Here is a 105,713-nt window from a genome sequence, read left to right as displayed (position 1 = left end):
GTACATTGCATGTATTGGGAAAGAATTACACTCGAACATATTACATGTATTACGTGCCACCTCATGCTTGATTAGTTTCTTTTGTTTGGTGTTAGTAATAATATCCCAACGTCACGAGGAATTTATTTTTGTTGGTGAAATATTTTTTTGAAAAGATTTGTTGGTGGCATACTTGTTGATAGAATAAACCTATTTTACATAGGGTAAACGGTATCACTAATATCATTAATTTAGCTGGGTATAAGTATAATAAATGTAAATCTTAAAAAAAATTTTGTAATTTACCTCCATCAAAAGTCATAGCCTCAGGTTGCAGTTCATCGATGTTTGCCCGAGCTTTGTCTTGATCGCCGTCTACCACCGCAACAACCTAAGTACTTTCGAGAAGAAACTATTTTTAGGCCCATGTAATTGCTTAGGGATAACTACATGTGATATTATAAAATGTATAGAAGTAGTTCAACCCAGAAGAGCCATGGCACAGGATGTAGCCCTTTATAGCAATGATTGAAGAATAGGTCACAAAAAGAAGCCATCAAGCCCCACTCCTTTGCTGGAGAATGTAGCTTCCGATTGGAAGCGGAGCATAGCTAATATTGATGAGTTTGGAAGAAAAATCATTTGAGTATGTATTTCAATTTGGATTTCTAGTCTCAAATAATGAAGCCGAGTATGAAATTTTGGTGATCAGACTAAAGCTTGCTAAGGAGCTCAGAGTAGATCAACTCAAACTATACGGCGACTTTTAGCCCATAGTGAACCAAGTCCAAGGGAATTATTAAGCTTTATGAGATGATGCGAAAGAATTGATCACTCATGGCAACTGGTGGAGGTATATTACTCTAGGAGATCGTTCATGATCTCATGGCATGAGGAAATATAAATATATCATTGTTTAAAACTGTGGTAAGCTTTCAACGTCCTTTCATGAAATATTAAAAATAAAGAATAATCACTCTTTCAAGTATATATTATTGGCTTAAGGTCATATATATTACAACAGGTATTTGACAGAGTTTCACGATTTTAAATTTTAAAGAAATCGTCACCTGCTGTTTAATAATAATATCCCGAGGTATCAAATGGACAGAACAAACCTTATGTTATTCGATAATCATATCCCACGTCTCTATAATTACTCTTTAATCATAGATTGAAATTTTAAACTCTGGATTGGGACACAGAGAGATACAGCGAGAATCAAAGCCATGTATATATTGTGGTAAATTAATTTTTTTCTAAAATTAAAAAATTATTGCTGCATGCAGTCAATTACAGCCATCGATTCTTATGGTGATACATTGAGATATGCACTTGATAAATGGAACCCATAAGAATTAGCACTTGTTATTAGCTATATGTACGGCTATGTGGTGCATATAGTGTAGATAATAATTTCTCTTTTGGTGGATGCATTATGTGAGCTTCTACTATAGAAGAAATTATTAGATGGATAAGAACCATCATGAATCTAGAGTGAAATGAATCTCAAAGGCCATGATGAATATGGCCCACCCAGCAGACAGGCCTGCAACCACCAGTCCTTGCTGTGTTGCTTTCAACTTCTATCCATTGTTTTGGTACAAGACGGTTGTTTGCCAGTTCACCCCACAAGCCGGTCCCTGCGGCGCCAATCCGCATTAATTTTCCGGCCAAAGCTTCCAGAAAGATCATATGTAAGGAATCATGCAAGCCAGCATTTAGTTCCATATTGATTATTTGTTAGATACATCTTGGATAGTTCAATGGAATCCAAATAATATCTCTTAGCTAGTCATTTTGGATGAGCTTCTGCATTGTTACAAATGATACTAGAATAGATCTAGCTCATAGTCTATGTGGACAGAGAACACTGCAACATAGATTTATTGGGGTTGAACGCGAGCCAATCGTGATGTTTGTAATTATATTTGAATGGACTTGAACAAAAGAAATATATAAGAATTAGTGCAGACGTGTCTTTAGTCCCATCACCTATTTTAGATGAGGTTCTGAGCTGTTACACTACCCCCCGCTGAAAGGCAAAATGTGGCCATATTCCCCCAGTTTCGAGATTGGGCGGTCTACCTCAATTTCCTTCGGATTGTCGTAATCGAAGCTTAGTTAGTAACGCCTCGCCTCTTCTTAATGACGTACCTAAGACGGCATTGTGGGGGTGTTGTCGAAGCTGGACCTCGTCTCGCTCTACTCTTCTTTCTCCCTTCTATATAAAACAAATAGAAGTAACCACAGGGGACATGAGAGAGAGGGAGAGAAGGGCAAGAGAGGTAGAGAAAGAGAGGAAGAGGAGGCAATGGTGGAGCACTTGCTTGGGCTGCTGAGAGTACGGGTGCAGAAAGGGGTGAACCTCGCCGTCCGGGACGTCCGGAGCAGCGATCCCTATGTCGTCCTCCGGATGGGCAGACAGGTTGCTCCCTTACCCCGTTCTTTATTGTTTTTTTTTTTCCTTCCCCTCTCTTTGTTTTCTTAAGATTTCTATGTTTCTAGAAATATCTCTGTTGTATGTCTTCTGATTTGGTGATCCCTTTTCTTTTAAGAAGCGAAATAGAAATGACGGATCGAGAATTCTAACCAAACAGTTCGTCATGGTTTATAAAAAATTAGCTAAGAGACTTTGGGATCTGCTTGCTTTTCAGCTCCAGTGGTGAATCTAATGTCTTACACGTCATGATCGATACTTGATTGCTTGTTGATGCTAGAGGTGGTTGGGGATTTGCATAAGTTTCTGAAGCTATGGTATCAAAATGCAACTTATACAACTCTTACGGCCCTCTGATGGCCCACAGAAAACTAGAACAAAAGCTGTAAATGATGCGAAATTCATCACTCAAGTTAAAAGGGGAAAACAGAAGCAAAAGGAGCACTAAATACATGGTGGTTCCCACGCACATGAGGCACATGAGGATCTTGGAGAAGGAGGAAGGAAGGGGGAATCACTTGTCCATGTCAGCTTGTTCGACTCTTTAGAACCTAATCATGAAGTGATAACTAAGAACTTATGCGCATGTCGAAATTCCCCTATTAAGTCACATAATGCACAGGTTTAGGAGAGATTCTGGAGCACAAGTCCAAGATTCTGGCTATGTAGGCTCTTATACAAGATCTGCATGATCTTATGCAAAACTCTGATGTTAAAAAAAAGGAAGAAAACACGAGCCATAAAGCACTTGATCCACATGATATATGAAACCCAAGGTAAAAATGATAGAAGAATGGCAAGTAAATCACCAGCCTTATAAGATTAAGATGATCATACCTTGTCTGCAAGTCCTTTTAGATCAAAGCCTAATATAGCTGCTCCTGTAAATAAGATCTTGACACTCTGGAAGCTTGAAATTGTAATGGTTTTTCAATTGATTTGCTGAGAAGAAATTCTCTTATGATTGATTATTCTCTTTAATTGAACCATATGGACACTTTCCACTTGCAGATACTCTTTATCTACTTTAAAGTTAAAGCATAAATATTTGTTTCATACAGAAGGTAAAGATGGCTCGTCTTCAGTCTGTATACAAGAAAAAAATGTAAATCAAATTTCTCATGGTTCATGTTTCTATGGCTAACAGAACCTCTTGGCTGGCGCTCAGAATTTTTCCATGATACTGTAGGATTTTATGTCAACAACCTCCAGCTGACCAACCCCCTCCCCCCTGCAGTCCCCCTCTCAGTTTAAATGTTTTTATCTGAAATATAAAATATGTTTTCCATATTGTTTTCTTCCAATTTAAATTCAGTTGTTTGGGAATCATGTTTCCCTCAGAGTGAAATCTGCTAGGAGATTTGCTTTGTCAGGCAACCATGTTAGAAAATTCAAATATTTTTGTCTAGGGAATATTTGATTTTGATCTGTATCTATCAGCTCCTGTTGGATTTTAATGTTGCGGTTGTGAGTTGTCTGCATGAAAAATGCCTCAAGTAATCATTGCTATACATGTCATGCACGGTGATTCTTTGTTATTTTTAAGAGATCTGGGAAAGTGATATATTGGATAGAGATCAAACTTGTGCTTTCAAAAAGTGGTAGTCATTACTGTTGCATGCACGCAGATCTGTATTATCTCGTGCGTTCATTGGCAGAACTTTTATTTTAAAACTACAGGATTTCTTATAAAATGTCATGAGACAGTAGACTTCATTTAGATTTACTTCGACTTGCTTGTTTCCTTATTTTATCAAAACTATAATAATTTGTATGTTCTTGTTCACAGTTATAAAAATGTAATTGTTTATCATGTCCAATCTATTCTGACTTTTTACTGTTAGCTGTCTTTCTACTTTTAGTTTCAGCTTCCCTTTCCTTCTGAAGTCTGAACCATTGTTCCTTCTGCAGAAACTGAAGACTCGAACAATTCAAAAAAATACCAATCCAGTGTGGAATGAAGAGTTAACTCTTTCTGTCGAAGATCCTCCTCCTCCAGTCAGGCTTGTATGTTCCTACCTAGTACTGCTAGGCACCTTTTATATGATGAGGAGGATAGGTCATCTATAATGTGGCCAGAGAAGTGTTGGAGCACTTCATTGCCATGCAATTGTGATATTAGATGTTATTTTCGAGGAAAACAACCTTCATTGCTTAGATATATGGAATGAGTTATCATGTACTTTTTTTTTTTTTGAGGAAGTATGTCCTCATAACCAAGTGGATCTTGGTTGGGTAGATAGTTGTTCTCATATCTAGATTAGATGGTCAGAATGCCAATCCAGCAGTCACCATCTAGCAATATCTGATATATCTTTGGTCTGTGCAAATATGGCAATGGCATCCATTTATTGCCACCAACTTGTAAATCTGCTTATTCATATTAGTGAAGATTTGACTTCTAATTTTGTCTGTGCTAACTCAGTAGTATAGCCTTTATTAATTAGGTCATGAATAAAGACATTCTTAGCAAACATTATTTTTGAGCATTTTTGTAGGTTATAATTGCATTGAAGTTGTGATATCTTAATAGAAAACTTAAAATCAAGAGTTATATTAACATATGTAGGTTAACATGCATAAAATTCTGGAAGAAGTGAATGGATTAAAGGTTGGCATTTTGCATTGGTTTCGCATATTGCATTATTATTCAGATGATCAGAGTCTCTCTTAAAAGCTTTGATACTTCATTATAATCTAGAACTTCTTGCAAGTAATTAAATGGTTTTTTTTCCATCAAGCCCTTTTAAAATTGAAGTATTGTTATTTAAGGAGGTTTGTCCTATTTGTGATTTCATATAGTTCAGAAGTCTCAACAACCACAAAGATTGATGTAAGTCCCTACTACTTTTGCAACTTGTTTGTATCTGACATTTTATAGATGATTTCTTCCACTTACTTAGGTGCTATGCTGTTCTGACTTTGCCTTGTTTGTAAGTTTGGGGTTTCTATGACTGGCCGATATGGTAAGCAACTGCATCATGCACAGAATCAACAAAGAGTATTAAACTGTATGCTTCGGCATGGCCTGTATAACTTGGTATGGCCAATTGTGGTGTATCGTTTGATACCATTTATTTACAATGTGTGATACAGCACAATCCAATAACAGCCAGCCATAAAAACGCCAAACATTCAAAACAAGGTATAGTAGAAATAGTATAGCACTTAAGTAAATGGAAGAAATCATTTATAAAATGCCAGGGACAAACAAGTTGCAAAAGTAGCAGGAATTTATATGAATCTTTGTGGCTGTTTTTTACACTTCTTAATCTTCATATTCAATTCAAGAACTGCTAAACATCTAGGCACATATATAAAATTTAGTGAGATATCTAGTCTATGGTGATATTGATACCTACTTGTTATCAGCGATGCTTAATATTACTGGTGAAGTGCTCTCTCTCTCTCTCTCTCTCATTTCCTACTTAAAATCTACCACCAAGTCATGATCCTTGAATCATACGGATAAACCTTCACTGCTTCTTCCTCATTCTCCTGGCAGAGATCTGCCCAAATTCCTTGAGGTAGAAAACTGGTATTAGGCACCATTTTCTTGAACAAAGAATAACTAATTTAATTTCCAGGAAATAAGAACTGATTTAATTTCCGATCCTCCTTAATTCATCAAAATAAGAGAATAACTGTTTCTATCGAGTATAATTGGCAGTAGTGGTTTGGAGTTGACCCTTCAATTTGATTGTCCTCTGGTTTTGCCAGCATTAATTGATTAAGGCAGAAGATATACTATTTCTCTCAACCTCGTTACGGAGGTAAAAATTGAAATTTATTTGCTGGCTGGACTTCTTAGCTTAAAAAGGGCTGAAGTTGGGTTGCATGCCTCTTTTTTAGTTTTAATTCTGTGAAAAATAACTCAAATTAGGAGCATACATAATGCTATATGGTGATACTCCTGCGTGTTTGCCCAATATATATGTGGTTATTGTTTTGTTGTTTTTCGGTTATCACTGTTACCATGAATGTGATCACTGCATTCATGATATGAATTATTAAAGATTATCATCCCTCATCTTCTTTTAATGCGATCCAGCAAGTGTATGATAAGGACACATTCAGCTTTGATGATCCCATGGGCGATGCGGAGTTTGACATCCAACCATTTCTGGAGGCTGTGAGGATGGATCCTGAAGGTGTTCCAAATGGCACCATTATAACTAAGGTCAGACCTAACAGGCAAAATTGCTTAGCCGAGGAGAGTCTGATCTACTGGTCAGATGGAAAGGTCATTCAAGATCTCGTCCTAAGACTCAGAAATGTGGAATGTGGTGAAGTTGAGCTGCAGCTGCAATGGATCAGCATTCCAGGTGCGAGGGGCTTATAAGTTTCTATCCGATATCAGGCGTACTTGTAATGTTATGGACAGCATTTGCTCTTAGCTTGGTTAGGATATGTTAAAACAGCCTTGTAAGGGATGTGTGTGCTGTATATTTGTATATCAGGATTAGATGCATGAGAAGGTAACAGCTGACTTCAGATATATATATCTATAATGGAAGCTTGAGTCTTGTGTATGAGGTGCCGTTGTAATGCAACTCTTTGCATGTAGCCAATTTCTTTTTGCTTTTTCACTATTCTTTCTCCTTAACCTGCATTAGAATCTCTCTTAATTTGAAACAATGTGTTACTGTTGGGTGGATTGTTTTTAGTTATAGCTGGCACTGTTGCAATAATTGAGAGCAAGCTGGGAAAATAAATGTAGGGAAGGACCATGCTAAAAAATGGACATTCTTCCACAGTTTTTGATCCCCTCATCTCTGCAGCAAAAGTAGTCTTCACAAATGGTGGTGCTGCCTCTTGCTTCTGTGCGTAATAGTATTTTGTGTGAGATGAGTTGGTTGTGTTTTCTGCTTATATGCGTCTCTCTCTGTAGTTATCCCCTATGTGCCGTGTTTGTAATGCCTTCTGTCACAACATGAAATAACAACGAGTTTCCTGGAAAGCAGGCCTTGATTGCACGAGTTATGGAGTGTTGATACTCGGTACTACTGATGCACTAGCTCTCACGACACCAAGAGGAAATGCAGGTGGATTTATCTGTGCATGGTAAATTAGTAGGGGGCTTTATTATTAATATGATGACAATTGCTTAATTTTGGCAAAATAGATTTGATGTACAATTATTTTGGACCTAGGGGAGCATGCACGCAGGGCAATGTTGGCACGCCATCTTTCTCATGCACCTTCACTGCGAGGGTAGGTACGATTGATGGGTGGTCCTTTATTATTATTATTATTATTTTTGGTGCAACGGCGGCTCACATATTATGGGTATGAATGCGGCCAACAAAATTAAAAAATAAAATACTACGTAATGGTCCTAAAACAGACCTATTCTCAACGTAAACAAAACTACCGGAGTAGTGGGCTGCATAGGAGGCCACCTAGTCGGCCGTCTGTTGGTCTTTCTGAACATGTGTGAAATCTAGTAGGAGTTGTACTCCTCCATCAATCTGCGAATCTCAAGGATTAGCGACCGATCCTCAGCAGTGCGTCCCCGTCCTTTATTATTGAATAACCAATTGAATAGGGAAAGGGTCGGCAATGTTTAATAGGTGTGGCACCGTCCATCACATGCTGTTCGGATTGTGTACGTGGAAGGACAAGATCGAAACAAGTCATGACAACAGTAGGGATAACTAAATAAATAATTAATATGGAGGGGGTTTAAATTTAATCTCCAACTAATCTGAGCTCTAATACTATGTTGGGTGATCAATTGATCCTAAGAACTTAACCTAGTGGGAGAAAAGAATTAATAATAAAGTTATCCAAATCGGTACCGGAGGTCTCTCTGGTTGGTTTTACTTTAGTATGGGTACATTCCATATCAAGCCGAGGTATATCAAAACTAGGGATGGATAGAGCCTGAAGGAGCAGGAGGAGGGAGGAAGAGAAAGGGAGAAGGGGACTAAAGCCGTCGGGGTCTTCGTTTTCTTTAGGAGAGAAGCCGTCGAGGTCTATGTCTTCAAGAGAGAGAGAGAGGGAGGGGGCTGAAGTTGCTGAGGTTATTGTTAGAGAGAGAGAGAGAAGAGAGAAGCATGTACCTATGGTTATTATATAGTGATGGTGGCAGGAAAAGGCTGAGTTGAAACCTTAATTCTAGTCGAATGCAATAAGAAAAGAGAGAGTAATCGCAAAGCGGGCGGCTCAAGTCGGAGGGGGAGGGGGGTTTTAAGGGCAGCGAACCAACCTAAATTGAGTAGAAGTGGGTGTTTCTGCTTGGTTTGGATTGATGGGGCCGGATCAAACCTTGTTTTGATATCTAAAACGGATAGGAGTGTCTAACATAAGGTGGTTAGCTGTTGAGACAACCAACCTTCGTGATATGCCCCGGAGGCCGAGGAAACTATCTACCATGCCCTTATCGAGTGTCCGTGGATCAGTCAGATTTGGGAGAGTGCCTCGGTCTTCCCCAACCATTGACGGATGTGGGCGTCTATTGAGAACTTTCTAAGCTTCTTGAAGTTCTTGGTGCGGAGACTAGGGCTTGAGGAGAGGGGAACACGGGCGACCTACCTAGCTTATCATAGTTGGCTGGATAGGAATGTCTGGGTCTTCGAGGATGATGGCTCTCATCCGAGGGCAGTGGTGGATAGAGCTCTTTTGCATGCGGCGGAGGTTCTCAACAGCACTGAGGGTTCACAGGTTGAGGTGGCTAGGAAAATCTAGGGTACTCACTCTGCTATTGCAGTGACTGTGCTTGTTCTCTGGGTGCCCCTATCCCTTGGTTGCCTTAAGGTGAACTTCGATGGCAGTATAGGCGAGGGAGGGACCTGCAGAGGTGTGGGCTTCGTCATCAGAGATCACGACACCAAACTAGCAGCGACAGGGGACGACGAATTTTTGATGCGTCCGTTGTGTGTGCCGAGCTCAGAGCTGCATGGGAGGGTGTTTCTTATGCGAGACGAATGCTGGGCGCGGACAGCATCCTCCTCGAGGGGAACTCGACCACAGTTCGAGTGGGTCCAGGGTCGAGGAGGCGCTGCTGAGGAGAGGCCGCTGCTACACGATATTCGTAGCCTACTAGAAGAGTGTGACTCCTACCAGGCCATGCATATTTTCAGGAAGGCAAACGGTGCTGTTGACTGGGTTGTCGCCTTTGCTGCTCATCACTTTAAAGGGTTCATCTGGACGAACTACGTGTATATGCCGGAGCTCTTAAGTACCTACCCTTTTGTTTTCTGACTTTGTAGGCTGCATTTACACCCGTAGGAGCGTCAGCCGCCGTTGTACTGGAAAAAAAAAAAAAGAAAAAAGAAGAAGGGGGGGGGGGAGTAGAGGCCCCATACTTTCGGCTTTTTAATGTACATTGGTGGCCGTGGGCAACAAAAAAAATCTCACATTATTATCAGTTGCCGTGGCCAACCCCTCTCCCACTTTCCCCTCCATTGCTCTTTGGCGAGCGATGACGGATTGTCTCCATTCTTGCTGGGGGAACAAATGTGTTTGTAATTGATGGATGATCTTGCGTTCGCATCTTGAGGTGCGTAAGATGGTGCACTAGACGGACCAAACGCTTCTACGTTTTCTCATGTCTCACACATCTCGAGACAGAACAGGAAGCCAGTTCTGGACTGGTCAAATATTCCTCTTTTGTCTCCTTTCTCTCTTACTCTTATCTCTCTGCTCTGAATTTCAACCTCAGAAAGCACATCACTCTGGCCGTCTCTAACTCTTATCTCTCTGCATCCCGACGAGCAACAACAAAAAGATCAGCTCAGAACCTCGGGACATCTATCCAGGAAAGAAAATATCAAACAATGGGTGCATGCGTGATATAGATTTGAGCAGAGAGATTTTTTTTTGTGCGCGCGCAAAGGAGATACACACATTGTGCCAAAAAAATTAAAAAAAAGGATACGCGTATTATATATAGCCTACGTTACTGGTTGGCTCACATCCAGCGGAGAGATATCGCTGACTTCTTGGCCGAGACCTGGCTTCCACTCAATTCCCCCAAGGATAGCGAATGGCGGCCACAGCTGCTCCCTCCACTTCACTGCCAACTCCTCGATGCACCTCCTGGAGAAATATCTTTCCGTCACCGGCGAATACGCCCAGGAGTGTTAATGTATTCAAGTACCCAAGTGGACGAACTCAGAGGGCTGCAGCTGGCCGGCTGGAATCGCCGACCAGCACGGACCGGAGCATCGGAGTCGTCGGCACAGACGAAGAAGGCGATCGAATTAGAAGACTACAGAATGGATCTGATGTGCGTGGCGTTGCACTCGAAGGTGAGAAGGGACGCACGGTGGACCTCACACCGCAGGCAGTCGAGGCCATTGCAGAGAGCTTTGGAGAGTGGATATCAGAGAACTCAAGAAAGGAGCAAGGACAGGATGAAAAGATCCGGGTGTCGGTCGGCCGAGACCCTCGCATATCGGGGCCAAGGCTTGGAGCAGCAGTATTTGCCGGGCTGGCGAGAGCTGGGTGCATGGTGTTCGACATGGGCCTGGCGACGACTCCGGCATGCTTCATGAGCACTGTTTTGCCTGGCTTTGCCTACGATGCCTCCATTATGGTATTTTTCTAGTTTGGTGTGCGGTTGGACGTTGCATTTTCTTGTTGATGAGTGGTGATGGCAATGGTGGTTGATGGTGATTGCAGATGACAGCGTCGCACCTGCCGTACACTCGGAACGGGCTCAAGTTCTTCACAAGGAAAGGAGGGCTGAGCTCGAGCGACGTGGAGGAGATTTGCGAGAGAGCTGCCCGGAAGTACACGGCTAGAAAGATGGAGCTCGGAGGAGGAGGAGGCGGCGGCGGCATGACACCGGCGGCGACTCGAGTGGATTTTATGAGTGCTTACGCACAGCACCTACGCACGATCATCATGGAGCGGATTAACCATCCTTCTCATTACCACACCCCTCTCAAGGGATTCAAGGTGGGATCGATGCATTGGGGAATCTCCCTCATTTGCTCTGCTCCTCATCAACCTTCTGATCACGAAACTGCTGCAGGTGATAGTGAACGCCGGAAACGGCTCCGGCGGCTTCTTCACGTGGAACGTCCTGGACAAGCTGGGCGCGGACACCTTCGGCAGCCTCCACCTGGAGCCGGACGGCATGTTCCCCAACCACATCCCCAACCCGGAGGACCGAACCGCCATGTCCCTCACCCGCGCCGCCGTCCTCGAGCACGGCGCCGACCTCGGCATCGTCTTCGACACGGACGTCGACCGCAGCGGGGTGGTCGACTCGAGCGGCACCGCCATCAACGGCGACCGTCTGATCGCGCTGATGGCGGCGATCGTGCTGAGGGAGCACCCAGGGACGACGGTGGTGACGGACGCGAGGACCAGCGCGGCGCTCACACGATTCATCACGGCGAGAGGGGGACACCACTGCCTCTACCGGGTGGGGTACCGGAACGTCATCGACAAGGGGGTGCATCTCAACCGGGACGGCGTGGAGACGCACCTCATGATGGAGACCACCGGCCACGCCGCCCTCAAAGAGAATCACTTCCTCGACGATGGTAGGAGAGTCAACTTTGAGATTCGTACTGCCATTGCTCCAATTACTGCAGGCTTGCCGTGCACGAATATCAAGATATCATACGAATTGGCCACTGCTGGATACCTTATCATACAACGACACTTAAAGTATTTCGTGTACTGCACAAATTAAACCTTCCTCTGCCTTTGCATATCTAGATCGCCCGCAGTAATTTTTGTTTTCACCGGGAGTCTTATTATCTAATTATTACCTAACCCCGTTTTAAAAAACAGCTAAAATATTTGCAGAAAAAATGAAAAATAAAAAAATAAAAAAATAAAAAAATAATTTTATTACTCTATTCCGTCATGTGCGTGTATTTGCACACAGATCCTATACAAAAAATATAGTATAGGCTGATATAGGACCACATTAATAGTAAAAAATATTACTAATTGATATAAATTGTTATGTGATTCTTAGAATCGCTCTAACAAGATCATGCTAATAAAAAAATAATATAGCTTAATATATAATTATAATAATAAAAAAATATTATGAACGGTATAGGTTATTGTGATTTTTTGTAATTATATCGATGAGGTTTTAATCATTTGCAGGGGCATACTTGGTGGTAAAAATTATAATTGAGATGGTCCGTATGAAATTGGCCGGATTGGATGAAGGAATCGGCAGTCTCCTCAAAGAACTTGAAGAACCCGAGGAGTCGGTGGAGCTTAGGATGAACATTCTGGCCCAACCCAAGTATGCCAAGGAGAAGGGCGCCGAAGCAGTCGAGACCTTCAGGAAGTACATTGAGGTGCAACCCTACCCCTTCTCTTTGCTCCTTCCAACAGAGTACAAGTTCAAATAATCTCTCAATGCAAAATCAGTGCAATCTGCAACAGAGTACAAGTTCACCACTCTTTTTCTGAAAGAAATCTTTCTATGGGTTGTAGTGGGGCCACCTTCAAGGATGGGAGCTTGATACCTGTGGAGATTGTTGGGTGAGCGAGGGATGCCTTGCTGATTCTAATGATATACCGGCTGCCATTGATGCACATATGTACAGGTATCACTTCATCACTAGTTCTTCAACTAGTTATTACAGGAAAACTGAAAAGGTTCATAAAAAATTATAACAAACAGAGACTTTAATTACATTTTACCTGTTCTTTTTTCAATTAAGTCCTCCAATATTGTCGAACATGTCAATGGCAGGGCAAGAGTTTCAGATGAGGTGCACGGGCAGCATGGTTGGATACACCTTCGTCAGAGTGTTCATAACCCAGACATTGCGATAAATATGCAATCTTCGGTTATAGGTGGCTGTCGAGCCATGGCAAAAGTTTTTCGAGACAGGTTCGTTGCCTTTTATGATTTCAAAGTCAGAGTTTGCGTCCAAAGATCTCCTAGTTGACTGATGTTTCCTTAAACTGTCGCAGGTTTTTGCGAGCAAGCGGATTGGAAATAATTCTTGACATCACTCAAATTGACGATTATGTTGAGAAGGGGACTTAGACTGATTTGGACCTCAAAACACTTCTGGAAAGTACAAGTTTATTTGCAGCAGTTGTAAATAATACGAAGCAATAGATGATACATATTTTTGTTATTTTAAGTAATCTTATCGAGCATGTAATGAATCAACCTGTGGTGTTGTTTTGTTGAACGTAAAGAAACGATGGTCGATGAATCGCATTAATCATTTGACTCTAATTGACATTAATATGATGATTATCATAGTATTACTAAAAAATAATATTAATGTAATAATTAATATATAGACAACAGCAATTGATTGCATTGTGGGACATATTTGTGATTAGAGGAATTATGAATTCGGCAGCACAGTCCATGTGGGACCGAAACCACAATCATCATAATAGGTCAATATGGGGCTGAAATCACAATTACCATGATTGATTCATGCACCATCCTAGAAGGGTCCATATTGCAAAGTCCTCGTCATAAATGGATCATTAGTCGGGTTAATCATGACACCATTTGTAATGATTTTGTTTTCTCTAGTTATGCATGGATATAGGCCGAGTCATCTTTAATACCATTAATAACGGTTCAAAACTTCATCAAAAAAAAAATCTACTCAAAAGTTGTTAATTGAGATCATCGGACCTTATCGACGCACAACTAGTATGGAACTCAAACACACATGCACACGAATCCTAACATACTCTTCCTTGTTTAAATCAAAACATTCTGAGTAGGATAAAAATTTCAATCATAATTATAATCATAAACATTATGGATGGCTCATGGCTAAAGTCTCAAAAAGAATTATGTTGCAGAATCTTTTAGCCCGCATGAATCATAGGTTAGTCGACCGATAACACCACTCAAAGCTATCACTCGGTGCCATGCCCATGCAACTCTCACATGACAAGCAAGTCAGCCCGAACTGATTCAACTAATTAAACCTAACCCCCACCTCCTTTATGCCCTGTATCACTTAGGATTCTTGATACATATCTTATAGTACTTAGTTACCCTGGATCCACTTTTTGTTCATTCTTAAACCATTACCATGCAATGCTTCAAACCGAAATAAGTTCATTCTTTTGCTCAAAAAGAGATTTAAGTTCACTGTACTCCGTTCTTTGGAGAACACTGATACGACCTCATAAGACTATTAAGAGGACTAATGCTGCATTATGACAATGACCACCTAAAAATCACCCGCCTGTGTATCAATACAACCATCCAAACCAGCACACTCCTACACGATGCCATCAACTTCCAGCATCTCAAGCTCTGGTTCATAAAAGAAAACCAAGGAAGCTAATACAAGTACAAAAATGGTGAAAGTAATCAGTGATTTGCACGGATCAGACTTTCTTTGCACAAGAGCAATTCCCTCCTTCTGCCCATTTTTCGAAGATGAATCATCCAATTCCAAGCCTGGACATGTGAAACAGCCAAAAACAACGCCTGAAATGACAGCCCCAAGATGTGTCCTGCAGAAGGATTTATAATCACCATAGGTAATTGGTTTAACCATAACAAATGCAATCAAAAAGAAAACTGGATGCGAAGTATAATGCAAAAGGGATAGCAGCTAACCAGTCGTCAATTCTCCCAAAGCTGCTCAAGACAAAGCTCAGAGCTGTGGCAATCACTGCCTTCCAGAACATACTTTCTGAAACCTCCTTGTCAGTTGCTTCTTTATTTTGGGTTTGATAGACAAGCCAAGCTCCAATTACGGCAAATACCGGACCCTGGCATCAGCAAAATTGGTTATATGAACAACACCATAGTTTGAATTTAATAAATATTCATTTGGTGTTCTGAAAGAAATAGCAACTGCACTCCTGAGGAAAAATGCTATTGAACCTCGCCCACCACAGTATCGCACAAACAAACTTGCCTGCAGAGGAGTGATTTTTTTTTTTCCAGAGAGAGAGAGAGAGACCCGCCCGCACCATAATTGCTTTAAAACAAATAGCAACACATTACATCTAGGATACTTCATCACTACACATCTCATTTTAACAAAACCAGACAGAGTGAGTGATCACACTGCACTTCGCTCTAGCTTGACATAATTAACCTTTCCCTTCCTTTCTACTCCACTTTTCCCCGTGTTACATATCTTAATGCACCTCGCAGGACCTTGCACATTATGCCTAACTGGTTGGGCAACCGATGATGGGAAAAACATCATTCAATTAAGTCTATCAGCAAAACTTCCTTGAAATGGATACCAATTCAATAGAAATTGATAATGTAACATTTTATATCGGCATTTCCCGTACAGAATCATATGTCAGAATATGCATGGATAGAAATTCATATTACAGCTGGTCAGTTCCAGAATATAATCTCTACATATATAATGGCTTATTTGACTTGAAAAGGTGGTGCTCTGCAAGCCAATGTCAAACCCTTCATATGGTAGCAGGATTAACAAACCTTATTTTAGGTGTAGAGCTAGAATCGGACTAGAGATCTTACAGAATTAATTTTATGTTTATTCAAAATGTAGAGCCATATGATATGGTTTATATCTTCTGCTGATCATATCAATTAAAAAAAATAAAGGTATGCCTTTTGAATGTGAAGTCTGATGTGGCAAGCAAATCAGATCTTGAGTGAAAACTTCACAAGACATGTTCTAACAATAGAGTCAAATCAGTAAGTGAATATTTTAAGTGGGTGAATGACCATTTGGACCCTGCCAAAGTAACCAGTCCGCAATGCCTCTTTAATTTTTTTAGATGGGTCCAAAATTCAGTAATGAAAATCCAATTGCAATATGATTTTTCATAGAAGCTCACAAAAAGAATCATTTGTCAACAATGAACTTCAAATGCCAGTTTCCTCTCTCATGCTTGCAGATTATTATTTGTTCTTAGGATGCATGACTAATTGTTTTATGACAAGAGGATGAGGGCAATTGTCAACAGTACCTCAAAGCCCCCTTTTTTTCTCTCATGATTGCAAACTATTGTTTGTGCTTAAGATACATGACTAATGAGTAATTGTTTTATCACAAAAGGAGTAGGTGGTTTGGTAGCTAACTTTTGTGCTTAAGATACATGAGTAATTGTTTCATCACAAAGGCAGAGGAGGAGGAGGAGGAGGAGGTTTGCAAACTATTATTTGTTCTTAAGATACATAACTAATTATTTTATCACAAAAGGAAGGGGATTACTTACAGGAGTCTTTGCAATTAGAGCTTGCATATGAGATATAGACAGTAGATATTGGCAAAGAGGTGTCAAATTCACTTTAACATAATCATAGCGCAATAGTGAGGTAAGGTATTGTTGAACTTACTGTCCCACAAACAGTTAGCTCTGGAGTGTGGATAAAACTCGTAAAATTGCCACAAATTCCTCCAAGTATATATATCAGGAGAAAGGTACATGGGCCATACGCTCGACAAACTTCAGGCCCAAAAGTAAGAAGCACCCAACAACCAAGAGCAACATGAAGAAATCCTGAATGCTGCCAAAAAAAAAAAAAATGATCCATTGTGGATATTACTGTAATCCATATGATACTGGTGTTGGGTAACAGAAAAATGAAATTCAAAACTAATGAATATTAAAAATACATCAGAATGGGTAGACAAATTTTAATTAGATGGTGAGATCAAGAAATATATGATTACAGCGAATATGATAACTTGGCAAAGCTAGTCAATATCACAGCCATTGGACTCCTGGCAAGGTAAGCCATAAACATAGTGATTAGGCCCATGGTCTGCCGTACCGGTCCGTACCGGCCGGTATGGGCCGGTACGTACCGGTCCGGCCTGGGACTGGTACCGGATCAGCGTGAAATCCGGTACCGGTAATTTATTGTTGAAGAACCGGTACGGGACCGGTTCGGACCGGTACGCCGACCGGTACCGGTACGGCGGACCTTGATTAGGCCTATCCAAATATTTAGTGTGGATTATATAGATATATCTTCATCAATCATTTCTAGTGAGCTATACCCACTGAAATTGCAAGTTTTCTTTTTTAGATTCTTCCTGGCAATTCCTGTTGACATTAAGTGCATCCTTGCATCTCTTTCTTGCTTTTCCAAAAGAAATTTGAGTTCCTCTACTTGATGGGTTCTCCTCAAATGACTATTATACTAACCCTTACCATCTAAGTTAGTCCTTCACCACTATGTCCTCAATTTGAACAACTTTAATATAAAGCACAGCTAATTGACTCATACACTCCCAAAAACTATGATTAGTCCCTCTAGAGCAAGTATGGCTCATGGAAAACTCAAACTTGGATATTTTTATGGCCAATGGTGGTTATGGTAACGTTGTAAAGACTCCTGTGTCACTCACCAACTCATATTTTAAGTAGAAACCGCAGCAAACCAGAGGCTCTTTCGGAGGACCTATGTCAATCCTAGTACTGTTTATCTCTATTCTTGTGTATTTTGGATTCTAGTGGTTTCTAGAGCTATTTGAAGTATACTTGAGGCAAGTCCAGTTCCCAAAGCATGTTAAATTAACAGTCTGAGCAATCTCACTCTCTCTCTGAGTTGAAGTCTAGAACAAACCTAGAAGTGATTAGGATCTAGGAGTTACTGTGCCCAATTTCAGACAATTCCCCCTTTAACAAGATTTTTATTGATCACTAGGCCACAAAAAAATACAAGTTTATTAAAATTTAATAACAGTTGTATGTAATTCAAGACATAGATTTTTTATTAGCTAATTGTCTGTCCCACCAAACAATATTGCAGGGTACCTTGCCTACCTATCCTGCAGTGAGACAGATAGGGATGCCAAACTCACTTCCTCTTCCACATGAAAGTCAAGTTTGGTAATCCGATCTTGTGTAAGAGTTGAAGTCAAGATTAGTGCTTGAGATTCACCCTCAGAAAGAAGTGAAATGCCATCCTGCCACACTAGGATGCTGGACAGGTGTCCACTATACATACCTTTAGCAAGTAATACTGGAAATTCTAGATGGTGAACATTATATAAAACACTAGTAGATCTTATTAAGATAAGGCTACCTCTATAGGTCTCTCAGTGACTTATTAATATTTGTGAGTTCAGTCTGACCCACAAAAAAAAAAATGATGAAGGCTCTTTCTTTTTTTTTGGGTTACATAAGAGGTGCTACATTACTCTTTGAAAAATTAAACTGCCACTATTAGCTAGAACAAGGTCCAGAAGTTCGATGGGAACGAGAACATCCAATTGCATTCTTCCCCATGATCAGCTGCAGTACTTGCAGCCCAACCTGCAGTGCCATTGGACTGATGACTTGTGAGGGATACACGTTTGCCATTTGCATGGCCTGGAAAGGCTCTAATGGGCCTATAATTTATGCTGAAGCACCATGGTTTAACTTTTTTCAGGGTTGTTTTTTCAGAAGTTCTGACTAACATAGGAACACTGTAGGTATAACTTCCATAATTGCAAGAACTGAGCTGATGTCTAAACTATGAAAATGTTGACATTTCACAAGCATAATAAGCATATAACGATCTTTTCTTAAGTTGATATCATCATCTTGCTAAAAATTTTAAAATCCAACCAGCTCTCTGGCTACTTCACAAGGTTTCACAGTTCACACCATATGAAAACTCTCCTTCCTCAACAAATCTCATTACCTATATTTAGTTATTATCCCAACTCGCTGAAAGCTGCAAAAATGTTTGCATTCAATCTAAAATAAACAAGAACTGTTACTGCAGTGCGAATCTTCGTCCTTGTTTCATTGCAACCGGGCATTTTAATTCAAAAAATCATATTAGGTCAATGGAACTCCATCATATCCGTTAAAATTTGCAGGAAACCTAGCTAGATAATAAATATTACTAAGATATCCATGGGAAAATTTTGTCACGAATACAGCCTTGCAGCAATAACAAAGACACAATCAAATACATAAAACATAAAAGCAGTATGTTAAGTATAAAAGTTCATGACGCAGATTAAGGAGCATGAGCCAATTCAAAATTGTACCAGAAACATTGGTGTCAGTAGTCTCCACCACTCCCCGAGAAGGATTAATTTATTTATCTTTGCCCCATAGATCAGAGGGAGTGACAACTGCTCTACATCCGAGTTCCTAATTGGACTTGCTATCTCAAATAAGAAAACTGCAATATTTATTCCAGCCAATAAACTTCTGCATTCATCGAACAAATCTTTGTCAGCCAGTAAATTGAAAACTATCTGAATATGTTCTGCCATCATCTATATATAGAACCACAATGAAAGAAAGTTTAGGAAGAATGCTAGTGGAATGAGGTGGGGGAAAAAGAAAAACAAAATACATCAGACCAGAAACACTGCCAGTGGAAAACCTTGAACAATTCATAGGTTCCTTAACAATCTTTTACTTGAGCCTAGTTTACGAAGTTGAGATGGACCATGGATGTTACAATTGAAGTAACCCTAGAATCTATAATCTAGGACAATCTTCATGATGGAACAAGCAAAGTACACTAAGGTTTCAGATACCAGCACCGGATCCTGTACCAGTTTTTTACTAGAATGTTATGGTACCAGGTATTGACATAGTCCCATTCCGACACAGTAACACACTGTATGCCGGTGCCAGAAAGCTGCTGGAACATTACAGTACCATTCATACCGTCCCATTCTGGCAGTATTTGAAACATTGCTATCTACCATATTTATTATGTGCAAGAGCTGTGTTACCTCAGTTCGTTTATTCTATAATATACATCTCAAAGCTGAATTAAATCTTCAGAAGAAAACTAGCATCAAATATAAGCAAAAATTTGGCAAAAGGACACACATTAGATACAAGTCAGAAGCTTCGTCATTTGTCTGTAGGCCTTCGATATTCTCGTTGCCAAACATCCCTGGATCAGTTCGATTGTCCATACTCTCATAATGCTTATAAACATCTGGTTTTTCAATCATGCTTTTCTTTTCATTATATTCCCCAATACTGGAGTCTGGCGGTCTCATAGAATTTCCTGCTGATGCTTCTTCATCAGAAATAGAAGTACTTTTCCTTGTGTCAATTTCTGTTAGAAGAGAAAGTATTATGAGTCAGTTATTTTTATCAAAATAATTACTGGACGAGAAAAAAATTAAGATACATATATCAGGCAAACATCTGATTAATAACAACAAAAAGAAATTGCAGAAGCCTTGGCACGACATACACTAAGGGATAACAAAGATCTATAGATGAATCACACTGGATAGCATGAAGAACACAGTGGCATTTCTATTAGTATGAACTCACATCCTTCCGTTGTGAACACCTCGTTCCTCTTAAAACTAGGATTTGGTTTAGCATAATCGGTTCATTAAAGATTGTAAATATATTAGATCAAATTTCTTCTCTGTATCTGCAGGGTTCAAATAATTCTCAATCATGATGATTTATGAAGAGAACTGTCAGATGTTTCATGGGTTATGCAATTGAAACACCCAACACCCCGGATAAAAATAAATAAATAAACTTCTAGATTTGGCTCAGTATATACATTTCCCCTTCATGTTTATGTTCAGTGAAAATGGGGTAGGGGATTAGTAAATTCGGATAAAATTTGTCTCCCTATAATCTTGGAGTTTGTTATGATGTTTGCTATAAAGCACATAAAAATTTTCTCAGGCCCACATAATGCTGGCTTGGCATTTCATCATTCATCCACTGCAGTGTATTGAAACAAATTCTGCGAGACACAGCGGTCCCCTCGTGCAATATGGAAGGAAGAACTTTTTATGTGTGCAAAGCAGGTCCCCATAGCATTACTCTTGGTTATCTATTTCATATAAGCAAGGACAAATCTTTTTAGCAAATCATTGCCTTCCAAAACCATATGGATAGTTATGAGATATTGAACATTTTTCTAGCAGTAAATTTTAAAACAAGAACCTGTTTACTTAAGATGCCTTATGACAGATTCCACACATCCCACAAGGAATTAAAGTTCATACATACATGCAAATATGACTGCACACATAGTGCAGCCTATCTCAAGATTACCTAGTAGAAGAAGAAAAAAATTCCTACACAAACAGAATGTGGTTAAATAGGAAGCAGTAAGTTAAGAATTGAGTAAATTTGAAAAATAGAATAGCGCTAGTAGAACGTACAGTAATAAAATAATGATTAAGAACAATAGCTAAGCTTAATTAGGAGAAGAGCATGAACATGTGAGGAAGGTTCCATCTTCAGAAGAAAGAATCCTTGTGAAGTAGATGATGGTATTAAGAAAGGAAACGTGAGAACTACACCAAGGATTTATTTTTTAGTAGGAAAAGTGATAATGAAGGATTTATAAAGTCAACCATGACATGATGAATAACTAAGTCAGTTAAAAAGATGAAAGTATGCATTAGCAGCATATCATAAATATGTGCTTCAATTTCCAAGTTCTTAATAATTGCTCTATAAGATGTCCATAAGTACATGACAAATTGCACAAAAAATTACCAGTGTTTAGTTTGGAAAAGTAGTTCTTTAACAAACTCAATCCAATCCTTGTTTTGTAACCACCACTTGCTTCAATCACGTCTGTCATTTTGCCTTCACATTGAGAAGAAGACACCTTCCTATATTCCTTTTCATCAGACAGAGTGTCAGGGTTGCTTGTAGACATGCAAGAGCTAAGCTGCTCAACCATGTCATCACCGAGCTTGCTAAAATAAGAATCCAGTGCCTTCAGTTGCCTCTCAGTATTACATGCTTCTAATGCAGAAGAATCATAACAGGATTGGTCTCTCTGATATACGTGTCCTGAACTAGATTTGTTCTCATGGCTGTTTGTATTATAGACCTTGGGAAAAGGTATTTCTAGAGAATTCTGAAATGGAACAGACCAATTATGAAACAGGCAATATGCACCAACTCTTTGTTGTTTCTTTCCTTTCAAAGTTAACTCAGAAGCATGGTGTAAGACATTCCATCTTCTGCCGGTCTCATTAACTAGAGAAGGTGAAAAACATTTGCATGCCATATGAACAGAAAGATGATGGTCTGCCAATCCTCTTTCATTCTGTCCCATCACTTTCCCAGTAGGATAAACCTGGTCTTTACAGGACATTATTGAACATATGGAAAGCATAGCCATTATGTATCTGAAATAGCCAACATGATGATGATATCAGTAACCAAGATCTCCATGAATGTTTGTGGTCTATCTAAGTTTGCACTGAAGCCACAGAATCTACCCAGATCTGCATACATAATTTACAAGGAGAATGAAAGGTTTTATGTAAGCCATAACTGCTTTGCTGTGCCTTCTTAAAATCATGGTAACAAACGGATAGTTTATTCATCTTTCATTACATGCAAACATCCACATTTTCATAGTTTATAACAATATAGCATAAAGTGGAATATTACTCGCTAAAATTAATCAGTCTGAACCAATCTTGACAACTCTATACAATTGAATGACCTTCTTCTTTATAATAAAAGACAACCTTTTTCAACAAATTTATAAGTTTTGAGGATAACAGATCATTCTAAATGTCCATGTATAATATTCAACAATTTTTGACGCATACTGAAAGAAAGATTCAGCACATGCCTTTCCTTTTCAGTTTAAGCTACAGGATTTCCCCCAATCACTTACAAAAAGCTTCTTTTATTTACCCGATTCTTTTCCTTCCTTTGTATTATTATGCTTGGTGGATTATCTTAAGGAACCACACGTTCAAATCATCAATCCACTCCAGGCATGATCATACTCCAAACCACCAAGTTTCATTACAACCTGAAATAGTCGTAATAAAAGCCCTGGTCTACCTTATGTCTGTGCTTGTGTCCTTACAGCATATGTTCTGCATTCTAATGGATCATAAACTTAATTTACCGATTCATAAGTCTCTTTAGAGACTTGAATTCACGAGTAGGAGCAGTACCCCATCAAGGTTCTCCGGCAGTCCTGGCCACTCACCTAAACATACCAAATCAACCTAAACACAGAGAAGGTGCAAGGAAGAACAACTGGCTGATCATCAGAACAACAAGAGAGAGAGTCACCACTTGCAAAATATGGAGATAAACTACAAATAAATACAAAAAGCGGGGGAAAAACATGGAATACAACAAAATTAACCAGACCAGCTTGGCTCACCAATTCACTTGCTAAGAACTAATAATTAGCAGCAGAAGCTTTTAACTGGGTTTTAGCGAGAATGACCATCTCGTACTTGCTTCGACCGCTCGTTTCTTTTCTTTCTTCGGAAAGAAAGTAGTGGTTGGGCTAAAAGAGTGCCACGAGACCGCAAGAAGGAAAGGGACCGCGAATCTGGTGGCTCGCCCCTTATCCGCAGGCGATCCGCGATCCAATCCCATCGCAGAGGTAGACGCTTGTGGGTCCCACCCCCCGAAATGGTCGTGGGGCCACCGTCGGTGTCGCGAAAACCATCAGTGCTGGCTTTTGTCCGCCGGATACTTGTCTTGTACTAGAGAAACAAAGGGACCAACGAAGAAGACCGTCTAAAATCGCTATCGCGAGCTAGGCGATCTGCCTATTTCATGCATTGTCGAAGATCGACTGCAAGAAGTTTGGAATTATTTTGTGATGTGCATGGGAACGGTCACAGCTCTCAGAAGGCCGTCCAACCAAAATTCGCCGTGAAGCCGGCACACCATCAACCGGTGCAGCCATGTAGTGCGCCCAAAAGTGCAGGTTCGAATTTTGAAAACTCTTTATAGCTGCGATATCCTAGCCGAGATCCTAGACGATCTATGAAATCCCTCCGACTTAACATACAAGCGCGATCCAAATGCGAAACCTTTACGCCCCTGGAATGTGCAGAGACTAGCCCATTCCGTCCGACCCACGTGCCTGAATTCCAAAGTGATAGGTTCTCATCTTCGCCTATACAACCAACTTCTTGGGAGATCTTCCAAGTAAGCACTCGGACGCCCTGACAGACCCCAAAAAATTTTATTCTGTTCTCTAAGCATCATTCTGACTTAGGCATCAGAGGATCTCCACCGGATACCCTCCGCCAAGAGAACTTCTTCGTTTTTGCTGTTTCAAGACGGAGCACGGCTACCGGACCAAAATTCCAACAACAGTCATCTGCCTCAAGTCTCAACCGAATACAATCAAAGCAGCCAATCACTGAGTCCTCCAGCACCGTCACAACACTTGCTCGACGTCTAAGACAGACCGATTCCCAACAGCAACACTTCCATTTTTTCTATTTTTAAAATATAAAAAAATAAAATTATATTTTTTATTTAACTTTTAAATATAAATATATTTGATATAGTTAATTATTTTAAAATATAAATATATTGATGGTTGCGAAAGAGGTAGTAGCAGCTGTGACATGATGGAGGCAGCCAGGATGGCAATAATATGATAAAAGTGGCGACAATGGCTACAACAGTGCAGCGGTGATGGCGGCACCAGCAATATAGCATGGGCAATATTGAAGGCAGTGATGGTATGGGGCAGGCAGCAAGGTTTGGATGGTGTGGCGAAGGCGACGAGGTAGAGAGGTAGTGGTTGGGAGATCACACCCTAACAATGCCGATGTCTCACCCAAAGTCTTTGACCATTTCCCTACTTCTCGTTTTTAAATTGTTTGGAGCTCTTTTAAGTATGTTTTCAAATTGATTGATTGAGGGGCATGCAAGTATGTGGCATAGTTTGATTGATGTACCGATCCATAGTCATTTCCATGATGATTTGCAGGATATTAATAATGAATTCCAGGCTTTCCCTGATGATCTTTTTTAATCATAGCTTCCAAGTTTGATAATTCCATCAAGTAAGGTCCTGCACAACTTACGGTTTGGAGTTCCCAAATTTAATTCCATCAAATGTTGTAATCGTCTGTCAAGACTGATACTGCTTAAGATCTCTAGTGCAGGTGCAAACCAGCAAGATTGGGACCATTTGGCATGCAAGGGTGCAGAAGCTACAAGCGGATAACTTTGAGGTTATCAATAAATTGCAAAAAAACGCCCTTGAAAAGTGCTTTTTAGAGCATCCAGAATCATGCCAATTGGAGTTGCATAGCCAAATGCTATTATGATGATACATCAAGATTTATGTTTGAGACCTGATGCCATTTAAATCTAGAACATTAAGTTGTAGGTCTTACAATGTCCTGACTGTATTGTTATTGAAGCTCTGGTGGCTTGAAGAGAAGCAAAAAACCCAGAGTTTGTTCTTATTCCTCACGAGTAAAAAGCCAAACTTTGTGATTCTCTTCAGGAAAAATACAAGTGTTTCTCTGCCAACATTTGCTCGTGGTAGAAAGGAATGACATGTATTGGAAACTATATAGAAATGAATCCAAGTCTGCAAACAAATTTATACATTTCAAATAAGATACAGATAGAATATCTAACTTATTCGCATCAATATCTGGACAAACTTTTCCTTGTGGTATCAAACAATGTTAAAAACAAAAGCAAATTAAGACACGTTTGTCTTTCAAGAATTTCCATATGACCAGTACAATTTAAGGTTCAATGGATGTCCTGAAGTTCATTTCCCTGGTTTTAGAAGGTGAAACACAGAAATATCATACATCAGGCAAAAACGAATAGATCCGCCCTCACCGACATCTTTAACTTGCCACAGGAGCTCCATTTCAAGACAACCAGGAAAAAAAATGAAAAAGGCATCCAAAACAGAGATTAAATCAGATATCTTTCAGATAGGTTTGCAGTGAAAATATGTATCCAAGAAACGAGCACAAAGATTAAATCTCTACCAAGAAAGACCTCTACCACCAAGCTCTCAAGTAAGCCTTTAGTCCATTATGCATAAACCTCAAAATTCTTTTGATTCATGGTTGGCATGTGATGCCTCGTCCTAAAACTGTAGTTCTGCTCTACATCACCCCAAGGTTAACCCAGTCAAAAAAGACTCATCCTACAATTTCCATGAGCGCATAAAAAGAAAAGTATGGATCAAGTTGAATCAATATTTAATATTTATCACTTATTTACCATGAGCAGCACAGTAATGATTCACTTATTTACCATGAGCAGCAACCTCCAATCAATCCACCATATTGTCAGCCACAAAATTCACTGACACGGGTGCCCTATGCTGTTCAAATCTTCTATCAGCAGTCATTATTATTGAAGCAGTCTCAAAGATACCAAAACTGAGAGCAGGTCCTCCTGGATGTTACATGTAGACAACTATTAGATTAGCTTCCAAAATGAGGTGGAGTCAAATCATTACCTAGAAACATCTTAGTGGTATTCAATAATGCCTAAGAGAATATTGCTTTCTTAAGATCTTTCCAAAAACAAAGGTGTTACTAACCTAAAATTTGGGGGTCATTATCTCCAAGAAACAAATTCACCTTCAATGAAACCAGATTGTCTTCCAGCACAACCCACAAATGGTTCCCAGAACTCATGATCTCTACGGGCACTTGTATAACAAAGTTTGATATATTAGTGGAAAAACCTGTAGCTGAGACAGTCAAATACATTTACCAATCCCACAATGTCCAGACATTTCCAAATATACATAACTACCATCTCTAAAGCTTCTAATGCTAACTCCAACATCTTCAGGCTCATCTTGTATGCAACTGACATGATAGACAAATCTCTAAAATCTTCACCTTAGAAAACCTATCTCTAAATATGTTATACCGCAGGAATCTCGTCTTCATGAGAACTGGGAAGTACATAAAGGATAATCCGTTTTGGACCATTAGCACATCTGAAGACCAACCAGAGATGCTCCTACAAATACATGTATACAAAAATAGATCCTTGTCAATAGACTATGACCTTCCCCTGGCTGAATATAGAAATGCTCTTGATATCAAGATGAGCCTGAATCTTCTGCTGAATTTAATTATTCAAATGGTAATCTAGACACTAGTTATGAATATTCCACCATACTTGGACATTATCAATAAAACCAACCAGCTTCAACTGATGAAACTTACAGTCATCTACCTAATGACCACTCAACCAAATAAAGCTCTTATGGTTAGTTTACTGAATTCTCATACTCTCGAAGCTCCACATTGGGATGCAATTTGTTGAATTCCAAGTCACCTTAAAGGTGCACTAATATCGTATCTAGGTGACTTGTCCTCATAACATCAAGAATTAATCCATGTTGAATAAGACCTTCATATGTAAGATCAACTAGAAAATTCTTGTTCATTTGTTGAAGGTAGTTTAATCACTTATAGGAGTGAAAATAGGGAACATGGGGGGCAGATGTAGTTATAAGATTGAAAACAAGGTAAAGGTTCTGATGGAATAAGCGATTATGGCACAATGCTATGGAATAGATGGTATTTCAGGTTTGATAAATTAATGGCCATGAATTATGAAAACCAGGCAATTACTGATATTGCTTTTTATCCTTCTTCTTTTACGAGGCAAAAATGTAAAGTTTAATTATTATTTTATTTTAGATGTAACTGTAAGAAAGAAAAGTATATCTCCATGCATGAAATATGAAAATCAACTGAAAAGTCTTGTTTTGGTTGTCATCAAATTCAGTTGAACTTTTCCAAGTTGTGCATGAGGAACATTGACATAAGATTGAAGAGAAAGTAAAGATTCTTCTATATTTTGGATCTGATTAGATAATGTAGATTGAATCAGATTACGGCATTATGCAACATACTTTAATAGTGAAGCTCCTAAGGCTTATCATAGCTTATTTTATTTTTTTAAGGGAAAATTAAACGTCAATGGGATTCCAGTCATTCTGTTGCTCCACATTTACGTTAGCTAAGAATAAATCCACAAAACTTATGGCACGGATTTAAGATCGCCATATGCAGCCCCTTCCTTGTCCCCTCTACACCTTACTTCTTTTGTTTTTTCCTTGTTAAACTAACACTATAGATGATCTCATTTTCCTACTAAGGAGGGAAATGGAGGGACTTGAAGACATAACCTCAAACAAGTGGTCTACGAGTTGAGGGTTGGCTGCAAGAAATATTTGCAAGCCTAAATCTCTAAGTGGTTTCAGTAGGTGCACAATGTCACGAACCTGCCAAGTATGAGTCACTGCAGGCAAGAGGATTTATTCCAACATAAGCAGAAAATGCTCCCCATGTCAATACGGCTTCCTATAAACAGAAACAGAAACCATCAACCCCAGATTCAACAGTTCTCAAATTTTTACAACAACATTTTATTTCCTATCGATAGCTCTGATCGAGAAGTAACTTGAAGCACCCACCACATGTTTGTCACTAGGTCTGAAGGCCCAAAAAATCGGCTCCTACTCCACTTAATCCTCTGGGCGGCACATACAACCAAGTAAACCAAACCATGAAAACAAAACAAAAAGAAATCAAAAGCAAATACTCAAATATTTAAATTTCCTGCCCCATGCCAAATACACGGGCTTACAAGCAGAAGTTACCTTAAATCTTGATACCGCTGGATCCTGAAATCCCCCAAAACTTATGGGGGAAAATTAGGCATGCTTAAAATTGAAAGAGACATAGGAATTTGAGCGTTGGGAAAGGTTTAAGAGTCCGATAAGAGCTCTGACTGATCCTTTTGTTGTTCAAGCTGTCCCCTCTTCTTCATTTCGTTCTCGTACTTGATCAATCTCTCCTTCATCTTCTCCTGGACCAGAAGAACCCACGATATTTAAGAAGGTTAATGAAGAAGTCTATTTCTCTCTGTATAGAAATCCAAGAAAGCCATCAATTTAGGAAGGACTGAAAGGAAAGCGAGAAAGAGAAGGGCTGCCTTGTAGCTGGTCTCGACGCGGTGCATGACGTAGAAGCCGAGGATTCCACCAAGGACGGTGCCTGTCATTATTCGGAAGTAAGCCCACCGACGCGACGCCATCTCTGCTTCCCCTTTCAGCCTCTCTCACTGGCCTGGCTGCAGAACCTCCGAGGTACAAAATAGCTACTACTTTATATATATATATATATATATATATATATATATATATATATATATATATATATATAGAAGGTTGAGCTGAAAATTCATCAGATTTATTGGCTTACCTAATTTTTATTTCCTAAAAACCTATCCAGGTTTTAATTTTTGAACTTAAAAAAAAAATATTTTTTAAAAAAATCTTCCTTTGCACTTTGGATTGGATGGAATTTGCTTGGCTATACTTAAACGAATGGCCAATCTATAAATTATATAGGATTTCCAGCCTAATCCAATAAAAACAATCAAATAGGCTCTCAGTGATATAAATTATAATTAATGATTAATTTAAATTTAATAAAATTGGATTTTTTTTCTATTAAGATGGACGGCTCTTTTAAGAGAAAAAAATATCTATTCCTCTGAGCTCCGAAATTAATAACTAATCATTTAAATTAGACATCCATACTATTTATGATGATTTACATAATTAAAAATATCTATAATTAAAAAATCATGTATTGTGATGGGATTTAATCTATATATCAAGAAGACAAAAATATGACCCTCTATGTTTGTAAAGTCCTAACCAAATAATATATGAATTATAAACCTAGACACAAAGCAAATGTACTAGTAACCATGATCCAAGCATCCAATATAATTTTCTTCTCATTTTCTAACCGGAGGGTCGAGAAAATCATGAAATTCAAGTGAATCATGATTGATCCAAGTATGCCTTCATTATTTAACTACAAATCCTAGCTGGTTTAAGTAAAAATACATGGTTCACTTCAAGGACACTATTTAATCATTGATAACAAAAAAATTTCTTATTTGTCTGATCAAGCCTTAGGTTAAATTTTTTTCCTTATATAGATAATGATAGTTATGGTATATAGTAATTATAAGCCATCATATATGATGAAAATAAAGAAAAAAAAAATAGCATCAATTGATTACCATTACTCGTAACATCAATTTTTGTAAGTTGATACATATAAACGATTTATATAAATAAAGAAAAACTTCAACAAACAAAAGTTTCTAAATGAGAAGAGTATAAATACGAGGGACGTGTGAAGATAAAAAAGAAACCAGAATAGAATAGGGATTTAGCTAGCCAAAAATAATCTTAAAGTCGACAAGGAGAAGGTATGACAAGGCATACGATAGGAGGTTTGACAATGCATGGGAGAGGAGGTATGGCAGTGCATAGCAAAGGAAAGGGACTAGATGGGAGGGAGTGGTAGGTGATGAATTAATGGACTATCCACTTAACCACTACCTTTACTATGCATGTAAGATTCATGAGATTATATGGTACTTACCATGTCATTGTCCTTTTCGAAACAATAGAGAATTAGTGACAAACATTGGATTTGATAATGTCCTAGAAGTTATGTAAGCATTTTATAGATCTCACAATATGTTGTTTTGTCCCTATCTTTCATAAGTTTATTTTCCAACTTCATTTCATGACATCAGCTAGTAATTATCTTATGTAAATCTTTTTACAAGTATTTCTTTTTTGGATAATAAATATTTCTTTAGGAAACTTCTTTGGCTCTCTTAAAATCTCATTGAAATTTGTTCAATCATGTTTTTTCTAAACCATCAAAGTTGGCAAAAAGGAGGTTTGGTAAAGGCATAGAAGAGAAGGCAGTATTGTAAGATGTTTGAGAGAGGAGATATGCTCATTGCAACGAAGAGGAGAGGGACTACATGAGAGGAGCATGTGATAAATTAACCGACCATGCACTTAAGCATCATCCTTATTGTGCTATGAGATTTGTGAGATTATAGAGTACTGACATTGTTGTTGAACTTTTTAAAAATATTAGAGAAATGATGACAAAAATTAGATCGAGGATGCACCATAACTCATGTAACTATTTTGTAGATCTCGCAATTTGTTGGTTTTTCTATCTCTTCCTAAATTTATTTTCCAACTTCATTTAATACTATAACCTAGTAATTAGCTCATGTAAATCTTTTTACCAGTACTACCTTTTCCAGAAATTTAAGTATTTCTTTAGGAAAATGCTTCTTCTCCACCAAATTCTCACCGAAAATTGTTGAAATCACATTTTTCTAAAGTGTTAAATGTAAAGCCGTCATTTCAGCCTATAGTAAACTACCTATAAGCCATGCGTGATACCTATGTGGAGATTATTGAGTAAATGTAGCAACATCCATTTCTTCAAACATTTGTGCATATAAGGACTAGTGTAATTAAACTTTCGATAGGTTCGAATAGAGAAGGCTTTACGGCATCCTACATACGGACTAGATAAATTTAAAATATATAAAATCAAACATAAAGGTACCTATAATTTTCCAATCTAAACAATACCAATATTTATACAAATAAGCACCTATAATTTTCCAATCTAAACAATACCAATATTTCTCTGAAAAAGTTTTCGGATCTGAATCCCAACAGCATCATGTATCCACAAGCACCGGATCTAAAAAATATTTACAGATAATAAGTTCAGCATTTTCTCTCTAATAATAGATAACAAGTCCATTATATACCATAGCCATGCTTCATGCAACGTTTAGTCGTTCTTTGCTATACAATGTTAAACATGGAACCCATGATCGAAATGTAATCAATAAAATGCCAAATGAAAATACAGCATAGAGAAATACAGTTTAACTGACTTAAAGGATTCGAGGTTTTGCCACAAGAATCAGATTCAATTTCTTGTGTGCAGTAAGTCCAGCTGATTCAGTCATATCCAGTGACTCCTCTATCATCCCATTGGGCAACTCCCAATCAAAATGATGCAGTAAATTGGCAAGAGCAAGCTCGATGGTGGAGATCGCAAAACCAATGCCAGGGCAGCCTCTCCGGCCAGCACCAAATGGTATAAATTGGAAGTCCTGCCCTTTGAAATCCACAGAACTGTTCAAAAACCTATCAGGCCAAAATTCCTCGGCCCTCTCCCATGATCTGGGATCCCTCGCAATTGCCCAAGCATTGATCATGACTCTAGTCCCTCCTGGGATGTCATAGCCTTGCAGCTGGGTATCTTCGATGGATTCCCGGGGAACTAGTAAAGAAATTGGCGGGTGCAACCTCAGAGACTCTTTAATCACTGCCTTCAGGTAGTTCATCTCATCTAGTAATTCCTCTTCTATCTTCTCTTTTAATCCAACCACCTTTCCTACTTCCTCTTGCACTCTTTTCATGTCTTTCGGGTGTCTGACAAGCTCTGCCATCACCCATTCTATCACCGTGTATGTCGTGTCAGTACCAGCAGCAAACATATCCTGTCAAAATAAAAATGTTGGATTATGAACTCCTACTACTAATTTTTCTTCTTTTCTTGAGGAATTATGGACAAAGTAAGGCAGAGTGGGCTTACCATAATAAGAGCCTTGATGCTGTCCTTGCCGAGAGAACTGCCGATGCTGTCATCCTTGTCATTGTCGAGGGAGAGCAGAACATCGACGAAGTCGCCGCTGTCCTTATAAACATCCCTTCCATCATTCTTAACATGGAGATGGTCCTCTATTACTTTCTCGATCAAACAGTCTATCTGTTTGGAGGTGTTCCTTACCCTTGCATCCAAGCCTCTCAACCAATCAACCCAACCCAGCCATGGAATGAAGTCCCTCGTAGGGAACGTTCCCAGCAGCGCCGTGAACTCTCTAAGCATTTCCCGGACGCCGTTCTCACCACCCTCCTTCTCGGAGTACTTCCTCCCAAATGCCACTCTGCAGATTACGTCGTAGGTGAGGCTAGATATCAACTTGCTAAGATTCACAGGTTGCGTGCTAGAGGCGGCGCGACGAATGCTATCAATCATTACCGCTACCTCTTCTTCTCTAACCAACTGAAATGATTGCACCCTCCTGAGGCTGAGTAGGTGGACGACGCAGATTCGCCTCACCTGCCGCCAGTAGTCGCCGTAGGGTGAGAAGGCAACGTCATGAGAATGGTATAAAAGCCTGTCAGCCATGCTCGACTTTGGCCTACTCGCAAAGACAAGGTCTTGGGCCTTCATGACTTCCTGAGCTGCTTGAGGTGAGGAGACGATGACGGTGGGGATGCGGCCGAAGTGGAAGAGCATCAGAGGGCCATACTTCTCGGAGAGCGATTGCAAGGAGCGATGCGCGAGGGAGCCGAGCTGATGGAGGTTGCCCAAGGCGGGAAGCCTTGGCGGGGAGGGAAGCGATGTAAGCTTTCTTCTCTTTGATTGCAGAGCCTTCTTTTGGCCGTAGAAGAAAAAACAGAACACCAACAAGGGGAGGAGGAAGGGGATGATCAAAAGGGCGTACTGGTGAAACCAAGGGAACAATGAAACAACTAGAGGCATCATTTCACTGCAACGGGAAGTCTCGAGTCGTGGCTTGTGGGTTGGAACTAGGAAATGGAATTGGCCTTCGAGTTAGCGGGCTATTTAACTCCCTATTTTCCGTCTAATATATGTGAACGGCGCTGCGCTGGTGGAGAATGCCAAGCTTCCCTACGCCTAAAGCTTCTGGATTTTTTCTCACTTGGGATAGGCAAGCCGTGCCTGAATTTTCCATCTTTCCTTCTTTGCCGTATGGAGACGCTAGTGAGAGATTTCATTTGACCCGAAAGTTTATAGAATGAACAAATATGAAAAGAATCAGGTAAAGATCCAAAGAGACGACAAATAGGCTTTTATCCAAAATAAAATAAGAAGAAAGGAAGTGAAAGATCCCACATCGGCTAGACTCGTTCCAGAGTCTGGGCATATGAGGCGAGTGTCTCCAAATCCTATAGACCCGTTTTTGGCAGAAAACAAAATGATGCCGCACCAAATCTGGAGGAAAACTTCCGTGGGATTTTAAATCAGAACAGAAGAAGAGGGAGAAGAGAAAGAGGAGGAGGAGGAGAAGAGGGAGAAGAGAAGAAGAGAGGAGGAGGAGAATAGGTGGGGAGAAAATTTCTTAATTCTTCATTAAACCCCAATCATGAAAATAGTTTCCTATATATAGGGCCCGAATACACAATTTGCATAAACCCCCTTACACAGAAATAAATCCTAATAAACCCACAAATAACACAAATAAACCACAACTAAGCCCTAAAATGCAAATAAGCCCAGAAATAAAATCATCCACAAATAAACCCTAAAATGCAAATAAGCCCAGAAATAAAATAATAAAATAAATATGCAAATAAACGGGTCTGACTCAATCCGGGGGCTCAGGATCATCTGGATGAAGGGCTCTGATGTCCCCATCAACTCCTCCCGGGTGAGAAAAACTCGACCCCGTCGAGTACAGGTCTGGCCGGCTGTCATACTGCTCCAGAAGATCGGGGTCAAGGCGCTGCAACTGTGCTCTGGAAATCCACGTCACATCAGACTTTGGTCGACCTTTCCACCGAACAAGGTAACGTTGGTAACCACCGTTCCTGGTTGAAATAACCTGCTCATCCAATATATGTTCTATTTGTTCTCTGCGTGCATGAACTTTGGGAAGTGGTGGCTCAACAGCAGGTAATTGGTCAGGGTGTCCAACATGGGCAGGTATATCAATAAAGGGGTCAGAAGGCATGAATATTATCTTTTTGTATGGGACCAAATCTTCAATATTAAATGTCGCACTAATCCCATAATCATCAGGAAGATCCACAACATATGCATTCGAACTGATTTTCTTTAAGATTTTGAACGGTTCTGCACTACAAGTTTGCAATTTCTTAAACGTATCTGAAGAAAATCGTTCAAGCCTAGTTCTTATCATGACGTAATCTTTTTCACTTAACTCTTTATAACGTCTATGTAAATCAGCAAGAAATTTATATTTTAAGTTATTAAAATGACTACAATTGCTGATTTCTTGATGCAATGAATGTGGATGTGATGCAATTGATTGTGCAGACTCAAAGACTCTATACTGATGAGAAATGAAAAACAGGTCTATGGGTTGCCTAGGTTTGTAATCATGCACCACTTCAAACGAATTTATGCCTATGGACTTATGAACCGAACTATTATATGCAAACTCAACTGTCGGTAATATTAAATCCCAGGTCCTAGCGTATGCATTTGGGTTGAGCCTATGATGTGGAAGGTTGGGTAGAAATACTCCGGGAACTAGATCAATTGCATGTTGGATATCACGCATCGGAGAGAGTGCATCTGGAAGATCATCGGGGACTATAACATTAAACTCCTCTATAAGGGAAACTACTATAGAGGAATGTTCAAGATTGGATTCCACATGGGTATCTTTAGCTACAAGTGCCAATTCTGGTGACTGGCTCTCAATATCTGTCACTACCTCTTCCACAGTAGTGATGTGAAGTGGCTTGGTTGTACTTAGATCAATAGTCTCCCTTTGGAAATCATTTTGGACAAAGTCCAATTCTGTAGGTTCGTCTTCAAAGTCTTCTTCGTAGTCTTCTATATTTGGTTCATAGACTTTTTCGACATATTCGGCCTCTTGGTTCCTAACTTCTGGTTCAGTAATCGGGTAGATCTTAGTGGAACATTGGGGCGCTATGTGGCCGAAAAGTTGACACCTAGAGTATTGAGTTTGGTACCTAGGAGAGTGGGGAAGGACTACAGGTGGTGCGACCAAACCGATTTTAGGTTGGGCTGTAACAGGGGCTGGCGATTTAGGGGTCTTAGAATTTTGCACGAGCTCACGGATCTCTTGTTTGAATTTCTTGTATCCAGCCCGCATGGCAACAATCTGTTCCTTGATAGACCTCAAAATGTCGGAATTCATGGTAGCTACAGGGGTTTTAGGTTGACTGAGATAGTACTCCATATCACTACAGGTTGGCATGCAATGATGACACTGGGTGATGATATGAAATGCAGTGTCACTAATGAAATCCTAATAACTATGATGTAAGACCAAATTTGATGCAGGACAACCTACTAATGCAATCTATTATGATTTCAGAAATCAGCAAGTCTTCACAAAAATAACTTAAAATTTAAATGTTGCTGATTTTTACTTCGGTTATTCAGAATTAAGGATTAAGATTATTCAATTTAAGAAATTAGATTGCAATCAAGTAGTACAGTTGTTCTGATCCTAAATCAATCTGATCGAAGAATGTTGAGAAGCATCCAGTTGTTAGGGTGTGCTAATTTAATATTTAGATTTTAAAAGGGCAAATAGGATGGGTTTGAAAGTAGGGGTTCTATGTTCTGAATTTTGACAGCAAAAGTAAGTTTTCAAAATGTGGCTACCATGCAAGAGAACTAGAACATAATTAAATGAACAAGCCCAAGAAAAGTAGAAACCTTATTACCTGTCGTGACGTAGGCGACCAGGATGTGTGCTTGTGGGCTAGGCGACGATCGGTGCGCGGTTGTAGCTGATGGACCTTTTCAATTGGCTTCTATTTGGATCTGATCACAGCACCTTGGCTAGTCTGCTGGGCTTGTAAAATGGAGGAGAGTGGACCTGCTGAGTTCGTGAGATGGGATCAGGCCTCAGTAGTGAGGGCCTGCTGGCTTGGGCCTGTGAGGAGGCAGTGGGTGGCCCGGCCCAAAAGGGGCCTATCTGGGGTCGATGGAGAGGTGCTCGGGTGAGTTGCAATGGGCGAAGAAGAAAGGGATGAGGGCCAGGGGAAAGGGAGGGCGGCGAGCTGTGGGTGAGGAAGCGGTGGTGAGTGGTGGAGGGGTGCGGCAGTGGTGCAAAAGATGGGGAGAGGAACACGGCGGGGCAGTCGGACCGTGCGGCGGAAGGAGGGCGGCGGAAGGAGGGCGGCGGGCGGCCTGTGGAGTCGGCCGGTGGTGAGGAAAATAGGAGGGGATGTACGATGAGGCCGTCGGCGTCAGCTCGGGCCCCGGCGGGATGGTGGCGTCGGCTCGGGCCCCGGCGGGATGGTGGCGTCGGCTCGGGCACCGGCGGCTCGGGCGGTGGACGATGGAGGAGAAAGAGGGGCTCGGAGGCGACGGCGCTCGGCGACGGGGAAGCACCGTGAGGGAGCGGCGGCACCTCGGCGGTTTGGCGAAGACGGCGGCGGAGGAGCCACGACGACGGCAGCGGCGGTGGGGCGACGACAACAGCGGCGGGCAGACGATCGGGGAAGATAACAGGTACCCCTTTTTTTTTCTTTTTTTTTTCTTTTTTTTTTCTTTTTTTTTTTTGGACCTTGACGGGCTTGGGTTATCGGATTCGGGTTTCGAATGAGACCCGCTCCGATAACTGTGAAACTCAGCACGTGCGGGTCACGTGCCATTTTTTTTTTTTTTTTAACTTACTGGATGTGGACCCGGGCTATCGGGTTTTGGGGTAACGGGTTTAGAACTTACCCGTTACCACCCGTCTTCAACCTCCCGAACCTCCCGACCGAAACGGGAGGATGACCCGGGCTGCTCGGCGGTCGTTGCGGAACGACCGAGGGGACCGGCGGCGCAGCCAATAGCCACGGGGCTTTGATCGGCGGCGGCTGCAGTCGTGAAGGAAGACACAGCGGCGATTGCGGCCGGAACGGAGGGCGAATCGGCGGTTGCAGGCGGGGCGAAGGTCGCGGCCGCGGCTCGGCGGCGACGGTGGCAGCCGATCTCGGGTTTCCCGGCGGCGGTCTCCTCTGTGGGCCCGATGCAGGCGGTTGGCGGCAGACGTGGGCGGCTCGGGTTGTAGCGGCGGAGGGAGGCGTTAGGGCGGCGACGGAGAGGGAGAGCGGTGTCCCACTCCCGGATCTGGCCACGGACGGTGGCCACAGGGGTCGCGGCCGAAAACTTCCTCCGTCAGGACGGTTGCCGCACGGTTGACACCAGGACGGCGGGTTTCCGTGGGGTCACGGTGACCTCCGGCAGCGAATCAAAGCGGCGGTGCTGGTGTTGTCGGCGGCGAGGGGTAGAAGCGGTGGCCGCGAGCGTGGTGACGGGTGGCCACGGGAACGGGGTACTGCAAAGGGTTTTTTTTTTTTTTTTTTGCTCTGGTGAAAACACAGACCGAGAGAGAGAGAGGGTCGGATGCGGATGGGCGGCGATCTGGGCCTTCACAGACTCGGCGGTGGTGTCGGGGAGGGAACTGGTTGTGGTGTGAAAGATGGAAGACGATGCTAGATCGTGGCTTTGGCAGCAGAGGCAAAGCCTTTGCTCTGATACCAAGTTGATGCCGCACCAAATCTGGAGGAAAACTTCCATGGGATTTTAAATCAGAACAGAAGAAGAAGGAGAAGAGAAAGAGGAGGAGGAGGAGAAGAGGGAGAAGAGAAGAAGAGAGGAGGAGAATAGGTGGGGAGAAAATTTCTTAATTCTTCATTAAACCCTAATCATGAAAATAGTTTCCTATATATAGGACCCGAATACACAATTTGCATAAACCCCCTTACACAGAAATAAATCCTAATAAACCCACAAATAACACAAATAAACCACAACTAAGCCCTAAAATGCAAATAAGCCCAGAAATAAAATCATCCACAAATAAACCCTAAAATGCAAATAAGCCCAGAAATAAAATAATAAAATAAATATGCAAATAAACGGGTCTGACTCAATCCGGGGGCTCAGGATCATCTGGATGAAGGGCTCTGATGTCCCCATCACAAAACCAGGGAGGGGTCTGAGCGGCGCATGCGGGCCCTAGAACCGGACAATATCTAGCAGGGGAGCCTCATGTTCCTCCCTCATATGGTCCCCACGTGGGCACTGGGTGCCTCACGTGCCCCGCGCAGGCTGAGGCGTGACATTTTGGTATCAGAGCCGAGGACGGCTCTAGTTCGAGGGTGGGTAAATGAAAGATTTCACATTGGCTAGACTCGTCCAGAGCCTAGGCATATGAGGCGGGTGTCTCCAAATCCTGCAGACACATTTTGGATAAAAAAACAAAACCGAGTAGGGGTCTGAGCGGCGCGTGTGGGCTCTGGAACCGAACAAGATCTGGCAGGGGAGCCACATGTTCCTCCCTCATATGGTCCCCACGTGGGCACTGAGTGCCTCACGTGCCCCGCGCAGGCTGAGGCGTAACATTTTGGTATCAGAGCCGAGGACGGCTCTTGTCCGAGGATGGGTAAATGAAAGATTTCACATTGGCTAGATTCGTCTAGAGCCTAGGCATATGAGGCAGATGTCTCTAAATCCTGCGGACGTATTTTGAATAAAAAAACAAAATCGAGGAGGGGTCTGAGCGGCGCGTATGCGCACATGCTTGTTTTAGAGCCTAGGCATATGAGGCAGGTGTCTCCAAATCCTGCAGACACATTTTGGGTAGAAAATAAAACTGGGGTGGAGTCTGATAAACATGCGCTTCCCGAATGCCTCTTGTACTTTGTGCATGGTCTAGTCAATGCCTCCTTCCTTGCCGCCCAACGCCGCGGTAGGCGGAGAGCAAGCAAGCCACCTTGCCTGCATTGCATTCGTTAAACGGTAGCTTCCGCGCCCTCCCTGCCGCAAAGAATTCGAATTCGATGGCCCAAAGTCACCGTGCAAGACGCCCCGGGAAGTAAAGTTTCCACCATACATAATGGTGTAAACAGCTACCAGCTACAAAATTTTAGCCAGCCTGCCAAGAAATCTCCCTCGGAACACACGTATTTCAGCAATGGTATCTCCAAGGAAAAAACTTACATTGGTGATGTAGATGCGTGATGATAAAACACATAAGAATGGATGGCCATGATATCATTCAAGAGGAATTACGTATGAGTAAGTAACATCTATCTTATGTGAAACTAAACACACGTCCATGCGAATTTTCACATACAGCACGAAAATAGAAGCATCATGTGCTATTAATCTCAAGATGTAGGCTGCAAAATCTAAAGAAGCAGAATATATACAATCAGTATCCTATATGGTGTAGTCTGTGCTAAGATGAACGGCGATCAAACAACACACGTCTTTAGGTATTTGGCGGCCATCCATCTCTTTATGGTCACAACAGAAGATCCTTATTCGAACGTATATATCTCGCCTTGTTAAAACCACTACTAATCAACCTTACATGCACACACCACACATAATCATTTGTTGGAGAAATTAGCTCATTCTTCTTTGAGAACTTATTTGAAGCCTCACTCTTAGTAACGCGATGGGCTCGATTGCATACCGTCCATGCAATGTGGTCAAATCCCTAAAGACCACAGTATACTGCATGCACATGTGGAACTATTGAACTCACAGCCTTGTGGAGGACGGTATCGGTGACCAATCTTAAACATGGATCATCTCCGTGAGCTACTAATAAATTGAGATTTATCTCTACTAAGACTTTTTTTTAATTCGAATAAAGAACAATATTTGACTGTTAATTTCAATTCACCAGCATGGATCTCCACCTAAATATTGAAATGCCAGCCAAGACTGGAGTTTGGCTTCAACATCCGAGTCGAGAGAATTTTCCGGACCAAACCAACGTGAGCGAGTTGGTTCCCTCTGTTTCCAATTGTCCACCGCTGGTTGGTTCGTTTTGTGCTCCCATAACCGGAACCTCGCCACCCAATTGAATTCTGGTGGCACTTTTGAACTTGCGGCCCAACTTCGCTCCCAACTTCTCATGGCCCCGCTAACCAACCCCACCCCCTGCCTTCCCTTCTCTCTACTAATTCTTTCGAAACTTAAAAAGTGTATTTTTATTTGCTATTTTTATTTTCAAAAATAAGATCACAAAGAACACAGGAGAAAAATATGTCATGCTATTGTTTTTATTTTTATTTTTAAGATCATTCTTATTATTTTTTGAAAAATAACAATAAGAAATTCTTGCTTTCATGATTTTGAAGAATAAAAAAATTATTTTTTACCATCATCATAAACACTATTTTTATCATCATTGTCATTGTCGCGACCACAACTACCACCCTTAATGCTCTGACCGTCTTCACTAAAATGTCTCCACTACCATCAAACCTCCACCACACAACCATCGCTGTTGTTACTTTCTCATATAACTAATGCTCCTTGTTTTAGTTTACATGGAGTTGTGTGATCCATTTCAACACAATTGGCTAGGAAATTGGCCTTGCAACTTACAAGGAACAAGATTTGATGACTTCAATTGATCTGCATCGTGACACCACATTTTGGTTGTTGAAAGATCTCTTTTCATCTCTGAGGCCCCAACTTATATGACCTAGAAGAATCATTAATAGACCCACTACATACCAAGCCACCTCGAGTAGGTTAGCATCCAAGAGCAATATCCATTGCATCAGAAGCTACATTGCTTATTTAAATATCCGAAAGTTATAACTACATTGTAGGCCATCCAATTTGGATATTTTCTTTTGAATCGAGTAACTTTTCGAGTTCTATAATGACCTGTCTAGCTCTAAAGGATTTGATTCATACACCAATTGAGGCGATATAACAATACTTGAGCCTGCAACTAGACCGGTCAAAATGAAAATTTATATTTTAGAAAATTTTTTTGACCGAGTATATCTCTTGAATCTTGATATAACATGTCACACATGTATGACAAGCGATTTCTTTTTTCTTGATAGAAGATAGTACATAATTATTTATTGCCGCAATTATAATTGCCAAAGATTTAAAAAACATATGTAGTCTCATTCTTTGTAATGCATATCAATTTGCATGTGATAGAAAGAAACGGGTCAAATCCCTTGACGTAATACTCTATTGTAAATACTCGAAACCGAGAGAGATGTTGGACATCAAAAAGGTAAAAAAGCAAAAAATTGTAAAGAGAAGTAAGATAGGAAAGTCCCCTTCCCCCTTCCTCTTTTTTCAACCAATCTTTAAGAGGGAGAAGGGCCAAGAATATAGAGATAACATCAATAGTAAATATTAGTATTTGAGTATAATATTATTATATAATAATTTTATTATAATAATATCTTGTATACAATATTAATATCAAATAATAATATTTTATAGTGTTGTAGTAGAATATATTACACCATTAAAAAATATGATATAAATATTATGTTATTGTAATATTAATATTCCTTTATGGTATTTTGTTTTGTAATATAATTATTTGAACATAACGATAATATTAAATATATTATGTTAATATTATGTCATAATAAATACTATATATATATAAACTATAAATATATATACTATAATAATACTCTCTTAAATATTACTATGATAATTATGTAGTAGTTATTATTAACACCATCGATAATATTATACTATTTTATTCTCATGTTTAATGATATTAATATTTTGTTTATTCTTAAATATGTATAGTATGGATTATCATATTATTTAGTATTTGTATACATAAGGAAAATTATGAATATGTAGTGGTTATTTACTTATTGTCAAGTACATACACAATATATTCAGATATACAATCACAATATTGATTATCATATTATATTAGATATTTTTATAATATAATTAATAATATAAAATTAAAATTATGAGTACAATCTAGAACGAGCAAAAAAAAAATGATGTAAAGAATGGCCATATGGTTATTCTAGCATAGATATGAACTTGCTTATGCCTGAAAAAAAAGTACGGATAAGATGGTTAGCATAGCCTATTTCAGGTCTGTGTCTATTTTGTAAATAGGTATCAGATTTCTCCTACCAAACAAAACATGATCGCCGTTCCCAAATAAAGAATTTCCAATCTGAATCTCAGCGGCATCGTGTATGTGGACAACAGATATATTTATAGATAATAATTTAGTCTTTGCCATAAATGCGACATGGGTCTTCGTAAACATAGAACTTCAAACATACCTAGCAGACTGCCAAAAGAAAGTACAGTACTGTAAAGTAGAGTAGTTTATACTGACTTAAATAATTCGAGGTTTTGCCACAAGAATCAGATTCACTTTCTTACGTGAAGTAATTCCAGCAGATTCACTCATATCCAGTGACTCTTCTTTCATCCCATCAGGCAACTCCCAATCAAAATGATGCAACAAATTGGCGAGAGCGAGCTCGACGACGGGGATCGAAAAGGCAATGCCAGGACAGCCTCTCCGGCCAGCACCAAATGGTATAAATTGGAAGTCCTGCCCTCTGAAATCAAAGGAACTGTTCATAAACCTATCAGGCCAAAATTCCTCGGCCCTCTCCCATGATCTGGGATCCCTTGCAATTGCCCAAGCATTGATCATGACTCTAGTCCCTGCTGGAATGTCATAGCCCTGCAACTTGGTATCTTCGATTGATTCCCGGGGAACCAGTAAAGGAACTGGTGTGTCCAACCTTAAAACCTCTTTAATCACTGCCTTCAAGTAGTGCATCTCACCTAGCAATTCCTCTTCTATCTTCTCTTTTAATCCAACTACCTTTCTCACTTCCTCTTGCACTCTTTTCATGTCTTTCGGGTGCCTGACAAGCTCCGCCATCACCCATTCGATCACGGTGTATGTCGTGTCAGTGCCACCAGCAAACATATCCTGTCAACATAAAGATATTGAATTGTGGACTACCACTGCTAAAATTTTCAAATACGTTAGCCAGGGCAACAAAGAGGAGACACAGTGGGCTTACCAAAGTAACAGCCTTGATACTGTCCCTGCCGAGGGAAATGCCGGAACCGTCATTCTTATCATTGTCGAGGGAAAGCAGAACATCGATGAAGTCGCAGATGTCCCTGTGATCATCACTTCCATCATTCTTAACATGCAGATGGGCCTCTATTATTTTCTCAGTGAAACAATCTATTTGTTTGGCGGTGTTTCTCACCCTTGCATCCAGTCCTCTCAACCAATCAACCCAGCGCAACCGTGGAATGAAGTCCCCCACAGGAAACGTTCCAAGCAATTCTAGCGTCTCCCTAAGCATTTCTCGGAACGTATTACCGCCATCTTCTTCCTTAGAGTACTTCCTCCCGAAAGCTACTCTGCAGACTATGTCGCTGGTTAAGGTGGATATCAACTTGCTAGGGTTCACAGGTTGCATGTTGGAGGCGGCGCAGCGAATGTTATCGATCATTAGCACCACTTCCTCTTCTCTAACAGAGCGAAATGACTGCACCCTCTTGAGGCTGAGAAGGTGGAGGACACAAATTCGCCTCACCTGCCGCCAATACTCACTATAGGGTGAGAAGGCGACATCGTGGGAATTGTATAAAAGCCTGTCGGCCATGCTCGACTTTGGCCTGCTTGCAAAGGCGAGGTCGCGCGTCTTCATGACCTCATGAGCTGCTTCAGCTGAGGAGACGATGACGGTGGGGACGCAGCCAAAGTACATGAGCATCACAGGGCCATACTTCTCGGAGAGTGATCGCAAGGAGCGATGCGCAGCGGAGCCGAGCTGGTGGAGGTTGCCGAGCACAGGAAGCCTCGGCGGGGTGGGAAGCGAGGTCAGCTTTCTCCTTTCTGATTGCATAACCTTGTTTTGGCCTAAGAAGAACGGCAGCAAGAAGAAGAAGAACAGGGGGAGGAGGAAGGAGATGATCAAAAGGGAGTGCTGGTGACACCAAGGGAACAATGAAACAACTAGAGGCATCATTTCACTGCAACTGGAATTCTCGAGTCGTGGCTTGTGGTTGTGGGTTGGAACTAGGGAAGGAAATAGAATTGGCCTTCGAGAGTTTGCGGGGTATTTAACTCCCTATTTTCCGTCTAATATATGTGGACAGCGTTGCGCTGGGGGAGAGTGCCAATCTTCCATGCTGGGGCCGACCGACGGACGAGATATTTTCTGTCTTGAGATAGAAAAGCTGTGGCTTCCGGCTTTCCTTTATTTTTTCCCGTCTTTCCTTTTATGTGGTATGGAGAGGCTAGTGAGAGATTTTATTTGCCCACAGCTTATAGAAAGAACAAATATCAAAAGAATCCGCCAAAGACCTAAAGGGAGAAGACAAATGGTCTTCATCCAGAGAAAAATGAGGAAAAGAAAGATATCCCAAATCCTACCTATTTATTAAATGGATTAAAATTTTAAATTTGTATCCGATCTGTTTATTAAATATGTAACTCAACCCAACCCACTAACCCATGTATTAAATAGGTCAAGTTAGGTTAATCGAGTTTGACAGATTTTTAACAGATTAGATGAATTTAAACTGGATAAACAGATTAAGCGGGTTGAGTTAAACAGATCAGAAACAGGTTAAGCAGGTTTTAAACAGATTAAACAGATTTTAAACAGGTTAAATAGACCGGATCAAAATCTGACCCAATTATTAAACGAATCAAAATGAGTTAAACAAGTCAAAGATTTAAACTTAAATTCAACCCATTTAATAAACATGTTAAACAAGTTGACCTACTTACGACCCAAACTCATTTATGTTAAACCCTAATCTTTTTAAAGCAGATGATTCACGAATTGAATTAATAGGTCGAATTATAAATTCCTATCTATTAGCCGTAGTGTCATCATCACCCCACCTTCAAAGAACGGTTTCCCACCCCCACCCTACATATCCAAAAATAAGCAAATAAATATGTAAAATAAAGTAACGTAAAAGGAAAAAAAAAGGGGCCAATTTTGGTGAAGAAGTTCTACATGTGTCACAGAAGCTGGCCGGAGAATTTATCCCCCATTGTGATATGGCACGGAGCTTTTGTTTGGAAACGTAGGTAGGCTTGATTGCATTATACCGAAAAATAGATGCTACTAATCAGATAGGCAATATCATATTAATAGCTGCCGACCTACTAATAGTTTGAGGTTCATTCCCACCAAAATAGTTCCTTCTGATTGGACGAAAGAACATTTGACAACCATTTTCCAATTCATCGACTCAGATCTTGATGAAAATATTGGAATGGGAGCCTAGATTGAAATCTGACTCAAAAAATAGATTCAGGTCCGGTTCAAGAGAATTGTGTGAACCAAATTCTACCGGTCCTGCCGTGTGGCATTAGTGGCCGAGGATGCCGGACCGTGGCAGCGAGAAAAGTGGGAGGTATTCGGATGCCCGTCGCAACCCATAGACCGGTGGCACGCGCGGGGCCGCATGCCGAACTTGTGGCCCTGCTTCCCTCCCAATCTCTCTCTCCCTCCCTCTCTCTCTCTCGCCAAAACTTTTCCATCCACGCCTCACTATTCATTCCCCTTTCCTATACTTCGGCCAGGCGTCTCCCTTTTCCCTCTCCCTCAACTCTTTCTCGTGCTCTAAGAAGGTAGATCCTAAAATCACTGCCCATATATGCGTATTCTGTCCTCACTCCTGGTCAATCTCATGCTAAATAGTGCCGAGATATTTTAAATTCGACCATGTTCGTAAAATGCGATGGAAATTCTGGCTGTTTGAAGGCCATCCAGCAAAATTTGTCGAATAGGAATTAGAATTTGTGTCATGAATATAAGTGAGCCACGCTTCCTTCTTTATTAATTAATTTTAGTTTACGCGAAGCCGTAGATACACTGACAACTTCGAAGGATGATGGCGTCACAAATTCGCTCCGTATTTTTTGTTGTTGTCGAGGGAGATCTTTCGTTTTTGAGGTCTGGAGTTACTCTCTCTATATTTTTTTGGATTCTTACTGTTCTACTTCACTACTATGTATTGCAGCTTTTGCATGAAAGACTCTTTTGTATGCATCTAATTATGGAACTGGCTTCACATTGTCCATGGTCACGCTACTATTATAAGACTTTATTTTTGTTGTTCTAGAATTTTTTTAGGGTAACGATTCGATAGATTTTCAAAATTGAGATGACTTTTTTGAGGTTTAAATTTGCTAAAATGGGCATATTTCTAGCAGGATCAAGGAATCCTCTATAACAGAACACAAAGTAATACAAATAAGAACTATTATATTGAGTGTAGTCTCTTATTAGAGAGATCAAAGAGACAGATCATGTCTGAACATAAGTACAAGCACATTATTTGCTTGATTTCATCCTCCAAAGCAGCGATCTGGATGGCGAACATGTATTTGAAAAGATAAGCCTGACAACATATTTCTTGAATTAGATATCATGTCATGGCTCATAATGTGTCCTCATTAGATGATAGTGGCCAGAGTTGCAAATAGAGGTCATGATTGAAGTAAAGTTCGAAGCAGATCTTGATAAAAGCTTGAGCAAAGTAAGATTTCCCTTCAGGCTATAATTATTTAGGTCTCAGGAAACTAGTTTTGGAGAAATCTCTGTGAACCAACTTTGTTGGTTATGCAGAGATGGTTCTGTGTTTGGTGTCATAGACTATTCGAATACAAGGTAATTCTTAATAGTGCACATCTTCACTTGATTGAACGAGTTGTCCCATGAAATCATAGGCTAGTTTGGGCTTGACTTAGAGATTGTGGGAATCATGAAGGCTGATATCTCCTGATCTACATTTTCTGCTATCGAAGAAGGTGACTGGTGCTTCCAGGAACTTCTATAATGACATGCTTTCTAGACAGTGGGCTACCTTGAGCGCTGTTCCTGCCAATTAGGTGGCAAGAAAAAAGGATTTTCCATGTATGGTAAAAAAATCATACTGTGTTCAGAAATGAACAGTTGCATCTAATATCTTCATGTTATATTGCTGAAACATGTAAATGTCTTTGTAGCTGTTTTTGTAGATGCAACATTTTTACAAAACACATGCTATCTAAATGCTTCGATATATTGTGTTAACTCTTTAAAGGAAACCCCACATAAATATCAGCAGTTTTTATGCTTAATATTATGTTATATGCAATAGTTTTGATTTTTGATGCATGTACAACTGTATAAAAAAAACTGAACTATTTACAGATTAGGTAATAGTAAAGGCGATCATCTTCGGTGATTATCTGATTTCTCTTTCATCTAGACCAAGCTTCCAACAGAATCACTTCTTTGAAGGAAATAGTGAATGCAGTAGGGGTTTTTGACAATTCTGTCTCCCTAAAACTAACGACGGAACTAACAAGCCCTTTATGCTTTTGCACTCTATACATATGTTATATGTTCATATCTGTTTCATTTTCCAGAAAAACTTGAAAGATATGACCAATGATTTTTGTCTTTTTCAGGCTAAGCATGGAATATGAAGTTTGAATGCAGTAAAAAGAATCTGGTTGCAAATATTAACTTGGACATAAACTCTATTCTGAAACATTGGAAATGCCTGATTTATTTATTTGTGTATTATCTGCATGCAACTAGTGGCACTTATGGCTAGCAAGACTTCTGGTGGTGCAGTAGCTATTGATAGGGCCAGTTTTACTGAGCAATGTGGATTTTTATGTTCATTTTCAAAATCAATACATCATATTGGATCCAATCCTATGAGCCAAAAAGTTGAGTTGAGGAAATCAAGTAAAGGACATTATTTCAGTGCGAGACTTGTCTCTTCTGAAAGTTTTTGGAACATCGATGGAAAGCCCTATTCTTACATGCTCTCCAGAAAACATATAGTTTTATGCTGTTCTGCTGGTACTCGTAGCAGTGAAGCTGAACAATGTCTAAGGAACTCTGAAGATTACACAGATGTTTCTAGGTATGACTTATTGTCCTCCTCTACTAATCAACCATTTATTGTTGTCATTAGGATGGTACAAGGTAACTTCATATTCTGAAAGTAATGAGAGTACAAATGTTGAAGTCCATGTTGTTTCCTTTACACAGCTTATATATGTAAAAGAATTAATAATATATGAAAGCTTAGTCAAGCTTATTGACTGGCATCATAATAAACCTAGGAGAACAAATTAAATTTTGAAGCAACAGCAGTTGTGACTCATGGTATTCCACCTTGTTATGTATTCACCTGGATTAGAATTCTTTATTGGCAATCTTTATTTTCAATGTTATCCATCAACAAAGCTGATAATTTGATTTTAATCTGAATTGTCTAGTAATGAAAAGAAAGATATTTAATGCTCACAAAATAATCAAGATATTGCATCCTAGTATTTCAGACAACTGTTGATTGGTCATGTGGCAACCGCCAGAAAGTAATATATTTGATTTGGCAGATCTAACAAAAGTGGTACATATTTTTGATGATGAAAAAGCATGACAACAGCACAGGTTATTTGAAAATTTCACATTTGATTTATATCTCTGCAAAAATCTTTTTGATTTTGCAACAGAAAGCTTCATCACTATTCTTTAACACAGTAATGATGTGTACTGTTTAATATCTACCGTCTTCGTCAGTTTGACTGAAAGTTGACTAATCCCTTCATACACTCAACATGAATTTATGTAGAACTGGATTTAACAATCTGGATCTGATGTAAAGGTCATGTCTTCAGATTTATTAGCTTCAGAGCCATAAAATTATCCAAAAGGCCTAGTGGTCAATCATGAATGTGTGCATTAAGTATACTAAACAAGAGTAGTGAGAGCTAAAAGCTTCCAAGCATAAGGTGGCTTGTTACCAATGGCAGAATGTCTTACAATATTGTAAGTAGAGGTTCTACCTCTTGGGATGTCTGAAGGAAATAGTTTTCTTCACTTGGAGGTCCACTGGTCAATCAATAAGATAACTTCGCTGTAAGGTGGAAATAACAAGGCATTCTGCTGAAGCACAAAAAAGGTAGCCTAGTGGATGAGGCTCCCACCGTTTTGGAGACCGGAGAGGATTAGATGTATGCAGCCTTACCCCTGCTTGTAGAGGCTATTTCCGTGTTTCAAACCCATGACTTCCAGGTCACAATAAAGCAACTTTTCCATTATGCCAGGCTCACCCTCTCCATACCATTGAAGCTTAAAAGTAAAAAAGTTTGTAAAGAGGTTAGAAAGATAGTGTTGGCAGGAAATTTGGCACTTAGTGATTTCTATAACATGCGAAAGGGGCAAGAATGATACTTATTTGAAGCGTCTTGACTTCTTGTAAAGTGGCTGGCCCTTCTTATCTTTTTATTTAGTAATACATATGTGAAAGATAGTTTTTTATATAAACTACTGTGAACTAGTCAAGCAATCTTATTTGTGATATACATGTACACACAAATGCATGTACTACATGGAAATATATACCTAGTGTGTTGCTTTGGAATCTCTTGAAGAAGTCACTCTTGTACCACTTTAAGTGCTACCTTATTCTAAGTTTTAAAGGGTTTCACTTCCTTACAACCGTACTCCCATCTGCTGCAGCAACTTTCCTATCTACGAATCCAAGCATATGTATATATACACATTATGTACATTATTTTAGATATAGTTATCTCGGTTGTCTCTATTTGGGCTTTGGAGGTCAAAGTCCAGAAATTGTGGAACACTTAACATGCTGCTTGTGCCAAATTTCTAGGTAACACTGAGATCAAGGATAAATGCTCTTAATACATTGAATAAGAACAGTTTTCAGAAATCAGTAAACCCACAATGCAAACTTGTTATGCAGACTGGATTACTCATTCTCAACTTTGTGTAGAACATGGTCTGCTGAACCGGCCGATTTAGGCGGGTTCAACGTATACCGTACTGGTACCGGCCCCAGTTGGTACGGTTCGGCTGGAAAAAACGGTTCCGGCCCCTATAGGGCCGGAACTAGCTAATTTACACTGTGTACCGGTGCGAACCAGGCCGGTTCGCACCGGCCCAAGTGCAGCAGCACGCCCGGGCGCCCCCCGCGCTGGGAACCATGCTTGTGCGCGGTTCCCTGCACAGGGAACGGCGCCCGCAAGCTGGGAACCGTGAGCATGCGTGGCTCCCTGGTTCGCGGGAACTGCGAGCCCTCGCGGGATATTTAATGCCACAGAGTGGCATTTAATGGAGAGGGGCGGCGCATATGCGCGGAAAGGTACCGGTTCGGTACCGGTTTACGCCGGTACGAACCGGGGGGGGGGGTGGCGCGGAAAGGTATTGGTTCGGTACCCGTTTAAACCGATACGAATCGGAACCATACCAGTATCGGTATCTACTGGTACGGTCGGTACGGTGGATCTTGGTCTAGAACAAATCTGGGAGTTCCAGCTAGTTTTTTTTAGGTGAGGTCCTGAGATTATTATAAATGGTATCAGAGCAAATTTGGCCCATGTTTCATATAGACTAGGGGATATTGCGGCACAGGCCCATTTGGATTGACTACGGGCTAACCGTGATATTTATGATTAGATTTGTGATATTTGTAATTGAATTTTAATAGATTTGGATCCTTAACCTGGCGAAACGCTAGGTCTTAAATGGGAGGAGTATCAAGTATGTGAGGACTTGTGCAAATGTGTGTTTAGTCTTACAATAGCTACGCACTGAGTAGATATTGGGTACTTATATAGGGCCAAAGAACACCTCCTGGCTATTTCTTTTGGGTTAGATCCTAGGTTGTTACGAAAACAATAACTTGAATACATGTTTACAAAGGATCCTGGACTTCTTTCATGTATGTTCCAACTTGACTAACAAATTACAGCCTCTTAGCAATTTGACTTAGACATTCACATTAACTAAAGATATTCTGGACCAAAGAAAGTCGTGTAGAAACACTATCTCTTAAAATTCACTTAAGCACTATGTATGCAGAATTTTTTGTTTTACTTAAAGTCACCAAAAAAAAGTTCCATTGAGAATGAATAATATCATGAAACTGATCATCTGTTCATTGGAGAACCTTCTTTCTTTGGATAAATATGATTGCATTTACATATAAGCACTGTGTTTGCATATACACATGAACAGGGTGGAAGCGAGGGTTTTTTGACGGACTGCTAAATTCAAAGATGGGGATTGCACCATGAAAATTTAAACTATTCTATATGTTCCATGTGGTTTAAAATGGCTTTAATCAACGGTTGTAACTCGTACAGACTCTTTGTTTAGACATCAAGTCATCTCAAAATCAAACAATTGTGTGGTGCCATTAGGACTATTAGCATGGAAGAATTTGATATAGAGGCAAATGTTCTCCAAAATATGACTTCTTATTTGGCATTTTAGACCTTGTAGATCACATATGATGGCTTAGATTTTCATTTTGCAACCTCTTTTGAATTTTCTGATGGATGCAAAAGTCTCTTTTTCAACCCTACGTGTGTATGCATTGCATTATGAACACATCTAAGAGAACTTAATTGAAGGATTGTTTGGCAAAGATATTTCTCCTAGCTTGACACACTCTACAACTATTGGAGATCTAATTCCTTCCATATAATTGGTAAATGTGTCATTGCTCTTAAGATTATATATTGGTTTAAAAAACAGTCAATCTCTTTCTTGTCGCAGCGGTCAGCTTGAAGGTGAGCAAGCTGGAGGGAATGCTCCTCAATCGTGTGATCATCACGTCATGCCTGGAAGCATTTCTAGATACTCCTCTCGAGGCTTAGCTGAAGCTTGTAAATTTGTCTACAATGATGCAAAGTTTGTAAATGAAAGGGCACGCAATGACATTATCTTGCTTTCACGGTATTATTCAAAATTATAATAAAATAGCTTCATTTGTTGTTCATCAATCATTTTCCTTTCGAATAGGAATTCAGATCATAGTCTTCTCCACAATATGCCAACTACTGTGCAGCTTTGCTCTAGCATCTCTATCTAGAGCTTCCATTGAACAAGTAACTTTAACTTAGGTTCTACGTCCAATTCTCTGCCAAAATAAAATAAACACATAATAATCTTCCAAAAGACCTTGTGAATCTAGAGGTTTCCATGACTAGTTCCTTTCTTTATTCACTCATTATATCACAAATCATGAATTAGTAGTTTGGTCATTTTAGATGCTGTGTTAAGTAAGACAATGATTCAAGTCTTGGTACTAGACTCTACACTAGTGCCTTACTGGTAGGGACCGTTGCAGTATGGTACAGACCCATTCATGCACATGGTGTATTGTTGGAGTCGGGATAACACCCCACCATGTATTGATATGGGCGCTTATTGAGCCTTTGTTGTGCTGGTGTCATATGGGGCCGGATTGTACACCTGAACATATGAATCAGTACTTACAACCTTGAAATAAGATAGGTGCACATTAACTTAATTCATGTGCACAGAACATGCTGAATCTTCTAATGATATGTTATAGGTTGCTTTCAGTATTGTTCTTTCATGTTTTCTTAATGTTATGCATCTTTACATTTGGCATGTGTACATAAATTTAAACAACGATCATGCTTCCAGTGGGATAACAAGGCTGAATAATCGTGCACGCCAGGATGTTGCAGTTCTTGGATTGGGATTTCTGAAGCTTGATGGTACATTTCTGAAAGTCAAACTGTTTACAGTTAATAGTCCTAGCTATGATTTTCGACCTTAGTTTCTTCGAGTTTTTCGTTACAAATTTAGTTTGAAATCTTAAATATGAATGATGCTTGGAAGCTCGTGCAAGGGAGGATACCGAGAAGATTGACCATGATGTGAAGAAAAAAGCTGCTCGTTTGCACCATATAGCCACAGTATGTACTAAATTTGGAACTAAATACAATTTTTATGGTCTACATGCAAGCAACTTTTGCCTTCGTATATCACATGCAGATCTTAAAGGATAAAGCTCAGTCTAAATTGAAGAGAGCAGCTGATCAGCATTGGAGTGATGGGGCCCTAGAGGTACCATTTTAAATGTTACATTTGTTTCTTTTTGATGATTCAAATCCTTACTACCTGCTAAGCGACTCAATTTTGTTACGTCACTCGTTTAAGAATTTATGCTTAGATAACCTACATTATTTACTGATAAACTGAAACCAAGTTAACTGAGAAGGGTGATCTTTACAACATGTCATTGGCTATGTGGGTTTGTATCGGGCATGGTCATCAATGTAAGGACAAAAACAATCCATATTCTTTCTAATGAATGCCTGGAAAAGTTGAAAAAAGTTTGCTATGTTTTTTTAATGCTGTTTGCTGTCCAACCATTTTGCAGAACGAGTTAACTGATAAAATGATCAAGGTATGTATAGCTGGCACTTGGTTAATTGAAGGGAATATCAATCACTCATATAGTTGCAAAGTTAGGATTTACTTATAAATCCAAATGAGTAGCTTTTACGAGAAAAAGAAAACCATTTTCTAATGATCAAAGATTATATATTCAAAAGTGAGGGGACCATAATTCCAAGTTAGTTAGGTGATATACATTTTAGTTAGTTAGGTGATAAACATTTCAACTTGGTCAAGCTAGTTAATAAAAACTGAAGAGCTCATAAAATTTAAAGTTTACTAGAGGGTGATATCCATTAACTACTTGTTCTCGTGGAAGATGTTGGACTTGATGTTCTACTTCAAAGGTGCTTGTAATATTCATTTAAGTAGATAAAACTTTATAATTATGAAGTAAATATTTGTAACATCATTAGTTGCTCCATATGCTCACACATTTGGGTTAGCAAGCCTAAGTGGGCGCTTCATAGGTGTGCAAGCTAGTGAGGAGCCTTCTCTACGACACATTTAGACGAATCTCTTGACACGGAAAATGCATTATGGGTCCTCCAAATATATGTTATTCTAACCCAGTATAGACAAGTAATCCCAAGTGCCGTATCCGACAATTTTCTGCATGAGAAGATTCCAACCATGTGAAATGAGTTTAGCTATTTCTTTTTTACACATAATTGCTTGTAATGCTCCATTAGTTAAGTAAGTTTTCCTTAAAAGCATCAAAGAGAAGTTTGTCAAATTATTCAGCAAGAAAAGTGGCTCATTCCATGTGAAATTGATTTGTTTCCACAATTTTGGGCTTCTATATGAATCCTTTTCTTCATTCAGTTTTGTCCAAGTGTTAAGTTCGGGGTAGTAATGAATTAGATTGGGTACAGTCAGCCTCCTATACCACACCATAGTCTTGACTCTGACCGGAGCCAACAACTGCCAGCGACAGACTTGCCCACAGATGAAAATTCATGATCTCAACTGGAAATGATCTGGAACCAGGTGACTCAAGATGATCCAACCTGCATGTTCCCCCAATAATAACAACAAATAGCGAGTGGCAAACGTACTATCAAGATATATTATTACATGCTCATCACATCTGGGAACTAGTAGTGAAAGTTATAATACTACAATTACAGATTTTTCCAGGTAAATGAAGGAAATCTTGGTATATTTGATCAAAAACATTTTCTTTGAATATGTAAAATGTTGATACAAACTTACAAAATAGCTTTGCTTGCTAATCCCTTATTCAAATGTGATAGAAGCACATATGGAATTTGACAAAGAAGCAGCATGGAATATTTCAAGTGGCAAGGAAAGAGATCAAAAATCTCATTTACTTGTATAATCTTCTAAACAAGAGAAGAAAAGGCTGAGAGATTTACAGGAAAACCCTCCATTCCAATTTGAGAGCAGGAGGCCAGCAAACTAGGGAAATCTGGCTCCGACAAGCTTTCTGGTTACTGTATATGCAACAAAAAACACCAGTGATTCTGCAGAAAATATGGGCACAATCTCAGTTCTGTTTGACTAGATGAGAAAACAAAACACTAAAAAGATTATTAACCATACAATCAGTTATGTCAGCAATGACAACTCATTTCTGTTTGGCTATAAGAGGAGAAAACAAAGCACCAAGAAGATTATTAACCATACAATCAGTTATGTCAGCAATCCAGTGGTTGACATTGGCTGATGAAGATTATGAATGGCAGGCAGTATGATCTCTTTGATACATCGGAAGTTCAAGAGACTGGATGATTACTCAAAATGCCCAATATAAGTCAAAGACAGAGAAGTTGTTTTGGACAAGCTCTGATGCCTTGATACTTGGAAAGCTTGCAGAAGGAAGCAATCATGTGACACACTTTTCTTTAGGCAATAACTCGGAAGTGTAATCAAACACAAAAGTTGAAATGTGTGATCAGATCACCAGGATGGTGAGACACCTCCCACTATATGAGTGTGTGTTCCTCCATGCTCTACGTACAATTTAACACATGGATCCACTCACATCAATCCACTAACAATAGTAATAGCCATATATACTAATAATATAATTAATGGTGGAGTTAATATTGCTGTTACAGCAAACCACTATACAAATAATCAAAGGAATGATATCAATAATATATATACACCAATGTTGCTGGTAGTCACAATGGAAAGTATAGATGAAATATAATAGGTTCCCAGCCAAGCATTCATGTCAAATGTAGTTCCAACTTCCAAGAAGGTGGCAGTCAAGCACTGCATTTGGAAACTGTGGCCTGCCTGCTGCAGGTGCTTGCTATGAAATGATTACTTAAGGTCCGCAAAACCAATTGTTTATCATTTTAAATATGATTAACCAGTATAGGAAAGTAGATTAGACCCAAATGAAGTGTGCTACATGGTGATTATCTTGAACAGTAATCGAAATTATGCTGCATAATATTGAAGACCTAAATGAACGACCCAAGTACCTACACCAAATGCAGGACCAGTATACTGGAGAAATAAATTTGACAACATCCTTCAGAATTAAAGCAAACATGGTTATAAGACTGTCAATTTACCTTCAGTGAATGTCATCTCGATTCAGGAGTACCATTAATAAGCTTGGCATGCATATACAAATCTTTTTAGCTAGAGTCCTAACCAAAGTTCGCTGTCTCGATACTGGATCCTATACCGGTATTATTCTATTACAGTATCAGTACGACCAATATGGTACCTGGTTTGGCATACCAAGTATTGGTATGCGCTCATATTGTTGCAAAGTAAGTAACTACCATCAACTTTTTTTACTAATGATAATTTAATCAGTGTGCTTTTCTTTTTTTTTTTGATCTGTGTGCTTTTCTTCTTCTTTTTTTTTTTTTGAACAGTACTCAGGAGTTAAACCTTGGACCTCCTCCAAGGGCAAACCCTTAGGGGAGAGGTGCCAAGCAACTGAGCTCACAATCATTGGCACTTGATTTGTGTGCATTGCTCAACAATTTTTAATCTATTGCCAGGCTGACTTGCGGCGAGCTGACTTTGTTGTCAGGCGACGTGCCATGGAAGATGCATTTATGGCTCTGAAGGTAGAAGACATACTCAGTCTGATTCTAGTAGATCCAATATGATGATTTAGTGCTGGAGTCAGTTATTAGCATTCAATGGTCCATATCATGCCCAATTTAGCATCAACTGATGGCTTTAACATTCAAGTTTTAGCAGAGATGTTATCTAATATATATTACTAATACTTTCTAACTGTTGGTGCTTCATTTGTTGTTATTGTTGATTGCCGTTATTATATACTTGATATGGTCCACATAGACCAGCATTATTTGTTCAACCTTTAAGTTGGAAACCTTAGAGTTGCAATTATTTTCATATAATTAATAGCAAATTTTGGTTCCAAGCTTAGGAGGAAGATGTCTATGATATCCATATGCCCAAAAATCTTAAGGCACTTTTCAAAATCAAAACCCATTCAGTAAATATTGTATTGAATACTTAGAAATAGTAAGTTTCTTTAGATTATGCATTAACCTTTTCTTTCGGGGCGTGGGGGGTCGGGGGCATTGCAGTTTGTTAGGAACATCCATGACATGATGGTGAACAAGTTACACCAGCGGTAAGCTCTTTGACTTCTTGGGTTTTATCTGTGTTAAAAAATTATATTCCAAGGCCAAGTAGACTCTAATTCATGACTTGGAATGAATTTATACTTCTTTGTGATGAAAGGTTTCGCAGTCTCTCCTTGCTCTCCTTGGCATATCTGCTGTGTATATACTATTTATTACTTAAAAGATGAAATTACATTTTCTAGGCCTCCAAAGCAAGGTTCTTTCTCTGTTAATGATATGATGGGTTTTATTACACTCGAGAAGAATGGAAAAGCTCTTGATCTCTTTGCCAGGGAGGTCTCTACTGATCGTATTACTGCCATAGAGGTGTCTTCTAGTTTAATGTGTTCATTGTTTATTTGATTTATTATATTAAATTCACAGTGAACATGCTTCTCTCATTGATATTTAGGAAGCATACTGGAGCATGGCATCTGCCTTGTCTGAAGCAGATGGGATTGACTACACCAATCCTGAGGAGGTGCATTCCTGTGATTTTTTCTAATATGGCCAATATTTATGTTTTGTTTGTAGTTTCTTCGTTTGCTTATTTTCTCGATTTTGGTTTTCATACTGGAAGCTTGAATTGCTAGTAGCAACTCTTATTGATCTTGATGCAATGGATGGGAAGGGTAGTGTCTCATTGTTGGCTGAATGTTCAAGTTCTCCTGATGTTAATACAAGGTATGTTGCTTTTTACTTTTATGGGGCTATTATCCTTAAATCAATCAATCAATCAAAAGTCATCCTCCTGTCATCTGTTTTGATTGAATAATTGGATATGTGAAAACACAAAGATCCATAATTCTAAAACTTCTCAGCCAACAGGATTAATTGTCCTTTCTTTTCATTTAATATCGCATCGTAACAACTTTTCCATGATATCCTTAGTCTGGAAATATATACTGAACTACAACTTGTACTTTCCAAATACAAGATACATAAGATAGTTCAAACCCCCATGAGAATAACTCTCCAAACTTTATCCAGGGTCAGTTATTTCACATTCTGTTTGGAGTTCAGACCAGAGAAGAGCAAAGAGTTCACCATATTTTAATTTGCAGATGTTTTAAAATACTAAAGATAGATTACTGCACAGTTGTATTCTGGTAAAGTTCTTTATGATGATTTAATGTTAGATAATAAATAATTTGCCTTGATATAATGGTTTTGGAAAAGTTTGCCTTGGAAATTATACAGGCACATCTTAATATTTGATGTGTAAGTTACAAATCATATGAAAGCCATGTGTGAAATTTTATCCAGTGTCTGTCAGTTTGTCTGTATTACCTCAATGATGCCAGAGAACAACAAGTAGTTCGCTACTTATTTATCATGAATGCTATAAAATATTAAAAGATAGGTGCAATTGTATTCTAGTAAATGTCTTTCCTTGCCATAGCATTAGTATAATTAGCAATCTGTTACTTTGTTTGCTTTGGAGTTCACCTATGAAACATGAGGAGCAACTATTGGTGCAATTAGCAATTTCATTGCACATAAAATGCAAACAATAAAGATTTTCATACCTTGTAACATAACAGTAAAGTTCAACTCTCACTATATTCATTAACTTTAGGTTCCTCGCAAAGTTTGGTTGTCTGAATTTTATTCTAACCATAAATATAAAATATGTTGACAAATATATGACCAAATTACTATTCAAAATAATTTAATACATGTTTTGCAGAAACAGAATATCACTATACTACAACCATTGCAGTTTACCTTGATCTTGTTAGATAGAAATTTGCTTCTTAATACAAAATTTTTACCTATACGTGTCATTGGCTTTCTTCTTCCCTTTTGTTTAATCGAAGGTGACAAAATCACCACCATTTCATTGATGAAAGAAAAAGAAAGGATGCAACCAAAGCCTTAATTCTTGAGGATAAGTTGCAATGACTGACATTCATGTGCATGTTATTTATTTGTAGGCAAGCTCTAGCAAATGCACTAGCAGCAGCCCCATCCATGTGGATTCTTGGAAATGCTGGCATGGGGGCATTACAAGTAAGTGCTTATTATTTCTATATGCGACATCAAGGAAAAAAACTAATGACGTTTTTTGGTTCTTTACATAGAGACTGGCCCAAGATAGCAACCCTGCTGTTGCAGCTGCTGCATCCAAAGCCATCGATGAACTGAAGCAGCAATGGGAGCTTGAAGAGGGTGATTGTTTGAGGTTTATGATGAACCAAAATTCTCAGGCAGAGGATAGAGACGATATTGATTCGGAGGTTGACAGCTCATAAGCATATATATATATATATATATATATATATATATATATATATATATATAGAGAGAGAGAGAGAGAGAGAGAGAGAGAGTTTCCCAGGGTGACCAAGTCAACATCCTTCAATCACATAATGTGCCTATCTGGAACACAGAATGATTTCTGCATGTTAACAAAAATTGATAAAAGATGTGAACTTTTGAACCTATATTATAATACCCAGTTTTACATGCTCTGCACAATTTTAAAGAAAATCTGTCCTCTTATTTTTCTAGAACACATATAACAATAAAACAGTTAAATCAGGCTGAATCTTCAAGTCAAGTTTTCCTGCAAAGAAAAATCTTTATATTTCACTACCTCATTAACTAGGTATCAATTCTCATGTCCCTTTGTGAATTTAAATTCAGCGCAAAAAATGTTAAGAAAAAAGCAGTCAACTGGTTATATATCATTGCAAGTGCTGTATGATTTGGTCTACTTTATGAATGTTCCAGAATCATTGTAACCTTGTTTAACAATTCCTCTGTCAAGGTTCTTGACCTCGTCTCACGATATCTTGTTATTGGATCTTTGTGGACTCATGCTTGCTGTAATGAATGTTTTCTTTGGGTCAGACATGGAGATTAATTGTCATATGCTGCGCGACCTAATAAACTGCAGGCTGATAATTTAACGGTTACACCACCCAGACTAGACCATGGTGCTTCTTGAGTGAATTTTCCATTTATTTTTCATTAATTTTAACTAGTTCATGTGGGGAAAAAAAACTTAGAAATACCAATCAGAATAAATGCATTAACATGGCAAGACAGAACCTCATGGAAGCACCAGAACTGGGGGCAAGATGTAAACGGATCAGAGAAGATTCAACTCCTGAATATTTTCATCGGCTGAAGACTGGGAAGTTAATGCAAGTATGCAACACTATATTAATAGTTTGGAAGCAGACGGCTTAATTGCTATATCGAACAAAGGCGGTGCAGGAAAATTATTCAAAGAGTACTGTAAGAATCTTCGACCGGTAAGAAGCTTTAGCAGAACTTGCAAACCTCCAGTAAGTGGATGTACAAGTAATCTGATCAACTTGAGATAGAAAGAGTTGGATTTAGTCTGCTTTAAGGGAGCTAAGCTCCTTTAATATCAGCCTGCTTGTGTTGCAAGATTGTGTAGCTTCCAAGCCTTTTGGCCTCTCTTTCTACAGTTCTACCCCACAACAAAAGGCAAAGGTTTCTTTTGCTATGCAGTTGGGGATTCAAGAAGAGAAATAGCAAGGTGATGAATATTTCCATGGAATCGCTGGAGAGATGTGGATAGATTTGGCCATGGCCGCAGCAACAGCAATTTTCCAGGATACTGGTCCTGTATACAAGGTTGAAAGGCTAAGATCCTGATGTTTATGCTAGAAGAACAAGCAGTATTCATGAGGGTGTATGGTTAGCACCAAGAAAAGTTTGATCCAGCTGCTATTGGATGGTAAAGGTGTTGTTCTATCAAACTGATTTAAAGAACTTGGGGCTGCGAAAGGAGGTTAAAGTTTGCCGGCAATCATGTCAACTTAGAACAGACTTTGGTAGAGAGGCTCTTAGCTATAACCTCCCCACTCTCCTCTCATAAGTTTTTCGACCTCATGGGCGATTGTGTCAACTTGTTGCACTACCTGAAACTGAAGTGTCATATGCTAATAGGTATTATCAAGATAAGGAATCTTATTATCCAATAAACTTATTTGGTTGGTTGGACTGACCTACAGCCATTTATTTTTAACAGAATAATAATTATCAGTCTCCCCTACCAACCAAACAAAAATAACCAGGAAGATTACACGGCCCTAGTATAGATGCAACTCATGGCAAAAGCCATGGCGAAATCCTTTAAGGCTCATTTGGTTTACGGAAAAAGAAGGGGAAAAAATGTGGTCAACGGAAAAGTAATGAGATGCTTCTTGTTTGGTTGGAGTTTTCAAAGGAGAGAGTTGGAAAAGTTGTATTCTCATGGAAATATGATTCCCACATTTTATAGGAAAGTCTTTCCCATGAGGCGGGAATCACTCCATCTTTATTTTTTTCCAAAAAAGCCTTTCAGTATTAAAAAGACACTAAAGACCTAATTTTTATTAAGGGTATAAAAGGAATTATATATATATTTTTCAGAAAAGTGGATGGTCAACCAAACATAAGCTCTCTAGAAATCTGTCACTTTTCCATGTTTAACCAAACATGCCAAAAGTACATTCCCAAGCATTCTCTTCCTAAGAGCTCGTTTGGTTCGCTGGAAAAGAAGGGAGGAAAGTGTGGTCAACGGGAAAGTAATGAGATGCTTCTTATTTAGTTAGAGTTTTCAAAGAAGAGAGATAGGAAAGTTGTATTCCCATGGGAATATGATTCCCACATTTCATGGAAAAGTCTTTTCCATGAGAAACATGGGAAAATTTCTTTTCCATGAGGCAGGAATCACTCCATTTTTAATTTTTTTTCCCAAAAAAGCCCTTCAGCATTAAAGATGCATTAAAGACCTAATTTTTATTAAGGGTATAATAGGAATTATACATAACTTTCTCAGGAAAGTGGATGGTCAACCAAATATAAGCATTTTGGAAATTTATCATTTTTCTATGGTCAACCAAACATGCTAAAAGTACTTTCCTAGGCATCCTCTTCCTAGGAATATGTTTTCCAGGAATCGTATTCCTAGGAGGGAAAATGCTTCCCGCGAACTAAACGAGCCCTAAGAATCTTCTTTCCAGGAATCATATTTCTAGGACCAAACGGGCCCTTAATTCTATTGGATAAGTAGTGGACCAGACTATTGATACTGTGATCAGTAGTGGACCACTGATTGGTTTCCCCTAAGAAAATGTGTGCAGCAGGGAAGTTGTAAAGTTTCAACTTGAGATTCCACAAGTATATAATATGTATGGGTTAAAAAAGAGAACCAACTTAGATACATAGGATATGCACTTTTAGGACCAAGGTTCATTATCTCGATATCGGACTTCTACCGGTGCTACACTAGTACGGTGTCAGTACGGTATGGTACGGAATTTTTTTTGATATACCAAATATCAGTATGCCATCCGTACCGGGTACCGATACCGAACTGGTATAGTACGGTATACTCCATACCACCCAATTCGGACCAATACGGCGAACATGCTTAGGACTAAAATTGAAAAAGAAAAGCATCATTCAATAATTTAAAATATGTAATATCAAATGTATATAAGCATTCCACGAAACATCAAATCATATATGTCGAGATCTAAGTAATAGATAAGATGAACCAAAAACCAGAACACAAAATATGACATATGGTATCTAGGACCTGGAACACATACCTGAAAATACTAACCCTAGTTCAACAATATAGCTGAACGCCAATAAAGCATCTCAATAACAAGTAATTAAACCCATGACGACCTCAAAAATCGACAAGTAGTGCATGCTCTAGAAATCCAATTCTGGTTGGTTCCGAAGGCTTGCGGTTAGCCTAACTGAGAGATATTGCAGAGTTCCGAAAAGGTTAAACAGGACTGAGGAGTAGCATTTCGCCGCAGCCAAACTGCCATATGTCTTAGCCATCTCAAGAGTGAAGCTACAATCTCTGTAAGAAAGATCAAATCCCATGCTGAGTAGGAGATATATGAAATACAAGAGACACATCTTCCATCTCCTTCATTATCATCTTGTATAAATTTTCTGCATGGAAAGTTGTAGAATTTGATTACGTATTACTGTGATAATGGTTAATGATGAAAGGTAAAGATTTAGTTACTATAACATCAAGCTCGCAACCTTTGCCATTTCCACAAGTTAAAGAAGTTAAGCACGAAATTACCGGGATTGTCTGAACAAGAACCAACACTAACTGTGCAAATAAAATAGGCTTCAATCAAGTTGGACAGTAAAAAACACAAAATATAGTTCTGTAAAACTCTAATATATGGTAAAGCCAAGTGATAAAACAAATACAGCATACAACCATATCCTTATTAGAGTGTTAGAATTCAAAGAGCTGATGGATGACAAATTAAAATACAGGTCCAAGCCAAGTCAGTGGATTTTGAAACTATTAGATCTGATTGAAAGAGAAGCACAAAACTTCATTGAAGTTAGCTCCAAAAGCACAAAAATGATATTGAGAAGATTGAGAAGGTTAAGATGAGATGACTAGCAAAACAAAGATTCATAGTGTAAAACTTTGATTCTATAACCGATCATATTGTTTATGCGCGAACTTTACTCCAGTTAATATTAGGAAATAAAGCCACCGAACTATTTTTCTTAAGATTCTGGACAAAGTTTTCTTTCCTCAAGAAACTTCAATTGTAATTAGAGCTTTTAAGAGATCTACAATTACATAAAATAATTAAACATCTTTTTGGTCCAATATGATGAAGCAAAGTTACTGACGTTGTTAAATATTAACTAGAATAGAAAATTATGGGTTCATTGATAAATAATTTATATCTCCAATTCAAAATTCTCACTACATGGATTAATTGACAAGATTTGGAGAAGAAGATCCTTCTAGTAACTTTGAACTCTTGATTCCAGCTGATTTACAATGGTGACATCTGAAGCCTCATCTCTATAGGTAACTCCTACAACCGACTTGCAGTGTTGAGAGGCTAGTAGATGATCATACTGATCAGCAGTACTTTTATCAGCAACCTTAAAGTACTGTTTGGTCATGTAGTTTTAGTAAAAATATTTTCCAAAATATCTGCAGAATTTTATGAAAGTTGCTGTTTGGGAAAGGTTTTTAACAGTTTTAGATAATTTCGATATCACACAAAATCAGAAGAAAAAAATATATTTTATAAGAAACCTAAGGTTCCAGGTTTTTCTCAAGATACAGCGGTAATCAGAAAAAGATTTATGAAGCAGCAGACCAGATCTAGATTTATGTAGTTGACCTCTCGTTATATTTAATAAGAATGATGAGTTGTCATTGGTGTCAACATATCTATACGTCATCCTCCAAATGCAGAACACATGGCGTTAAATATAAACAGGATGATCTACGGCATTTCAATATTTAGAAACCTAACCAGATTTTTGGCTCACTGAAAGCGTTAGGGCACCAGAACCATATTCCGCCCGCTGCATTGGAGTCGGAGGAAGGAAGCCGAAGAAGGTGCTGTAGAGAAAGATCTCTGGATGGGGTCGCCGGCGACCTAAATATAGGGATGGGGGATACGAGGAACCCGCGGCGGCGGAAGACTATGAGGAGCTCTCTGTCATTGAGATCCCCGGCAGTGCCTGCCCGAGTTTAGGATGGTGGCGTGGTGGGCGGAGGTGCTGCCGGCGCTGCAACCGTGGAAGCTCCTCATCCCCAATCGTGAACCTCATACCCGGACGTTCCCATATTGTTACTATGCGGACTTGCTTCCGCATAGGAATTTTACGCGCGTCGGGACTTCAGGGTTCAGATGTCCGCATATTACGTATTCTATGCCGATTGTGTCCGTATAAGAATTTTATACGCGAAAAATTACCAAGGATGTCCTTATGTTTGTTTCTATGCGGACGAAATCCGCATAAGATTTTATGCACCCCACGCATTACAGCTGCCTTAGTCTCTGTATATTTTTCTATGCGGAAATTTTTTCATTACCTTTTCTATGTGGATCTAAGGGAGCATAAGCATTTTATGTGAGTAAAAGTGTTATACTTCTATGTCCGCATAGTTCTTTCTATGCAGACATACACCGCATATAACATTTATGCGCAAGTCGGCGTCTGCCACGTACCCTCATACTATTTCTATGCGGACGATTCACATAAACATTTTGTGCGTCCCATGGGTTCAGGCTCCTTGTGTCTGCATATTTTGTCTATGTGGACATTTTTTCCTTGCATAAGAATGTTTATGCGCCCAATGGATTCCAAGAACCTCTCCGCATACACTTTCTATGTGGACGTAAGGGAGCATAAGAATTTTATGCACGCGACTGATATTTTGCCCGGTGTCCTCTTTTTTTTTCCTATGCATATTTCGCCCGCATAAAGTTTTTATGTTGTGATGTCTGCATATTAGTTTCTGTGCGCACGGGAAACCGTATATAACTTTTATGCGCACGTTGGCTCAGGTCGAAGGGTCCGCATATTATATTTTATATGCAGATTTTTCTCCCGCATAAGAATTTATGGATCCCACGTTCTGTATCCATATAATGTTCTATGCGGACGAAATCTCGTAGTGATGTCATGCGTCCCTGGTTTCAGCGCCTAGTGTCTGCATATTTTTTCTATGTGGACAACGTTCCTCGCATAAGAAGTTTTATGCGCCCAATGATTCTCATTTTGCGTACATCGCTTCCGGTTCGAGTGTTCCGATATTATATCGTCTACGCCTATTTTAGCCCCATAAGAATATTATGCGTCATTGGTTTTGGTACCGGCATCCGCATAATGTTTCTATATAGATACTCCTTGCATAAGAATTTTATGCACCCTATGGTTCCAGATGCCCATTCCGCATAATTGTTTTTGTAGAAGCATGTCAGCAAAAGCATTTTATGCGCCGACTGATTTTCATTTGGCTTTCATCTTCATATTTTTTTGGTACCGGCATCCGCATATTGTTTCTATATGAACGTGACGTACAACGTGAGCCCAGTATCGTTTATTTTTTCTGGCCGCATATAAATGTTATGCGTAAATATATCTCGCGTGGCTTTCATAACGCGGTAACCGAATCTTGATTCACCTGAGAATTTCCCATCCGCCCACCTTCAATCTAGACGTACCCCCACCGCCTCTCTCTTCCCCTGTTCTCCTCTCTTCTCCCTTCTTCCCCTCTTTTCTCCCCTCGTCAAACCCTACGAAACCCCCATTCCCATTCAAAAAAACCCTAATTCTCCCATCGATCTCCTCTCCGATCGAGGGTTTCGATTCCTTATCGCGATCGGGGAACAAAGACTGGTTGATTTCCTTTCAAATTTTTTTTTTTTTTTGGGGGGGGGGGGGGGGGGGGGGGTTTCGCCCATCGACTGGGCAATTGAGCGCATGCGTTTGGATCGGGAAGAGGAGAGGGAGAGAAGATGTATAGCAATTTCAAGGAGCAGGCGATCGAGTACGTGAAGCAGGCGGTCCAGGAGGACAATGCCGGGAAGTACGTCAAGGCGTTCCCCCTCTACATGAACGCCCTCGAGTACTTCCGGACCCACCTCAAATATGAAAAGAACCCCAAGATCAAGGAGGCCATCACCCAGAAGTTCGCCGAGTACCTCCGCCGCGCCGAGGAGATCCGGGCCGTGCTCGACGAGGGCGGCCCCGGACCGGCCGCCAACGGGGACGCCGCCGTGGCCACCAGGCCCAGGACCAAGCCCAAGGACGAGAACAGCGGTGGGGATGGAGAGGATCCGGAGCAGTCCAAGCTCAGGGCGGGGCTCACCTCGGCGATCATCACGGAGAAGCCCAACGTAAAGTGGAGCGATGTCGCGGGGCTTGAGAGCGCCAAGCAGGCCTTGCAGGAGGCTGTCATCTTGCCCGTCAAATTCCCTCAATTCTTTACTGGTATGTTTCAATTTCCCCTTTTTAGTGGCTATATAATTATCTAACTGGTTAAATGGGAAATGAAATCATTGGTCTGGTGTTAAAATAAACTCTATAATACTTTGAATCCAACCATCTTGATAGCCTTGCTTGCTCTTCCCTATTAATTTGCTCTCTCTCGCTCTCACGCACGCATGCACGTTCATAACAGGGTTAGAAGGCATGATACACATATATGATAATGGCAAAATTTGACATTATTCATAGAAGGGTTAGAAGGCATGATAATGGCAAAATTTGGCATTTTGATGGACCAAAGTGTAAGAATCAAGTTAAGCCATTGTGTGTAAGATTTCCACAGTTATAGCAGTGCATGACCTTCCCATAGTTATAGCAGTACACGAGCTTCCCATGATACTGCAAATGGGTGTAGAGTAATTGAAATATGCTATGATTTTGTTGAATTCTGGGATTGTTTGCATGAATTTAGTTGGTATGATAAATTTGTTGAATGCATGCACACGTGTTAAACTAGAACTATCAAAGGCATCTATTAATGACTCTTAGCTCTAGAGTTCTATAAATTAGTGGGAAATGCTGTTATCTTATCATGCCATTTGTGGGTCTTTTTATATCGGCACATAAGGGTGAAAACAAGCCAAACACGAATGAGGCAGTAGATGTCGGGAAGAATATCATGGAGAAAGGGTGGTGGGAAGAGGATAAAACAGCTCCTTCACTATATCAAACTTCCACAGGTTGATCTTGCCACCCTCAAGTCTGGGACAATCGCAAAGATAAACAGAGGATCTAAAGGCCAGCATCAAGGAATGTGGGCTTCCATGGTGAGGGAGATGATTTCGTGGAGAAAGAGATTGAGTCATGGTGTGGAGTCTGGAGGCAAGGGAGGGAAGAGAGGGCTACGCAGAGACTGGAGTCACGGAGGGCTGGAGGGAAATAGAAGGGTACAACAGCTGCTGTGAACTGTTTGAGAGAAAGAGGAGCTCATGTGTGGATTGTGGCATCTTGAGAACTATCCAATTGATCTCTGCCTTTAAATTTTGATCTAATGATTATAATGTACTCAGGGAAATGACTGCATAATTGATTTGTCTATATTATAAGCTTTTTGGCATGAAGAGAATGAGCTAGGACTAGCTCTTGTTCATCTCATTTAGTTCTCGAGCTCAAAATTCCGGCTCTTGTTTAGCTTGTTTGTTAATGGGACGAGCTGGTATCAAGCTGAATTATGAGCCAAACATGAACCTGTGCATAAACAGTTTGTTCATTTGACAGCCTTATTGGTATATTAACTTGATTTATTTCAAGAGTTATAGCAAGGCTTTTATGCTTGTCTAGTTTTTCATATTGGAGTTAGAAATTTAGCTAATGTTAAGAAAAAAAAAGATCGATAATTTTATGTGAAGATCCAAATTTAATTGCAACATATGGATATCAAGGTTAGCAAAAGTGGGATTATGAGGAGCAAAGTTTTCCTACCTAGAGCCCTGTTTTTGGATTTGTTCAAAACAAGGTCCGCCGTACCGGTACCGGTCGGTGTACCGGTGGCCGGCCGGACCGGTACGGTACCGGTCCGGTCCGGTACGTACCGGCTGGTACCAGTCCCGTACCGGCCGGTACGCGGTGGTTTCAAAAGGCGAGAGCAATTGAGCCGTAAACAAAGACGGATTTTCGTGACCAGAGACTCTTGTTTGAGAGTAGAGCTCAGGTCATCATATCGATCAGGCAGGGCGCATTCACCACAGCGCGCGGCGCTGTGGTTCTAAAAAAAAAAAAATCGTACCGGTGCGTACGAGGCCGGTACCGGCCGATACGGGCTCCGAACCGGCCGGTACGGGCCCGAACCGGCCGGTACGCACCCATACCGGCCGGTTCGGATAAAAAACCGGGAAATACCGGTTTTTTATCCGTTCCGGTACCGGTCCACGGCCGGACCGGTACGTACCGGCCGGTACGGGCCGGTACGGCATTCCATGGTTCAAAATCAGTATGTCGGACAGGGAAGAAACTACTGTGCAGAACTTGATGTTTGAAATCGTATTTGTCATCTTCCATGTTAACATGTTAGTATGGATCATGCAGAAACCCTTTCATATTTCTGACTCTTAATTTGAATGCCTACTTCTTCAGTGCTTAAACCATATAATTTTGTTGCTTTATTTTTTGTGAATTTAGTATCTCACTTCTCTACATCCTTTACAATTGATTTTATTTCTTCTTATTTCAGTATGCAGTTGACAAGTTACCTATCAAACTGTTTGATAGAATATGTATACTTTTCAGCTAATCAGATAGCATGTCTTTTTTCTTTTACAAAATTCTTAGGAAAGCGAAGGCCATGGAGGGCATTTCTTTTGTATGGTCCGCCGGGAACTGGAAAGTCATACTTGGCCAAGGCTGTTGCAACAGAGGCAGATTCAACTTTCTTCAGGTTGTTTGTCTAGCCTAACACTTATCATTTCCAGAGATCTAAGAAAATAGCATCTATTATGGTGGTTGTATTTTTTTTCAACACCTGATATTATCTGTTTCTGGGATGTTACATGCCATCTGAACCTTAACTTTTATTTCCAAGTATTATTGCATTTACACGGCTTGGCTTTTCAGTCAATCACTTTTCTGACTTTGATCATTGTTGCTTTTATTTCTTGTTTGTATGCTCTTAGGTGGTGTTTGGTTGTAGAATAAGTGGGGGGAGGGATATCCCTTGGACTGTTGAAGGAATAGGCTTATTTTGCAGATTAAGCATGTTTTGATGTTTGGTTGAAGAATAAGTGCAGGGAATAATGGAGAGAATTAGCTGCATTTAACGTTCATTGAGCTTCGTCGCAAAGACAAAATTGTCGTTTTGTTTTTTTGAGTGTTTATTAGAGTGGATAAGGGAAAAATGGCAATTGAAGGGAATAAGGATAAGTCTATACTGCACTATATTGGTGGAAAAGACTTATAATGTGGTGGTGGGATATACTCCACGGCTCAGTATAATCCCAATTTTTTTGGGTGTTTGACAAGAATTTAGGGGATAGCCCCCCATTTTAGAAGATATCCTCCCTATTCATTGCACAACCAAACACCACTTTAGAACTTCTGTGGTTGTATGCTGCAGTTAGTCATGGATTTCATATTATCAATTTGATTTTGGTAGGTACTCTTACCTTGTATTTGTGTTTATAGATCAAGATATATATTGTCTTGATTTTGTCTGTCCAATGCCTTTCAAAGAAAAGATATAACATGGGTGCATTCGTAGTTTTATATCATTTGTTACTTTGTTCTCTTTCTGAAATTCTAGGTTCAATAGAAGCTTTTGGAGGAGCTAAACTTCTCGACAAGGTTTTTCACTTCATAGTCACGAGTCCCCTACTTCTTGTGGGAGTGGCTCAAAAAATTTACTTTTTTTTTTGTCATTCTAATTGTTCTCATAACTTCCTCTTGGAAGACATTCATTTTATTGCTAAAATTTCCTATTGAGATGTCATTCATAAACAAATTTTATTTGTGGAAGTTTTGTATATCAATTTTCATAAGTTGTTTAAGTATGATGATTAACTAAAGTATGAGGACCTGTATTAGAGTTCAAGTCTCTATGTTTGTCTTGATAATTTGTGTGAGAAGTTGTAGTCAATTGTCTTCACTTTTCTCTTCTTTGTGGTGGAAGGAGAACCTGTGCTGCTTTTCATAGAGTCTCAGCTGAAAATGCTCTAATTGATGATTGCTGTTATACGGGCCTCTTTTCCTTTTTGTTCTCTCCTTTAGGCTACATGGTTGCTTTTTTAAGTTTTTTTTTTTCCAGCAGTTACTAGTTTCTTATTGCTTCATGTCGTAAAATTCATTTTGTTGATGCTATATATGAACATGTATGTAGTATTAATATTCATGTTCATTTTGTTGGAACAATTATCAACCCAGGCTGGAAGTGTCTTCGGCTAGAAAAAGTTGATTCTTTTGGATATATTGGCAAGTATGTAGAACTTGTGAGATCTTATTTTGGTGTATCTAATACTGTAGCTGCCCAAGAAAAAGTTTAAAAAATTAAAGTAGATTCACAGATATCAACCTGCAACCATCTACTTTCCAGCTATAGATTTAAACAAAGACTCTTCAGGAGAATTAAATGAAATTCAACATTTAGTAAAGGCTATGAATCACATAAGTAGATCCTAGGCATAGTTTTGTATTTCAATTTACTACAACAGTAGAAAGACATGATGCAGACTACAAAATCCACTCCCACATCATTCATTTATGCTTAGTGGAAACATGAATGAAGTTTATATTTCAACTTTTGGATAACTGAGTAGTTGATGATGGATATCAATTGGTGGATGTTGCCTTTGTCACCTCAATGACCATGACCCTGTAATAGTCATGTCCCCACCCCCTAAAGATGAGTACATATCCTCCCATCTTGCTGTGAATTAACTAGATGCCTGTAATTTCAGGGACAGTAAATTCATAGTTAACAGAAAATGCATACACTTTCCTCCAAGTACTCAATCTGTGGCAAATATTAAAAAAGAAAATCATAGAGATTGATCCAAAGAAAGCTGCTGTTTTCTGGGGTGAATATTGTGTGGAAATTTCAGCTGAAGATCTCTGTGGCTATTAAACCCGAGTATCTTTCATCTAATGCCTAAGATAGTTGTTGTGGTTTAAGCTGGAGCCCCTATAGAAATGTCAATCAAAGTATTTTTGGAACAAAATTCATAAACTTAGTGTATGCATTAATATGGCATCCCTATTACATTGAACAAACATGCTTGTTTTGTTTGAAGACAGCTACTTGAGAGTGGCAAACTTTTAGTACAAGTAACAAAATTTAGATTTGCCTAGTTGCCCATAGTGTTTTGAATTTAGTTGAACAAAGGGAGGAAAAAAAAACTTGTTGCATTTTTAAATTAGGGGGATCATGGTGGATTAATACCATGCACAATATTGTGCTTCATGCAGAAGTCTTCTAATCAATTTCTCTGGACTTTCAGTGTTGAGAGAGTTTTCTAGTTTGTTATCCATGTTTGAATTATATGGGGTCAATGATTTTTTTCCTTTTTAATTATGTAGTGTTTATATTTATCTAATTATTTATGACTAAGACATTAGAAATTCAGAAGTCAATGACAAGTGTGACTAAATATTGCTTTTCTCTTATCCTTGAACTTATCAACATCTGGTGCATGAAAATCATGTAATAACTATGCCTTGATGTCCTTAGAGTATGACTTGGATAAATTGTAGACACATCACTCTCAACAGTCTATTTATACCAAAACCTTTTTCTTTGATACCTTGTAGATAAGATGCTCTAGTTTACCATGCCATACATCATTTAGAGACAGAAAGTTGTAATTATTATTACATTTGCACATCCCATTTTAACTGACTTTAATGAGTATGCTTTTCCAGTTTTTTTTGAATAATTATCATCTTGTTTGACTCAATTTGCTTGCAAAAATGCATATGTTCATTTGATCTCTAAGTGCCAAGTTCTTGCTTATATTAAAAGCATGGACTGCATGTGGCCATGGTCTTGCCTATAAATGCAAGAATTCTTTTCTTTTTTTGTCAATGACTTCCTTTAGCAATATGGTCCATTGTCATAATTCATAGCTAATCAGCTTTTGGCAAGCTCTATCATGACAGATATTGTGGCATTAGTGTTGGAATCAAGTTAAATAATTCTAAAGAGATGTGGTTGTTGTGACCTAGAGCTCACTATTATATTTGCAGACAAATCCGTCTTTTTGCTTTGTGGTTGAAGTCAGGGATCACAACATTACCATTCTTGTTGGCTTTCTTGTGTTGGTGTCATGCAACATTATTAGCAAAAGGCCCCTTTGGGTAATTTTGGCTTACTCCCAAATTTAAATTGCCAAAGTAATTTGTCATTTGTATAGTTTTGCTTTGTGATCCCTTTTTGGAAGTCCTCCTTGATGTTATCCCTGATGGCCTCAGCTTAGGTTTCCTCTTGCGAGTCCTTGGGAGTTTGCTATAATTCTAAGCTGATAGTTCATGTCGAGGTAATTGTCCTGTTAATAACTATTATATTTGAAGTTGGATTGTTGTGGTATCACCAAATGTGGCTGGCTATACATGCAATTAGCTATCAAGGTTGTGTTTCCACTATAAATAAATCTGCCCACCTATGTTCCTTAAGCTTTATGGAACTAGCTCTTGAATTTGTGCTAGATTCTCTGAAGTGCAACCGCATTAGAGTAAGTATCCCAAGAAATTAGTAAATTTGTAACATTTGAATTGTCAGTGAATATGGCTTGAGGCACTCAATAAAGCTATGCCATGTTTGGCAATTGTTGTGTGCAGCTTAGTTAGGCTCACATCTTGTACTCGTCCGACCTCTTAACGCATGATAGGCCTTCAACATAGGTATTCTCGTGCATCAAGCTTGTAAACATTCAGACCTCTATCAGGTTCTGAGGCCAGCAGATGTCCTACACTCTTGTGCTAAATATGTGATGCTTTACTTCACTTGCACCTCAATTGCCAGTTTGTATGCAACATGAACTTTTTCTTGTGAGAAGCGTGCAATGTGAGCTTGCATTCAAATTTTGTGGACTTGTTTTCTAGTTGCGCTAAAGCTTGATGTGCTATAAACATGAGTCCTGGGTTAGTCCTGTTTGATATGCTGGTGGTCATTAGTCCTAGACACAACCTATGATAACCTGGCTCAAAGGGTTGATGCTCCTTGCACTGACAACCACATGCAAGATGCTAGCAGGATGGATTGGTTAAACTTTCAATGAGTTGAACCAAGTCCTGTTGTACTCAGAATTGGTGTATGTTGAATCTTTACTGGGGTTGCTGCTTCACATTGCGCCAGAATGGCCAACCAAGCAGATCGAAGCAAAAACCAAGCCTCAGTCTGCAGCACAATAACTAGCTTGCATGCTCAATAAAATAAACATCTGGTGGAATTGGTGTATGTTGGATCTTTAATGGGTTTGCTGCTTCATATTGCACCAGAATGGTTATGTACCAAGCAGACCAAAGCAAAAACCAAGCCCCAATCTGCTGCACAATAATGATAAGGTAGATTTTGCCTGCTCAAGAAAATAAACATTGGGGTTTTATCGGAAGGAAGATTTTGCAGTAAGGTAGCACATGAGATGTAAAACATCAAAGTGCCCGACATGCTGCATGCTTATCGAATTATTGTATGGTTTTGCTGTTGTCATGGTTTCTTTGGGCACATCTAGACCAAGGTTGCGCCTGTTAGAGTTGACTCATGTTGAACATAATGATGATTTCAAAGATCTGGTTGATGACCTGGCAAGTTGAAGTTGATGACTCTGTAGGCTCGGTCTATGTTGTGCTTATTAAAACTTAAACCTATGTCTTAGATTTTAATTGCTTTCTGCTTGACCTGCAGGAGAGCTCTTGCATCATCATCCAGGCCAAGTATAGATCCATCAGGTTGACTAGCTAGTGCTTGTGTGTATGGAATTGTAAGATACATATGCATCCGCTCAAATGTATCTCATCGTGCATTAATGAATAATAACTACATGATTGGCACGTACATACAGTAATTTTAAGTGTATGTTTGGGCCTATTATGGAATGCAGATTTATCTTGTGAAGCATTGAGTTGTAGGCATTTTTGTAGTTTAACAAATATTTAGATATCTGTACTTTATTTATTTGTGGTTAGATGCTCCTTAATGTAATGCTCAAACTGTCTTCACTCAGGAGGTTAATTGACAAATGCTGAATAATATGCTGCAGTATATCTTCATCAGATCTAGTTTCAAAGTGGATGGGTGAAAGTGAAAAGCTAGTCTCAAACCTTTTTCAAATGGCTCGTGAAAATGCTCCTTCCATTATCTTCATAGATGAAATTGATTCCTTATGTGGTCAGCGTGGAGAAGGCAATGAAAGTGAAGCTTCTCGGAGGATTAAGACTGAACTTCTAGTCCAGATGCAGGTAATATGAGAACAATGATATGCCCTGGATATTATAACATCCACTTCAAGTTGTGCCATTTGTAAAATTAATTAAATTAATGTTATTTTGTGGTATTGATGTTATCAAGTTTGTTGTGTAATGTAGTTTCTATGTTGTTAGCATGAAATGAGGCTATCTGCACAAGAGGAATGAGTACTTGAGTTTGCATAGACATTCTACTGAAGTATAATCTTCACCTTTTTCATCTGATATCATGTTGCATGAACATGCTTTAGATGCATGTGTGCTCTGCTATTAATAAGTGCTCTGTAGAAACATAGGCTAAGTAGTGGTTGGGTTTTGCATATAAAGAGGAATGCAGGATTGAAGCCAATTTCATTTATTCAACTCTGCCTAGCTATCTGGAATTTCTAATCCCAGATTGAAACATTTTTGTTTTCATGTAAATGGTTCTGGGAATATGGAGATGTGCAGCTAAATAATTTTATTTGTAAGACTCAGTGAAATCTGTTATCTATGGGCCAAGCATGTCTACTGTCATCCAAGATTAGAAATACAAACTAGATGTACTAGCTCAGCTCATATTCTTTAAATTTGTAATTTTGAGATAGAATGTAAGATAATAAAATTTATTGGTAAAATTCATAATTACATCACATCAGAGCCTTGGTATTCTGGAGTATGTCATCAGTGTTTTTTGACTATATTTATCGTATTATAAAGAAGTCTATAGATTTGTTTGCTTCTCTATGGTCATGGGAGATTTTTTTAATTCTTGGAAACTATCTAGCTGACTTCCATATATTTTGGGGACAAAACCCTTCAAGGCTTCAATAGTAACTCCATCATTCTAATAATGAATGATCTGTTTGTATCTGCTGTTTCATGATATTATTTTTATTGTGTGAGCTTTCTAACTTTTCTCATACTTCCTACATCTGTGAGATGTATAGTCATAAGTTATGCCATCGTAGTAAAGAATTGTACTTTTTAGTTCATAAATTATTAGTAATCGCACTGAACCTTAAGTGACTCATTATCTACTAGCCTAGGTTCTAGGCCATGGATGGCTTCAATTAACAGTTCAGTTTAGTTTTAGCTGAAGACTAAATATTTTTTGTGACTGTGGTCATCTGTTGCTTGGTTTAATACTGAGCTTTTGATTTAGCATCAACAGAATTTTGTCTAGAATGTAGCTATGCATATTTTGGCAGGTTCTCTAATTAATTTTGAATAATTCATAACTGAGCTATAATTAGTTGATAAGGAAGAGATTATTGAATGAAAGATCAATTGTAAGTATCTGACATAGAGAAAGCTTCTACGGACATTGGTCTAGCAAGCTCATTGGCAAGACTATTGGCAGCTGTAACAATGTGAGGAAAGAAATATTGGTTGAGTTAAATCATTTCTCATCAACTTGTGTCACTCCCATTTTTAAGTAATTAATTAATTAATTAATTTTATAAATAAGCTCAACCAGTAATGACATTGGTACAATTGCTAACTGAAATTTTATCAAGTTGAAAGTGCAAAAATTCGTTCTTTCATACTAATGCAGCTGAAATTGCTATCTCTCACTGGAAGCAATAACACTAATTTTAACAAGCAGACATCAGGGAGGGTTTACATTCCAGTGCTACCTTTTATGTTGCAAGGTTATTGGCATGAAAATTTGCTCAACCTTGACCTCCAGCGTAGATGGATGCAATTTGCATCTGTAATCAAGGTTAGTAAATTAAGTGATCAAGATTTAGGATCATGTTAAAAAGTTAGATAGGATATTGTATGATGAGAAATTTCAGGCAAACTTTAGGTGAAAGATTGTGTCACCCTGTGTCTATTGATTAGAAGGATCATCAATCAGAAACAATCTGTTGAGAAGATCTTCCCTTTGGATTTTTTTTTGACATATTAATCACATAAGTCATTAAGAATTGTATATAATTTTTAGACCCCAACTCCAATTACTTATTAGGACAAAGATATTCAGACATCCTTTTTGGGCATTGGTTGTTATTCAATTGTGTATGTTAACTAACTTCCATGGTTGTTAACACCTCATGCATTATCAAAACTAGAGTCCTGCACGTGCAATGCATATGCATGGGAAAGGAGTATTCTTAATTTTATTTGGAAGGTGGGGTCAGGGCTTGTTGGAAAAATATTTCTTTTTTAACAATGCGAGAGATGCCTAGAAAAGCAAGCACAGATGCACAAGAAAAAATATGTTGAAACTTTTAGGAAACTCTTAAAGCAGCTGTTCTCAGTTATTGAACATGGGTCAGATTTTATCTGCCTACATTAGTTTCCATATCCGAAGTGGATTGGATTCGGATAGAAATTTTGATATCCGACCGGGATCTGGATCTGAACTCGGATGTTTATTTACAAATTTTGGCGGTTCTGGATCTGAATTTGGATTAAATTCTTTTCAAATCCAAATCCGGATATAAACTATATAACCCAGGATTCAACCCAGTGATCTCTACATTGAATTGTAAGCTCCAACCACCAGGTTACAACATACATTCATATCTTATGCAACTTATCCACAAGTATTCAGGTCACTAAATAATTATTTGATGTATATTATGATATTTCATATTTTAATCATTAATTTTTTTATTAAAAAATATTTTTCTTTGATAAAAATGAAAAATGATCATATTTTATTTCATTTTTTATGATGATTTCAAAACTTATTGTTAGAAATATTTAAAATTTACTTCTATGTATTTCTATATTCATATATATTTTTTCTTGCAAGCTCTCTAAGAATAGATAATTCATTATTATTGCTATCTATGCTAAAATTAAATAGTCATAATCATATTTGATGCAAAAAAGTAATAATATTTTCGTATTATATTTTTATTCTTATTAAATTTTGATATTTAATATTTTAAAACAATCCGGTCGAACTAGTGTTTTGATCTTTGACCAAGTCGATCTTCATGTTGGTTTAGTAACCATAAATCCTTGTTTACCTGTGTATCGTGTATGATCTGCATAGTGAATTCTTTGCTTGTCCTTTACGATTATATAATTGATGTTAGTTTTCATTACTGAATTATGCTAAAAATTCAGTTTAGATCCAAACGATATCTGGCTTATATTTGTGTTAGGATAGAAAAATATGGATATAAATAATAGCCAACTTATATTCTTATCTATTCATAGTGAATATGCATATGCTCAATATCAATTTGTATCCATATCCATATAAAACAAAAATGGTTACTGATTCTGGTATCCCTTTAATATCCCATCTTCATATCCATATTCGTTGAAAAATGTAGATACAAATATGAGTATACCGGTATTCTATCTGTTTTCAGCCTTAGGTTGTCACAATGTAATTGTTTTCACTTATTTTGACTTTTTAGCTTCTTTGATATGACAAGCATTACAGTGGACAAATCTTTTTTGGATCAAATATTTGTATGTTCTCTTCGCGTTCACTTGTGAAATGTACATATGTCATATCAGTATTTCCTATGCTCGAACCTAACAGCTTGTTGTATATGGGCCTTTGTTAAAAGAGTAATATGAATTGGCCCTGATGACTCTGATAAATTGACAAATTCACTTATCATCTGCCTTGTAGGTGATAAATGATGTGTGCAGAGTTGTTTTTATTTCACTTGTTAATATTTGTATTCATATTCAAGTATGTTAGAACTGTCATATTACAATGCAATGTAAAATATGGTTGAGTCATTATGCTAGTCATTGGTTTTCTGCTACTTACTGAATCCCTTAGTCTTCCAGGGTGTAGGAAACAATGACCAGAAAGTTCTTGTTCTTGCTGCCACAAATACTCCATGTGCTTTGGATCAGGTTGTGTGAAACCTTAGTTAATCTTTTAAGCTCAACTGCCAAATTTGGTCGCTTATGAATTTCTTTAGGGTTACCACAGCTGTTTTATAGTATCACTTCTTGTTGTGAATTATAGGCTATTCGACGGCGTTTTGACAAGCGGATTTACATTCCTCTTCCTGACCTGAAAGCTAGGCAGCATATGTTCAAGGTATTGTAGATACGAGGCTAAAGGCTAGTCCTGCCTAATGTTGGGAACCACTTTTTATTTTAATCTCATATTTCATTCTGAGGTGAATTTCACATTACAAGTCCTCCTCCGGTAACTTCATGTGATCCTTTTTTTTTCATTTTTTTGGATTATACAGGTACATCTGGGAGATACCCCTCACAACTTGAGGGAAAGTGATTTTGAGAACTTGGCTCGCCGAACAGAAGGTTTTTCGGGTTCAGATATTTCTGTTTGTGTAAGTAGGAACAGTTCCCAATGGCCTTTAAGAATTTTCTGCGAGGAGTTGGTCCCCATCCATAAGCAATTCCGAATATTAGTTTTGACCTGCTTTTCACCAACAGGTCAAGGATGTACTCTTTGAACCGGTCCGCAAAACTCAAGATGCCATGTTTTTCATTGAGACCCCCGATGGTATGTGGATGCCATGTGGACCAAAACAACCTGGAGCTGTACAGACCACAATGCAGGATCTTGCTACAAAAGGTCTTGCTTCTAAGGTGCACTGAAAACCTCAACCCACGGTGCTTTTTCAGGCAAATGCCCCTGGCTCTTATGATTAAATAGTTGTTTGATGTTTTTCTTCCTGAGTGATTGAACAGATTCTTCCACCACCAATAGCGAGGACAGACTTCGATAAAGTACTGGCCAGGCAGAGACCTACAGTCAGCAAAGCTGACCTTGAAGTGCACGAGAGATTCACCAAGGAGTTTGGAGAAGAGGGCTAAATGGTTGGACAGGACCAAGTGTGGGCATTGTAACTGTATATTGTGTTTCTGTTAGCTTGAGTGAAAATTATAACTGGTTTCATAAAACCTCTCATCAGGTGGAGCACACTACTTTCCTAGATTCTCCATGGATCCCTCTTGTTGAGATTTGACTATTTATATGCTAGAGTTGACTCCACCTGTGACTGCGATCGCTCCGGGCGTTAATGGAAGTAATATATTGAATATGATTAAATTCCATCATACATTATAATTTTTGTTGAGATTTTTGCGAGACTTTGACAGTTCTGATTCTTCTCTGTTTGTTGTGAAAGGTCGCATACTTACAGAAATTGAAATGTATTCTCAAGGGTGAGGTCAGGTGGCTCTTTTTCAATAAGAGCTTGAGGTAAGTTTTACATGGTTCACCACTGAGCTTCTGGCTGATCAACAAAGTTGAACTTTTAAGGAGGAGATGAGACTTGTTGGCTAAGATTACACGGAACAGTGTGGAAACCCGACCTAGAGAAGAGGGGAATAGGCGGATAGTGAGGGGGTTGCAGTGACATTGATGGGTCTAAAGGTGGTGGGGTAAAGTCGTTGGGACTGAGGTTAATGGGAGTGTGAGGAAAACTAGAGTGAGAAGGGGGGAGGGAGGAGCGTACGGGGGTTAAGGAATTAAAAGCATTCATGGCTTCACTCTATAGATGCCTAGAAATCCTAATAAATCTGTTTATAAGATTTTGTTTGTGCTAGGGCTGCTAGAAGGTTGAGTTGGTGAAGTCGCTAGATTTTGGATACTAATAACATGGATTTTAACCTATGTTCACCTGGATAAGCTAGGCTTCCTCTTGTTTCCCCACAGAGAGAGAGAGAGAGAGAGAGAGTTGTGCTTGGGTTTCCCCTTTTCTTCTTTATCAAAATTTATATTTCTCGTTCTTTGCAACCTTGGGAGTGATAGGATCTCTCTCTGAGTCACTTATCCTATTCACAATGAATTGCGGGTATTATTAGCCATAGGTTTGACGGGAATAGTTTGATCATATTTTAAATGAAATTGATTGAGTTTACAAAGTTATGGATGATTAGGTTGTTTGCTGCATTTAGAATTTGTATCTCCATCAAGCATGAGATGGTAGGTTGGGTCCATACGAAAAGGTAGTATAAATTTTCACTTGCTGCAAATCCAATCCTTTTGACATCTGGCCTCAGGATGCATGGCTCTTTCCAAAATGGGCGATAATCAACTTTCATCATGAGGCCAAGTGAGCAAGGTCAATGATCTATGCAAACCTTTCATTCTCGTTTGCTAGTAGAACCGACAATAGAGAGGCTTTATTACAAGCAAGAGAATGGGAAATATGCATATGAAATTGAACATTAATGCTAGATAAGCCTATTTGAGTTATCTTTTCTTTTTCATATTCAGTTTCACATCTTGCTTGTTCTAGATTATGTCCAACCATAATTAGAGTTATGTTAAGTTTTTGACTTAGATTTACTTATTGTTTGATAGGTTTGAGTCGGGTCGAATCTCCTTTTAGGTTAGGTCCATATTAGATTTGAGTTTTTAAACCTAGATCAAGATTTATGAACTAAATTTGTACAAGTAAAATTAGCTTGACTCAAGTTTGAATAGCTTGGATTCAGTTTAGTGCAATCGACAACCAACTTGGTTGGATCTCCTGTCCTAATTTGGATCCGATGCCTGGACTACGAGTAACCATGAGTATAAATCAAGTCTAAGTTGGGTTGGATTTTAGCGTCGGCCTGCCTGACCCACTTGCACCTCCATGTTTTACCAAAAGCCTCATCCCATGTGAAAAGATCACGAGTTCAGAACCTTCCTGAAGTACAGCAAGGCCCATTTTTCACCCTGGTGCATGATAGTTGTCGTGTAACAAAAGATAGCCATGGTTCTGAGACCAATCTCTTGAGTTCTGCTCTCTAAGCTTGAGAGGATCCAAATCCCAGAACCACAATGTGCAAATCTCTTGTATCCAATGTTGTATCCAACACTTTTTTCAATTGTCGATTTGATTTTCAATAATTTTAATTTGAAATATTTCGATATTACTATCTCATGATGATCAATATTCTCAGCATATATATTTCATCTTATGCTGAAATTTGTGTTGCCTGCCTATTGATCATTATCTTCCTTGCCCACCTTTATATTTTTCATGTGATAACTGTTTCTTTTCTTTTCAGAAAAAGTTTATCAGAAACATTATGTAGAGTAGAATTTCAGAAGATGTAATGCGAAAATATGTAACCTACGGTAAGATATTTCTTTGCCGACAGAAAGTCCAAGAAGGCGATTCACCACGAACGGTCCCGAGAGCCATGCCCTTCGGGCGGGGGAGTTGGGGGAGAGGTGGGGAACCCTCCCGTAGGGTTACCCCACAACACCATAGCCGAACCATTAAAATCCAGCAGAGCAAAATGCCGTATAATTAGTGTTGCATCAATATTATATAATTTATTTGCACTTAATGGTATTCCTACCTAATTATTAAAGCACGTACTCGGCAGCAACAGAGAAAGCCGTGTCGGGGTCACTCGTATCAGCAGCCCCAAGGCCCAGGGGGGATGCATTCACAAATGAAGTTAGGTCCACACATCATGTGAATCCCCTCTCCTCACCAACTTGCCCCTCTGGGGTCCCACTCTCATTGCCCTCACCCATATCTAAATCAACCCTATCCCACACTTCCAAACCCATGGATCGGAGGCCACCTCCCCTTTCCGTGAATCTTCCCCCCCGGTTTCCACCACCCCTCCAGTTGACCCATGAACCCCATAAAATGTACTAACCACAAACCACACTTCTCCAAGTCTACAACCAAAGCGAGCTCAAACCCCCTGCCCTTGGTTTCTCCTCCTCCTCTCTCTCTCTCTCTCTCTCTCTCTCTATACGTATTCCAACCCAATCTCTCTTCCATCTCAAGAAAAATTTTTCATCCATGGACCGCAGCTGCGTCGAGGAACTGTCGAACGAGTCCGGGAAGAGACGGACGCCCGCGCCGGCGACGCTGCACCGCATGGGCAGCGGCGCCTGCAGCGTCGTGCTTGACCCGACACCGGAGACCGGCGTCGAGGCCGAGTCACGAAAGCTGCCCTCCTCCCAGTACAAGGGCGTGGTCCCGCAGCCCAACGGCCGGTGGGGGGCCCAGATCTACGAGAAGCACCAGCGCGTGTGGCTCGGCACGTTCCCCGAGGAGGCCGACGCCGCCCGCGCCTACGACGTCGCTGCCCAGCGGTTCCGCGGCCGCGACGCCGTCACCAACTTCACTCCCCTCTCGGAGAACGACGACGACGGCGCAGCGGAGCTTGCCTTCCTCGCCGCCCACTCCAAGGCGGAGATCGTCGACATGCTGCGCAAGCACACCTTCTGCGACGAGCTCCGGCAGAGCAAGCGCGCTGGAAAGGCCAGCGGGAGCATCGTCGGCAAGAGAAGCCCGCGGAGCTTGTCGGTGTCAGATCGCGACATATTATTCGATAAGGTTGTGACGCCGAGCGATGTGGGGAAGCTGAACCGGCTGGTCATACCGAAGCAGCACGCTGAGAAGCACTTCCCCATGGAGATCGGCAGCGGCAGCGCCGGCATGCTGCTCAACTTTGAGGACGTGAGCGGGAAGGTGTGGAGGTTTCGCTACTCCTACTGGAATAGTAGCCAGAGCTACGTGCTGACCAAAGGATGGAGCCGGTTTGTGAAGGAGAAGAGCTTGAAAGCTGGGGACGTGGTTACTTTCTGGCGGTCGAGGGGGCCGGAGAAGCAGCTTTATATCGATTGGAAGCCGCGAGAGGCGGCGGCGGCGGCGGCTTTCGCTGGTCGGCCGGTGGCGCATGTGCAGGTCGTGAGGTTATTTGGGGTTAACATTTTCAGAACTCCGGTGGGTTGTGGTGCTGCTGGTGGTGGTAATGATGGTGGTGCGGAAGGGAAGAGGGTGAGAGAGATGGAGCTGTTCCCACCGGAACAGTTCCTTAAGAAGCAATGCATAGGAGCTTTGTAGTACTGCAATTGTCTTGCTTTACTTAAAGAGGAAGTTATTATCCCGTCCCTAGCTCTGTGTATACATTGTAATACGTACTCTAATATCATGCAAGTGTACATTGTGTAACAGTTGGGGAAAAAGATGAACCTTTGCGGTAGCAACGGTACGATAGCACGCAGTTACCTTGAATCCTTTAATTGTGATCTAGAATGAGTTTAAAGGCTATTTCCTTCTTCCTGGTGCTATCACACCAAGAAACTTCTATTGGCAGGCTAAGCAGCTGGTACTGTTGTACTTGTAATTGAATCCATAACGACTTATTGCTGTGTCGCTCCAAATCTAAGATTCTTTAACAGAATTCGCCAATTAAAGGATTCTGCTATCATATGTAGAGATCTCAGCAGGTGAGAGGGTACAAGGAAATCAAGAACAAATAACCTAAAGCTGACTGATATTTTGGTTTGGTACTAATTAAGGACAGAGATCTACATGGGCCTGAATGAATGCATATATAGATTCAAAAGCAGAACCATGTTTTCCCTTGTCATCAGATATTAAACTGAAAAAAACATTCTATTCATCTTTTTCAAGTTATCAAAAATCCATTCCGGTTCAATAAAACTTTGGTGTGCTTGTGTCTACTCTCTTTCTCTCTTTGTGTGTGTGTGTGTGTGCTTGTAGACACAAATAATTAAGAGAGAAATAAAAAATGCTATCAAAACTAAACGACTCAAACGTTGAAGAGGGAGATTACGTAATCCCCAGACAATCGGGATATCAATGATCAGCATGTACGTAATGCGGTATTCCTGGCAAAATTAATGCGTTGGAAACACATATATATAAACTCTCCATTCTGACCGCATGCCCAATAGTTGGAAAACTAGCTACCAGCAAATTTTCAATGCAAATCTGGTGAACTAACCGTGTTGGAGAGGCTTAAATCGCACATTAGGGCATCAAAGAATTTTTAGCATGAGCCTGATCACCTCATGAGCCAGCTAAGGCGATGGGAAATTAATCCATTTTTGATTGTTATAAGGCGCATAGCGGTAGTGTTGGTCAAGTATAACATCTATCAATTAACACTTGGTAGGAACGGCTATTAAACTATAGCACGAGGGAAACTGGGAGCTAGGGGACAAAAAAGAACGGCCCAGGTTTTGAGGTCGCAAGTTGCGACACATGGTTTTGTTTCCCCTAAATACTTTATTTTAATGACAAACTAGCTACGAATTAATACAAGTAGTTGGTTGGGCTAGGTCAATGAGGTGCAACTTGGAGGAGGTAGTGTGCATGGCCTAAGTTGCTTAGTAGCTGGCTGGTCAAAAGTCTTCGCAGCCATATTCTTTTTTTAAATTCTATTAGTTTGCCCCACGTTTTCAACTCTACGGGAGGGATTGTCTGCTTTAAAAGGACCATTGACAATAGAAGGCTTTCCACCAGGAAATGAATGACCGAGTCTCCTATTAAATCTTGCATGAGCTTTATAATATAATTTTCATCATAGATCTCGAGAATCCCTAGGTGCATCTAGAGATATAAAGCATATTTACCATCGGCTATCTTTGGAAAGGTTGCTTAACACGTAGAATATATTTCGTAAGCATTGTAGTAACCGACTGCATTAAATATAGTCCTTTCCATTGCTGGTTGGGACATCAAAGCAACATCATCAGCCTATGGACATTGGTCAAACCACGTAGCCCCCATTTTTAACAACACTTGCACTGCGAAGCGATGTTAGCCTTCAAGATATATATATATTATAGTACAAAAACCAAGATAAATTAATCACTTAATAATTAGCTGCAAGTTGGCTGAAGAAGACTATGATCACTTCTTAAACAGTCATGTGCCTACGTGCTAAGCACATGCAAGAGGCGAAACATGCATATATAGAGCCGACCTGATGTGGCCCTTCCACCGAAGTCCTATGACCACTGAAAGCTTCTACTCGATCTTTTCTTTTCTTTTCTTTAGTAAGTACGCTCTCATCATATGGTATCATTGATAAACAAATTGAACGGTTCTGAGAGGAATTATGCCTCTATTCGCATTTGGTGTGAATGAGAGAGAGAGAGAGAGAGAGAGACGATCGAGGTTGGCAAGAAACCAGACAAGCGACTGTCTCGAGCTCTAAAAGTTGTGCGGCATCATGTCGAAGAGAATGAAAACGCACAAATAATCCTCAACAAGGCACCACTCAAAAGCAACTCCCAAGATTAATTTGAACCATAAACCTTCTTCAAAGGCAAGCCCTTGGAAATTAAAGAGATACCTATCGACCAACTGATTTAATAGATATATATAGTTGTCGACCACCTTAAATGTTCATTAACCTTGATTTTCAAGTTTAAATCAAGGTTATTTCTTTGCTCTCGTGTTAGTTTAGAGTTCCTCCACGTCAAAATGTAAAGTTCTGATTTAATTTTTTTTGTTCGCACAACGCATACGTCACACTTGCACTGAAATACTGGGAGATAGATCAGCCAAATCCAATTCTATGGTACTCTAGCTAACCGAAGACGAACGCACCCGAAAAACGAAGAACACTCGTGGTCCCTGGGAATAATACGATCTCGCTAAATCCCACACATTTATAACCTTGGACCATGAAAACTCGCTTTCGCAACTGTGGTACCGCGGCTGGCAGCGTTTTCGTGGCCCTCTTTTCCGTATAAACAGCGTTTTCATAGTTGGGAAGAAGTCACGTTGTTGGTACGGAGCGAATAGGGTTTTACTCACATTAGCAAAAAAAGAAAAGGCTTTTACTCCTGCGCCCAACGAACGACCTTGTGTAACTAATGTTGCCGATGGCATCCCAAGGCAACGGCTGTATCTTTGACCGGGAAAAATTTTGAACTGGCGAATGGTGGAGATGTAAATGATTGTTCTTCTCAATGCAAATCCGACCTAAAACGCAGTTTTCTTATCGAAAATTTTTCCGTAGGAATTTTCTAATGCCCAAATTAGTCGAATTCTAAAGAAACGGTGGAAGAATGAGAGAATTTTTTTAGGATGGCACAAAAAGTGAATAAAAAAACATACCTGCCGATAATTGCCAAAGGGTACATTAACTGCACAATAATGACTTCTCGTACAATAATTGCATAGTAATGATTTTCCACATTATGCTTGTGGTGATAATTGTGCAATGCAATTATGGCCGAGGTAGCGTAACTGTCATCAGAATCATAGTTGTGTGTATTAATCGTCTACTAATAATTTTTAAAAGACATGTAGTGTTTCTTTTCTGCTTAACTGGAGCAGGATTATACTCCAGTTAAATATCGAGGCTAGGTACCTCGATGAATACGGATATCAGGAACTTCGGTATAATTCGAGGTTAGATTAACAAATATTCTTCCTATCAACTAAGGTCTATTACTACAGGAAAAAAAAAATTTGGTTGGAATTTTCTAATGCTCAAGTTAGTCGAATTCTAAAGAAACGGTGGAAGAATGAGAGTTTTTTTTAGAGTGGCACAAGAAATGAATTAAAAAAAACATACCTGCCAATAATTGTCAGAGGGTACCATAACCGCACGATAATGACTTGTTGTACAATAACTGCATAGTAACAACTTTCCACATTATGTATATGGTGATAATTGTGTTGTACAATTATGGCCGAGCTAGCGTAACTATCATCGGAATCATGGTTGTGTGTATTAATCATCTACTAATTATGGCCGAGCTAGCGTAACTATCATCGGAATCATGGTTGTGCATATTAATCATCTACTAATGATTTTTAAGAGACGTGGTGTTTCTTTCCTGCTTAACTGGAACAAGATTATACTCCAGTCAAATACCAAGGCTAGGTACCTCGATGAATACCGATATCAAAAACTTCAGTATAATTCGAGGTTAGGTTGACAAATATTCTTCCTATCAACTAAGATCTATTACTACACAGAAAAATTTTCGATACGAATTTTCTAATGCTCAAGTTAGTCAAATTCTAAAGAAATGGTGGAAGAATGAGAGTTTTTTTTAGAGAGGCACAAGAAGTTAAAAAAAACATATCTATTGATAATTATCAGAGGGTATGATAACTGCATGATAATGACTTGTCGTATAATAAGTGCACAGTAACGACTTTTCATATTATGCATGTAGTGATAATTATGCCGTGCAATTATGGCCGAGGTAGCGTAACTATCATCAGAATCATAGTTGTGTGTATTAATCGTCTACTAATAATTTTTAAGAGACATGTAGTGTTTCTTTTTTCTTTTTTTTTTTTTGCTAAAAAAAAAGGGGAAGGGGGGAGGAAGGGACAAGCCCACCCCCGCGTAGCAGCCCCGACCACTGGGCCCCCACCCCGCCAGGAGAATGTTCGATGCGGGTAGACCGAGTCGTGTGTTGGGCACCCCGACCTATTTTACTCATACCCTCCCCACCCGTGGGCCGGCTCGGTTACCCGACCCGACCCTCCGTATGAGTACGTCACACCTGGCACCACCCAGGCTACCAGCCGGCCAGTAGCGCTTCCAGACCCCGTGTCCAGGCGTGGGGCATCCGGTCCCCGAATTTAATCGACGTCCGCGCGTTTCGAACCTGGAACCACTTGGTTGGAAGCAAACGCTCCGTTCCAACTGGGCTACCACCTTGGTGGCACATGGTACTTCAGTCAAATACCGAGGCTAGGTACCTCGATGAATACCGATATCAGGAACTTCGGTATAATTCGAGGTTAGGCCGACAAATATTCTTTCTATCAACTAAGGTCTATTACTATGCAAACCCCCCTCCCAACTCCCTCCCCCTCCACATCTTCCTTCTTCCAAGTTAAACTCTCTTCTAACATTACTACAAGATTAGCTTTTGTCATTTTGAAGCTAATATTTGAGCAAGCGTCTACAGGAAATGGCACATAAAAAATAATACAAAATCGATCCATCCGAAAGAACGAAAACTTTTGGTTCTTATTACAAGTTCAGTTCAGATAGTCCGATCTCAAAGCATGGGACCACTCACCATCATTTCAACAAAAAAATTCAAAAAAAAATGCTCCTAAAATCGAATCAAAAATAATAAAGTCACGACCGTTCATCGTCCCCTTCTGTCGTGGGCTCTCGGGTAGCGGCGTTATCCGACGCCGATGCGGGGTTCTTAGATCTGGACGCTCGGATGGAGTCGTCGTTGCCCACAGAGCATGAGCCCATGGATCTTCGTCGCTACTGCTTCAGGATCACCGGCAGGTCCCCGCCAGCCGCTGTCGCTGCGGAGGCGCCGCGCGTCCTTCTTGCGCTGCCTCCTGCTGCCTCTTTGGAGCCATCGGAAGCTGGCTCCCGATTGGGGAAGTCGACAGAGATGGTGGCTTCGGACCGGTGCCGCCACGTACGAGAGCATTGTTGGGGGAGTCGTTCACCGTGGGCTCCTCGGGAGGAAGATACCGAAAAAGCTTTTTATTTCTCATTTAACTTAATTTATTCCTCTTTTTTTTTGCCTCATTATTGATAATTTTTTTATATCATTTTTGAAATTTCCAAGTTATTTCAATGAGGTCATTTTAATGGCAGAATTGGATGCGAGTTGATGGTGGTAAGCTAGTATCGCAATATTTTATTATATATACATATATATACTTAATTGCAAAAATTGCAATGAGATATTAAAATTAAAGAATATATTAATTTAAAACGCTATGTCATTTACAACCCTGGCATATTTCGGATGCTTGAAGGCCCCGCTGACCCGAAGAGCATTTTTTTAACAATTAATAAAAATAAATGAATTAATAAGGCTAAAATCAGACCGTATTGAATACTGATATATCCATATCTATATTTATTTTACTTAATAAATGCCAATATAAATACAGACGTCAATTGAAACATAAAAATTTATATTAATATTTGTTTTAAATAAATTCGAATATAAATCAAATATCCAAACTATGAATATAAATCAGATAATTAAATTTTATGGTTACAGAATCAAATATATTACTAAATAGATGGTAAATCAAATTAATAATATTTTAATATAATTATTTATTTTTAAAAAAACTATCAGTACTTTATAAAATTAAATATTTAAATATAGATTAAATAGTTATCGATTTATTTTTATATTTATTTTTTATAAAGATAAATATAGATATAAATATTAGCTAAATGTTTAAATTTTTGTTTACATTTGGATGGATCTGGTTATAAAAATGAATTTACATTGCGGAGAGTGAGGCAGGTCTGAAAACATTCAATCAAAGGAATCCAATGCCAGCTGTTTGGGTCGGACACTGGGATCAGCCTCCTTCGTTTTTTTTTATTGCTAAAGGTCTTTGAGAAAAGTGACCTTTTGGTGCATTCGCTGGGACTTGAGTTTGGCCGGGTGGTGCAACACATCATAACTTGGAATTGGAAGCGCGAGATTCGCTAGGCGAGACACGATCTATCTAAGCAGTGAATCCAAGTTAAAAAAGAACCGACTGCTAAAGTAGATGCCAAAAGAGGTCAAGTCGTACGTTGCACAATGCCCTCTATAAAAGGAATTATTGACAAATTAGAGAGAGGAGAGCCGGAGGAAATAAAAAGAAAGAACTGTTAAAGGTCGTACGAGAATACCAGCGACCGACAGTGCAGTACAGGCATGCAGTAAAGTTGTTACAGTGTCCATCTGTCCATATCTTGATTGGATCTTGACTAGGTCAATGGTTCGTGATCACAGGTCATTAGTATGAAGCCTGCGGAGGATTTCAAGCGTCTGCCATTAGAAGAACTAACCAATTATAATTTTTAAGGCTTATTGTCTAAAATATCTTGGGAGATTCTTGGCTCATCAAATTAGACTTCAGATGGAATATCAATTAATTATTCATATAAAACTTTATTAAAAAGAAATTAACTATATAGATAAAGGTGGAAGAAAGATTTATTTCTTCATTTACAACCATCTCTCTCTCTACCTTGAAAGATTGTTCGAGTGCTATCAATTCTTATCCTCTCTCTCTCCCTCTCTCTTTCAGTATTATGAGGCTCGAGCCTCTTTACCTACATAACCCAAACCACCGCCTTGGTATTTCTATAATGTCTCAATCCTTTTCTTCCCTAGTTTTTTACACAATCCTTATTCGATATTTTTTGTTTTGCTAATTTATGTATTATTTTTCTTTTTATGAAATATTTTACCAATCATCTATATTTTAAATATCTTGTATTTGTTTGCTAAAAAATATTTTGTGTTTAATAAATTTTGATTTTATACTTCATTTTTGTATTTCGGTAGATTGACATTTTAGGTCTCCTGTGCTACTTAAATTTGGTTCTTTTCCTATTTCATAATTAAACAAATATTTTTCATTATGTTCTCTATTTTTAACTATTTCATATTATTTATGTTTTACTTTTTCTATTAGAAAATTTCTTTTCTTTCTTTTATTTGTTAAAATTGTATCTTTATTTCTTTTTATTTGACTATCCTTTCCACCACTAATAAGAATTTTAACCCTTTTTTATTTTTTTTCAGAGAGTAAATATTATTTGTCACATTTATCATATTTTATTCTATATCTTTAGTATTAAAAATATTGTTATATATTAAGTAATCATTTATATCGAAACAGGATCGACCTCTTGCAAAATGCCTCATGGGAGATCAACTAAAAATCATGAGTTGACAACTTAAAAGTAAAAACAAAAAAAAAGATACCACTATAATGTAGGGTTTTATCATGTCATTTAGGGGCAGCGGAAGCTAGAAATTTTAAAATTTCTTAATAAAATTTCTTTATATTAAACCCTATTAAGCCATGATCACCTTAATGGTAACAATCAAATAATATAATATTAAATACAAAAATAGAAGAATACCTCCAACATTAATCCAATATGCAGAATTTTCACTAGGTGCCCAAATGTTCACCCTCCAACGTTGATCCACACGGAAACTGGGTTCAAGACTCTAGCTCCAAAGAACTTGATCCTTGATGCAGAATTCTTCCAAAGAACTCTAATGGCTTGCTTTCCTTCCTTTCTAATTTTTTTCCTTTTTCTAAATCTCCTTCTAAGCTATTTGTCCTAAAGAAGACCTCCTTGTCTTGGCTTAGGACAACCTAAGAGAGAGATGTTAGAAAGAAAAAAGTCTTGTAAGAAAGAAGGGATAAGAGAGAGAGTTCAAATTCTAGAGTTCCGATTTATCTTGCTTTCCTTCCTTTCTAATTTTCTTCCTTTTTCTAAATCTCCTTCTAAGCTATTTGTCCTAAAGAAGACCTTCTTGTCTTGGCTTAGGACAACCTAAGAGAGAGATGTTAGAAAGAAAAAAGTCTTGTAAGAAAGAAGGGATAAGAGAGAGAGTTGAAATTCTAGAGTTCCGGTTTATTGGAATTCACCGGAAGCACAAGCCTATTTATAATAGGCGTGGGGATGCTTGCATCCCATCCATTCATCCATCAAGGGATGCATGATCCAAAGGGGAGCATCTCATATGAGGAGGCGTATCTAGGATGGGGCGCTATAAAGAAAGAGAGACGTATCATGATAAGGAGTTAGTTATTTCATCCTTATCCACCTAGAGACGCTTTCATGATACGCTCTTTTAATTCAAGCGCTCTTCTCCTTTCACGCCATCATCCTCACGCCATCAGCCCATCACGCCATCATTCCCTCCTTTTGATGCATCATCACATGATCCAATGGCCAAGATTAAAGGCGCCATCAAAGAGGGGAGTTATGTCATCATCCAACGGTTTGATGATGATCCAAGGGCTCCAATCCAAGGCGCCTCATCATGATCCTATTATGTCTTCATCCAATGGCTGATGAAGATCAAATGGTCATGATTAAAGACCCTATCTAACCCAATTCTATTGGGTTCAAATCAACTCACCATTATGTCTTCATCCAACGGTAGATGAAGATCTAACAGTCAAAAATGAATGATTTATCAAATCTAATCCAATTAGACTCAAACCAAGCCAATTAGGTGCCAACTGTTGGCTAACCCATATTAGGATATGATCTAATCAAATTAGATTAATCAAGAATCAAATTCGAATCCAATTCGAATGAGATTTGAATCCAAGTCGAATCAGGAGCTAAGGTTTGCAACACGTGCTAGCATATTCATCTTGCAAACATGATCTAATCTAATTAGACTCTTGATCAGTTTTTTTATGTACGACCCATTTGGTTCCATATTTAGCTAGCAGTAGGTGTGGGTGCAAGTTGAACTAACTTGATTAGAACTCTTCTAATCGATTTAGCTCCAAAAATACGCGAACCCGAATTTAACAATTAGAATTCTTTCTAATTGTTGATCAAATTAAACTCTTTAATTTGATCAAACCTGCAGGACAAGATTGACATCTAGCAATGTATCATGTCTATCCGGAAGATATGAAATTTGGTAGAAATACCAAATATACCCTTCAATGGCAAGTTACCGTGTAATTCAATCTTTCAATCAAACTGCATCCCAAATATGTATATGAGTATGGATCTATGTCAAAATCAATTACAAATTCATGTTTCTCTCAATCTTTTAATGATAATTCGAATAATGAAATATTAGAACCTCTTTATAATTTTCATTCCACTTTGATCAAAGATTTTCTGAATTATCATATGATTAGAATAAATAGGATGCGGTATTCTCTTACTAGAAGTGATTGATTCCTTGTCGACCTACTCATAACCTTCGTACACAATTCACCATATTCGGAAGACCCCGTGCACAACATATTGTCATGAATAAGAATAAACTAAAATATGGATTCATGTGCATAAGATACCATGGTGATCTTAGGTCAAAGGATTAGTTGCACAACTCCCACTAAGAGAATCATCTTTAGACATATAAGTAAGACTCCATAAGATATTCTCTTGACAGGTCAATTTAGTGAATTCATTTCTCTAATGAACACCCACATCTTTGTATTAGTGTCTCCACACAAGTGATTGTGAGATCAATCACCCTCTGCATCGAGCATACATAAGATGTGCCAGTCTTGCCGGTAGCATTGATCCCCAACTCAATGTACCAACGACTAGGAATCTTTAAGATTAGGATTTTAGGGTTTTAGGTCACACTAGTATAATCTCATCATAGCCCTAAAACTATTGCCCTAATCTAAGGGGTTCATCACAAATATAAGAAATAGCATATGATGAAGCACAATGCCTTTATTTATAATCAAATGTCACATATATGATTTGGAAAATCAAAGAAAAATCCTTGGTAATATAAATTTGCGATTGACTTGTGGGGCATCTATTCTTTCATATAAGACGTATTTTACAAAATCACAAGATGATAATTCAAAAGGATGACTCCAGAATTGAAAAAAAAAAAGGAAAAAAGAGAGACATAGAGATGCCATTCCTCAGTGGTTTAGTAACGTCATGACAATTTGCCAAGACCGATAGAACAGTGATCATATGATTCCACTGTGGTTAAACATGGTAAGATGAAAGTAAGGCTGCTATGTACTTGCTAGATCACATTACAAGACCATATTCTTTTTGTTGGTACTTAAGATACATCTTCATTGGCCCCCTTGTTATGGGGGTAGCTCAAATTATGGAATGTCAGCATGACCTCATAAAACAATATCTGTGATAGTGAGAACCTACTTCAGCTTAATCAGACGTGGCCGATGCTACTTATGGACTATAAAGACCCGTGCAGGCGTATGTTTAGTCCCACATCGGTTATTCATTGGATGGATCTTGAGTACTTATATAGTATCAAGGAACCAAATAAATATCTTCCGGCTAGTCATTTTGGGTGAAGTCCTGAGTTGTTACAAATTGTATCAGAGCGGACCTAACTTATAATCCATGTGGATTATAGGACACTACAGCACGGTTCTATTGGAGCTGACCACAGGCCGATCGTGGTGTTTGTGATTAGGTTTGAATGGATTTAAACTCTTAGCCTGACGAGGACGTCAGAGCTTGAACGAGAGAAGTATGTGAAGACCTGTACGGACGTGTGTTTAGTTTTATATCGGTTATTCGCTGGGCGAATTTTGGGTACTTATATAGGATCAAGGAACCAAATAATAACCTTCTAGCTAGTTATTTTATGTGAGATCCTAGGTTGTGACATGAACCCTACAAAACTTGATTACTTCATGAGAGACTGTTCCGAATCCGCTATCCGGCTATCCCTTAAATGGAATCAACAAATATATATTGTAATGTAAATGTGGCCGACCGATGATATAAATCTATTGGATGCTTTTGTTTCCATCCATACTGATTGCGTGCCTTTCCATCGAGGCTAGCAAGTAGGACCATAAAATACACCGAGACATGTACGGATGCCAAATATATGTGTGCAAAATTCCTGGGGCCGGAATGCCATACATAGTTTCCTTTTGCATGTATTGCGACCATCAATTCAATGTTCGCCATGCAAGCTTGAGTAAAAATGGGTCTCATTCCCCGGACTCAGACATGTCGACAGTACGTTCCTGGGGAACAAGATGATTTGGGGTCAGAAATTGTGGTATTTTGCAGCCCACGTGGACCATAGTGTCATCCACTTGCAGAGAAGGTTAGCCCGTGTGTTGGGCTGCCAATTTCTCTCCTTGGCTGACGATGCCGCACCTGGTTTCTGCCAACTCGTGCAAAACCATGGGTTTGAACACCCAAAGGCGACGTTGATCTTTGTCTCTAACGCCCGTAGGCTGTTTTTTTTTTTTTTTTTTTTGATAATATAGATACATCATATAACTGTAGTACAAATACACCCATACAAGCCAGAAAATATAATAAGATGAAAAAGAAAAAAAAAAAGGAGCTCAAATCTATCTCCCAAACAACTACTAAAATGCTGAACAATGAAGAAAGCAACCTATACTGGAGGTTCTAGGAGTGGGAGAACAGGGGGGCCTGATGTCTTATTTGGGGGTACCTTTATGTGGCCGACGTCTGAGGATTAGGGACTGTGTGTCCCTTGTGACTAGAGTCAGACGCAAGCTGGAGGGCTGGCAGTCTCATTCATTGTCTATGATGGGGAGGATCGTACTGGTGCGTTCTGTACTTTCATCTGTTCCTATTTATCTTCTATCCCACGTCGATATTCCGGTGTCAGTCTTGAGGTCCCTTGAGCAGTTGTTCAGGGAGTTTATCTGGGGGAGGAGGAGCGGCAGAGGCGGGATCCACTTGGTGGCCTGGGAGAGTGTTTGCCAGCCGACCAGTGCCGGGGGGCTGGGAGTGCAGTCTTTGATGACGAGACGGGAGGTGTTAGCGGCGAGGCATGCAGCCAGATTTGTGCTTGAGCCAGAGAGTATGTGGTCCTCATTGATGAGGGCCAAATATGGTGTCTTGGTGCCTGGGGGGCGAATGGAGCGTCACCACTCTCCGATATGGCGAGTGATGTGTGCCAGGGCTATGGTGGTGCTTCCGGAGATCAGATGGGTGATTGGTGACGGGCACTCGATAGATGTGCTGGAGGATAGCTGGGTGACTGATTGGCCGATATGTCGTATGCCGACCATGGTGGACTCTGCGAGACTAGCTGGGTGCAGGGTCAGGGATCTGCTGGATTCTGAGGGGAGTCATTGGAGGGTGGGGTTGATCAGGGAGGTGTTTGGTGAGTAGTTGGCGGAGTTGATTTTGGCCTTGCCAATTCCCTCTGGAGGGGTGTCGGATAGGCTGCTTTGGACTCCGACGGGGCGGTCGCGGGTGAGGGCCAGGGATCTTTGTGCGTTGTTCTGCAGGACGCCAGCGCGACAGATCGTGGGATGGTGGATATGGAGATTACGGATTCACCCACGGGTGGCACTTTTCATCTGGAAGGTGGCTTGGGGATGTCTCCCGACGAGGAGTTTGCTTGCTCGGCGTGGTATGGGGGTATCTCAGTTTTGTGAGACGTGTGGTGATATCGTAGAGACCATTGAGCATGTTCTCCTACTGTGCCCTAGAGCTCGACAGATATGGCAGTGTTCTTCGGTTCCCTTGATTGATGCGGTAGTCTCGACGCAGGATCTGCTGCGGATGCTGAGAGATTCCATGTGTAGGCCCAGGTTGGCAGGAGAGGGGATTATGAGGGCGTACCTGTCTTATCACATTTGGTTGGATAGGAACGTAGGCATATTTGAGGGGAGGCGGGGGCTTCCGAGGATGGTGGTGGACAGAGCGGCACGACATGCGAGGGAGGTTATGGTGACTGCCACTGAGTTTTCTTCTGGGATGGCCAGGGACACCTGGGGTTCTCCTTACGCTGTTTCAGCGCCCCTTTTTGTTACTGTCTCTTGGGTACCCCCACCCCTTGGCTATCTCAAAGTAAACTTCGATGGCAGTAGGTCACTAGACGGTTTGACTGGAGGGGTCGGCTTTGTGATTAGGGATCACAGTGGTAGATTGGTGGTTGCTGGTGGGCGTCGGACACCTGGGATTACAGTTGTTGGTGCGGAGCTACGGGCTGCTTGGGAGGGATTATCCTATGCCAGGCAGGTCCTTGGCGCCGAGCGAGTGTTCCTCGAGGGAGACTCTGCGGTGGTGATCGATTGGATCCGGGGGATGGACAGGTACGGCGACGGTCACCCCCTCATTCGGGAGACTCGGAGGATGGCTCAGATGATGGTCGGTTTCCAGATTGGTCATGTATTTAGAGAGGCGAACAGGGCCGCAGACTGGGTCGCCTCTTTTGTGGCCCGGCATTTCGGGGATGTTTTGTGGACGTCTACTGTAGACGCTCCTTCTTCTCTGTTGTCTTTTATTTCTACGGACATGGCAGGCTGTACTCATGTTAGATCTATATGAATGAGTAGCCGTTTTTTACCAAAAAAAAAAGAAAAAAGAAAGCAACCTAGTCAACCACCATATTCGTGTCTTCTGATACGCATAGTCAACTTGAAAGGCGGCCCAACCAATTACTTTTCTCTTGTCATTTGTTCTTTCTGCATTTAGCCAACCATCGCCTGAGTCTTCCTCAAACTGGATGCCGTCCGCTCTCAAAATATCTCTTACATAGATGATACTCTTTTATGTAGCCTTCGGCTCTACTTCAGCAATCAAGGCATCATAGATACGCCTATTTTCAGCTGCCCCCAATTTAAAACTAGAATTTTTGGCCACAAATCCCACCCTGACTCTGTATGGGCCGTGGGGAATACTCTCAATAAAGTTAAACTCTAGAAAGTTCGAAGATGAGGATCTTCGGGCAGTAGGCTGGCTTTTAGGTCGGCAAAGATACGGACTTATCCAAACTTGATCGCCATGCCAAAAGTAAGTCGGGTGTCTTGCCTAACCTGTCAGAAGTTGGCAGCTAACTAGGCCTTTCGCCACGGGAACTTAAATAATAAATTAAAGAAAAGAGGTGTCGCCTAGCGTTCCGTCTTTTTGATCGGGTTCGATGGATCTATGGATGTGGCGTACGTGAATCGATGTCGATGGGTCGCAAGTGGATTAGATTGACCCGCTTTCAATCTAGAAACACACTCCAATCTGCGTTATAGTTATTTAAATTAGGTTATATTTTGAATATGAATAGAATAGGAATAATATGGTACCAGATCCGAACCCAAACCAATCGCAAAGCACAATACCTCTTGAATTTGAGAAACTAATTTGTTTTTAATATCAATTTTTATTATGTGCGGCTGATCATAATAGTTTATTTGTGCTTGTTAATTAAATCTTATGCAGAATACGTTCTTTATTTAGTCTGTATGCTGTTTAATTATTATTTTCTTACATATCATATTCATCTAATTAAGTAATTCGTTTATTCAGATTTATTTAGGTTCATATTTGGATTTATTTTCGCCCAATTTCATATGGGAAGTTTTGTTGAATCAATAAGGTGGATGATGCCCGGATTCATCTTTTGACAAAACTCAAGTACAAACTGAATTTGGGGTCTGCAAATCGGCAATCCAAATCCAACCGATCGAAAGTTCTAATATGAACTCGGTTTGATCATCCGGATGTCGCCATCTAGAAGAACTCAAATGATGGATAAACCTTCCTCGCATAACTTTGGCCTAGTCGGTCATATAATTATCCCAGATAAGCCTGTAGGCTTTAGAATGTTTCTTCCAGGAACTGAATCAGCTAAGAAAACCCAGATATATAAATTATGTCAAAGTTAACGGATAAAAGGCTGACTTCTTAAAATGCACCTTAACATTTGGTGCAAGAGCTGCTTTTTAGATATCAAAAGTTATCGCTGGTCCTCACCCTACTTTAAGCACCTATTAATAGGTAATAGCGTTCAAGTAGCGACCGATGGGCAGGAAAAAGGCGTCAGCGGGGATGACGGTGGACTCGTCATAACCTGCTGCGCCTGTCGTTTTCTTGTATGCATGCTCTCAACCACGTACATTGACCTGGGCCGGCCTTCGTACGCTCAACCCAACCCACAGTGTAGACGGACTGATTCCAGCATCAACTATGCTCTGCTAAGCTTGGGTTCCAAATACAATGTGTCATTTCGTATGATATACTCCTAAGTACGTAGGTCGAAAAAAATACACCAAACAAAATTAAGAATAATGTAATTATTGTGCTCGAGCTGTTAAAACTAAAATTCATAGTTTCTGATGATGGGACTAGAATAATTATTGTGGCCAAGCAGTTTTCCTGGGGCCACTCAAAGCGCAAGTCACGCATCTGATGGCTTATGTCGGCCAAGTGTGGACCAGACCAAGCCTGTTCATGTTTTACGTCTCTGAATGCTGCTATTTGTTAGATCTTGACAAGTTTGATGCATGTCAGGTTGTGATTAAGGATAATTTTATTCCGTTAGGGGTACAAAATTTTTTTGATAAGATTAAAAAAGAGATGAGACATCTAGCTCTCTCTAACCCAAGGTGTGGGGAGGGGATTGTAAAGGTTTCCATGCATGTTTCTATTTGTAGCATATGAGTCTTTGTGATCACATCATCCATTTAACATAATAATAAAAAAATCACTTCAGAAGGAGCTTCTTTTTTAAAACAAAAATTTGATGATCAAATGTTTTAACTGCAAGTTTGAAATCTTCTCTGCCTTCAGATTTGGATCGATGTAATTCGATCTCTGCATCCTACCAACTTGGAGCTTAATTAAACTAGGTGACAAGAAATGTTTCACCATCACAGTTCCTTGTTGCTGGTCAGGTGTGGTGATCGCTCGAGTTCATGAAGATGCTAAACACACATTAAACGTAGATCTTTCTTCTATAGCTTTTGTAACAACCTATGACCTCGCTTAAAATAGCTAGCCGAAAGGTATTATTTGGATTCCTTGATCCTGTATGAGTACCCAAGATCTATCCATCGAATAACCGATGTGAGATTAAACACACATCCGCACGGGTCCTCACATACTCCCCCCGTTCAAGCCCTGATGTCCTCATCAGGCTAAGGGTTCAAATCCATTCAAATCAAATCACAAACACCACGATCGGCCCGTGGTTAGCCCCTATGGATTCGTGCTGCAGCGTTCCTTAGTCCACATAGGCTATGAGTCGGATCCGCTCTGATACTATTTAAGTAACAACTCAGGACCTCATCCAAAATGGCTAGGCGGAAAGTATTATTTGGGTTCCTTGATCCTGTATAAGTATCCAAGATCTACCCAGCAAATAACCGACGTGGGACTAAACACACGCCCGCACGGGTCCTCACATACTCCCCCTATTCAAACCCTGACATTTTCGTCAGGCTAAGGATTTAAATCTATTAAAATCTAATCACAAACACCACGATTAGCCCGTGATCAGCCATAATGGATCCGTGCTGCAGTGTCCTCTAGTCCACATAGGTTATGGGGTCGGATCCGCTCTGATACCATTTATAACAACTCATGACCTCACCCAAAATGGCTAGCCGGAAGATATTATTTGGGTTCCTTGATCCTGTATAAGTATCCAAGATCTATCCATCGAATAACCGATGTGGGACTAAATACACGTCCGCACACAGTTTTAAAAGTCATGGGTTATAATTGATATGCTTAGTAGTTACCCTAGCAGGCAACTCTCACGGAATTGGAAGAGTCCATCTCAATGCGCAAAAGCCCAAAGGCTTCTTTGGTAAAATAAGGATGATGGCTTTCGGCGAGCGCTGTTGCCTCTAACATTCGTCAAACATGAATGTCGGTATCCCATAGAAATGGTCATGCAAGTGTTCGACCGTTTGTTCACAGATGTACTGTAAATCCCGAAGGAACAGCTGCTGACTGTGGTTTGGCCGAACTTTTAGCTCTACCGTGGGGCCGTTTGTGATACGGAGTTTGAAATTTTCCAGGGAACATCATGATAATTTTGATAATTCGATAGCCTCATGTGATGACTTTCCAATCCATCTCGTACCGTTCTCACCTAACTGCGTGCGAGGCTATAGTCCATGGAAATAGATGATCTAAAAGCCGGAACTGACTCCTGGAGGAATATTCCCTACTCCATATGGGGATGGCTATATAATCTCATATAATGAAAATCATTCCTTATTTTTGTGGACCAACCATGCAACTGAATTTGGAAAATATAACGAACCATGCAATCTTATTTCTTGATTTTATCAACTATATACATATTTATAGAAATTTTCTTTATATGGATTCTATCATTATTTTTGATGCTGAGATATTGATCTCTTTGATGAAAGGATATTGATTTCATATCAAGTGCATACAAGTATACTATCGTAGCTAATAAAAATCAAACTTTTTAGCTACAATTTTTTTTTTATTAACAGTAAGATATTAAAGAAATTGAGTGTCCAGTGGGTCGGACTACTTCTGAAATAAAGAATGGAGAAGCGACAGTATCACAATTTTTGAAGCATTGTAGGTGGGTCTTTTCCAGCAAGGACTTGGCCGACAAGCCTACCATGCCTAGGACGGGAAGAAACCGTAGACACCAGACCAAATCCGTGTGAACGGACGTACATTTGGATGCAGCAGAAGTTCCGCCTTGGCCTGCTGCAAGTTGGTGCAAGAAGAGAGGCTCCCCTAGTTCAAAAAATGTGGGCGGTGATCGAGAAGGAGACAAACTAATTGCAGACGCGGTAATCAAAGAAATACATCTCTATATTATTTTGGCTGTAGGCATGTTCGTATTTCGATTGTATGTTATAATTCGGAACGTGAAATTTGAAGATAGGCTGAACCGTGCTTTGCTCGATCTTGCTTAGATATATGGTAGTCAAATCTAGCTACTAATTAATTTCCCGTGCATGCCAAATTATTGCATGCAATTTGTTCAACATAGGCCAGATTTATTTTGGCCAACTTGTTGAAAACCTAGGCGCCCGATCTACCTAGTCTAGATTTTTAACCTAGGAGCAATCCGGTCCACGACCTAGTTAGGTGAGATTTGATGTAGCCAAGAAGAAGACTTACGCAGACTGACTAGGCTAAAACACCAAGGGACTCGGTAATTTTTTTGACTCTATTATTATTCATAGTTTTTTTAAATAAAATAACAAGAGCGGTGCAGTTGAATGTATAAAGATTCAACATGTTGATGGCCAAGTATGTTATATGTTAATATGCATCCGTGGGTCCCAAGTTTTGTTGCATATAGATCGACCTGCTTTTCATTTGTAACCAATTTGAAAATATTCCAATCCAAGTCGTATTTATGAGAAATTGACTTAGATTGAACGATACTTTCAATTCCAAATATGACTTTGATAAAGATCATTAAATATCTGATTAAGACTCAAACCAACCCAAAACTAGTACGTTATAATTTTCCTAACCTTCTTGCATTTGAGAAACTGACTTTTTTTTTGAACCGAATTCATTGAACCATTAACCTTTATTTCTACTTTGCTGCAGGGCTATAGTTGATTTGTGCTATTTAATCGAAGTTTATGAAGTCCGGCCTTTTCTTTATGGAAAAAAAAATGTCAGGGCAAGCCTCCAGTGGATATTAAGTTAGGTTGATGGAGATAAGACGGTAACACCAAATAAATTCCAGGCCATTCCCCGCATCAAAACAGAGTTCTCTCCACAACATTAAGAGAAATCCCCATCTACCATGGGAGGTTGGGAAAAAAACAAACTACCTCCCAATATTACATTCCCCCAAAACTGAGAGAGACCAGCAGAAGCAAAACCAAGTTCAGATCACAGAGGAAAACCACACGTTCAATATTTCTCTATAAATCCAACACCCAAACTTGTGAGTCAAGCCAAGAAACCACGTAAACCCTAGCATTGACGCTAGGGAGTAGGGACAAATCATAGATCCATAAATTAGACACCAAAGATGAATCAAGTATGTAAATCCACATGAGTCCGCAAAAATTCATAAAATCTCGCTAAAGAATAAGTTACCGAAGAGAGTAGTGATCGTAATCAAGTCAGCATTCCTTCTCTCGCCACATTTAATTGATTTTGCTTGCAGTGGATTAAAGTCGCTAAAGCTAGATTTTTTTTGGACAAATTGGTCAAAAGTGGGACAATGGATTTCAGGCCAAAAGCGACTTCGATCGCTCATATTTATGGGAAAAAAGTTTGTTTTAAAAAAGCGACTGTGATCTACTTCTGACTTCGATTGTTTAAATTTATGGGCCACAAAGTTGGGGGCGGATGGAGGTTCATTTTGAAAAGCGACTTTGATCTGCTTTTGACTTCGATTACTTGTATTCATGGACCAAACAGTAGGGGGCGATGGAAGTTTGTTTTAAAAATGCGACTTTGATCTACTTCTGCCCAATAACTCGTTTAGTCCCCAGAAAAAAGGAGGGAGAAAAGTGAGGTTAATGAAAAAATAGAAAAATAAAAATAAAAAGGGTTTAACATTCATAAAAGAGGTTTAATGATCGGTAAGAGAGAAAAATAAAAATGAAAGAAGAGTTTGTATCCTCTTTAATTCGAAGTTATATTGCAAATATTGACCCATGTATTGCAAGAATGATTCATGCATTGCAGATTGGCATGCCTCACTCTGACGTGGGCATGTTTTATAATTTGATGTATTAATTCTTAATAAAAGCTACTCACAAAAAGTTCATAGAAATTAAAGGGAGGGTACTCAAGGTAGGGTTACTAGGCCAAACTATAGGGCATGTTGTCATTAACATACTTGATATGCGGAAGTTCGTATTTTGAAATATCGACAAGAGCGAGCACCTTGAGTCTTCTAATACAATCCTCTAGATCCTAATGAGCACAACTTTGACAGCAAACTCAGTAAACTAGTAAATAGAACTATCAGAAAGTCATAGATAATCTTGGTAAATTGACAATTTGGTTCCAAGCGTTGTGTTGAAAACAACTTGGACCCTCACTATGCATAAGTGGCAATCGGACACTTGAAGATTGGATTGGACGAAGGGCAAATCCTAATCTAGCCGACCCTTTATACCTCCTAACCGTGACCCAAGTACCCAATCCAAACCCATTTTAAGCTAAAATTCGAGTTGGATCAAGTTAGTCAAGTCAGGTCGGATTAGATCTTGTGAACCGGGTTAAATGGGCTGAAAAAGAAACTTTAGATATGAAAAATGTTTGGAATATTTTTTGTTGGATTGGTAGTTGTTGGACTAAGGTTTCAATCATTAATTGATTTCATTAACATGCTTAGACATAATTTAATAAAACTAGAGAGAGAGAGAGAGTCATATAAAATATGCAAATAATCTATGTAAAACATAAATATAGATTTAATATACATTTTATTCAATAATTTATATATAGTGTTGGGTTGAGTTGAGTCAATTAAGTGTTAGGTTAAAGGTCAATTCTAACCTAGCTCGACTTAGGATTAAATTGGGATTTTTGAGCTCAAGTCCAGCTCAAATTTATAAGATCTCAACCTAATTCTAACCGATGAATGGGATGGGTAGATAGGCTCAGGATGACACCAACCCAAATTGCATGCTTATTCGTCAGAACCAAACCTATGGTTGTCTTTTGAATGCCGAGCTATGGCTACAGCTTATGCGAGCTTAGAGCACGTTGCAGATGGATCCGACAAGACTTAATTGTTTGATAAGTGAATAAATTGATGTTGCCTATTGACAGTTATAGAATAAGTATGACAATGGGCGTCTAAATTTTATATAGCCATAAAATTGACAGTTGGAGTTACGCTATGGGAGAGAGTCTTCCATAGTTTTTAGACGTGCACGATGGGGGCTCTCTCTCTCTCTCTCTCTCTCTCTCTCACACACACACACACACACACACACATAATATATATATATATATATATATATATTCTTTCTGTCTTAACTTATGGAAGATATGCATCCTTTTCCACAAACCATAGCATGTCGGACCTTAAAATACATCGAAATATTTCCGAATTCTAGCATTTGAAGCACCAAATTCAAAGGATTTCACTTCCACGCGGACATGCAGTTTTTGTTTGCATGCATTTTGTCTACCAATTAATTTTATGTTTTTTTTAATAAGCTTTGTATTTAAATGGGTCAATGGATGCAGTCGCATTCTTTGGTCCGAACAGGGATAAATCTACGTTCCTTTCTTTACATTTTGATTACAAATTCGCGGTATACTGTAACGCCCATTGTGTCCTCGACTTGCTTTTAAGTCTAACAATTAGCCAAGAAATTCTTGGGCAATTAAGTGCAGCCCACCTGTGCTGCCAATTTGATCCCTTGCTTGGAGAGTTGGAGGTGCCGCACCCGGTCTCGGCCAACTTATGAGAAACCATGAGTATGGGCTAGTTTTCGAGAAGATCGAAGGGTGGATCAATCCAAACTTGATTTCATCATCAAACCTTGGCTCTGAAGTTGGCTTAATCTGGTCATAATGGCTCATTACCAAAGCTTTTCCGACCGTGGAGTCTTGGAAGCTTGGCTGAACGAGCTAGGGTTTCTTTTCTCCAAGGAGAAGGAGAAGGAGAAGAGAGCTGGCTTTTTTTTCAAAGGATTTACAAGTATTATGCTGATTTTTTTTTTTTTAGGTACGTCAAAAGGAGGGTTGGCCTAATCCTTAGGCGACGTAGACGGTCGCCTAAGATCCCAGCTCAAAGAAGGCCCAAAGCAGAAAA

At 39.6% G+C, this 105,713-nt stretch overlaps 9 protein-coding genes and 1 long non-coding RNA gene across 18 annotated transcripts; 6 read left to right on the top strand and 4 right to left on the bottom strand.

Moving 5' to 3' along the window:
- Nucleotides 1-2,019: 2,019 nt before the first annotated feature.
- Nucleotides 2,020-6,990, top strand: LOC103721404 (GTPase activating protein 1-like). Its single transcript, XM_008811601.4, has 3 exons — nucleotides 2,020-2,407; nucleotides 4,331-4,426; nucleotides 6,471-6,990. Exons 1-3 carry the CDS (start codon nucleotides 2,294-2,296, stop codon nucleotides 6,759-6,761), a joined length of 501 nt encoding a protein of 166 aa, XP_008809823.1. The 5' UTR covers nucleotides 2,020-2,293; the 3' UTR covers nucleotides 6,762-6,990.
- Nucleotides 6,991-10,245: 3,255 nt separating this feature from the next.
- Nucleotides 10,246-13,598, top strand: LOC103721410 (phosphomannomutase/phosphoglucomutase). Of its 2 annotated transcripts, XM_008811608.3 has the most exons (7): nucleotides 10,270-10,961; nucleotides 11,048-11,326; nucleotides 11,403-11,919; nucleotides 12,500-12,699; nucleotides 12,839-12,951; nucleotides 13,101-13,241; nucleotides 13,325-13,598. In XM_008811608.3, exons 1-7 carry the CDS (start codon nucleotides 10,410-10,412, stop codon nucleotides 13,398-13,400), a joined length of 1,878 nt encoding a protein of 625 aa, XP_008809830.2. In that variant the 5' UTR covers nucleotides 10,270-10,409; the 3' UTR covers nucleotides 13,401-13,598. The 2 variants fall into 2 exon arrangements, with proteins under 2 accessions (XP_038984738.1, XP_008809830.2); XM_039128810.1 differs by lacking the exons at nucleotides 12,839-12,951; nucleotides 13,101-13,241; nucleotides 13,325-13,598 and having other exon boundaries at nucleotides 10,246-10,961; nucleotides 11,403-12,055; nucleotides 12,500-12,625.
- Nucleotides 13,599-14,430: 832 nt separating this feature from the next.
- Nucleotides 14,431-23,583, bottom strand: LOC103721405 (RHOMBOID-like protein 9, chloroplastic). Of its 4 annotated transcripts, none has more exons than XM_008811602.4 (7): nucleotides 23,439-23,583; nucleotides 21,791-22,434; nucleotides 20,135-20,369; nucleotides 19,333-19,498; nucleotides 16,677-16,847; nucleotides 14,961-15,115; nucleotides 14,431-14,854 (listed from the first exon to the last, which is right to left on the bottom strand). In XM_008811602.4, the coding sequence occupies exons 2-7, from the start codon at nucleotides 22,425-22,427 to the stop codon at nucleotides 14,617-14,619; spliced, it is 1,602 nt and encodes a 533-aa protein (XP_008809824.2). In that variant the 5' UTR covers nucleotides 22,428-22,434; nucleotides 23,439-23,583; the 3' UTR covers nucleotides 14,431-14,616. The 4 variants fall into 4 exon arrangements, with proteins under 4 accessions (XP_008809824.2, XP_017701747.1, XP_026665958.1 ...); XM_017846258.3 differs by having other exon boundaries at nucleotides 21,791-22,533; nucleotides 23,439-23,571; XM_026810157.1 differs by lacking the exon at nucleotides 23,439-23,583 and adding an exon at nucleotides 23,224-23,243.
- A 650-nt stretch (nucleotides 23,584-24,233) lies between these two features.
- Nucleotides 24,234-25,567, top strand: LOC113463680. Its single transcript, XR_003388361.2, has 2 exons — nucleotides 24,234-25,092; nucleotides 25,195-25,567. It is a non-coding gene; the product is annotated as an uncharacterized LOC113463680 (long non-coding RNA).
- A 2,761-nt stretch (nucleotides 25,568-28,328) lies between these two features.
- LOC103721406 lies at nucleotides 28,329-29,199 on the bottom strand. Its single transcript, XM_008811604.4, has 2 exons — nucleotides 29,030-29,199; nucleotides 28,329-28,903 (listed from the first exon to the last, which is right to left on the bottom strand). Exons 1-2 carry the CDS (start codon nucleotides 29,129-29,131, stop codon nucleotides 28,802-28,804), a joined length of 204 nt encoding a protein of 67 aa, XP_008809826.1. The 5' UTR covers nucleotides 29,132-29,199; the 3' UTR covers nucleotides 28,329-28,801.
- Nucleotides 29,200-31,643: 2,444 nt separating this feature from the next.
- On the bottom strand, nucleotides 31,644-33,622 carry LOC103699063 (cytochrome P450 71A1-like). The gene is made up of 2 exons (XM_008781106.4): nucleotides 32,548-33,622; nucleotides 31,644-32,452 (listed from the first exon to the last, which is right to left on the bottom strand). Exons 1-2 carry the CDS (start codon nucleotides 33,502-33,504, stop codon nucleotides 31,841-31,843), a joined length of 1,569 nt encoding a protein of 522 aa, XP_008779328.4. The 5' UTR covers nucleotides 33,505-33,622; the 3' UTR covers nucleotides 31,644-31,840.
- Nucleotides 33,623-42,709: 9,087 nt separating this feature from the next.
- Nucleotides 42,710-44,596, bottom strand: LOC103714005 (cytochrome P450 71A1-like). Its single transcript, XM_008801103.3, has 2 exons — nucleotides 43,563-44,596; nucleotides 42,710-43,468 (listed from the first exon to the last, which is right to left on the bottom strand). Exons 1-2 carry the CDS (start codon nucleotides 44,523-44,525, stop codon nucleotides 42,857-42,859), a joined length of 1,575 nt encoding a protein of 524 aa, XP_008799325.2. The 5' UTR covers nucleotides 44,526-44,596; the 3' UTR covers nucleotides 42,710-42,856.
- Nucleotides 44,597-46,014: 1,418 nt separating this feature from the next.
- Nucleotides 46,015-59,851, top strand: LOC103714004 (senescence-associated protein OSA15, chloroplastic). Of its 4 annotated transcripts, none has more exons than XM_039128809.1 (14): nucleotides 46,015-46,147; nucleotides 47,975-48,441; nucleotides 52,110-52,289; nucleotides 53,007-53,080; nucleotides 53,205-53,281; nucleotides 53,361-53,432; nucleotides 56,759-56,827; nucleotides 57,320-57,366; nucleotides 57,562-57,685; nucleotides 57,771-57,839; nucleotides 57,939-58,042; nucleotides 59,296-59,371; nucleotides 59,443-59,635; nucleotides 59,668-59,851. In XM_039128809.1, the coding sequence occupies exons 2-13, from the start codon at nucleotides 48,098-48,100 to the stop codon at nucleotides 59,611-59,613; spliced, it is 1,407 nt and encodes a 468-aa protein (XP_038984737.1). In that variant the 5' UTR covers nucleotides 46,015-46,147; nucleotides 47,975-48,097; the 3' UTR covers nucleotides 59,614-59,635; nucleotides 59,668-59,851. The 4 variants fall into 4 exon arrangements, with proteins under 4 accessions (XP_038984737.1, XP_038984736.1, XP_026663062.2 ...); XM_026807261.2 differs by lacking the exon at nucleotides 59,668-59,851 and adding an exon at nucleotides 46,387-46,472 and having other exon boundaries at nucleotides 46,027-46,147; nucleotides 59,443-59,656; XM_008801100.4 differs by lacking the exon at nucleotides 59,668-59,851 and adding an exon at nucleotides 46,381-46,472 and having other exon boundaries at nucleotides 46,033-46,147; nucleotides 59,443-59,656.
- Nucleotides 59,852-66,306: 6,455 nt separating this feature from the next.
- Nucleotides 66,307-80,082, top strand: LOC103714003 (protein SUPPRESSOR OF K(+) TRANSPORT GROWTH DEFECT 1). 2 transcript variants are annotated; one of them, XM_008801095.4, is made up of 8 exons: nucleotides 66,312-67,120; nucleotides 69,446-69,551; nucleotides 74,860-75,058; nucleotides 78,815-78,883; nucleotides 78,999-79,073; nucleotides 79,231-79,329; nucleotides 79,436-79,591; nucleotides 79,694-80,082. In XM_008801095.4, exons 1-8 carry the CDS (start codon nucleotides 66,646-66,648, stop codon nucleotides 79,817-79,819), a joined length of 1,305 nt encoding a protein of 434 aa, XP_008799317.2. In that variant the 5' UTR covers nucleotides 66,312-66,645; the 3' UTR covers nucleotides 79,820-80,082. The 2 variants fall into 2 exon arrangements, 1 of the variants encoding a protein (XP_008799317.2); XR_605138.4 differs by lacking the exons at nucleotides 79,436-79,591; nucleotides 79,694-80,082 and having other exon boundaries at nucleotides 66,307-67,120; nucleotides 74,824-75,058; nucleotides 79,231-79,297.
- A 2,434-nt stretch (nucleotides 80,083-82,516) lies between these two features.
- On the top strand, nucleotides 82,517-84,124 carry LOC103714002 (AP2/ERF and B3 domain-containing transcription repressor RAV2-like). The gene has a single exon (XM_008801094.3). The coding sequence runs from the start codon at nucleotides 82,765-82,767 to the stop codon at nucleotides 83,812-83,814; it is 1,050 nt and encodes a 349-aa protein (XP_008799316.1). The 5' UTR covers nucleotides 82,517-82,764; the 3' UTR covers nucleotides 83,815-84,124.
- Nucleotides 84,125-105,713: the final 21,589 nt, after the last annotated feature.

The sequence above is a fragment of the Phoenix dactylifera genome, chromosome 8, assembly GCF_009389715.1.
Source record: "Phoenix dactylifera cultivar Barhee BC4 chromosome 8, palm_55x_up_171113_PBpolish2nd_filt_p, whole genome shotgun sequence".
Classification (NCBI taxonomy): Eukaryota; Viridiplantae; Streptophyta; class Magnoliopsida; order Arecales; family Arecaceae; genus Phoenix; species Phoenix dactylifera.
The sequence above is the reverse complement of the archived record's forward strand: the minus strand, read 5'-3'. Positions and strand labels throughout refer to the sequence as shown.

Bases quoted from the DNA above. Each gene is read 5' to 3' on its own strand.
- LOC103721406 (XM_008811604.4), bottom strand. From the start codon at position 29,131: ATGGCGTCGCGTCGGTGGGCTTACTTCCGAATAATGACAGGCACCGTC. The intron at 28,904-29,029 runs GCAGCCCTTCTC...CTTCTGGTCCAG, and splicing joins GCGTCGAGACCAGCTACAAG to GAGAAGATGAAGGAGAGATT.
- LOC103714002 (XM_008801094.3), top strand. From the start codon at position 82,765: ATGGACCGCAGCTGCGTCGAGGAACTGTCGAACGAGTCCGGGAAGAGA.
- LOC103721404 (XM_008811601.4), top strand. From the start codon at position 2,294: ATGGTGGAGCACTTGCTTGGGCTGCTGAGAGTACGGGTGCAGAAAGGG. The intron at 2,408-4,330 runs GTTGCTCCCTTA...TTCCTTCTGCAG, and splicing joins TCCTCCGGATGGGCAGACAG to AAACTGAAGACTCGAACAAT. The intron at 4,427-6,470 runs GTATGTTCCTAC...AATGCGATCCAG, and splicing joins CTCCTCCTCCAGTCAGGCTT to CAAGTGTATGATAAGGACAC.
- LOC103714003 (XM_008801095.4), top strand. From the start codon at position 66,646: ATGTATAGCAATTTCAAGGAGCAGGCGATCGAGTACGTGAAGCAGGCG. The intron at 67,121-69,445 runs GTATGTTTCAAT...CAAAATTCTTAG, and splicing joins ATTCCCTCAATTCTTTACTG to GAAAGCGAAGGCCATGGAGG. The intron at 78,884-78,998 runs GTTGTGTGAAAC...TGTGAATTATAG, and splicing joins CTCCATGTGCTTTGGATCAG to GCTATTCGACGGCGTTTTGA.
- LOC103721405 (XM_026810156.1), bottom strand. The intron at 20,370-21,790 runs GTAATTTTTTGT...CTCTTCTAACAG, and splicing joins CTTTTCCAAACTAAACACTG to AAATTGACACAAGGAAAAGT. The intron at 15,116-16,676 runs GTAAGTTCAACA...TGCTGATGCCAG, and splicing joins AGCTAACTGTTTGTGGGACA to GGTCCGGTATTTGCCGTAAT.
- LOC103721410 (XM_008811608.3), top strand. From the start codon at position 10,410: ATGGCGGCCACAGCTGCTCCCTCCACTTCACTGCCAACTCCTCGATGC. The intron at 10,962-11,047 runs GTATTTTTCTAG...TGGTGATTGCAG, and splicing joins CCTACGATGCCTCCATTATG to ATGACAGCGTCGCACCTGCC. The intron at 11,920-12,499 runs GTAGGAGAGTCA...AATCATTTGCAG, and splicing joins GAATCACTTCCTCGACGATG to GGGCATACTTGGTGGTAAAA.
- LOC103714004 (XM_039128809.1), top strand. From the start codon at position 48,098: ATGCAACTAGTGGCACTTATGGCTAGCAAGACTTCTGGTGGTGCAGTA. The intron at 53,282-53,360 runs GTATGTACTAAA...TATCACATGCAG, and splicing joins GTTTGCACCATATAGCCACA to ATCTTAAAGGATAAAGCTCA. The intron at 57,840-57,938 runs GTGCATTCCTGT...TCATACTGGAAG, and splicing joins ACTACACCAATCCTGAGGAG to CTTGAATTGCTAGTAGCAAC.
- LOC103714005 (XM_008801103.3), bottom strand. From the start codon at position 44,525: ATGATGCCTCTAGTTGTTTCATTGTTCCCTTGGTGTCACCAGCACTCC. The intron at 43,469-43,562 runs GTAAGCCCACTG...TTATGTTGACAG, and splicing joins GTATCAAGGCTGTTACTTTG to GATATGTTTGCTGGTGGCAC.
- LOC103699063 (XM_008781106.4), bottom strand. From the start codon at position 33,504: ATGATGCCTCTAGTTGTTTCATTGTTCCCTTGGTTTCACCAGTACGCC. The intron at 32,453-32,547 runs GTAAGCCCACTC...TTATTTTGACAG, and splicing joins GCATCAAGGCTCTTATTATG to GATATGTTTGCTGCTGGTAC.